The sequence below is a fragment of the Sebastes umbrosus genome, chromosome 1, assembly GCF_015220745.1.
Source record: "Sebastes umbrosus isolate fSebUmb1 chromosome 1, fSebUmb1.pri, whole genome shotgun sequence".
Taxonomy (NCBI): Eukaryota; Metazoa; Chordata; class Actinopteri; order Perciformes; family Sebastidae; genus Sebastes; species Sebastes umbrosus.
In genome coordinates, this window is record NC_051269.1 from 35,120,476 (window position 1) to 35,264,654 (window position 144,179).

General features: G+C 43.4%; 2 protein-coding genes and 1 long non-coding RNA gene across 4 annotated transcripts; 2 read left to right on the forward strand and 1 right to left on the reverse strand.

Moving 5' to 3' along the window:
- Nucleotides 1–552: 552 nt before the first annotated feature.
- Nucleotides 553–73,634, forward strand: slc25a26 (solute carrier family 25 member 26). 2 transcript variants are annotated; one of them, XM_037784814.1, is made up of 10 exons: nucleotides 556–723; nucleotides 4,721–4,877; nucleotides 6,667–6,785; nucleotides 15,017–15,121; nucleotides 16,216–16,263; nucleotides 48,228–48,272; nucleotides 53,720–53,789; nucleotides 59,837–59,901; nucleotides 65,051–65,124; nucleotides 73,164–73,634. In XM_037784814.1, exons 1-10 carry the CDS (start codon nucleotides 691–693, stop codon nucleotides 73,258–73,260), a joined length of 813 nt encoding a protein of 270 aa, XP_037640742.1. In that variant the 5' UTR covers nucleotides 556–690; the 3' UTR covers nucleotides 73,261–73,634. The 2 variants fall into 2 exon arrangements, with proteins under 2 accessions (XP_037640830.1, XP_037640742.1); XM_037784902.1 differs by lacking the exon at nucleotides 53,720–53,789 and having other exon boundaries at nucleotides 553–723.
- A 4,448-nt stretch (nucleotides 73,635–78,082) lies between these two features.
- Nucleotides 78,083–120,586, reverse strand: lrig1 (leucine-rich repeats and immunoglobulin-like domains 1). Its single transcript, XM_037784695.1, has 18 exons — nucleotides 119,533–120,586; nucleotides 105,324–105,395; nucleotides 103,841–103,915; nucleotides 96,400–96,537; nucleotides 96,175–96,318; nucleotides 95,001–95,144; nucleotides 93,864–94,007; nucleotides 91,582–91,725; nucleotides 89,345–89,425; nucleotides 86,706–86,777; nucleotides 86,136–86,207; nucleotides 85,036–85,199; nucleotides 84,263–84,616; nucleotides 82,750–83,031; nucleotides 80,862–81,296; nucleotides 80,609–80,743; nucleotides 80,087–80,359; nucleotides 78,083–78,940 (listed from the first exon to the last, which is right to left on the reverse strand). Exons 1-18 carry the CDS (start codon nucleotides 119,724–119,726, stop codon nucleotides 78,744–78,746), a joined length of 3,120 nt encoding a protein of 1,039 aa, XP_037640623.1. The 5' UTR covers nucleotides 119,727–120,586; the 3' UTR covers nucleotides 78,083–78,743.
- LOC119497119 lies at nucleotides 86,786–97,776 on the forward strand. Its single transcript, XR_005208877.1, has 3 exons — nucleotides 86,786–87,134; nucleotides 88,307–88,321; nucleotides 97,594–97,776. It is a non-coding gene; the product is annotated as an uncharacterized LOC119497119 (long non-coding RNA).
- Nucleotides 120,587–144,179: the final 23,593 nt, after the last annotated feature.

Sequence of the window (144,179 nt, forward strand, 5' to 3'; positions counted from 1 at the left end):
ACCTATCTATCTATCTAAAAGCCATAATGTAATTACAACTACTGTGTGACTGCATTTGAGTATAATTTTTTAGTAATTTATTTGTTTAATATTTTTTCTCTCTGCAATTTTCTACACCACCCCTGGATGCATACGCGCTGATACCTGAAGTTTTTGGTACCTTTAAAGCCAGTAAAGCATAGAAGTTAACCTGATTTAGTGAAATATATTTATTTTTTTATATATGTGTAGGCTGCAACCACATCTTATTACTCCAGGCTACAAAACAGTTTAGCTCACCAACCACTTTGGACTATTACTTTTACAGAACTATATTTTTAAATGTCCAGCTAAAGCCATAATGTAATTACTACTACTGTGTGACTGCATTTTTAGTAAAATCTTTGTTTAATATTTTTCTTTGCAATTTCTACACCACCCCTGGACAACTACACAAGTGTTGGTACCTCTAAAGCCAGGAAAGCATAGAAAGTTAACCTGATTTAGTGAAATGACAGAAATACACTCACTTCATTGCGTCATACGTCATCGAGTGATTGGGATGCGTCATGACGTCATGCGGAAGTAAATCCAGCCAAGATGGCAGCGTCCTTCACAGGCATGTTTTGATGTTTTGAGAGTCAGACATGCTGAACAGTTGCACATTTTACGAGCTGCACAACTGACAAGAGCAGATATTGAGAGCGGAACATGGAGAGACAAGAGTTCGTCGCGTCTTTAGTGGTGAGTTGGCAGCTTTATACACATTTTCGTGCTACAGTGTTGATATCTCTATCAACAAATCCTCTAATCTCACCAGTTCATCACTAAAGCTGTCTGTTACTGACAGTCTAAAGCCGACACACTGCAAGAGCTGAAGTTGTGGATATATTGTGTTCGTGTTCTGCATATAAGACAAACATATTATGTTATTATAAGTACTATTAAACAGATAAAGCTAGACAAAAAGTGTTACTGCTAATAGCCCTTTTCTTTTGCTGTAGGTAGAACCAGCTTTATAAGATAAGATAAGATAAGATAAGATGAACCTTTATTAATCCAGGTGTCAAAGCAGCAACATCAGCAAACAGAGTGAAACACAGGAGAGGTAAAGGTATACAAATATTATAAAAACAATAGAGATATAAAAGATACAGAGTGAATGAGTGAACATAGTGTGTACAGTCCGTCAATAAATAAATGTAGTATGTGCAATAAATACATGTAATATGTACATATGTGCAGTCTATAATAATATATAATATATCAAATATAAAAAGTCTATTTATGTAGTTATTGTAGAGACTGAGTATCTCTGTGTGGAGTAACTGTGTGTCTATCATACCCCTATTTCAAATGACAAACCAAGACTTTTAATGTTATTCTAAAATAAATCCTATTTTCTTCTAAATAGGAAATAACCGAAATGTAAGTGGCAGAAGACATGTGTCTATATATGACTGCTACTTTAGGTGTTTGGGGAAAATTATAACTTTTTTGTGTCTACAGCTTTATGTAGATAGATAGATAGATAGATAGATAGATAGATAGATAGTAACTTTATTGATCCAGAGGGAAATTCAAGTTTCCAGCATCACAGTTCCATAGTGCAAAAAATGTTAGTAGAAAGACAGTAAAACAGTTAGTAGTACAAAGTACAAAAAAATATACCAGATATAAAAATACAAGGAGATAAAGAAAACTGTTAAAGCTGAATAGGGTAACAACTGTGATACACAACAATTAAAAAAGTGAATATAGTGCAAAAGAGACTGTTAAAGGTGAATATAGTGCAGGGTAACTCCAGTAGCTTAGTCTATGAAAGTGCACTGTGTGCATTATTATGTGCGAAATTACTATTTACAAAATGAGTAATATAATGTTATTGTGGAGCATCTCTCTGTGTGGAGTAACTGTGCATCTACCCTACTCGATTACAAACCTGCCCCTTTTCAAATGACAAACCAAGACTTTTAATGTTATTCTAAAATAAATCCTATTTTCTTCTAAATAGGAAATAACCAAAATGTAAGTGGCAGAAGACATGTGCCTATACAGTATATGACTGCTACTTTAGGTTCAAGATTCAAGATGTTTATTGTCACGCCGGTTATACAGGTACAATCGTGTGAAATGCTTTTTGCGGGGAAGCTCCATTAAAAATAATAAGTTACATTATAATTATAAAAGGAAATACTTTGCACAAGGGCATATTAAGAACATATACAGTATATACAGTATAAGATATATGATCGAGGTATTGCACTTGTTTATTGTACTTTTTGTGTGAGAAAGTGTCGTATGTATTATCTATTTAAAAGTCTGATGGCCTGGGGGAAAAAACGGTTCCTCAGTCTGCTGGTATGAGTCCTGGGGGTCCTGTATCTTCTACCAGAGGGCAGGAGGGAGAACAGGCTGTTGTGGGGGTGTGTGTTGTCCTTAATGACCCTCAGGGACTTCCTGAGGCACCGCTGGGTGTACAGCTCCTGCAGGCTGGACAGCTTGCACCCGGTGATGTGTTGTGTGTGTTAGGTGTGAACCTAAATAAGAACCTTTTGTGTTCCTTCACTGAAAATGGACTGTAATGAGACATAAGGAAGAGCAAAGGTATACCCTCAATGTAAAATTTAATTATATATGCTACATTTATTTATATAGCACTTCTCAAAATAGATGTTACAAAGTGCTTCACAAGACAATAAAAGCAGATAAATAAAGTAAAAAAAATGGCAACTGCTAAAACAGAACGTCACAGAACATATCAATAATAATAAAAGTGGTAAAATGGTAGGAAAAGTTGATGAAATAAATATACAGCATATATACATATAAATGTAGACATGCGTCCACAAACAGATGTTTACATACATATATTTATACCCAGTCTTATACTTATAGGAATGCTTTCCTAAAAAAATAGAGCACATTTAAAGACCAAAGTGCTTTACAAAGAGATTAAATAAAACACAGGGATGATCGAATAAAAAAACGGCAACAGAAATAAGAGAGAATATAGGTAAATGAATAAAAGCATAGTGTATCTTGATAAAATCATAACACAACAGTATTGCACAAACAACAATGAAAAATAGCAACAATATAAACCAAAGCGTGGTCAGCATGTTTTCATATAAAAGAATCTCAAAATCAATTCTGTATTTCACTGGTAGCCAGTGAAGAGATGTTCTGCAATGACAAAGTGTAAATACTAATACATAGTACAAGTGCAAATTTTGAGGTTCTTGTACTTAAGTACTTTTATTTTATATTACTTTATACTCTGTATACTTTGCTACTTTACCCGGCAGATTAAAGCCACTTAAATTTAAATTAATCTGAAATACAAAACACATGATCATGTTTATATACTATGATTCATTGTTATTGATTAATCTACCATCAGTATGTAATGTAGGTCAAATTAGCTCCACCTTGACCAGCTGAAACATAAAAAATACTGCTTATACATTAAAGCAGAAGTAGACGAGATTGGAGCAAATATGATTAAAGAAAGTTATTTTTATAAAACGGTAGCTATATGACTATGTGACAGTAGTACATGAAATAGGTAACCTGAAAAAAATCATGTGCCTCGGTGTCCTCCGGTGCTCCTAATGGCATCTGCAAGATTTCACAGACTTGAGGAAAACAAGCAGTAAGAGCTGATCTGAGGTCCGCTGTCCAGCTGCTGTCTATGAGAGCCGGCTGTCAATCACTCGTGAACTCTGACCAAACGGTCAAACTAGGCAGCTCTGATCAAATATGAATCAATATTATGTTACGTTAATGCCTATTTCTCTCCTCAAATGTTTTCAGAATCATCTTGTAGTGCACGGTTTAGCTGTACAATGAGAAAGTTTGTGACACCGCCGCCATTGTAAATCTGTTGAAGGAACGCCAAGTTCCGGTCACATGACCGGAGCACAGCCAATAGGAACGCTCTCTCAATGAAATGACCTATGATTGGTCAAAGTCTCCCGTCACGGGCTAGATTTATTTAAAACCTGAAAACAGAGCCATGAGGAGGTGCAGAAGTCTAGTTATCTCTCAGAACATTTGAATTACAATATGCTGAAAGGTTATTATGGAATTTCTGCCCAACACTGCCAAACATATACTGCCTACTGCCACTTTAATGCATCAGTAATAATAATTCAATAATGTAACATAATGAAAGACAACTTTTAATAATTATGTACATTTAACTGAAAATATTTGTATTTGGTCATTGTGGTACTTCTACTGTATTTATAGCCCCTCATTGTTTTGATTGTACAACCTGCATTTGAACTGTTTTGGTTCATCCTGACCGTTCTCATCCGCATCGCTTACACCAGCAACAGATATCGGTTTTCAGCAAAAAAAAGCTCAAATGAACCCATTGCACACTACCTTGCCAGCAGACAGCCCAAGTTAGCAACCAGCTGGTGAACACAGGGGAGCATTTAGCAGCTAAAGAGCCAGATATCTCTCTCAGGAGTTGGTGTAGACCAAAACACATACATATGCCAGGTCAGAAGCATGACTCCAAATTATTCCTAATCTTGCCCCGTGTCTGCTCGATGTGTAAATAGGGAACAGTTTATATCAACTTTATGAGATGATAATATGTCAGTGGTATGCGTTGCCCCCAAGTGGCCAAAAAACAATCAATTAATGCAAGTTCAGTGAAGTGTTCCACCACTGGTGTTATAGAGTGTGTAATGCTGCATTATGTCTCACGAAGTGATTGTGTCTCCAGGCGGGCGGCTGTGCGGGGATGTGTGTGGATCTGACCCTCTTCCCCCTGGACACCATTAAGACCAGACTGCAGAGTCAGCAGGGCTTCTACAAGGCAGGGGGCTTCAGGGGCATCTACGCTGGAGTCCCATCTGCAGCTGTCGGCTCCTTCCCCAATGGTATGACGCTCATTGTGATAGCTGGATATATGATGTGAAGGTCCACTGTTCATTGTTGTTTGTAATTGATGTTCACACCAAACAACCGAGATTCTTCTTTGTGTGGGTGGGGTTGATTCAGGGACGTAACCTTACACTGTGTTGATCATAATATGTCCACAAAGTTTCTGTTTGTGTTGGGTGATTAGAGCCTCTTTTAGCTGCTACACAATCATTTATTTAGTTTCCTTGCCTGAAGTCACAGCACAGAGACACTTTGTGGACTTTGTTGTTTTGTGGATGGATCAGTTTAGTAGTTCAAAGTCAAAGTTGATTTCCTTGCTTTGTATTGTAGCATCAGGCAGGCACTCCTGAAATCATTTCAAGTGATCCTGTTCTTCATTTATTTCTTGACGAGATCATCCTCACAGACTCTTTTTGTTTCCATCTTTTGAGGAAATTTACTTATGGTAATGTACGATGACAAGAATAACGAGGACCTGGAGTTTAAAATTGACTTTTTTGAGGACATCATTTTATTACAGTCAGATTAATATGGTGGAACCTTAAAATGATTGATGCTCCGAGGCTCCTCTTTAAATGGTTTTAATGTAGCTGCCTAACCGAGATTGCTTCGTGAGTAGACTGCTCAAAACAAAAAGTTTCGTTCAACCCTTCGGTGGGGATCAGATCATCTGCAGGTTGGAAGGAAGCTTCAACACATCCAACACTCGAGTGTCAGTTTCTACACAGCAATGCATCCATAAACAAACTTTCTATATGATATATATCTATATGATTGCAAATGCACCAAGTCAATCTGTTATTTCAACTACATTTGTAAGCCTTTGAATGGACTAAGTCATAAATACACAAACATTTTAAAGAATCACTTTTTTGGATTGAAGCTACTCTATAAGCACTGGGGCCAGTTGCATAAAAACAGACCTAGTCTTTGTCTTAAATATAACTTTAAGTCAGACTTGCTATACAAACTTATTCACCTGTGGAATAAAGCTCTCCTTTGAGTGACTATAATGTAAAACTGACTTATATGGCCTGTCGTGCAATGCATTATGGGTGAAATAAGACAGTTCACAGAAGAGAAAACACGGCAGATACAACAGCACACCAAGTATGGGTGTTCAGAAACCATTTAAGAATATGGTATAAGAGTCTAAAAATGTAATTAATAAACAGTTGAAATAGTTATCTAAAAGTCATGGATAAACAGTTGAACAATTACACAGTCAGCTAACTGACCTTCTAACAGATTGTTACCATAACAACAAGGTTCTCACATCAGGCTTAGCCAGGGGGAGCGGCCGGCTAACTTTCCTTCCTCAAATTAAGTCTCTTAATATTTATGCAACAGACAGGCTTAATTAGACTAATTTAACCTGACAATCTAAGACCAGTCTAAGGCCAAGACTAGTCTTAAACTAAGTTTATGCAAGCCCTTTTCATGTGTATATCAGAGAGAGACTGATAAAGACGAGATGTTGGAGTCATAAGTTTGAATATAATCCAATCTGTTTGCTGCAGTTTGCAAATTAATTCAACACTGTTTTGCAGGATGAATTTGTGTGACTAATGGGAGTAAGAAAGAACTGACCTCTCTCCGCATGACACACACTTAACTTTCTTAGCTTTTACCTCAATTGTCCATGCAGACAGACACACACACACACACGCACACACACACGCTCACACCTCAGTTTCTCCCCTGTCAGTGGTAGTGAGGGATATTAATTGCTGTATGCTGGTTGACTAATGGGCCTTAAATGGCTGTGGTTCTGCTTGGTTTCAGCCGCTGCTTTCTTTGTCACCTACGAATGCACAAAATCCCTGCTCGGCGCTGGCGGAGCTCTAGCAGCACCGCACGTGGCACCTGTCACTCACATGCTGGCCGCCTCCCTGGGAGAAATAGTAAGTCTTCCTGTCCCTCATTCTCACAAACTTTTTGCCTCTTTTCATTTGGATTTTTCACTCCACTTTCCCTCTGCGAGTACACTTTGAAGTCCTGTTTATTTGTGTAGGCTTAATTCATTTGTTCTATTCTTAGAAGGCCAGCTGCCTTATGCACTTGTTGTTGCTCTTCCACGCACTCGCTCTTCCCTTTTTGTTTCTTTCCCACCGCTGTAAGTCCCAAATGAACACTACTAACGTTATTGCCTTTTAAATTTCATCTATTAAAGGGGGCCTCTGGGGGACGGGGGGTGAGTTTGCGGTTTTGGCTGTAGTCCCCCAGGGTCCAGCTGGGTGAGTCAAGGGGGCTTCCTCAGGGCTGTCCCAGCATTTCCGCCACTAGCTGGGTAAATAAGATGTCATTACTGCCTATTTACTCATCTACTTTCCCAGCTCAGGCCCCCAGACTCTGCCAATTTAGTCTGGGGAATTCAGGCTTGAAACCAACGAGGAGCAGCGCAATTTCCTCAGTCCATCCTGTCCCAATCACTCGCAGTGAAGCCATATGGGGGCCACGCGTATTCACATTGGCGTGAAGGGGGGGTAGAGGGATTGGGGGGGTATGGAAAGAGGAATGCCCCCCTGCTATACCACCGTGGCTTTCTTCAAAACACCAGGTTTTTAGTATTCATGGCTTTTGGATGGATGTGATTTAGCCAAGTTTTGCATGTTTATGAAATGGGATTATTCCACATGGGGGGGTGCTCACTGTGCTCGAGTTTATCCGTGCCTCACAGAGTTGAGAAGAGGACACACGTTACTCTTATATTAGCACAAATTCAATAAGAGTTGTTTTGATACTCCGGTTGTCACAATCAATGTAGCAGTTATTTGCAGATACTGCAGGAACATAGCTATTAACAGTGTGTGCACATTTTGTCTATGGCGCAGAGTCCAGATGAGTGTGAAAGGTGAGGCTGAGGTTGCGGCTACCTTTAACCCCTTCCCCGCTGTTCTGGATTTGAGCACATCAAAGGCACAAATCCTCCGAGTGGAGCTGAGCAGAGCAGGGGGCGGTATCCCATCGCACTCTGGCAACTGGATACGTCTTGTTCAAAGAGAGTAATCTTCAGGCTTATCCATGAAAGGCCTACCCTAGTGCTGCCCCGAGTGGTATGCAGGGCCTAAACGCCCGCACCGTGATGCAATCGCTGGCATATGATTCTGTGTCTCCTCAGTCGTTGCTAATGATTTTTAATTAAAAGTTATCGCACTGAGGTTCTTACATAAGCTTGAGTGAGTTTTGGCAAAAGGGGGTGAGATATACTTGTTATGTCTAGTTCTGAAACAAGTAGTTGATTAATCGCTTGCTCAATTGATAGACTAAAAGATTCTCAAAAAAAAACAGTTGTTTTCAACATACGTTTTGAGTCCTTAGTTTTCCTCCATTGTATGTCTATTTTACTGTATTTCGTCATTTTTCTTGATTGTTTATTAGTTATGTCTAGGGTCTATCTCTGCAACATCCTTCAAGCTATGCTTTATGATGAATAGAACATGAATCTCACATCATTCATATGATTTCAGTGCTGTAAAGGACCTTCTCAAAATGGCCACTCCACGTTGTTGAGGTTGAGATGAGATCAGTTGTGCCTAGAAGGTAAATCCCAAGTTGCGAAACTCTCGTGAGATGGTTGAGGTTAGGCATTGACCTCAGATGGTTAAGGTTATGATAGGGCGTCGGGCAGCAAGTCTCGCGAGAGTTTTTGCACATTTATTACCTTCTAGACACGACAGAGGAGATCAGACTCTCTCTGTAAGGTTCTTGCTCAGAGGTTTAAGTCACCATTTCTACCTTTTAGTCCTTCTCATGCTCCGAAAGAAGACAGCCTTCTTACCTGCTGCCTCTTTATTATCTACTTTGTGACTGTAAAGGTTGTGTTTTGTTATATTTCAGTGCAGTAATTATGTGGCAGACAGCTTCATTTGGCAGTTTAAGTTCAGTCACTCAATCATGAACTTTATTGTCATTATACAAGCATAACGAAATTGTAGTTGCCCTCAAATGGTGCGTTGTATTAAAAAGACTAAACACATATTTACAAGGAATTAATAAGGCACGAATGAGAGGAAAGATCAGTTATAAATATCAGTGATTAAAAGATGCAGTATCGGAGCAATATAGATATAAAAATATAAGCAATATGAGTATAATTCAATAACGCAAACATACAACTAATGAGCGTGCAAACATCAGCAGCAGCAGCAAAAGTCCAGTAAGGGTGCAGTGTGGCAGCACATCAGTCTTGTCACACTGAGGAGATGTCTGAGTTCAGTAGTGCCACAGCTCTTTCTCTTATTTGGCTATATATGACAAACACAGAGTTCTTCTTACCTCAGTCCACATCTGAATAGTTAAACACAAACCACATTGTCAACATGAAGGCAAATGCAAACCAGACTTTCTTTGGCATTATGTTTCATCTTCCACCTTGCATTACACGTTCTGTTGTGCCAGTATAAGACAGGGTTGTTTGTTTTCATCGTGTTTCTCTGTTGCTCCTCCACCTGCTCGTCTCTCTCTCTCTCTCTTGTTGGGAGCAGCTGTGTGTGGGCCGGCTTTGACACACAGGAACTTAAAGAAGAAGAAGAAGCAACTTGTTCTTTGGTCCTTGTCTGACTTCCCCGTTCCACCCCTTCATCAGCCCATGATCCTTCCCCCAGGAGTCCATTTAGTTGTGTTTCACCAACTGTTTCCACTCAGCAACATTCACAACAGAAGCTTTATGGGACTTATTGCTTTGCTAATCCTATCCCCAAGCCTCCCTCTATCTATGATGCGCTCGACTTGGCACAAACTTACTAGACGTGGACTTCAGTCAAAGTGTATTATGATCATACCAGAGGGAGTTGCAGCTCAGCATTTATACTGCTGTAAGTATGAGATGGGAATGGAAAGAAAGGAAAGAGTATACGCACTTAAGTCTCAGCAATCGCTGAGCCTTCGGTCAAACAGATGTTCATCCAAGAGGAGGAGGAATAGTTACGCATATACAGTAAGACCAAGCCTCATCACGGTGATCACCATATGTGAAATACGTGTGAGAAATTACAGGAATTATAATTTTTTGTTTTAAAGTTCAAGACCTAAATAAGTTCCTTCATTAGATTCACAATCACAGCTGGTGGAAATATGTACTTTTAAGCAGGGTCCGAAATGAAACACCCGCCATGCGCCAAATGTGAATAGATTTTTTCGTTTGGCGAGTAGATCTCGGAAGGTTATCCGTCACACTGGCGGGTAAACGTTTGCACCAAAATCATGGTATAAAAAAAACTATGCTTGGTTAAACTGAGTCTGTTTATTGCTGAACGCCTGAAAGGTGGTGTTTTTTGTTTGAACCAATCCGACAGCATCCAATCAAGTTGCAGGAGAAAACTATGAAGAACTAACGTTACATTACTGAGCGCCAGTTTGCGTCAGACAGTTACTCTGTTGTTAAAATGGCATTACATTTGGTGAAGAGCGCATTATGACTTGTTTAGGACTCCAAACTCAAAGTTTAGGACTTGACTTGGGACTTCAGTGCAAAGACTTGAGACTTAACCTACTTGTGACTTACAAAACAATGACTTGGTACCACCAAAAAATAGATACCACCAAAGCCATGTATTCAGGCTTGAATTGATTAACCGTCAATATATTTACATTTTTTTTTGCCACAAATTTTGGTCTGGTCTCTTCTCTAAATTTGTATTCAACATAATACCTTATTTTCCTCAATGAAATGTACTGAAACAAATGTATATGTGACACACAAAGGCAATTTATTATTTTGGCCAGTGAAAGATATGCTTGGCTAGTGGATTTTTTTCATCTACCAGTCCCTTTTGGCCGGTGAGTCAAGAAGTTAATTTCGGACACTGCTTTTAAGAATACAGATATAAAAGAGATGGTGGTCTTCAAATGTCATAACTAATGCTGTTTCTATATGAAGCCACTCGACGCCAGGTTTAACTTGTAAACAGAAGCAGCACAGACAGAGACAGGGAAGACAGAGAGGAGGACAGTCATAAGTTGTAGACTGAAAGAACGAGAGAGGGTCAAGACAATGAGAGAAATTTCCCCCCGCCTGGTGTTTGTGTGAGTGCGGTGGTGGGACGCTCCCATAAAGAATGTGTAAGCTGATGGCGTCTGTCAGGCTCTAGCAGGCTGTTATCCAGCCATTAAATCAGATTTATCTTCATTCCCATTCGTGCGACGTCTGCCCTGAAAGCTCATTTGTCAAGGCCAGGCGGCGGGTTTCTCTCGCATCTATAAACCCCCCCTCCTCCGCCACCGCCACCTCACCGCCACACGTCTGTAGGAGGATGTACTGGAAAATACAGTGTGACATGACAAGATTGGGGGGGGGGGGGACAGCGAGAAGGAGGGAGCAGGAGGGAGGAGTTTTTGGGGGTAGAAACTGGCAGCCACTTAACTTGGCACTGAGAAATAATCCATGCATCGCCTTCGAGCAGCGCCACGCTCTGTGATTTATTGGCTGTTGTTTCAAAGTTGGAGACGCTCAGCGTCCTCATCTCTTCCCTTTTTCTCCATGACCTTTTTTCTCCCATCTCTTCCTTCCTTCCTTCCTTTGTCGACCCGTATTTCAGTCGTTCTTGGTACCATGATACGTTTCCAGGACTGGGCGTGTGATCGAAGTCATGGGAATTTGGTACTGGTACCTGTGATGGTACATAATGTACTCTGCTGTCTTTCAGGGGCAGGGATGTAGATTCTTGTGTATTTGATATGACATTGAGTGGGAAAGCACTATTTTTCCACCTTAGATTAGTGTAACAGCAGATGTAACGGTGATTTAGAGTAGTGGTTCCCAATCTTTTTCACATCAAGGACCTTTACACTGACACAAATTTGACCACAGATTTTGTCCCAGGGTTCCCAATCTGATAGGATTTTGGCTTTTAAATGCTTTATTACAGAAAGTGTATGAAAAATGTGTGCAATGACTAGCGGTAGTCCCAAACAGGGCTAATGAATTGATGACATTAGCAAGAAGCTATCGTTTAGCTGCCTAGAGCGCAATCACTACTGTTTAATCTTTCGTATATTCTTTGTTTTGCAACCATCCCCAATTCCAAGCTGTTCTGCGGTCACCTGCCACAATCTATCTTTAAATTCAGCATCTCTATTATTCTGTATTATCTATTAGTATTCTTTACTTTGTTTGTCGTAAAGTGCTTTGTGCTGGGAGACGAAGTGAATGTTTATCAGATGCCTTATTGGATGATGACTTTCACGGATGGTGGCTCTGAGTGGTTTGACGGATGCGAAAAAACACAGAAAATCGAACCTGTTCAGAAAACTTTAATGAACACACAACATAAGGTCGTATTTATTTTTAAACGTGCGTCAATTTCCGACGAAAAATACAGACTTGGTGTGCAAATGCCTTTAATTACGGATGGAATTATAGTTAAAGTAAATGATGCCTCTTTTTGCTTGTAACCCCCTCAAAGACCCCTGGGGGTCCCCGGACTCCACCGTGGGAACCACTGTTTTAGAGCATGTTTACTTCCACTTATTGCATCATGATCGATATCAGCTGGAGTTATTTTGTTTATTAGTTTGGGTATTGTTACAATTAAGCTAAAGTTAGGTACATTTTCCAGTTGTTGTGTAACTGCCACCTTTTCTCTTTGGTAAATTGTCTGTTTTGGTGAATGCAGTATATTTAATGACAAATAAATCCAAATAATTGAGGCCCATAACAGTTGTTGCAGGCTGTTTGTTTTCCTTACCTGCTGTCTCTTTATGACGCCAAATGGTAATCCACTTCCTGATTGACTGACCGCTGTGTCCTGATGGCCGTGAGCGGTAAAAGAGGGATGTAGCAAAGGAGGAGAGGACGGAGGGATGTTATGACTCAATCTGCGGATTGATTCGCCGGCTATGCCCATAATGTTTCGTGAGTCTCTGCTAATTTCCCATTCCTTAGCGTGGTTCGCCCATGATTGAGCGCCAGCGCCTTATCTTGTTGTCTGGCGGCCCGTGCTGGAAATTGAAAACACGCTCTGTCATTTGGATAAACAACAACAGGCCAAGAGAAACTGAAAGGCTCCAATCAGAGGCTGTCAGCCTCCTAATTAACGCTGCTTGACGAATCCAGCAGCTTGTAAATAAAGATGAATGGTAGCAGGAATTTAAAAAGACTGCCAGTGGGTTTATAATAAGTTTACTAGCAGAGGAAAGCATCGAGAATGAATGGAAAGAAAAGTAGGTGAAGAAAACCTGACAGCCCTCCCTTTAACGTGAGGAACAAGCCTGACTTGTAATGAGGGACTTCTACTGTGCCTTTCATTCTTTTGTTTGTTCTTTCTTTCAAAATGTGATGACATACGACCTCTACATCTCAACACAGGATATGACTCCTTTTTAAGCCCCAGCCGTATTTCATCACGCCCTGATTTATCCCCATTGTTCCCCCATTTTCTGCCGTTTCCAGAGATCTGAAATGGCCTCGGAGGCGGCGCACTTTATCTTCTATCCACTCAACATCACTCTCCCCACCTCTAGGCGTGCAAATTACTCCCAAATAAACAATGTCCCTAATTTATTTGGTATAATCTCTGGCTCATTCTGCCTTCCCCTCTGCAGTGACAGGAGAGGAAAGGCCGTCTCAACTCCAGGCCCCCCCATCCAATTACGTCAGTAATTACTTGTCATAGCCATTTTCTTCCTATTTAGCTGCCGTATTCTGGTCCTTTGGAGAATTGGTTTGGGGGAAAACATGATGTACATTGTATTATAAATGGTAACTTGACCAAAGGGAGGGCAAATGAGATCTCTGAGATGGAAGCAACCAGCTTAGTTATCGCAGGGAGGTGATGCAGGCGAACGTTTGGCCACTTGGTGGTACTGTTGCACCACGGTTAGGTTGCAGCTAGACTGTGGTCGTACTCACCTGAAATACCAATAAGAATTGCCCTGAATTCTTCACAGACGCTCATTCAAGTCTTTTGTTTTTGCTCCTATGTACAGAGAATGAGCTTTATGTGCTCATTGTGTATTGAAAAGAGGAAGAACCTGCAGCAAAAGTGATGCAGTGAAGGTCGAAACAAAGCTGAGAAATGGCGCAAATAATAATCAATAGTCAATAGAGATACGGAACCAGAACTCTCGCCTGTTTGTTTGTAAAGTCTTTTACAATTCAGTCTGTGATTTCACTTGACTTCCAGGACTGCTGACCTATCCCTTCTCCTTTTGTGCTCCACATATATTCACGTTCTTGCTCGTAAGGTGTCCTTGGCGTCTGGCAGAGGAGACGAGTGGCTGACAGACGTGAGCCCTCTAACAGCTGTCAGCGTAGCCTTCTCCCCCTTCGCAGAGTACGGCAATAGAGCCTTATCCTCCAGGGCCCATCACCTCTAAAACTTCTGATGGGGCCCCGACGCTAAATCAGTATGGATAGCTGAATGGAAAGGGGTGCATTTTATCTTTATTGCAGTGCCTGCATCACTCTTTCTCTTTGCTCCGCTCCCCACATCACGCCGCCGTGGCGAGGGTGGCACCGGCAGACTGGCATCTGTATGACCGAGGGGAGTCACAGCGAGGGGGCGGCTCACCAATCGCTCTGTAAGATTGCTTGCCGTTAGCCGGTATTTCCGCTCCGATGCAGGATAAATGGGAAATCAAGTCGCCAGGTGGGCAGCTGTGCCTGCCTGCCTGCCTTTAGGGCGATGGGAGTTATGAAGCATAAATATTCATGTCTATCTTCACTAGCTGTTGGCAGTCCATATTTTTGTTGACATATGGTGGATGGGTTGGAACTTGTAGCGGGGAGTGTGGTTACTGAGGTGTGCATGTGTGTGTGTCTGGATCTCTCGGTGTGTTTGATGGAAGCGCGTGTTCTTTGGACACAGATACACAGCCGGCCTGATGACCTTTTTACCTGTTGCTCAGGTGTCATGTCTGCTGTGTTTACTGGTTTGTTAATTGGCCCGATTGGGTGCTAACTAAAGCACTCGTTAGCCTGCCAGCTCCATGTAATTGCTCTCCTCAGGCCGTGCCATACCAATGGCCAGCTGCCATGTAGAAAGATACACAGGCTAGTGTCATTTACAGCAAAAGGGCACCTGGGGGAAGTGGTGTGGAGTCTCTGCTGACACACCTACTAGCACCAGATGGACATCAAAAGCCCTTTAGAAGGAACTACAAACTGTTTACCTGTGCTGTTTCCCTCCTGTAGGTGGCATGTCTGATCCGGGTGCCCACAGAGGTGGTCAAACAGCGGACCCAGGCTTCTCCCTCATCCACCACCTACCATGTCCTGCTGACTACAATCAAAGAAGAGGTACACAGCAGGCTTAGGATAACTCTGGTTTATTACAACTTTTTTTGTCTGTGGTTTTGGCCATCTTTCCTATCAGTAATAATCATAGACTGTATATATAGATGGACGACGCGTCTCCACCTCCTCCCACTGTACAAAAGTGAAGCCAAATTATCAAGGATATGGTAGCGGGAGCCAGGGAAATAAGGTCCCGCCCACACAACAGCCAATCAAAAGCCGAGCATTGCCGCAGCTTGCTAGCGTGAGCCACCTAGCTGCTACGATAGCACTACAGTAGCTGTTTTGCTAGAAAGACACAACAACTAACTAACCATAATATCTTTAGAACTACGTGTTATGACGGTTATGGAAAGTTAAAGTTACATCTCCTCTCTCGTACTATTCCCCAGCCTCTGGCTCCGCGACTACTTCACTCAGAGCAGCTGTCAATCATAACGTCTCACCCCCTTTAAATTGCATCAAACTAGTTAAAACCAAACTTATAAGAAAAATGAACACTTAAACACACATCAGCGTGATACGAACTACCTACAATGACAGAAATCATCTTTGGAAAAAATGTTTTTGACGAGTACTTTGACTTTTTAGTTTGGCCCATGTCACATCCGCTAACATAGAAGGGGCGGGCTTTATGATCTATACTGCAGCCAGCCACCAGGGGGCGATTAAGATGTTTTGGCTTCACTTTTGGGGAGCGGTCATGTCGTCCATCTTTATACACAGTCTAAGGTTATAATAGAGGCTTTTAGACCCTCTGATGAGTGCTTTGGTTGAAGCACAACGACACTTTAATCCTAACCCAGCTCTCAGCACTTAAGTAAGAATGGTAGAAATGAAGGCCAAAACTACGAAAATAAGAACAAAGTTATAATAAGGTGGAATTACTTATTATTAGAAACATGTTTCGATAATGTTATTTCACAAAAAAGCTTTTTAAATGGTCGTAAAATAAATATTTTCTTGTGCTGATGAGTAAATATTCATGGTTTCTTAAAGGAAAGCAATTTTCTATTTATTGAATCAAATTCAAATCAAGTGTATGTCTGTGATTGTAATAAATGTGTGTTCTGTTCTGTTGTGTTCTCTCTGAGCAGGGTTTCCGAGGCTTGTACAGAGGATACCGGAGTACGGTTCTCAGAGAGGTAGGATTACTTCAGATGTTTTTTTACTCTCTCACCTCACCTCTTCATTCTTCTATCTCAGTTGGTCCGTCAGCCGTCCACCAGTGATGACGATCCCAACCAATAAGATCACACACTTGTTATGTCTGGTAAAGTTTAGTTTCAGGCAATTTGCGAAGCCCATCTGACAGGTTCTATTGAAATCCAGTTTATACTAAAGACAATTACTAGACTCATTGAAGGCCTCGTAGTGAATTGTTTTTGATAGGCTGGACGAATATTGAGGCTTTCCACTCTTCTGACTGATCACATTTTAATTTCTCTCGGGTTGGAAATATTGATTTACAGTTTTTTTTCATCTCATTCAATTACTTATGCAAGATCCTCTCCCTCCTATTAGAAGTACATCTGATTAATTAATGCAATTAGTTTTGTTATAAATGCAAAACAAAACACGGATAAATGAGCAGCGGGCTGCACTCCCTTGATGGCTGCTCACCTTTTTGTAATGAAAACGCCGCTCTGGTTCTTTGATTCATGATCCTCAGTTTAATTGAACCTGCACTAAATAATTGTAGCTGTATAGATCTCTCACTTTTAGCACCCCGCCCCGCCTGAGAAGTTTCAATAGAGGTGGAAAAGAAAATGAGAAAGGGAGGCTGAGATGGAGAAAGAAGTATATGAAGGTGACACTTGTCTTTCCATCCTTTTTTTTTGGGAAGGTGGGTGAGGGTGTAATCTAGTCCCCTCCGCTGTGCTAGCCTGTACTTATTTTCTGCCTCACTAAACTGATGTTATTCACGCAAATTCCATCTGGACAGCCGGGGAAAAAAAGGACAACAAGACACTGTGATTTCTCCGAGGGGCTCTGAATAAATGAATACATTTGGAGGCTGGCGCACGGCCTGTGTGCATACTAACACTGGCAGATGAAACGCAACGGTGGCGGCGGGGATTTGGGGCAACGGGAACGGCGAGGGATGCTCCGCAGTGATTGGCTTTGACGTGTGTCAGGAAGGTAATTCATTTTCTCTCGGCCTCCTTCGCTATCCGCCTATCTCCCTCCTTTGGACAAGCGACCCTGTCAAGATAAGTTTGTTTATGTGGTACGGCGTGGCGCCTCCTCCCCCCCTCGCTGGCCCACTAATTGGGGTCCTCTCTGTGCTATATATTCATTAGGGTTCAGAAGGCATTTCTGATGGGCATGATATCACATTAGTGCAGGATGTGTGAGGATGGACCACGGCTTGGAAGGTTGGAGTGGAAGTGTGACTGATTTGGTGATGCGGTTCACATTGTAGCACCAATCCACATCCAGAACATCATACCTAACCAGTGAGTAACCTCTGGGTCTGAAAAGTGAAGCCAATGTGGAAGTGGCTCAAACTTGCATTCTTTCTAATAGCCAGCAGGGGGCGACTCCTCTGGTTGCAAAATGAAGTCGGATTGTATAGAAGTCTATGAGAAAATGAGCCTACTTCTCACTTGATTTATTACCTCAGTAAACATTGTAAACATGAGTTTATGGTCTCAATCGCTAGTTTCAAGTCTTCTTCAATACAGCATGATGTTCATTTAGTAAATGATGGTGCCATTTAGAGTCAAATAGACCATAAAGCAGGGGATGCTTTAGGGCGTGGCTACCTTGTGATTGACAGCTTGCTAATATGGCGTTGTCCGGTCTGAGAGTTGTCCGTGTTTTCGTCTTACAACTTTAACCCTTTCTCAGTGTGTTTTCATGAAAGTTAAGTATAACCTTTTGGTCGCCTAAAAATGTCTCATTCAGCGTTCAGTTGTACTTAGCTCCATCCTCTCTTGACACTTCTGGTTGCAAATAACCAAGACGGCGACGACCAAAATGCCGAACTCGAGGCTTCAAAACGGCAGTACACAAACCAATGGGTGACGTCACAGTGACTACATCCTATTCTTATATACAGTACAGTCTATGTACCTAACCAGAACAAGTTGTAAATGGTGATGGTCGATTTTACACAGCGTACTCCAATAATGCCCTAAGTTTTATTCAAACACTGGACTATTGACTAATAGGCATTCAATTCTTTTTTCTTTTGCACCACATTAATCTCTACCCTCTTTCCTTAAAATAAACTGTCAAATTCTCTGCTGTGTCGGCACCTTTTGGGTTCCGGCTGAATAGAGCATGAAATCAATGAGATTCAGATTGTGGTGTATAAAATTGTGCTGTGAAAAATGACTTAATTCAACTCTGAAAAAAAAAAACACAGCCTTATTAATGAACATCAGCAAGACTTTGTTCAGGATTTTAAGTAACAGTACACTCGTTTCATAAGATGTTCATCTTGTCTGGGTGTTAATTTGTATTAATTGAATGAAAATACAATCAACCCAGACTCCTATTTATATTTAATCAATCATGGTGATGCCTGCCACTTTGACAGGATCCCCTATTTCACGCTCTAACAGGACACCCCAACTTTCTCCTTTTGGATAGTACAACCTTTCACCACTAGATGGCATGCTAAGATTATCACTGCCTCAGATGTTTGTGTCTGACTTTCTCTCATTTCACTCCTTCTGTACTTCCCCCTCTCTTTTTTTCTCTGCTCCCCCATCACACCAATCCAGCTTTATGACATTTATGAGCAGCAGTCACCGCACTGAAAATGATGGCCTTTTTTTTTAATGGCGAGCCCTGTATTTTTCTGATCTGAAGCGCTGTGAGGTGATCTCGGATTTGATCTAAACTGCTCCAATTTGAGTTTGAGTAATGGGCCTGAGATGGGTTATTAGATAGTAATTTAGTAATGTGGTGGTATGGGGGCTGCGGAGGGGTCGGTGTAAGTGAAGCTGACAGCGTCCGACACAGTCGACTGAAGAGCATGAAACACCGTCTGATTGGCTACACAGCATACGAACACACTACATATATCTCTCATGCTTGTGCTCTTTCACCTAAAGCCACTTTATCTAAATCCATTTACACATATTTAAGTGGGTAAGCACACAGACAAAGGAGGTAATTGAGCTAGCTAAATGAGAACGATGAAAAACGTGTTCCTGCTCTTCCCTTCTTACCGGTGTTATGTATATTTTTCTAGAGCCAGCCTCTGAATCAGCCTTATAGTTTCCTCCCGCCCAACAGCTGGGACCTGGCAACCAGAGGTACGAGATCTGGCGGTAGGGCTTATGAAACACCTCTCCATCCAGGACCCTCCCCACCACATCTCTGCTTCCTCTTTATCCTTCTCCTCTTCAATCCCCAGTTGATCCCTTCTCTGCTTCCTCCATCAGGGGGTTTTGGCTGTAAGGAAAGAGTTGCTGAATTGGATTTTAACTACTACCAACAGGCCAAATTACATCGCTGATACTTTGGGATTTCGGCAGTATTGATGTTAAGGTATTCAGTGATCAGATTCAAGTTTGCCGAGGGCTGAGTTTGAGCAACAGATGGGTGGGTGACAAATTAAAGGAAAACCAATGTTAAGTGTTTTAGTAAGGCAGCGTTAGGCCACCACAAACCTCCAGATCAACTTCAGTCCTTGACTTTGAACTTGATTGATTAATCGTTTGGCCCATAAAATGTAAAAAGAAATGGCAATTACAACTTCTCAAAGCCCAAATTGACATTTATAAACTGTTTGTTTTGCCAGACCAAGAGCCCAAAACCAAAAGATATTAGAAGACCTAGAAAACCAGCAAATATTCACTACTGAGTAGTAGTAATATTCGCCCCGTTTGAGTTGTTTGCAGGTTGAACCGACCCTTCTTAGAAGAGTGATGGTCTTCTTAAGCTACAGAGAACGATTCCTCTTCGTCACTGGATGATCTCTATCACTTTACCACACATGTCACACCAGGGATTAATGGTTTACTCCCACCGCCACTCTGGATGACGGATGGATGTGCTCCTGTTCACAGTGACTGGCTGCGTCTGTCATTAACATTACTGAAGTTGTGTGAATACAATTGTATCTCCACTGTTTTTTCTGTGCCTCATCATACATCCATGCTGGCACCTCTATTACATCCGCCTCATACGTCCAGTCCACCTGGGGGTGGACATTGGCACGGTGGCTTTTGCTGTAAATCTAACTAAACCTCAAGAATCTTCCTAAGATCAACAAGTGGTCTTATTAGTAAGGCGTTGGGCCACCACAAGCCTCCAGATCAGCTTCAGTGCTCCTTAATTAATCTCTAGATTGTTTTCTTGATTGATTAATTAAACGTTTGGTCCATAAAATGCCATTGCAACTTCTCAAAGCCCAAGTTGGCATATACAACCTGTTTGTATTGTCAGTCCCAGACTCCAAAACCCAAAGATGTTTTTCTCCTCAGGGTCCTACTGTAGTCGAACCTCCACTTCAGTGTGTTTGATGTCCCTTGTTGTTTACCCTCCTGCTCACCTTCAGTCACGCTGGATTCAGCTTTTAAAATGTGGAACTCTGTGTGAGTTTGCATGTTTGTCTGTATCACAATCACAACCGTGCAATGAGAGCTCAGTTGTTGAAGTGTGTAAATTGAGTTATGATGAGTTAATACAGAGCAGTGAGGCGGTTTTGCTTCCTCTGCTGGGATGCTGAGGTTGAAACCGTATCAACTGGCATGCAGCGGAGCAGAAACGAATTGACCCCCACGTGGCCCTTTTTTGGAAAGCATCCACTTCTCGCCATCTGTGACGCAGGTTCAAAAGGGAGAGGTGAGGGGAATCACTCTCATATCCTGTCTCTGTGTGCACTGATCCACAGAGGCACATGTTTATACACCCTCATATGACTAAGACAGAGACAAAGCAGAAAGAGAGAAGAGAGACACGGCAGGGGAAGCAAAAAGTGTTTATTTTCCTCTACATATGTATAGGCAGGATTTGTGGGACACGTGTGAAGGAGCGGAGCTTCCTCCTGCTTTGTGTTTAGAGTTGGCCCTCATCAGAGCAGCTGCCATTGGTCTCTCAGAGCCAGACAGCGACTCTTCCAAGTGGCTTCAACACCTTAAAAAGCTTAACAAGACTGGATTAAATGAAATGGAAAATGTCACAAGATCACACTGCAAAAAAGAGAAAGCAAACCAAGGAAAATATTAAACTGTCGGTCGAAAATTAAATATAATACCTACCGGGGAGATGACTGCTTTCCTCTTTCATTTTGGACTGTTTGTAATAACCTTTTTAAATTTGTAGCTGTTTGCAATTACACAGTTATAGAATAAGATTTTTATCAGCCTCTGCAAGCCAGTAGAATAACTGCCAATGAAAAAGGAGTTTGGCTCTATTGGTTTCAAAGATGAGGGTGAATGTTTGAAAGAACTAGTGCAGTGTAGTTTATTAAGATCCCCATTAGCTACAGCATTGCAGCAGCTATACTTTCCTGGGGTCCACAGACACACTTACAATGTGACAGTCCAAGAATAAACAGGACAAGACAAAAACACAACATAACATAATATTACAGAATAAAACAGCTCAAGACTGAAACACAGACTCAGACAAGACAAGCTCCCGACAATCAGATAATCAGAAAAATGTGATTGTTACACTCCATTGGAGTGGGAAGTGAAGAAGAGTTCATTTGTAGCGTTAGTATATCCAGCGTCCGGCAGCAAAACTGAACTACAGTGCGGTCTTCCCGCTGTGGAGGACATGCTAGACAGTCTGCAGAGCCCTGAAGCCCCGCCCCCAGCTGCTGAACAGAGCGCTGTCCGCTTGTTTATTCAGTTTATTAATATTGAACGTGTCGCATTTCCAAATTGCACCAAATTCGAGACACGCACGTCCATTTGTCCCCAGCAATACACCCGCCAAGTGTGAAGTCGATCGGATGAGCGGTTCTCGAGATATGCGAAGGACACACAGACAGAGATTCCTTGCTTTATAGTTAGATATGAGCTACTTGGTGCTACCTTATCTGTTTACACTGTGATCAATGAGTAGTGTCCTGTTGACCTCTGGAGAGCTGACTCTTGACACGTCTTGACCTGTAGAAGGGTGTTTGACTGCTTCTGTGATAAGGAGAAACAATAGAAGTGTAGATTGTCAGCCATCTAGGTGTATTGTCTAGTGGAGGACATACTTACTTTAGATCTGGCAGATATATATACATACTCCTCAACTTAAAACTTTGTGTTTGGCTGCCTTTTAATTCCTGTGAAAGAATTTTAAAACATTTCTACAGCTATAATAGAGAGGCCTTAGCCTGATGTGTCTATTCACATTGTGAGTTTTAACAGTATTCATTTCTGTGATGAATCACTATCTGTCTACCTGCTTGAGGTATGGAATATCAGTCTTGAATGCCGCCCCCGTTCGAGTTGTTTGCAGGTCGAGTCGACCCTTGTTAGAAGAGTGATGGCCTTCTAAAGCTACAGAGAACGATTGCTCTTCGTCGCTGGATGATCTCTATCACTTTACCACACACGTCACACCGGGGATTAATGGTTTACTCCCACCGCCACTCTAGATGACGGATGGATGTGCTCCTGTTCACAGAGACCGGCTCCACCTGTCATTCACATTAGTGTGAATACTATTGTATCTTCGCTGTCTCTTCTGCGCCTCATCATACTTCCATGCTGGCACTTATATTACATCTCCCTCATGCATCCAGTCCCCCTGGGCTGGACATTGGCACGGTGGCTTTTGCTGCAAATCTAACTAAACCTCAGGAACCTTCCTAAGATCAACACACGGTCTTATTAATGACTTCTACAGTCGGATGTATTTAAGGAGTTAGCTGCCATGCTGTCAGACCCCCACGTGTGCTTTCTGCTCAGTGCGGACTTGGCCGCGGGGACAGTGCAGGGCTTTCTGCGGTTCCTGTTGAGGATGATGCATTGGAAGTCTGTGCCACTGAGAGCCATGGATCACACACTTATGTTAAGTACGTTTGTCCCCATTGAGCTCTTCAATCCACTCAAAAATCCATCATTGCGGCTGTAATTTGTAATGCAAGAGTCTCTGTGCATTCCTGTGAGGAGACTTATTACCAAAACCTACTGCCAGACATTTATTCCAGGAAAAAAAACACTTTTGTTTTTGACAGCTATAGTTGTTTTTATGCCTCTCTTACCATAGACTGTATAAAATATGGACGTCTCCGTGCCGTCAGCCATAGGTTTCTGAAGAGCCGTTGTGAAGCTCAAAGTGGGCGGCTCCGACCGTTCCCACCTTGGCAGTGACGACCCAGCCTAACTCCTGACTAATGCAAAAATTGGCAAAGTGGCGGTGGAGCTGAGGCGGGCCCGGGTGACGCAGCAGAGCCATAGACTGTATATAAGAAGTGGTTGTAGTCACCGTGACATCACACATTGGTATATGGACTGCCATTTTGAGGCCTTGAGTTCGTCATTTTGGCCGTTGCCATCTTGGTTATTTTGAACCAGAAGTGAAAGTTGTAAGATGAAAACACGGACAACTCCCAGACCGGACAACGCCGTGGTAGCGACCTGTCAATCACAAGGTAGCCACGCCCTAAAGCATCCTCTGCTTTATGGTCTATCTGACTCTAAACGGGACCATAATTTACTAAATGAACATCATGCTGTATTGAAGAAGACTTGAAACTAGTGATTGAGACCATAAACTCATGTTTACAATGTTTACTGAGGTAATAAATCAAGTGAGAAGTAGGCTCATTTTCTCATAGACTTCTATACAATCAGACTTCTTTTCACAACCAGAGGAGTCGCCCCCTGCTGGCTATTAGAAATAATGCAAGTTTAAGGCACTTCAGCATTGGCTTCACTTTTCAGACCTGGGAGTTGCCCACTGAGCAGAGCAGACATTTAGCAGCTGGCAACCTGGCACGGCACCTACCTGTCACTCAAAGCGGCCACGCCCTCAATTATGCATGACTTTAAACCTTAATATAATTTAAACGGGTGAGATATATAAAAATTCTTCTCCGCACAGTTGTCATTAAAGGGAGATATTAGCTATAGAGACCAAAACTGTTTTTGTACCAGGCGATAAACATGTTTATTTCTGCTGTAAAGTCTGGCATTTTAACATGGGGGGTCTATGGGGATTGACTCCCTTTTGGAGCCTCAAGTGCCCATTCAATGAACAGCAGTTTTTTGGCACCTCCGCGTTGGCTTCATTTCTCAGCACCGGATGTTGCCGCTTGCTCCCCTCCCTGCTGTATGTGTGAGTGCTGTAGACATGATCACGGCGGCCACGTTAGCCAGTGTGTCTCTCCGGGTCTCGGGGCTATGTTTGCTTCCCACAACTTTACGCATGTTTGTCTCAATCCGAGCAGAAAACCTTCGGTGCTCCACATGTGTTTCTAATAACGCAACAGCCCCGACGGCCTGGCAAGGGGACTGAGGGTGGAGGGTTTGGGGGGGTGGGAGGGTATGTAAGGGAGGAGGGGGTAATAGGTCTGGAACGGAGGGAAAAGGGACAGCAGCGGTTTGGATGTCATGTGGAAGGAAATAAGTGTCAAGACTGAGTATGCTCCTGTACGTTGGAATCTGGTGCCAATACACAAGATTGAGTGTGATGCATTATTCCCCCGACAGCAATTCCTGCAATGTAGTTTTTGTTTGAATTGGACACCCGTTCCACTTGAGTTTAGCAAGCATTAAAGTGACATAATACCCTAACCGCCTAAATACTGTAATCCCATCTCAGTCAAACAGCCTATTATGAAGTCACAGTAAGAAACCGTTAAAGGAGTTAAACCTTCAATCAGATCCACTCCGAATAACAGTAACGTCTTATTTTCACTTTATCCTGGAGTGACAGCAGAGAGTGAGAGTTAAGGGAGTGGAGGGAGGATAAATCAGTGCTGTGCAATAGCCAGACATGGGGAAGCACCCTGTAATTACAGCACCACTTCACTTTCACGAGAAGCAGCGGTGCACATCCTTCTCCCTTTACTTTTCTCCCCTCCTCTCCAAAACCAGCCAGTCTCATCTCTCAGTTTTGTGGATTTACAGCAACTTGAACTGAATCCAATGTAAAATATGAGCCCCTTTTGGAATGTAAATGTAAATACTTTTCAAGTTGCGTTTTTAAATCACATTACAGGATTTGCAGGACTGTTTTGTAGTTTGCGAGGTTTCCTGTTGCATAAGTGCCCTTTTTCCCAGACAGTCATATGAGGCTCTCCAGAAGCAGCACCTGCTCCCCCCCCCCCTCCACCCTCCCATCCAGCCATGCCTACCCCCTTTTCCTCAGTCACGACCATCATCGTGCTAGCAGCAGCGCTTACGACCCCAAAGCATCTGGAACAGACCACCTGAATGTCAAGGGTCACGCTGTGATGTCACTGCTTAATGTCTAATGGGGAAAAAAAAGAAATATAAAGTGTCACTCGCACCACAAGCGTTCACCTCACTCAACCCAGCGGAGGTTAGGAGTTCAAACCAATTCATAATTCAACACTCATCTACATTCACGGCAGTCCGAGCTGGAGCTGCTGTTTATGTGAGTCGAGGGGATTACATGGTTTTAATATGTGTGCTTGATATACCACAATAGTAATTCAAACCATGCCAGATTAATGAAAGAATTCACTTTTTTTTTGTACATGTTTGGTGCCAACAATAAGAAAATCTTCTTGTAAAAGACCATTATTAAGTGAACTACTTCTCTCCAGCACATCTCTACAAACTTATTAGCCCCAGTGGCTGGGCTCGAGGGATGGTAACAATCAGTCGGTCCACCGCTTTAGTCCAGACTGAAATATATCAACAACTAGCGGATGGACTGGCATGAATTATGTACAGACAGAGGATGAATCCTACTGTCTTTGGTTTTTCTTCTGACTTTTCATCTGCGTTAGGGATGTCACGGTGAGGACATTTTCCCACCAGTTAATAAACTTGTGACAACACCGGTGTTACCGATTACACCGGACATTTTACAAGAAAAGATGATGCTCACTATGTGCAGAGCGCTTACTTTGATCTTTAACATTGGATGGCTGTGTGTCTGGTCTCTCCCGTTGAGCTTTCGCTGCAGGACCGCAGGTTTCCACCTGGCACCGCGCACACCGGCTGTGACCACTCTGTCCTCCGCACGGCGATTGCCTCATTAATGTTATGGTTCCCTTATTGCATTGGGTTTAAATGTTTTCGCTTTGACGCCAGATCCTCCGCCATCGTCTCGTCTGTCAACTCTCTCTCGTCTCGTGTGTGTGAAATCTGACTCCTGCTACTCTGAGCTGAGACTCCGTACGTAGCAGACACTTTCAGTTCGTAGCGTCCATCGTCCGACTGTATGGATAACACGGCGCTGATACCCGAAAATGAACTAAGTGGGTTTTATTTCTATAACAAAAGCAAAACGACGATGGGGGCAGTGGGAAAGGGATGTAATCGGTGTATGACCGAACACCGTGTAACACCGACTACCACGGCAAGCCTAGTTTTGAGGTAAATATTGGAGGGATTGCTAAGAAAGTTGGTTCAGATATTAAATGTCCCCAGAGGATGAATTTCACTTTGAACAAAAGCTGTTTTAGTGTGAGCAGTAACCACTGCAATGGCTATAGAAAAAAAAGTCATCAACATAAAATCTAAGGTCCTTAACCAATAACAACTGTGTCCATTGTTTCAAATAAAGATGATGTCAGAAAGAAGAAAACTGCAAACAAGAAGGCAGTGTCGTACTAAATAATGAAGTGGAAAATTTGGTCTGAATATCATGCTGGCTTACCATATAATTTTTTTATTTGAGGAGCCTAGAGATTAAATATCGGTGCAAGGGCTGTGTTACTTCTTAATAAAAAAACAAAACACTCTTTGACAAGCTGGATAACATAGTAAGGCAGTTTAGATGTCTTACCCATAAAGGGTTAGTGTTTTCATATTCACCGATGATAGTGCAGCTCGGTATTATGCCGTGCAGCTGTTCGCCGAGACCTGCAACGGATTGATCAGGTCCATGCATGGTTTTGTTTGACTAACTCATCTATCTGTGTGTGCGTTTTTTCAAAGTGGCTGCGTCACTGCCAGTATACACTTCTCTCAGTATGGAGATTCTGTTATTTCCAGCTGTGCTGCTGCTGTTCTTATCTGATCCCCAGCTGATAAGATATGTTTCTGTTAGTGAGAAACAGGGAGAGAAACATTTCAGTTGGCCCTTCAGACGGCGATTGGTTGGCTGGAAGGCCTCTGGTCTGTGTTTTATTGCTGTGGGCACTGCTCCCAGAGAACAGTGTGTGTGTGTGTGTGTGTGTGTGTGTGTGTGTGTGTGTGTCTGCACCTCTGCCACATGTTTTCATACGGGTATGTGTGTGTGTGTGTGTGTGCCATGCTGGAGATATCAAAGCAAGCAAGCAGCCCTTATTCTGGACCTTCCTGCTCGCTTTACTCTACTCTACGCTCTTTCCTTTAAAGGGAAACTCTCACGTCATTACTGAGGCTTTTTAACAGTCTTGTGGACACAAACACTTTTCAAATATATTGCTGGAAAAATACATACAATGCTTTCTGCTTTTGGCTGCTTTTAACTGTTCATAAAACACCCAGTATTCATTGCAAAATGCTGCCCCGGCATGACGGCGCCAAGTTCTACAGTAAACCACTATTAGTATGCAAATGTTTTACCTGACAAAACAATCGCAATTTTGCATGAACGGTTAAAATACAGAACAACTGAACTATAGTGACTATTTTTGCATGACTGGGCAGGGTCAGGCCAACTGGCTGATATTAGCTCACTTAGTAGTCAAGTTCTCTCTTGTTTCTGAACATAATTTTTTGTCTCGTATAGTTTATCTTTGAAAAGGTCAGAATTCATTTTGTGCTGCTGTCCGCAATAGAATCCAACAGAAATATGCAGCGTGTGGTAAAGTTAACTACACCATAATGGGTTGGTTTTGTTGATCGGAGCTGCCTGTGTGTTTCATTCTGGCAAAGTTATCCCAGCTAGTTTGTTTGCTGCTGGCTCTGTCAGCTTGAATTTTTCAGATTCAGGTTCTTTTGCCAGTTCCCAGTGCTATTAACGGCATAACTACGCCAACGAGCAGTTAAACGGTGACTCGCCAACAATGTATTTCAGTTTGTCTTATAGTGAGAGTCAGTCTTGCACACTTTCAGAAGTCTGTCTGCGCTGGCTTCCACAACACAATTCGATAATAAATTGTCAACACTGAAACTCATTCCATGCTGTTGCTTTGTTCTGAATGTGTTCTCTAAAATCTGTCTAAGTCGAGGTCAGTTGGCAACCCCCGGTTCTTTCTAACAGCCAGCAGGGGGCGACTCCTCTGGTTACAAAAAGAAGTCAGATTGTATAGAAGTCTATGAGAAAATGAGCCTACTTCTCACTTGATTTATTACCTCAGTAAACATTGTAAATATGAGTTTATAGTCTCAATCACTAGTTTCAAGTCTTCTTCAGTACAGCATGATATTCATTTAGTAAATTATGGTCCCATTTAGAGTCAAATAGACCATAAAGCAGGGGATTCTTTAGGGCGTGGCTACCTTGTGATTGACAGTTCGCTACCACGGCGTTGTCCGGTCTTGGAGTTGTCCGTGTTTTCGTCTTACAACTTTAACTCTTTCACTGTGTTTTCAGTTCATGAAAGTTTATGGTAACATTTTGGTCGCCTGAAAATTCATCGTTCAGTCGTACATGTGCTCTACCTTCTCGTCTCACTTCTGGATGCAAAAAAACAAGATGGCGACAGCCAAGACGCCGAAGTCGAGGCTTCAAAACGGCAGTCAACAAACCAATGGGTGATGTCACGTTGACTACGTCCTCTTCTTAAATACAGTCTATGGTCGAGGTATTTGTAAGCAAAATTGGAAAAGACAATGCCACACCCACTGTGGATAGCAGCTGAAACCCAGGAAGTTGGAACTTTTTTTTATCTACTGACTATCCCCAAAAATGGTGCTTCTTAGACATAGAACACTATTGTGCCTCCAAATACGAGACAGACGTAATGTTAAATGTTGAAGCTCCAGCCTTCTCCAGCTAAGAAAAATGCCGCTCAGTTCAGTGGCCTCTACGCTTCTCAGCCAGCTGTGTAGGCTAACGCTGCACCTTCAACCTCTCCCATGCTTAGCACCAACACATTTTCTCAAAATCCACTCTCCCACGTCTCACTCTTCAGCCTCAGCCGTATCCTCAGGCTGCCATTCATCTCTCTTCCTGTCAGCGGCTAATTGGCCGACCCTCAGGGCATCCTGTGTCACACCGCACCACCATTCATTGGCTAGCATGCACTCTGCCATTGATGTCATCTGTCAGTGGCCGTGACGGGTCCAAACTCTCATGTTTTTAACCCAATAAAGTCTTTCATTGGGTTAAAAACAAAAAAAAAACAAAAAACAGTAAATGATATATTAAACACAACATGTTTTGCCTATGCTCAAATACAAACCGTGAGGATGTTTTTACAGAGTATTAAGTCCAAATGCAGGTTACTTCATTTGTACCCATAGGTAAATTTGGTTTGCAGTAAAAAGACAAGGTATCGTGTACACACATTTTACAAACACAGACAATAGACAAACATGATTAAAAAAAAAGTACTGTGTACAGTACCCCAACCCCGAAAATAGGGCTCTCTCAGAAGCTACAGTGTAATTCCATCCATCTCCATCCATCTTCAACCGCTTATCCGGGGTCGGGTCGCGGGGGCAACAGCTCCAGCATGAAGACTGGAATTTTACATGCATATGTTTTTTATGTAAAATATATTGAACATTGAATGCCAGCGTCAATCTCAGAAAGACGACAACAAAACGAAGCAGGCTGATGGCGGGAAAGAGCCAGACGAGCAAGAGATTTTCAAGCCGCTTTTGAGTTTTTTTTTGGCTTTTGCAAAAAGGGAGATGTCCTTGATAAAACGCTCGCTGTTTGCAGAATATGCAAAGATCAGATAAAATACAACGGCAGCACGACCAATCTTTCCACGCACCTACTGAGACACCATGTGCTTGTTAAAACCGAACGCCCAGGTAGCTCTAGCACTATTTGCCATTAATCGTTGTGTTTACTTGTTTATATCCAGAATTAATTTATCCCTGATTCCCTTACAAGAAAACCTCGAAGGAATCCTGACCTGCACTGTCCAGTATCCAGCTATTTATTTCACAGTCACACTGATTGAATTTTTGGCAAAACAAAGTTACTTTATCGATTTCAAGTCAGTGAATCGTATCGTATTGTATCGTATCGTATTGTATCGTAACGTATCGTATCGTAATCGTATCGTATCGTATCGTATCGTATCGTAACGTATCGTATCGTATCGTATCGTATCGTATCGCTCTAGATGAGCCAAATATTGTCCTTGAATTGTATTGGGACCATGGAAAGCGATGCGTATTGTATCGTTGTATAAACATACATGTTACGCCCCTAGTATATAAACATAGAACTGAATTGAATAGATCGTCCCCATTATTATTGATACCCGTTCCAGCTATTTCAGTCAGTATCGACCCGATATCTGAGCCGGTAGCGGTGCATCCCAAATCCTAAAGGCTGTGGAGAAATCAGGTGTCTGTTTTAGAGGACGTTTGTGTTTTTCCCTTTGTGCTTTTGCCTGTTCTGCTGTATCAGGCGTCCATTTTGAAGCAACAAGCTGCTCACAGGTGGGAGGAAGGGAAAAAAATCACCAGCACAACATAAATATTATTCAGAGTTTCTGGGAAGCATTTCTCTCATGTCAATGGAATTGCTCTTTTGAATCTTTGCCAGCGCACTGTTTCCCCCTCCACCTCTCCTCCCCTCTCTCTCTCTCTCCCCCTCCACCTCAGAACAAGTCTTAATTTGTCGGGAATATTACTGCCCTGCGCCGTCATTCGCCGGGGCTGCGGCGGCTTATGGGAACGGAGGGCCAGGTGCGATTTGATTTGCTCACGGGAGATGTGCCGCCGCTCAAACCTCTCCCTAGTTTGGCTTGTTTAAACATACACACACACACACTCGGCGCTGCCCTTGGCATTCAAAACTGTCAGATGGAATTCTTCAGCAAGTGCACTCACTCTCGTTCTAGTTTTTACAGCGCCGGGGAGCTGGAAAGGTTGGGGATGAGTGATTGCTAGTCGCTTAAGGCAGAACACTCCTCATAGTTACACAGTATAGGCCTTAAAGGGACACGTGCTCGTACTGCAGGATGCTCACATCTGTACAACGCTCTCTAATCTGTGACAAATTTTGGTTTTGAGGAACCGCATTGAGAACAAGGGGGGTTGTGCTTTGTATGCGTTAAAGGTTTAGGTTTAGATAGGCATATGATTTGTGTGAAGTGTGCCTCAGGGGAGTGTAAAGACAGGTGTGTGTGTTTGCTTGAACTGAGACAGCATGGGGGTCTGTTTTCTGTTATAGGGAGAGCAGGCCTTGGCTTCCACTAACCAGCACTAAACAACCGCCAAGAGAGAAGAAATCCAACCTTCTCCCTCTCTCTCTCTCTCTCTTTCTCTCTGGCGCTCTCAGTTTCCCCCTCCGTCCTCCCCCTCTCCCTCCCCCAGGCCTCTCTTATGAAGTGAGAGGCCAAACACAGGCCCGGAGTGCCGGATCAGGCTCCCTCTATCGATTGACTTTATTTATGTGTTTGTTTATTTATTTAAAAGGCCCTGAACCCCTCTGTCCCTGAGGTGTACTTAGGTGATACACACACACACACACACACACACACACACACACACACACACACACACACACACACACACACACACACACTAGCTCTGTCTGTCTCTCTTACTGCACTGTACACATACAGATTCCTCCTGTGCTCCTATGTTTAGCCAGGCTCTTTGCAGCGTCACTGCCGGGTGTAATGTGTGTCGTCACTGCAGTTACTAGGTGTGATATTAGCTCATACGTGCACGCACAAATAGTGCCCAGTGTTTAGAAACATAACATATAGCTGACCATATTAGGGAAATAATTAACAGCTCATTATATGTGGTTAAAGCAGGGATGGTGTTGGGAAATTTATTAGGCTAACGCAGCCTAATTTACAGCTGGATGATTATGCGATATTATCATTTATTGACTTAATGGAATCAAATGCAGTCGTATCATGATTATAAAAACATATCATATTGTTTGATCACATTTATTTTGTCCAAATTATGATTCAGAAAAAGTTATGGTTAACAACTAACAAGTTTTATTCATTTATCTTTTTGGTCAGAACTTTTTATTTTTTTTAAACCTTTTATTTCAGTTTTCGGTGCAGTACAGACTATGAAAATAAAATAAAATAATAATAATACCCCACTTGCGTTACCTTTGTTCGTGTCGGGGTTGCTCGTTACATAGTGTCCTTTCAAAATAAACTTCCGTTTTCACAGAAAGATAGGCTGAGGCAACACAACCACTTTGTTAGGTTTAGGAAACTATCGTGGTTGACGTTAACTTCACTGACTAACGACTCACATGACTAGTGACTCACATGACTCATGGGACTCATGGGACTGACAATATCAACGATTGACGTAACAAAATAAGTCAATGTTACTTTTAGTTTCACACGGGACACGAACACCGGTCTTGTGATTGTTTGACTCATCCACCACTCCCTCCTGCCCGCCCTTAGCGGACTCTCACTATTAATACTGTGTCACTCGCTCCGATCGTCGAATAACGCCGTGGGTGGGTTTACGTTGGAGTTAGTTGAAAGCCCGGTTCGTCACATACTGTCGCTAAAAGGTGCCTCTGTGTGTTGGTTTCCGATACCGAGGGGCGCTGCCCAATCGGCTGTATTTGGGTGTTAGTTCGGAGTGAGATCAATATTATAAACATTATTTATTTATATATTTATTTATTTCGTCCCCTGTCCCAAGCTGTTATTCAGAAACAATCCAGCTGTAGTTATTTTAGGGCAATTATTGCAGCGGCCCGCTCACGTTCACTCAGAGCTCAGGGTATTACAACATGCATCCTTATCGCACATCTGTCATACTTCATTAGAACAACACAAACCAGCAACACTCCTGTGTGTGTATTTGTATGTGCTTGTGCTTTCTCTGTCATGTACTCGCCTGTGCAGTTTTTCATACTTGTTCTTGTATTTCTTTTGCTTGCGTGCAGCTCTTGTGTGCATGTTTTGTCTCCCACATATTCGTGGAGATTGTCCTTCAACTGACAGACAAACAGGTCTGGCTTCTTCCCGCTCAGTGACTTTGTAAGACTGAGGTTGAACACTTGGCAACAGTCACACAGAGAGGTGTCCAACGCCACCTGCCTCTCTGCCATGATTAATGACTTTATCAGCTTTCAACAAATTAAAATCTGATCTCTGTCTGTTTGTTATCAGCGTGTCACCACAGTCAGTTCCCCTTCAGACTTTAGTGACACACAGCAGATGGAATGTGGGTGTGTCTCTATGGTTTTGTTTTTTTGTATGACTTTGGCAAGTGACTTCAGCTTCCAGCCCTGTTGCATTAGCAGGTAATAAATGTGGACTTAGACTCGGGGCTTTGCTCCGCCTGCATGGCCGGTCCACATGATTTTTTCTTTTTTCCTGAGTGTACGTATGTCTTTTGGTCTTCACTTGGCCCTCAGTGATTCCTCACTTTGAGTAAAAGTGCTGTTGATCGCTTCACCATCTGACTCCCATCTGCTTTCTCTTAAAACCTCCTCTCCTCAGTCCTTTCCTTTCCTTTCCTTTCCTTTCCTTTCCTTTCCTTTCCTTTCCTCTTCTCTCCTCAATCCTGTCCTCAGTCCTCTCTTCTCCTTTCTCTACTCTTCAGTTCTCTCTTCTCCTCAGTCCGCTCCTCAGTCCTCAGTCCTGTCCTCAGTCCTCTCTCCTCTCCTCTCTTCTCCTCTCCTCTCCTCTCCTCTCCTCTCCTCTCCTCTCCTCAGTCCTGTCATCTCCTTTCCTCTCTTCAGTCCTCTCCTCAGTCCTCTCCTCAGTCCTCTCCTGTCCTTTCCTTTCCTTTCCTTTCCTCAATCCTCTCCTTTCCTCAGTCCTCTCTTCTCCTTTCCTTTCCTTTCCTTTCCGTTCCTCTCCTCTCCCTCCTCAATCCTCTCCTCTCCTCAGTCCTCTCTTTTCCTTTCCTTTCCTCTCCTCTCCTCTCCTCTCCTCTCCTCTCTCTCATCTCCCCTCCTCTCTCCTCCCCTCTCCTCTCTCATTTACTCTTTGTCTGACTGTCAGCCGACAGTGTTGGACACTTTTGCAAACAGAGTTCAGGTCTACAGGGTTTACTTTACTACTCCAAAAAGCGTATCAGAGTACAGGGGGGAAAAGTACTGCTGTAAAAGGCTCTGAATAAAATAAAAGTACAACAGGCTTTCCAACTGGACAGTAAAACTGTTGCTCTAATCTCAACCTGAACTCTAGTGACTCACCATTTCTTAAAATGACTACTTGAACATTTCAAAAGAGCCATTGTTGATTTTATTTTGCGTGTAAATTGAATTTGAGAGAGTACACATGGTCTCATTTGAAATGGTACATTTGGTAAATTCCAAATCCACGGGTGTAGGAGGTTTTGCCAGATGGATTTGGAACGGTCACTCAGTATCAAATGCTAACAGAGGATCCAGCAGACTTCTCTGGCTCATGAATCATTTGCTCTTTTGCTCATTTGCTCCACATCTGGTGGCAAGAACAGAGCAGACCGAGCAGATTGCAAAGTGCGTAAGTTGTTGGGGTTCAAGATTGCGCCACAGTGTCTTGACTGAGTTAGAGAGTGAGCAGTGGTTTTCTGAATACTGTTATTTGTGTCTGGGATTTCGTAATATAGCAGTAAAGTCTGCGAGGGCATGATTTTTGTCATTTTAATGACAGTAAACAATGTCAATAAGTATAAACTATTGTTGTGAAATAATTACAAAATGCTGTAATTTAATCAGACCGTGTGATCGACTTGACATTTTGTGTCTTTTGATTTCATTTTCTTAATCCAGCAGATAGCACGATCGACCACTTTGGTCCAGACTGGGCAGCAGTCTTAACAACTATTGGATGGATTGCCATGAAATTGGTTACAGATATCCGTGCTGCCCAGATGATGATCCACTGACTTCTTCTCTAGCACCACTAGCTCTTTGTGGTTTGTGGTTTTGGAGTGAAATGACTCATAAACTTTTAATGGATTGCTGTGAAATTTAGTACAGACATTCATGCTCCCCAAAGAGTGAACAGTAAAAACTTTGGTGATCCCCAAATTTTTCATCTAGAGCTTTTAATTTGTCCCAAACTTTGATGTTTTCATCAGCTTCAGCTGTACTCAGCAGATGACAGCCTGCTAACACCCCAAACTAAGATGTTTTCGTTAGCATTTAGCTCAAAGCATTACTGTGCTGAAGTACAACATCATAGAGTCATTAGCATGGCAGTAGAGTACACTCTAATGCTTGATTTATGCTTGCCGCATCCGCGAAGGTTGCAAGTATCCGCACAGTCAAAGTGACATCACACCATCAGCTCTTCACGGGGTTTCCGTGCTAGACGTTTTTGTCCGTTCGCGCACATCCAAATTTTTCTAACTACTACGTGGACGCAAATGGACGGACAAAATGGAGTACTTTGAGGAACTTTGAAAATGTCTGTTTGGCGCAAAAAGAAATCCACGATTCCACGTCAGCTCATCTCCGGGTTGCCGTCTTTGCGGAAAGTATAATTGAAGCTTAAGGCATACCTTCAGACCGACTTGAGCCCTGTCTAAAAAAACACAGCCATTTCATTCATTTGAATGAGATTAACCTGTAGGCGTAGCGGGGCTGCCAACGCAGAGGGCGCTGGCAAAAAAGTTGAAACAGGCTGAACTTTTGCTGCAACTGCAAGGCAATCCTTTGGCCACATTCCTGGTAGTACTTTTTAACGTGAATGCCGCATTTCTACCGTAAAATTGTTGCCATAGTCTCACCGATACCTTAAACAACACGCCCCATGCCAACACAACCACTTTGATGTTTTATTGCAGTCTTCTTTGTTTGCAGGTGAACGTATTCTGGTCGCATAATGTCAAGCGGTAGTCAAATACTTTTTATCAGCAATTTAGAGTTTACAACGGTGCTTAAATGATTGACCAGATGTTTGTTTAAGTTTCCCTTTTGTTGCTGATTTTAACATTTTAACACCTGCCAGTCAGTATCATCATACAATCATCCAGCCTGGTTGTACGAAAAGGCGTGTGAATGACACAATAATACGCAAAGCAAAATCAAGTAATAAGAGTGCCGTTCTTGCTCTTTGCATGATATTTTCACGCCATGTAGTCTATACTGACTGCAATGTAAATGCATCCACGTGAATACGCTACGCTCAGAGCTAGTGACGTAGAGTAAAAAGGGAGAAAGACGACGAAAGGCGAGAGAGACTGCTTATGTCGGACGGGAGGGGAGGTGGATGGGTCCAACAAACACAGGACTTTCAACCACGAGACCATTGTTTTGTTTTGTAAGTTACGTTAGTGACGTTTGTGACGTGTTTTCCATACTGATGTTTCCGTACGTATTTTCCGTACTTATTTTAAGCCCAACCATGATGTTTTTCCTAAACCTAACTAAGTAGTTTTGTTGCCTAAACCTAAGTGAGTGGTTTTGTTGTCCCCTGTTGTTACTGTACCATCTTATACATGTGTGTAATATTCACGCCTCAGCGGGGCAAAACGTGACACTGACACGCTATCCTCTGGTGGACAGGCGGATCTGTTACATGCTTTGGCGTGATATCGGGTTGAATCATCATACTGATGATTCTGTATTTTTTTGGCCACGGTTTTAAAGTCTCTAGTGCACTGTTAATGTTAAGTGGACTGTACAAACTAGCTTTATATCATCTCAATGGGTTGTTTATTATGCTAAATCAGACGTGCTGAGATAAATTGTTGCATTTTCTTGGTAAAGCATCTGAAGTTTGGTTTCCAGCAAAGTTTGTTTTGGAGAGTAGCAGCGGCAGATAGATGTTTTAAAGTAGGAAAACTGAGGTACTTTTTAGAGATGGATCTGATGGAAGAGATGAATAATGTCTCCTCTGTTGGTTTGGACATCTATACATTTGTCTGCTTGTCTCTCCGTCTTAATATCCATCTTCCTTACTCTGTCCCTCTCCTTCTAAATGCTCATCAGTATGCAGAAGCTGCAGTATGACCTATTAAATGTCATTTGTCAAATTGCAGCCAACTGGCTTGCCTGCAATCAGGCTCAATGTGAATATATTTTGACATGTGTTTTTCCTGCCCTCCGCTGAGTGCCTAAGGACCTGTGACAGCCCAAAGCCTCTCTGAATACTAATAAAGTTAGCACTAATACAGTTGGCAAGGACACATACACACACACACACACAAACTGGAGCACTGTCAGCAAAGTGACACAGCAGACGCAATCCCCATATTCCTATAATATAGTACCTGACAGTCACAGCAAGTGGCACTGTCACCTTTGATCAGTGACAAAATGTGTCAGCCACCTAACACAAAATCCTGCTCTTCTGACACACACACACACACACACACACTGCACACACACCAGCGGAAATATGATTAAGCATGCCGACATATTCCTAGAAAAATGCAGACACACACATGCAGGACAGCAGGTCTGTGTGAGAGCCGGTCATATGTTTCCCAGCAGTGGAATCCGGTCCCTGGAGGCCAGCTGGATGACACAGATGTTTGTGGGCTTTTCGGAGCAGATGCTGCTGAGCTCCTGGAGCAAAGTTTTTACTCCGTGGCCAAGTTGCAGAGTCATACTTTGGCATGATTTGATCAAAAACAGGAATACAATGGTGAATGTGACTCTAACCTCAGAGGTGACCCATTGTGATCCCTTTACTTTTTGCTTTGCGGTGCAGCAAGGCAGCACAATGCATCAGAGGAAGTGAGTGGTCAGTAGGGTGGAGGTGGAGAAGGTAGATTTATAGACTGAGAGAGAAGAATTTGATGGAGGTTTGATGCAGATAGTGAAGAGGAAGACGTACAGTAGTTTTGACAGCCAGATGTATTAGAGGGCCAGAAATTCGAGGGTAGACGCTATAAACAAAGAGAAGGTTTATCCAAGGCTTGCTGAATTATTTCAGCCTGGTCGAATTTAACAGACGATGTTTTGCTTACTCTAAAAATGTCTTATCCTTAAAATACTTCTGTTAGGGTTGGATGAGAGAGATGGGTACAAAAGTAGGTAGTAATGGTTATTTTCAGTATTTATTAATTTGGTCTGATGTCAGCAAATAGTGAAAAATGCCCATCATCGCCCCCCCCCCCCCCCCCCCCCCTCTCAGACAACTAAGGCAGGGGCGGAAAAAATATAAGGGGGACCAGCTGCATGTGGTGGGGCACCAGCCTATATGGCACTTTATCTCATTTCCTCCACTGGAAGTGCACCCTAGAGGGCCTTTATCATGTTTTCTCCACTGAAAGGGCACCCTAGAGGGCACTTTATCACGTTTTCTCCACTGGAAGAGCACCTTAGAGGGCACTTTATCTCATTTTCTCCACTGGAAGGGCACCCCAGAGGACACTTTATCATGTTTTCTCTACTTTGGGGCATCCAAGAGGACACTTTATTATGTTTGCTCCACTGGAAGGGCACCCTAGAGGACACTTTATGGGGTTTTATCTACTTAGGGGCATCTAAGAGGGCACTTTATCTAATTCTCTCCACTGGAAGGGCACCCTAGATGGCACTTTATCGTGTTTTCTCCACTGGAAGGGGACCCTATAGGGTACTTTATCACGTTTTATCTACTTTGGGGCATCCAAGAGGGCACTTTACCATGTTTTCTCCACTGGAAGGGCACCCTAGAGGACACTTTATCATGTCTCATCTATAGAGGCATCCAAGAGGGCACTTTTGCTGCGTTTCTTTCGAACATGGGGGCACCAATGGGGACTCCCTTCCCCCCTTGAGTCCACCATCACAATGTCCCAGAGCTGAGCCCAAGATTATATAATCAAGTTGGTTGTGCAGTGATGTTTATGTCCATTGAAAACGACTGAGGTTTTCCTCCGCCTGCCAAAACTTTACTAGCGCACTCGACTCCAGCTTGAGCCAATCAGTGCACTTCCATGGCCATGTGAGCAGTAACCGGATCATAACGCATCACTGCATTAAAAAAAAAAGCAAAAAAAGAGCAGAAAATCTTCACTATTTTGAAGATGTCACCAGAGAATGTTTGACATTTTTGCATGAAAAGGGCTCTGGTGGGTAATCCATCCAACAGTTGTCAAGACATTTCACTGCGAATCATAAATGCCAACCTGTGTGGGTGTCGCTAGAGGAGAACGTCAGCAGGATTAATCCTCTGGGGACCACGAATATGTGTACAAAATTTCATGGCATCCATCCAATAGTTGTTGAGCCGCTGAACAAATCCACTATGTTAAAATGTTTGCAGTTGTAAGCCTCCCTGTTCCATAGCTGTAGAAATGATAACTTATGCCTCCGTTACTTGAGTGTGTGTTTTTTTGTGTCAAAACTTTTATGTCAAGTGATAGGTCATGTTCGCAGACCTCAACAACGTGTTAAACGCACTGGGCGTGTTCGTCTCCCTGGTTGTCGTTATGATTCGGTTACTGCTCACATGGCCATGGAAGTGCACTGATTGGCTCAAGCTGGAGTCGAGTGCGCTAGTAAAGTTTTGGCAGGCGGAGGAAAACCTCAGTCGTTTTCAATGGACATAAACATCACTGCTGCTCTGCCTTCAGAGGACTGATTTCCTCTGCTAACTGTTCATTTAAATAACTGCTACACATGTAGTCTGTGAGATGATACGCTGAGACAATATCAAACATGCTCTCGCTCATTTGATTTACAAATAAACATATTGATGGAGCGATACTGATTGTTTATGTCCTGATGATGCTAACAGACATCTTTTTTCCATCGTTTTTACTGGGATTTATGTGGTCTTGTCTGTTTTTTAGGGTCAACATAAAGACTGAATTGAGCACACGTTGCAAGTTTTGCTTGGCCTCATGGCGCTGAATTGCCCACGGTAGCTGAGGCATTATACAAGGCAGGGAGACGAGACGGAGTCAGCGGCTAGCAGCATGGAGCAGTGTGGATTTTATGCTGCCTTCATGCTAGCCTAGCGTGGCACGACCCTGGCCGTCTGCGTGGCTGTGTGCTAGTCTACCATGACACATAGCTCAGGTCTAAATGTGCCCTCAACACTTGTGGCAGACCTCTTTGTAACTCTAGAATATCAAAACCATGCGGTTCGCCCACTGGCCCAGTGGTTCGAGAAAATGTCCCCTTTTGACTTCAAGTTCAGCACCTGCAACCGGTTACAGCCAGGTGGTCCCTCACAGTGTCCTCAAGCAATACACTCAGCCCCTAACTCGCTCAGTCACAAGATGCACAGGACGACAGTGGACCTGCATAATGAATGAATTCACTACAAGCTGGCTTTCATATTGATTTAAATGTATATTTTGTCATTGCTAAATGTCACAATGTCGGACATTTTTCTTGGTAGTTAGTTATCCCTAAAATTGAATTGAAACATGCTGTGCTTCAGTGTTGTACAAACAGTGGTGGAAGAAGTACTCAGATCTTCTACTTAAGTAAAAGAAGCAATACCACAGTGTAGAAATACTCCATCACAAGTAAAAGTCCATCACACACACTCAAAATTGTGTTTAATTGAAAGTACAAAAGTATCAGCAACAAACTTTACTTAAAGGGACTATTTGTAAGATTCAGAAATGCTGCTTAACAGCGACACCTGTGGCCTTGAAATCAACGAAAGTCAGCGTCGAGCTCACGCTTGCTCGCTCTACATAGACGTGAACGAGCATCGCTCAAAACAATGAGGCGACAGATGTCAGCTAAAACCACAATATCACTCTATATTTCAGCTGCTTGGCAGTAATGTTAGCAGACCAGACGAAGGTCTCTCCATGAATCAATGCTGATCCTAGTGTTGGCTATTCCTGCTCAGCGCAGGCTTCAGCAGCGGGGCTCCTCAACGAGTTACGTTATCGCCTCCCGACCGCAGCCGAAGACACCGGCACCCGGTCGGTAACGAAACGATAACGTAACTCGTTGAGGAGCCCCGTCACTTCACAAGACACGGAAAACCTCTGTTGGTCTGGAGGAGCTGCAGCATTTATTTCTGCACAAACGTCCAATGTACATTCACTAGATATCCTCAGAGCTAAACTAACTCTTCTGCAGTGTGGAGTGAGCGCGCGTTCACGTCTAGAGGTGGAGCGAGACAGCGAGGACGCGCGCGCTGTCTGAGTGAAGGAGAGCAGGCAGCGGAGACGAGGCTCCGGCAACACGCGAGCGCGCATATGCGAACACGCATGTGTGCCGACCCGCTACATTTATACGCTTAAAAAGTTACAAACAGTCCCTTTAAAGAACCAAAAGTAAAGGTACTCATGCAGAATGGTCCATTTTCAGAATAATGTAGTTCTGTATTATATTGCATATAAGGCATATGTTTCACTTTGACATTAATGAGTACATCATGTTAATGTTGCAGCTGGTAAAGGTGGGGCTAGTTTTTACTTTAGATATTATGTGTAGCGCACCTCCCCCCTCTTATTTCAACCTAGAATACATTTATTTGTTGATTGCATTTTGTATTATTAATATAAATCTGCAAAGTAACTAAAGTCATCAAATAGATGTAGTGGAGTAAAAAGTACAATATTTACCTCTGAACTGTAATGGAGTAGATGTAGAAGTATAAACAGAAAATGGAAATATTCAAGTAAAGTACACATACCTCAAAATTGTACTCAAGTACAGTAATTGAGTAAAGGTACTTAGTTATTTTCCACCACTGTGTACAATTTAGTTCACAAAACACTTGAAGGCGTCAAATCACAAACATGTGAGAACATTTCATCAGTAACTCATAAAAACAAAAACACTATTATAATGACACAAACAAGATCCGTAGAATGAAATAGAAAAAATGATTTAGAAAACACTGGGCAATGCAAAATAAATGATCTTATCAACAAACGAAGTTCAAATGAGGATGGGTGGGAGGAAGGTTGGCGGTTTCATATCCAACCTTGATACACAAAACAACAGACCGTTCTAGGAAAAGGAGGCTCAAAGCAAAAGATTTCATGTCCACTGTGATGAAATACTGTAAAGTCCCTGTTTCCCCCGTGTGTCTACTGAGAGGCCTACACTTCATGTGAAAACCTCATTAAAACTTAATTAAAAATAAGCTAAAGTAAACTTGAGGTACTGGGACAGATGTTTTTCTAAACCGAGATATTTAGTTGTATTGATTATTATCTGTTCCCTCCGTTGAGCAAGACGGTAATTATTTAAATATGTTCTTTCAGCAGCTCAGTTTATGGTGGATGTGGGGGTGCCATTCCACCTTAAGGCATTTGCACAGTGATCCAATTGGGTAATAACTGTCACACATCAAACCTTACGGACTTTATTATCAGATATTGTGGAGAGATGAGCTGTTTTGCCTGAGGAGTCAGACAAAAATCAAACATTTGAGTTCCCACACGGTCTGCACGAGTCTGTATCTGCGCATTGAATAATTACAGTGATGTTATTGAAATAGCTGCTTATAGAGTGAATTTGCATTACTGGTATGTTGTGTGAGGGTTTGTCTTTCTCCTCTTCATGAATGTTTAAACACATTTTATGGAAAATGCACATTTTCCCATGAATGATAGATGGAATTTCAAAATAAAAGCAGCTCTATAGCTTACCTAAAACTCATTATCAGGCCAGATAATGAACCTGGAATGAACAAATTGCTGAAGAGGAGTATTTCATCCTTCTTTTGGCAACACATCTATGGGTTTTCTTACATTTAAAACCACAGGGACAGGACGGTTATGAGGAATGTTCTGTCTATCAGGTGCAATGGTGATGCACACGTCTATCTCCAAGGTTACCCTGTTTTAAAAACAAAAGCAAAAGCAAAAAAAACCAAAAAAAACTTGCTCCCTTGGCCTGTTTTGAGATATCTTGTTTGTGTATTTAGTGCAAGTCAGAGCAGTGACACAAGGATGGAAGTTGTGGTGAATTTCATTCCACAGCAGATAACACATTTCTCAGCCAGATAGAAAATAAAAAGGACTTTTTGATTGAGATGTTCACAACGGGATGATGCGATGGTTTATAAGAAAGGAACGGGGAAGGAGGGAGAGACGGATTACTTGTCCGATCCCCTTTCTTCACCACTTCTCTCTCTCTGTCTCTACCTGTCTTCATTTCTCATTCAGCTGAGAGATTTATTACGTCTGTCATCTCCCTCCGTCAACATCAGGCTACAGTATTGCATCTGTAGGTCAGAGTGTGTTGATGTGAGATGAGTAGAAAGCAATTAGTACTGGAAAAAACAACACTACATGATTTATTCACATTCTCTCCACCCTGTATATTTGGTTTCATAACTCGAATAAACAAACACACAGTTGGACTCTGCTATTTGCCAGGTTCATACATGTTTCAAGTGTGTGTGTGTATGTGTGTGTGTGTGTGTCTGTGTGTCCTCTCTTAACTATAAATGTCTTATCAATTTTAATCAGGCCACATGTGGTTTTCAGACGTTCCATCTCTGCCAGGCAACACACACACCAACACACACACACACACACACACCGCTCAGTGTGCCAGGGGTGTCAAGCCGAGTCGTAAATCATTGGTGGATCAGTCTTTCCAGATTCTCTGCAGAACCAATCTGTCTTTTTCTTTCTCTTTCTCTCTACACTCGCTGCAGTCGTTCAAAAAGTCTGTTTTATTGAAGTTTTCTTTTCTTTTAGCCATTTGATGTAAAAATAATAACTCTGATAAATATTGTGAAGCATTACTTAAAGGTCCAGTGTGTAGGATCTGGCAGTATCTAACGGTGAGGTGAGGAGATTGCAACTGACTGAAGCCTCTCCCGTGTGCCAAGCGTGTTGGAGAGCTACGGTGGCCGATGTGGAAAACACGAATGGCGCTCTGTAGAGCCATTTAGAGCAGAGCCAGTGCTAGTGTGTGTGTACGTGGGAAGTGAGTGGTGAAGCAAGAGAGAGAGAGAGAGTGGCCGCAACGGCAGCGAGTAACGTTATCGACTCCAGCCCAAGCAGGAAAAGTTAACAGCGTTTGGTTTGTCCGTTCTGGGCTACTGTAGAAACATGGCGGAGCATCATGGTGGACTCTGTGAAGAGGACCCGCTCCCTATGTAGATATAAACGGCTCATTCTAAGGTAACGAAAACACAACTATTCTTATTTTTAAGTGATTATACACTAAAGAAAACATAATTATTTATATTATATTCAATTTCTGCTAGTAGATCCCCCGAAATGTTACACACTGGTCCATTAAAGAAATGGTGTATAACATTTCTGGGGATCTATTAGCAGAAATGGAATATAATATAAATAACTATGTTTTAATTAGTGTATAATCACCTGAAACTAAGAATTGTGTTTTTGTTAGCTTAGAATGAGCCCTTCATATCTACATAGGGAGCTGGTCATCTCCACGGAGTCCGCCATGTTGCTCCACCATGTTTCTACAGTAGCCCAGAATGGACAAACCAAGGTGAGGGGTACTCAGTTGGTTGCAATCTGCAACGACACCACTAGATGCCACCAAATCCTACACACTGTACCTTTTAAAAGATATTATGGAACGGTTTAAAAAAGTTAACTCATACCGCAAAGACTAAAATTACTCAATTATAAAAAACATGGTTAAATATAAATATGAAATGAGTTTCTTCATAAGTTCACTTACTTTCACTTTCAATTTACTTTCACTTATATAAGTACAATATGTTCTACTTGCATTTAATAGTGGCTATTGACCCAACATCCCCCTCCGTTCTCCTGGTCTGTCTTTCTCTCTTTTCCTGGCTTGGAAAAAGCAGAATTCATCTGGGTGGTAATAAATGACAGGTGCACTTTTATTCCTTTTTGAAAGCCCTCTCATCTCACCACAGTTGGAAAAGGTGTACTCACTCCTCCTGGTATAACACTCTACTTTCAGGGGGCTGGATACCAGACCTACATCAAACACAGTTTTCAGATCATCTCCAAGGACGGAGAGAATCTGCTTCTGTATGCCCGGACTGACCAGATTTCCAGTTTCCACTGGAACATTACTGTTAGCTCCATGTACCAGTCACGCACACAATAAATCATTTCTGTATGCAGTATTCGTAGTATTTGTGGGTTTACCTGCTGTTACCTGTTCAGGACTGGAACATCCACCGTGTGGAGGCCAAGTTGAAGTTATATCAGAGTTTACATCAACGATAGTCGCTCCTTCCTGCTCTTTATTTGGTTTGGGGACGTTTACACTCCATCACGCTCAGCCAGACTTTAAGACGTTAAATGTTGTCAAACTCATCGGTTATTCCTCATCCGCAAATCCTTTTCTCTTATGAAAGTGAAGAATGCTGTTTTAAAATATAGATTCTGAATCATCTGACCTCTGTGTTGCTTACCCAAGTATGTTTTTTTTCTAGGGCTGCCCCGTCTTAGTTGATTAGTCGACTGATTGGTCATTTTGGTCATTAGTCGTTTTTTATGCTTTGTTTGTGCAGAACTTATGAGCACATCTCTAGTAAACACAATATTTAAAGTGGTGCTTTTGTGTGTGGCGGGGCTCAGCCAACGGTCAATTGGAGAATACTAGTCGCATGTGTTTCGGTGTATTTGTAATATACATTTACAATATATTTTATAGTATTGGCCTCTGTGTATGTCTGATTTTAATAGATTTTTTTGTATGATAGAGGCTATTTTTAATTCAGAGATGCCTGGTATAAATATCATTCTTAGTATAAGTATAAAATTAAAAATTACATGTCAGACCATTTAAATAATTGCTAAAGGTATTTTATTACACGGCTGTGTTAAATACTCGATTCTGATTGGTCAATCACGGTGTTCTGCGGTCTGTAATTTCTCTATAACAGACCGTTGCTATGCATGTATAACAGACCGTTGCTATGGGCGCAGCTCTGATGTCGGACTTTGGGGGACCGTTTTTGTGTCAAAATATTGATTTCTTAAGTAAGTAGCCGTGTAATAAGCGGGATAATGTACAGCAGCGGGTCATTGTTGTGAAAGAATCCCCTTCAGGGCGATGAGAGACCCCTCTGCTTCGTGTCGGGGTGCAGCATCGCCCTGTCAGGGATTCTTTCACAACAATGACCGGTTTGCTGTACATTATCCCTTACATGGTGTTCACCCGACATGAAAGGTGACCTTTTGTAGGCTTAGTAATACAATAACATTTTCTATTTGTCATAATTACTTTTAATACAATTGGACATCAGCTTATTATCATTTCATAAAAGACCTTGAAAGTTTTGTATTCGGCTCTCAGAGAGCAGATGCAGCGCATACATACAAGTTAATCTACTTCAGAGTGTTTACATGAGGTCACTTCATTTGGACTTAATAAGCTCATTAAGAGGCATAAACACAGTCCGTGTATTGTCTTTGTGCTGCGGCTGACTCAGAGTTGGATCGGTCCAGCTTTTACCGGCGAGCTAACGTAGTCTGATGGAACCCGTCGGAGGAGGCGGCACAGATGGATGAATGATCCTCTTGTTGCTCTGATCAAAGACCGATGACACGGCTCAGTGTCACTTTATTTATTTCTCTCTTCGCTTTTTGTTTTTGTTCCCTCTCTTTCCTTCCTGTCCTGCTCTGCCATTCCTGCAGCGCAAGATGACAGGATGCTCGGTGTCTGTGTGTGTGTCTGCAGTGTGTGTGTGTGTGTGTGTGTGTGTGCGTGTGTGTGTGTGTGTGTCTGCAGTGTGTCTCTCAAAATGAATAAAAGAATATAAGTGTATATGTGTGGATACGTGTCTTTGTTTGTATTTCTGTCTGTTTATATAAAGTGTGGCCATTCCTGTGCATGTGTTTGCATGTGTGTGTGTGTGTGTGGTCTGCCTGTGTGTCATTTGCCCCTCGCCTTGGCACTGCCGTTGATTTCCTCCCGCTGTAACTTCCTGCCGATTTAGTGTTTCCAGCGGCAACACTCGCCCTCCAACCATCACTTTACAGCCCTCCCTCCATCCCTCTATTCCTCCTTCCAAGTTTGCTCCATCTATCCATCCACCCATCCATCCATCTATCCATTCAGGACTGCCAGACCACAGCCCGTCTCATTCATTAATCATCAGCAGTGAGAAGGAACAAGGGAGCAGTCAGATGAGAGAGAGGAAACAGAGAAAGGTGGCAGGAATGACAAGTGCAGGAGATTGGAGGTTAAAGATGAAACTTGAACCTCCAGAAAAAGAAAAAAAAAAGTAACGCACGCCGGAGCCGTACACATGCCGCGTCTAAAAAACGCGTGCAAAACGCCAGCTCTGCCGCTTCTTTCCAATGTGCTTGGGAGGTTGCTCTCCTGTAGCTCCTGCCGTTACTAAGCAACCAAAACCTTTGTGCTGCGATGACGATGAAGTTGCGTTAATTTAGCAGGAAGCCTCACTGATTAAAATAAACACAATCAAAACAAAGATAAATGCATTTCCAGCACCGTAAATCCCTCACAGTAGCTTTACACTCGTTTTCTCTGTGTCCATTTGGCTCAACTTTCAACCCGATGTTGAAGTTCCTCGGACAGGAAGGGTGAAGCCAGTAAAACAGTCTGTGAGACAGATGGTAAAGCTCTGGGTAGCCCTGCACTAAAATATAAAATAAAGATAGCTGCTGGCTGTGATTGGTTGTTCCTTGTCACATGACACAAGGTGTCACAAGCTGTTGCGTCGCTCTCGCGTTTGAGCGGCCCTGCCGCGGGTCTACATTGACAATAATGGTAAATAGACTTGCATTTATATAGCGCTTTTTCTAGTCTTCCAACCACTCAAAGCGCTTTACATTACATGTCAGCATTCACTCATTCACACACATTCACACACACATTCATACACTGATGGCAGAGGCTACCATGCCCCTGCCCATCAGGATCTAGTCTAAATACTCATTTACACACCGATGGCACAGCCTTCGGGAGTAATTTGGGGTCAAGTATCTTGCTCTTGCTCTCAACATGTGGACTGGAGGAGTTGAACCGCCGCCCTTCCGATTGGTGGACGACCTGCTCTACCTTCTGAGCCTTCATGGATTTGAGCGTGCAAAGAAGCAGCATGTTTATGGCGCCATGATGATTAAAACTCTGTCTGCTTTGTCTTTTTCAGATCCCGTTCTCGCTGGTGCAGTTTCCACTTTGGGAATATTTAAAGGTATGTATCAGATAAATGTTTGTCCAACTGACTTTATCCCCCTCTCTTTCTTTATTATCCATCTGCTTCATCCCTCCACCGTACCATCATTTACAGTCATTATTCTCAGTGATAAATCCGCAGTAAAATTATAAATGTGTGCTTACGCTGTGACACATTTACAGCGGGCTCACCCTCTGCATTCCCCTGTATCATTGTGGCAGGCAAAAAAAGGGGACTTTACGCCCCGCTTTAATGGGTTGTCACGACTACCATCAAAACCAGCCTTCAATTTATCACGATAATATCCAACCCTGCATATTTTTTTTTATCTCTCTTCATATCTTTTTCTCTCTCTCATCTCCCCTTGCCCTCTCTCTCTTTTCATTGTGTGGCCCTGAACACATAAAAAGCCGTCTCTCTCTGAGAAGACGGCGTTTTGTCGGAGTGACATCATGTCTCAAGGGCGCGAGAGGCGGACAGTCGAGCATTCCATCTACGTTAGGAGCAAACGGCCGAGCTAAGACGAACAATACACTTCACAGCTGTGTGTATGTGTGTGAGTTAGATTTTTGTCGTCCACAAGTGTCTCTTTGTCCCTCAGTCAAAGGCCCTCTCTCTCTCCAGGCCATCTGGACGCGTCCGTTGGCGGAGAGCTGAACTGCTGGAATCTGGACCTCTCCTCTCCTCTCTCTCCTTGTCCTCTTCTCCATCCATTGGCTCCCCAGTCCTCCCATATGTATCCGCTGTATTAACACAGTGCTCTGAATGGCTAATGAGGCGTTTCCTCAGTTACAATGGCAGAGACTCGCTGACTACTCGAGGAAGGAGAAGAAAAAAAACTTGCAACCAAACAGATTTTTTACTGCCGTTCCTTTTTAGAGTGACCACCAAGATGTTCAGAGGCCTTCATTATCGAGAACAACGCGATTTTTAGTTTGAGAAATGCCAGAGTCAAGGAATCTGAGAGTGAGTGCATGTGTGTGGCAAGATCTCCCATCTGCTTTGTGGGATAGTAATGTGCTGCGTTATGGCCTTTTTTCTTTTTATTTCACACCGAGCCAGCACAGCTGTCAGTGAGAGGAAAAGGGAGAAAACCAACCAACTGCTAAAGGCCTGTTGGACGAGGAGCGAGCAGACAAATCATTTCGTAGAGCGCATTAAGTTCAACTCGTCCTTGAATTTCTGGGATATCATGGAGAGGCAGGAACATTTTATAAATCACACATAGTAACACAATATTGGATAATTTTTTACACATTGGTCAATCCACAGAGGTATTTTTTTTTTATTTACACCAGACTTCAGTATCCATCTGAGTAATTCTCACTGTTCTTTCACACATTAATTTCATAATGTTGTTTTTCCCAACAGCAACTGTAGAGTAAGACTTACAGTTTACCCCATCTGTTCTGACCTCAAAAACAACATTAGCAAAACAGGAGGGTGTAACATTTTTACGTTATGATTGAACACCAAGAGAGAGCCACAGAAAATTCCAGGAATTTAGCATGATGGGAACTAAAATGTAACCGATGAGACGCTCTCACAAATGCTGTCTCCCTACCATAGAGCAGTGGTTCCCAACCTTTTTCCTTAAGGGACCCCTTTTCTATCATTGAGTAGACTGACTATTTAATCATGATTAATTGCATGATTATCCATGATTAATCACGATTAATCGCAAATTTTGTATCTGTTCAAAATGTACCTTAAAGGGAGATTTGTCAAGTATTTAATACTCTTATCAACATGGGAGTGGGTAAATATGCTGCTTTATGCAAATGTATGTATATATTCATTACTGGAAATCAATTAACAACACAAAACAATGACAAATATTGTCCAGAAACCCTCACAGGTACTGCATTTAGCATAAAGAATATGTTCAAATCATAACACGGCAAACTGCAGCCCAACAGGCAACAACAGCTGTCAGTGTGTCAGTGTGCTGACTTGACTATGACTTGACCCAAAAACTGCATGTGATTATCATAAAGTGGGCATGTCTGTAAAGACGACTGGGTCAGAGCATCTCCAAAACCGCAGCTCTTGTGGGATGTTCCCGGTCTGCAGTGGTCAGGACCTACCAAAAGTGGTCCAAGGAAGGAGAACAGGCGACAGGGTCAGACCCAATGTTCATTGATGCACGTGGGGAGCGAAGGCTGGCCCGTGTTGGCCGATCCAATAGAAGAGCTACTGTAGCTCAAATTGCTGAAAAAGTAAATCCTGGTTCAGATAGAAAGGTGTCAGAAAAGTTGCCCTTTACCCCTTAAAATCAAGAAGGCCTCGCAATTGCTCCCTACACATACGTGATGTGCTGACACACTCGCATGCACGCAGACCCACCACCTCTTTCCTGTGGGAAGTCGTCCAGGTGCAAACTCTGACCCTGACACGGGGGTTCAAAGGTCAAAGAGTTTGTTTTCCCAGGTTTACCCCTTATTATTTATTCATGAAACAAAGAAGAAGGGATGGAGAGACTCGGAGAGGGCGAGAGACGGAGAGGAATCCCCCGGCGCGAGGCCTTTGATGTGGAAAACAAAATCTCCTTTTTTAATCTGCCCTCTAATGGAATACACATGACACATCCTGAGCTCGAACATACTGTCTGCCAGTTCTTCCCCTTTTTCTGACTTTTTCTCTGTGTGTTTACTTGTTTGCATGTGCTGTGCACGCACACATGGTTTCTGTGATGTCCACATGTGTGTGAGATAGGAGGAGGAGGAGGAGAGTGAGATAACATGCAGCCGATTAAACTCGCAGGGGGGGAATGGACAAAGAAAATATTAGTAATCGCTCCATGCTGTTGCTCAATTGCTCTCCCTGAGAAGTAATCATACCTTGCAACGCCCGAGGCAGCCCAGCTGTCCACATGCATTTTATACAAAGACTAACCTTGCATAGTCAAGTCTCCTCATCGCCTGTCGGGGGAGAAAAAAAAAAAAAAAGACGAAGGAGTTCATTCTCAAAACAAAAACATCAGGTGGTCTCACTCAGTAGCCAGTTGCTTTTGGGTAAGCAGTCCTGTTATGTGAGCGCTTTCAGACACACAAAGTACTTGTAAAATGCTTTTGACTTTAATGTCATTTTTATTGACAAAATCCAAATAAACTGTCAACCCTCTGTATAGCAGCCAGAGCAGAACCGACCGCGGGGCAATTTCATTATTCTCCCCCCCACTGCTCAAGTTGTCAACATAAAGACTTTAAGCCTAAAAAGAAAAGTTGACCTGGAGCACCGACAGTTTCAAGAGGAGTGGACAGCTAATTATTTTATATTTAATTTACTGCCACTTCTAGCTGCTGTTCTCCAGGAATCTCAAGCATCATTACGCTACTAAACATGCGGAACAGTACGCTCTGTACCAGGGAAAGGACACAGAAACACCAGTTGCTCAGCTTCTGAGGCTGTATTCAAAAACGCATATTGTACAAGCAGTACGTACTAATTCGGACAAAATGTAGTGTGTAGCATGCAGTATGGAAACAAAAGCAAAACTACAGTATGCCAAAAATACCTGGATGTTGTTCTGATTTGGAAAAAAAGTCCCCAGTATGCATCGAACCAGTCAACCTCGTCTACTGTATCCCACAATGCAAAGCGCTGGAACGGTACAGGTCTATAGAGCGCTCCAGGGATGACGTACTTTTGTAGGCCAATCAGGAAGTTAGCATCGCCCTGGTTCCCTCGACAAAAAGCCAATGTGATTTTTCCATTGTGTTTTGGATTATTGCAGAAAATAAGCTCTGTGGCAAACACACGTTTATGATACTTACACGTTTTGTTCCATAAGATAATCTCCACTAATGAACACCATTTCTATGAATTTTGAAGCTTGAATGCAATCACCAGAAATAAAAAGCTAACGTTAGGCTATAAACAAACTACACCACGGTCACATGAGCGTGAGTAAACACAACGAGACTGTAAAGGCGGACGAGTCGGCGTGATGACTCATTCCTGTATCACTCTATGACTATGGTCACAACAACAGAAGCCAAAAACAGCAAGTTTTTTAAATGTTTCGTAGCTGTTTCATCACTAAATTCACTTCTGAGAATTTTTGAGGCCAGAAATCAACTGTGTAGATTTCGAATATTGTCAGTTTTACGAATCAAACATTTGCTCCAACGTTTTCAGAGTTTAGAAGCTCCACAAATTACCGTGACAGCTAGCTAGCGCCTGCCGGGGTCGCTACCTCGCCCGCCAGGCAGTCACACTCACAGACCCCGCTATGAGCTGGCTGGAGCGCTCTCAAGAGACCGGTCTCGTAGACAAAGGGCTTTTATTCCCTGTTGACGGATAGTTTGTTTAAATATCACAACACAAATGTCCATTATTAAGCTGCCTTTTTTGGAGTTGAAAAGCTCCACAATCGCCCGCGTGCGTAGCTCGCTGGAGAGCCAGCCAGTGACGCTCACAGATCGGCTACAGAGCAGCAGAGTGGCGAGGGAATAGGCGAGGGAAACAGCTGCCTCTGATGGGGCAAAGAGATGCTTACTGAGAAAATAAGACCTTTTTTAACATTACTCTAATATTTGTAGGGATATCATTCCACTGTTTTTTTTGCTGTAACTGAAAAAAAACAGTTTGAGTAAATTTTGGACGAGCAATGTTTTAAATTTACCGTCTCCCCTCGTTGACGATCCCGTTTGTCTTACTTCACTATGAGCTGTTTGAATAAATTGATTAAGGGTTGGTGGCGCTAAAGCTGCAGTATCTTAAAAAAAGTGAAATTTCAAAGCTCAATAAGTTGTATTTTTTGATAATATTGCAATAGTGGTATGAGTTCCAGTGCTTTAAGAGCTTGTTTAAAGGCTAAAGCCTGGCCTAGCATACTGCAAAATACATCGCTTTAACAGTTTCATATTGCATACTACAGAGGAAGTGTATATATTTAGTTGCAGTTTTGCAATTTCTTTTTCCTGTGTGGTGTTCAAGTGGTCCCATTTGGACAGGACAATTTGGCCAGTGGCCCAGATGTAATTTGATTTTGTGACCCCTGGTGTATAGCGTATATTTATACGACTCTACTAATTGAATTTGTATATTTTAGTGCTTAAACACATGAATGTTAACAAATAGCAGAATGTGTTGATATGTGATTATGTGCTGACCTACTGTACCAGATGATGGAGTGGGAGAGCACTGCAGCCTATTCTCATGCCTCCCTCTCGTCCCGTCCCAGTTCTTGGGAAACAAGTAGCATGACATCACTGGGGAGAAAAGGCAACACAAAAATAGCCGGACAGGCCGGTTCCCAGCCGCGGGCCTGGACCCCAGACCGGACCAAGGTTCACAATGTGTTTTCAATGTGTCTGATATCTCCGCTAACTACAATCTTCTCTCTCTTTGTTTCCCCTCCCCTCTTTTTCCCCCTTTTTTTTTTTCTTTTTCTTTCATCATCCTCCTCTATCGACAAACCCTCTCTTTCTCTCTCGACATTTCCCTCTCTTTTCTCCCAGACTCTGTGGTCATGGAGGCAAGGTCACACGCTCTACTCTTGGCAGGCTGCAGTGTGCGGAGCTTTTGCAGGTGCAGGGGATTATTTGCTGCTTTGGGAAAGAAGCGGAGAGGGAGGGAGGGAGGGGAAGAGGGGGTGGATGGGTGGAGGGAGGGATGGATGGATGGTTAAATCGATGGATGGATAGGTGAATAGATGGCCAGGAGGGCAGGACAAGTTTACCCAAAGCCACATTCTTGCAATATTCCACAAAGGTGAGCTCACCTGGTAAATCACATCCTCACCTGCACAGCAGATCACAGCAGAAAGGAGGACGAAGTAGAGAAGAAGGGATGGAGGGAAATAAGAAAAGAAAATTTCAGCCATTTCCTTAAACATTGCATTCTCACAGCGCTAAATTAGCAATCCTCAATACAGTGATTCTGCATTGTTGTCTCATTATCTATCATAGTTTCTCAAGCCCTTTAGCCAATAAAAACCATAGCATAGCAGACTTTTATGGTTCTGTCTTTGGCCGGATGAGTATCAGGGGAGAGACAGACAGTGGAGGGAGGAGAGAGCAGGGATGAGAGGGGCCGGTTCCTGGGTATGGGCCCCTGCAGCTGTGCGACCTCCTGAGCACTGGGGCCTGAAGTGGTTTAAGAGAGAGAGAGGGAGAGGGAGAGAGAAAGAAAGGCGCAGGAAAGGAGTGAAAGAGGGGAAGGGGGAGTGGACTAAAAACAAGACGAACAGGGGAAAGGAAAAGACAACAACTAGAGAGAATTACATCAGACTGTAAAACAGCAGAGATGAATAATAGGTAGGGGGCTGGAAGCTTGAGTCAAAGAGATTCGGTGTCTGTTCAGTTCATGTTTAAAATGTTGAATTTGAGCAGGGTTTGATGATGAGTTTGTGTTTGAGTTCCATGTCTAGATCAGTGGGAAACCTCCGTGTCTGAAAAGTAAAGCCAAAGCAGAAGTGCCTTAAAGTTGCATTCTTTCTAATAGCCAGCAGGGGGCGTCTCCTCTGTTTGCAAAAAGATGATTTTGAATTCAAAATCTGATTCTTCTCACTTGATTTATTACTTCAGTAAACATTAACATGAGTTTATGGTCTCAATCTCTAGTTTCAAGTCTTCTTCAATACAGCATGATGTTAATTTAGTAAATTATGGTCCCATTTAGAGTCAAATAGACCATAAAGCAGGGGATGCTTTAGGGTGTGGCTACCTTGGTATTGACAGGTCAATACCACAGCATTGTCTGGTCTGGGAGTTGTCTGTGTTTTTGTCTCAGAACTTTAACCCTTTCACAGTGTGTTTTCTGATCATGAAAGTTAATTGTAACATTTTGGTCGCCTAAAAATGTCATATCAGCGTTCGGTTGTACTTGGCTCAACCATCTTGTGTCTCTTCTGGTTGCAAAAAAACAACTTGGCGACAGCTAAAATGACGAACTCGAGGCTTCAAAATGGCAGTCCACAAACCAATTGGTGACGTCACGGTGACACTTCTTATATACAGTCATAGTCAAGATAGAGGTCTCACAAACCAAAGACAAAGGTCACAGCCAGTGTCACCTTTATCAAGGATAAGGACATTGTTTTATGATTACAAATCCCTGAGCACTTTTATTGAAAATGAAATTTTGTTTGGAGACAAATATTAAGAGTATTTGTAAGAAGGTCCAGAAGTGCATGTTCTTTTTAAGAAAGAAAAACTCCTGTAGGGAGTGCAGAGTTTTAATGATTGAATCTGGTTTGGTTGCCTCAAAAATAGGTTAACAAAGCTGGTCTCTAAGGTTCAAGTGAAAGTTCAGGACATAACATTAAATACATATCACCAAAACACTTCATTTAATCCTTCAATGCCCCGATCATCCACTCCTTAAACTGTTTAGCCTGCTTTATCTAGGCTGAATTTTAGATGCATAAAAATAAAAACCTGTACTCCTGTTGTTATTGAAAGGCTTTTAATAAGCACGTAGGAATGTGCATTTCTGTAAAACCACAATATTCTGCTTGGCACTGTCCTGAACTTAATTGATTTTAAAGCCTCTACATACCCACGGTTAAACCCTCACAGGTGTTTCCACTTAATCTACTCGATTAGACCTCTTCTGAGGAGTCCTGTTAGTTTAGATGCATCTGTTAGGGCGGAACGAGTTACAGCATCTCTAACATCGATCATTCTTATTGGTTCACGGTGTCTAGTGACATCATGTCATTTCCGAGCATAGCTCCTCCCATCTTCCAGCAGAGGTGTAATCAGTCAGAATAAAGTGAAAACACCTGTTTGAGTGTGCAGCTCATACAATTCAGTTAGTCTTTTGTTTGATCAAACTCTTTTTAGCTGTATATTTTGCACTTATATGAAAGTGTGTATGGATGCTGTTGATTGTGCTTTTGGATCTTCTTTAAAGGTAGGGTTGGTAATGCTGTTCAAATACATTCTTTGTTATATTTGTTGTTATATCAGCAATCAAAAAATGAAATGCTCTGACAAAAAAAAGAAGGAAATTAGATATCTGTGGCTGTTGCAGGACTGTAATAAACCTGCCTGTCTACCTGCGCGCTCTCTGTCCGTGCACTTATTGCGCGTCACCGGAGTCTTCCACAAGCCGCTAGCTTGACAGCTGTGAGTGCTGATAATAGCCGTGTTTGTTGTTTACATTCATAATGATAATTTTGGGGGAGTGGCTTTGGAGGGAGGCCTGAAGAAACGGACTGTCGTGTTGCCGACTTGGCTTATTTCTCGCTAGATTTAGCGACTTTTGGAGCTAGTGCTGCTAGCTACTGTCATTGGAAAAGACTTGGCATCATTGGGCTGGGTTTTTCGGTTAGTTCATTTTTAAAATCTAGTGTAGTCTTGCTAGTTTCTCAAGATTACTGACCCTAACCCTTTAAGAGCCTGGGTGGGACGCATATAACTCATCCTCCTTGCCAAGAAAGTTGGTAAAATACATCCAGGTTTTCTGTTATTCATCTCTTGCTGATTGAAAAAAAACGCGAGGCTAATTCACTTGTTATTTTATATTAATAGTCCATTTCCTGTCACGGTTGACGAATGAAAGACGCGACTCGTTTAGAATCAGCTTTGCAGTTTTGCTGCATATAGCATAATAAAGATAACTTTGGTTATTTGCCCTTTTGAACTATGATAACAATTACCCGTTGCTGCGGCTGCTAACGTTAGCTCTGCTACTTTGCTATCATCACTGTTCTCGGAGTCTGACCTCTGCTCTCTGAGCCATACGGGTCCAATGTTTGGTCTCGGGTCCTAGGGTTCAGGTGGACCCGTGAAGACCTCTACCTCCAGTATTGTAGCTCTGAATAAAAAATGCGTCACGTCATCTATCTTTCCACTCAGTCTTCACATTTTCATGATGAAAAGGCAGAACCACAATCAAAATACATATTTGTCAGAAGAACAGATCTGCAGACTGAGCCGTGGAGCAGTTGTTGGACGATTTCAGTCCATAACTCTTGTGACGCTACAACGCGCCAGACAGGACAGGAAGACTGAGGTTAGCTTCTCCAGGGGCGATGGAGACGGAGATGGAGGTGAAGTAGAGAAGAGGGGATGGGGAAACAGCACCCAAAGGAGCTGAGACGTGGCCCTGCGCCACCCCACCTGGACTCAGTCCACGCTGGGAAGACGAGGAGAAAAATCAGGATAGAATAGGAGAAAGAGGAGGCAGGAGATGTGGGTGGCAGACTCAGACATGAAGAGGATAAAAGACTTAAAGCGGAAGTAGGCGAGATTGGAGCAAATATGATTTAAAAAAGTTATTTTTATTAAACGGTCGCTATATCGTGGCAGTAGTACATGAAACAGGTAACCTGAAAAAAAACATGTGCTTCTGTGTCCTCCGGTGCTCCTAACGGCATCTGCAAGATTTCACTTCGGTCCGCTATCCAGCTACCGTCTATAAGAGCCGGCTGTCAATCACTCGTGAACTCCGACCAAACGGTCAAACTAGGCAGCGCTGATCAAATATGAATCAATATTATGTTACGTTAATGCCTATTTCTCGCCTCAAATGTTTTCAGAATCATCTTGTAGTGTACGTTTAGCTGTAAAATGAGAAACTTTGTGACGCCGCGGCCATTGTGAAATCTGTTAAAGGAATGCCAAGTTCCGGTCACATGACCGGAGCACAGCCAATAGGAACGCTCTCTCAATGAAATGACCTGTGATTGGTCAAAGTCTCCCGTCACGGGCTAGATTTTTTAAAGCCTGAAAACAGAGCCATGAGGAGGTGCAGAAGTGTAGTTTTCTCTCAGAACACTTGAATTACAATATGCTGAAAGATTATTATGGATTTTTTGCCCAATGATGCCAAAAATATACTGCCTACTGCCACTTTAAAGATCAAACTGTCAAACTTGGCAACGCTGATCAAATATGAATCAGTATTCTGTTACTGTAATGTCTATTTCTCGCCTCAAATGTTTTCAGAAACATCTTGTTACTGTTTAGCTGTAAAATGAGAAAGTTTGTGACCCGGACTTTCTGCCTACTGTAGCTTTAAGTGTGTTAAATTTACATGCCAGAATGGTATAAATAAGAATATTTATTGAATGTGAAGTATAAATGCAGTATTAATGACAGTAATGCACAGTTGAATTATTGCACAAATTATTTTACAGTTAAGTTAAATCTGATATTGTGACAGCCCTAGTAATATGTATGAATGATAAATAAATATGGACTGATACAGATGTGTAGTATTAAAGTATTCAGCTCAAAACAGACAGCCCACATATCCAGTATAATAGCAAAATTGTTTATTGGGATACAGTATAAAGGGAAAATTATAGAAAAATATGAAATTAGGAGGATAAAAGGCAATCTGAGCCAAAAAGGAGAGGAGGAAAGAGGGACAGGGTGGGAGTATGGGGGGGTGGGAGTATGGGGGGACGGTGGGGGTCTAGGGTAGGAATCAAGTTCACGTCCCTCTGCGACCGAGCTGCTGTCCAAGAGGGATCCTCAAGTTTCAGTCACTTCCCCTTACATCGCGCTTCACACTCTCTTTCACTCATACATAATCTGCTTGACACTGGAAATGCTCACACGGGCGCCTTTAATCATCCCAAATATATCCACTTGTACCCTGCGTTGACTTACGACGGGCTCGACCCTAGAAGATTACATCACCTTGTGATTTGCGTCTAACCTTCATCACATCACATGGTTCCTCCGGCCACATTTAGATCCTCCAATACAGCGCTCCGTGTGTGAGATTTGATGGGATAACGCGTCCTCTTTACTGCTATCCAATAATATTATAAAACAGGCTACTACAGTACAGGCTGTATGTTTTTTTATCCTCACTGAAGCCCAAGTAGGAAAAATCATTTAAATGTTATAATGAGCCAGCGTTAACCAGTAAAACGTAACGGCGTGTTACACCACACCGATCCTAATGCTTTCCTGTGTGCTCGGCTCACTTACAGTCACATTGCTCCTCGGTGGCCCATATGGATATGTTTACCGAGAGCAGTTGCTATGTTTGTGGCGGAGTGACACACACACGCACACACTCATGCGCACAGTCTCTCACTTTCACACACTGCGGCTCAGTGGGGACACCTCTGGATCGGGCCGCCCATCCAGCTTCCAACTTGGAGGGAAGTCGGGGAAGGACTGCTCTATAAAACTCACTGGAGGGAGTGTGTGTGTGTGTGTGCGTGTGCATTTGTGGGCCTAAATATGTCCCAGTATGTATGTGGGACTTTTGTGTTTATGTGCATCTGAATGAATCCAAATGTGTGTTTTTTTATGCTTGTGTGTGCTTGAGTGTGTTGGAAAAGGGAGTGTGTGTAGCTGAAGGTGTGGCTTGGATCAGGCAGTCGGAGGGGAAGGGAGGGCGGTGGGAATAGAAGTGTGTCTGTCTGGTTTTTGTGGTCTAATAACAGGGAAGGTCTCGGATAGGGAATATTATCATTTTTATGAAGTTAATGGAGCGAAGGGCCAAGAGTTCCTCTATTTATTGCTGAATTAATACGTTACTGTATCTGTGGTTTAAGTAATTGGACTTTTTTATGGGTCTATTTTCAATATTTAAAGACCATTCTGAGAGCAGAGAGAGAGGGCTCTTTTTATGTTTGCACTTTGCTAAATGTGTGTCTTTTGTAGGTGCGGTGGCGGCGTTTGTTACCACTCCTCTTGACGTGGCGAAGACCAGGATCATGCTCGCAAAGGTACACACACACACACAGAGCGCACCACCTCCTCTGGCAGCGACTTTTAAACACTGCTGTCAGGTGATGCGTCGCAGGCAGAGAGCTGAGCAGAGCGGGCCCGCAGCCTGAGCAAATTTCAAAACAGTGTCCTCACACAGGACAGGACAGAGCCGGCCGAGGTAGCACCGGGACAGCAGTGAGACATACACACACACACACATCCATCATCTGATGTGGACTATGGACAGTGTCGGGGAAGACGTGTTTGGGTGCATGGTTAGTGTTAGAGTGAGGACTTGTTGCTGCTCCGAAGGAATTTCCATCTCAGGGCTGCTTGTCACTGAGAGGTGAACCAGAAGGCCACGGTGTCCCTCCTGTTAACTCTGTCCGTCCTCTCAAACAGTCAGTCCTCTCTCTCTCTCTCTCTGTGTAGAGGTGTCCCTCCTCTTCCTCCCTCCTCTTCTTCCCTTCTCTCCACCTTCTCTTTCTCTTCTGGCTCGCTCCAACTGTACGTCTGGCTTCCCTCACTGTGTCCTGTGTGTAAAGGGTAGTGAGTTCAGAGTTACCCCCAATAAGCCCCCCCACAATCTCATGCACACACACACACACACACACACACACACACACACACACACACACACGCGCACACACTGTCCTTGGAGAAGACACAGTGTTCCATTCCTCAGTCCCTCCGCCCCCCACCTCCATCCTAACTAATGAGATACTGGAATTAACAAAACACTCCGACAGTCTTGATCTCTTGCGAGGAGCCGTTGGCTGTAGGTGGAACAGCACGGCCGGTACAAAAGCTTCCTGTAAACATTATTTGAAATGCAGCTGCTGTAATTTACCACCAGCGAAGGACTCCTTGGCCCGCGCTGCCTCAGCGAGGTTCGGTTATAACTTTATAAGGCCAAGCTTTCTGATTCACTTAAAGGCAGAGCAGGTAAGCTGGAAAAACACTGGAATGAAACTTAATAGCCTCTAGTTTGATGGTGGAAAGTCAGCTGATAACGTCCCAGCGCTGTGTATTCACTAAGTATTCAACAAAATAAAAGTTCAACTTGATTAAAACTGTTACTGACATCAAACCCTGATGTTTTTGTTTTTAAAATCCATCCAGAGTGCATTTTCCTATTTCATTCTGTGGAATAATTTAGTAGTTTGTAAGGTTTTTATTTTGCTTTTGTTAAAGAGGAACTACACCCTTTTCAAATTATATACATATTATCCTATTATATTATTATATATTGTATACATATTGTTATTCCTATGGTCTAAGACAGTCTAAAATATTAGCAAACATGAACAGCTTTCTCCCAAATCCAAAGACTAGAGTGCTAAAACTCAAATTAGTGATGTCACAGCCAGGGTATAAAGTGTGGAGCTGCTACATAGACAATAAATTAGGGTGTCCCTAGATGACACTGAGAGCAGTCAGGGGAATGATTTGACTATATGGAAACATTTTCTGTTTCACAACTCAGAACACTACAACAGAATAAAGCTCATTTGGGTATAAAAAAAAAGAAAACAAACCACAAAATCCACAGAATCAGTCTCCCATTCATCGTCTATGGAGCAGCTCCAGGCTTTACACCTTTTGACATCAAAAGTTTGAGACTAACTTCTCTGGTTTCTGGCTTTGAGAGAGAGGAGCTCATGTTCACAAATATTGATTAAGCTTTCGTAGGCCATGAAAATAACATATTAGAATTCTTAATTTAGGTGGTTTTCTGTTTTAATTTAAATATCTAAACTCCTCTTTTTTTCAAACATGAAAAATATCCCATAAAATAGACGTGAAAAAAAGGAACACTTAAAGTTTAGTTTTGACAGTTTGGACAGTTTGGACAGTTTGGACAGACGTGGATGTAAACTGCAACTTGACTGGTTGGCGAAGGCATACAACCGCATGGCAATTATTCTAGTTTTCTTTTGTTGTGAACAAAGGCATGCCAAGTTTGGTGGTCATATAAGTTTTTCAAAAAATGGGAATCTGTTACTGGACATCAGCTGCCAAACCTTCCTTTTCAGTCCTTATTTGACCCAGCTGGTATAAAGCTTTAGGGCTGCAGCTAACTATTATTTTTTCAGTTGATATGTAAAAACAAAAGAAACATGCCCATCACAATCTCCTAAAGCCCAAGGTGGCATCTTCAAATGTCTTATTTTTGCCAACGAACAGTCAAAAATAAAAAAAAATATTGAGTTTACTGTCACATATGTCATGGATTGTATATAATATAATATAATATATATAATCGATTATCAAAACAGTTGTGATTAATTTTCTGTCAATCAACTAATCGACGGTTTGTTTCGGTTTGTTTTCGACTATAAAATCAAATTGTAAATGTGCTTTGTGTAAGTTATGAGGCCATAAAATATATTGAAGCAGCATGTTACATCTCAAAATGGACAAGTTCAAATTTCCATTTCCACCTCCAGTGCCTTAAAAGGTAACATGTCATTTTTTTAAATTGGGTCAGACTTAAGTTTGGTTTAGATCTACAAACTCCCACAGCAGCAGCAGCAGCAGTAGAGGATGACAAGTCCAGGCAGGAGAGTGCAACAGAGACAGAGAGAGAGAGCAGGGCCGGTGTTGATGGGTATGGATGGTTTGGGTTGGATCACGGGGAGGAAATGTGGGTGTTGGAACTTGTCACATTAGTTTCCGTCACCGCAGCAGCAGCAGAGGAGAAGGTTCTTTCAGAATGAAAGAGCGGTGTTGTACAGTAGGCAGCGTGGCGCAGGCGAGGTCGAAGTGGGCCGATGTCCAGGGCACGGCTGGACGTGTAAAGCCCCTCCAGGGCAGGACTCCTGCCCACACTGCCCTGGCTGCAGCACTGGCAACACGCCTGGCACACCACGCTGCTGCTGCTGCTGCTGCTGCTGCTGCTGCTGCTGCTGCTGCACGCCTCCTACGCTGCTACTGTGCAACAACGCTCTTCTCCTCAGGCTGCCATGTTTCCTGCCGGTGAACCACACCGCTGCCATCAATGTCATGTTCGCTGCCCTCCACTGCAACCAACTGTGGCAAACACAGGAGACGATGTCAGGCTGGTATGATCTAACACAGGGCTTCTCAAAGCCGGTACCACAGTCCACATCGGGACCGAATGGCAAGTCAATCAAATCAGTCAAACCTTGTGTTTAGGGATGGGAACCGAAACCTGGTATTAAACGGGCACTTTTTTATCTGTTTAAAATGTACCTTAAAGGGAGATTTGTCAAGTATTTAATACTCTTATCAACATGGGAGTGGGCAAATATATGTGCTTTATGCAAATGTATGTATATATTTATTACTGGAAATCAAATAACACAAAACAATGACAGATATTGTCCAGAAACCCTCACAGGTACTAAAAAATATGCTTTGTTTTGAATTTATGCTCGTTTTAAATAATATATTTAAAAGCAATTTGTGGTAATGAAAAGAATCATTAAGAGTAGCGATAAAGAACCAAACTAATAAGGCGTATCGATAAGAGTAGTATGGCTAGTACCGATCATACAATACCCATTTCTACTCGTGATATGAATACAATACGTTATGATGTTGTTGCCAATTGTTCCGGACCTCTGACCTTGAATAACTAGTCTTGGTCAAAACCGAGTACTGTATATGGCTGGACAGTGTACGGTCAGTCTGTGAATTTGTGGCTAAATTGATATACAAATAGTCAGTGGTCATATCTGTAATATTAAATCCAGTGGTACATTCAATCAACTGGCCATTCAAGCGGAGACGTACCTGATCGTGGAATGCACCTGATTGGTCGCTGGTTTTCTGCTCGCCGTTTCAAACAGGAAACAACATGGCAACCTGCTCATAAACTTTCTGTTATTCCGTCTAAACTATCCACCAAAATCTACTTCTGAAAACATTTTAAGCGAGCAACAGGCGATGCCACTGCTGAATCTCATTTCATTTTAGAACTACATCACCTAGTTTGACAGCTTTGTCCAAGTTTAGTGAGCCGGACGCGTCGCGCAGGTTTATTTGCATAGTGGACTTTCCCCGCCTTTTCATTTTGAAAGAGCAACAACCAATGAGGAACTTCCAACACTCGGTCGACCAATCATGTAACTTCATCACTCAGTGACAAACTTTTGCATTTGCAGGGCTGGCCCGATGCGGTCCAGCTAAAAATCAGATGCGTACCTTTGAGTAATACGTTTGAGAAACCCTGGTCTAACACCTTGTTCAACAGTCATTGTTGTTGTTCATTTCATAGCAGATGAATCAGTGTAGATGTTGGAGATCGTGTAGAAGCTCAGCATGAAGCACATGATTGTAAGAAACTCAGATAACAAAGCAGCAAGCCAACATAAGTAGAAAGAAACTTATAGATTGAGCTGCATGAAGATGTTTTTGTATGTCAGCATACTGTGTGTGTGTGTGTGTGTGTGTGTGTTTTGGACACCCCTTTACTCCATTCCTACCTTCCACCATTCCACAGCGGTAAAGGAAAAGAAAACTTGTCAGACGGGGAGAGGAGACGAGTCATTTCTCAGCCACCTGCCTCCAACAGAAACACAAGGAATAGGGGTGTTTTTTCCCTCCTCACTTGAATAAAATGTGGGAATCTTCCTCTCGGAGCCCCAATTTGCAGCGGAAGCCGCAAACTGTTTCCTGCATGCTCAGCGAGCTGTAGCCTAGATTGCCGTGCACGCACCTACACACACACACACACACACACACACTCCTACTCCCTCCTCTCCTCCACTGTCTCTTTCTGTTTCTGCCACCCTCACTTAACCCCCGACTGGCCCTCTGCTGCAGCTCTCATACCCCTCTGCCACTCCACAGTGATGGATTAAAAACTCTCTGGCCGGCTGAGCCGTATTGTGTAAATACAAGTTCTAGACTGACGGGCGTGGAGGGAGACGGGGAGAACTCGTTGAGTGTGTTTTTGGGTGGCCAAATGGCCGGGGTGTGTTGTCGAGCAGGGGTGCCTGGGCGGTGGGTGTTAGAGGTGTCACCTTCGCTGACACAGCTGTCCATGAGGAGAAACGGAGGAATGAGAAGAGGGAGGGGTAGCTGGAGGAAGCTCAGCTGAGGAAGACTAAACAGGGTGTCTGTTGGAGGAGCAGGAAGTGAAGGAGACGATCCATCCATCATCACACCTCTATTTTCTCTCTCTTTCTCTCTCTCTAGGCCGGGTCGACCACGGCGAACGGCAACATCCCGCTGGTGCTCTATGATGTGTGGAAGAGCCGAGGCCTCTCAGGGTGAGTGTCTTCAATTTAGAGAAATGTTCAAAGGCCGTCGTGATTGTTTCAAAACCAAACCTCTTTACACAACAGCCCATTTAAAAAGCTCTTATTTTACATGATTTGATTTAACTCGGCCTGATCCCTCACATAATCAAGTTTGATGATAGAGTCGCCAAAACATCCTTTGTGCATCAGCTTTCAGTTTGTTATGGACAAAAGCAGCATGACAAACTTGATCGTCATATATGTCAAGTTGAAAATAGGAATCTGTTACTCGATATCAGCTGTAAAAACCTTCCTTTTCCATCAAGATGCACGAGCTGCAACTAACTTATTATTTTCATTTTTGATGATTTCTGATCAGTCGATTATTTTCTCAATTACTGATTGATCGTTTAGTCTCGAAAATCTCACAAAATAGTGAAACAAGCCCATCACAAGTTCCTAAAGCCCAAGGTGACATCTACAAATGTCTTATTTTCACCAACAGACAGTATAAAATCCAAAGATACTGAGTTTACTACGTATCACATATGAAAAAAATAAAATAAAAGCAGCAAATCCTGACAACTGAGAAGCTGGATCTTACAAATGTTTGGTTGTAAAATGATAAATCAATTATGAAAATAGTTTCTGTCAATCAACTAATTGACTAATTGTTTCAGCTCTAATAAAAATGTACTAAAAAATAAACTTGTAAATGTGCTTTGTGTAAGTTATGAGGCCATAAGCTATATTAAAGCAGCCTCTGTAGCGCCTCACCTTAAAAGGTAATGTAATTTTTTTTAAATCGGGTCAGACTTAAGTGAGAACGGCAACATCCCGCTGGTGCTCTATGACGTGTAGAGGAGCCGAGGCCTCTCAGGGTGTCTTCATTTTAGAGAAACGTTCAAAGGCCGTCGTGATTGCTTGAAAACCGAACAGCCTCTTTACACAACAACCCATTTAAAAAGCCTCTTATTTTACGTGATTTGATTTAACTCGGCCTGATCCCTCACGTAATCAAGTTTGATGATAGAGTCGCCGCTCTGGGGCGAGACGGGGAACGTGAATTTACAGCCGCGGCTGCAAAAATTACACGTATAAAAGCTTTTCCTGCCCACCGTCCTATTGATTAAGGTGTCACAGGGGCCAAGTGGAAGGGTTTATTTGAGTGTTTTGAATGTGTTTATGACGCGCACCGGACAAAAGGCCGGGTCTAATGGGGCCGCGGAGGGCTGCCAGCACTAAAACAAACCCTCAGCCGCGGTGAATAATAGGCCCCGCTTTGTGTACAAGCCGCCATCATTTAGTCAGGATGCACCTCGGCTTAATGCTCGTAGCAGATTTGGTTTGGGACTGAGCCAAACTCCAGTGGGACATCTCTCTCTGCCTCGCAAACACACACACACACACTCATAAACACTTGCAAACCACCGTGTTATTGTTTGTTTGTGTAGTTGCTGGAATCTAATCAGAGACAAATTGCATTTCAGCTTTGTGTTTTAATATGAGCCAAGGGTGATTCCCTACAAGCTGCTCTCCGGCATCAGTAATAAGCCAGCCTTCAATTTTAATAAAGATCAGTTTGGAGACTACTGCATACTGATCTCAATGAGGTGATAGTTGGCGGGCCTCTATGGAAAAGCCTAAATCCCACTCTCCCAGCTGCAACAGTAACCAAGTGGTAATGTACACGGGAGCTCTTTGATGCCCGTCTCCACCTCTGAACCACACAGTAACCTTTGATGTGTTTTTCCTCTCTTTCCATCCTCCTCTCTATCTCCTCCAACTCTCCTCCGGGGCCGGCTGTAAAATACCCACTCATATTGTGCAGCCCAGAGCGCATGCACCTTAAGCTTTACAACACGATGAACTCCTGAGAAATCATTTTTTTCCTCCCCTGATATTGATGTAACCAGAGAAGGTGGAGAATGAGAAGACGAGAGAATGAGATGCGGAGACAAAGGAGGGTGTGTAGAGAGAGTAAAACGAGGGGGGAGCTGTTGCTCCGCAGGGCCAAAAGGCCTGGTGGTTGCGCTGGTGCATGCCTGATACAAATTGCTGGGGCTTTAAAGCTGTAATTATGGTAATAGGCCCAATTGCAGTGTAGTGAAGCTCTAAAGTGCTTCCATGTGTGTGCCGTGCCCCAGAGACCCCGGGTTAGCAGCAGAGCCGCGGAGCTCGCACAGCGGCCTCCCCCCAGTAACCAAACGGCACCAGGAATCATGTCAAAACAAAGACTAATAAGCAACATGTCCTCCAGGCTGCGTCTGCTTTGTGCCTCGTGTAAACCGAAATGGAAGAAAAGTAAACAAATGGCGTGTTTGTACCGCACACTCACAACAAAGCAGAGACTCTGGGAAGTTTGTGGTAAACCTTGATTATACTTGTATGGCTTCAGGAGTCTTTGTTCTTCACCATAACAAATTAAGTTGAGCAATTTTGACAATTGAAATATTGAGTATTACTAGACTTATAAAGGGTTATTGCTGGTATTGCAGCCCAAATGCCACAGACACACATGCTGTGTCTCAATTCAAATACTTCTGTCAGTACACTTGCATGTAGTACATTGTGCACTCTATGTACTTCCTTGTGTAGTGCATGAATTTCGACAGGGTTGTGTTGTCTCAAATCGCACACGGCGGTTATGCACTGACCAGAAGCTCAATAGATCAGCTGGTGATCATTCACGGACATCACGCTGAGTCGGCAGTAATTCAATTCAGACGGATAAATTAACCCAATAATGGCTTCTATCTGACTACAGTACAGTGGTACTAAAACACATGTATAACTTAAATTTGTATAGTTCGGTGTTCGCTATTTCAAAAGCAACCGTTGTAGCTTCCTCGCTCGCCATTTTCACAAGTTTGAAATAGATAGGTGGTCCCTCCCCTTCTGCGTGTTTCAGTATGTAGTGGTAATATACCACCTCTTAACCGTGCACAAAGTGACCTCTGACTTTTAGGCATATTATATTTAAAATATATATATTTTAAATAATATATATATTTTAAATAGACAGTAAGTTCTCAATTTTGTTTTTTTTGTGTGAGTACAGAAGTGTCACTGTGCGGTGTTTGGGCAGACACTTTTGGGTTTTTAGGGAAAGTGCTGTAACATCTGTGTTTGTGACTTGACTTTTGTTATTATTATCCACCTTTTGTCCCGGAAAATTCAAGTAGACCCACCTCCTGCTGAAGGAATGTGTAAAACATCAAACTGATGTATCTTCCTCATTTTTAATGAAGACCCACACAGTTAAAACTGGTCTTTATTTTGAATTTATCCCATGAAAAAGTTGCATAATAGGCTATTTATCATGACCTCAGCATTGTTCCTGCTCCGACAACAAGTGCCAGAAATTTGCTCCCACATACATCTGAAGATTTCCACCCTTTTCTCCTTCAAGTGCCCCAGCGTTTTTCTAAACTGCAGCCAAGACATTTAGTTCACCACTGCTCTTCTGTTCTCTCCCTGTCATGCCTTGAAACTATATTTAGTCCGATTCCTCAGGAGAGGCGATTGGCCGACAATAGGGGGGGATGACAGCTCTCGGTGGCCCGGCCAGGCTGTGATGTCAGAGTGAGTCAGGGCACCCGGGGGAGCCGAGGGGGGGGAACATTTGAGCTCCGGCTCTGCTCTGACGTCTCGGAGCCCACAGGTGGGCCTGATCCCAGACAGGAAATGTAACAGTAGTCCAGAGCTGAGACAAAACAAGAGCGCTGAGTTTAAAATTAGTTCATTCCTCACTCTGCTGGCGATCAAGATCCATCACGTGAGAAGATGGAGTGGAATATGTCAGGAGTTGTTGCGTCTACTGTGTTGTTGTTTAGCTGCCCAGCTGCTTAAGTTATGTCTCTTTGCGTTTCTCTTTCTGTCATTGGATTTTGACTATCTTTGGATATCACATGTAATCTTGTTGTGTGAGTGATGCTAAGTACTTTCTTGCAGCGGGCCTGTGGCTTATGTTTCAGCAGATGGTGTTAGAAAGCTGTGTTGAGATGGAAAGAGCACGCCGAAGGGCACGACAACAACCTCTGACTAATGTCTCTCTGCGTTTATTTGGAGCCTTTACACCAGTCCCTGCTTACACAAACACACTTGGATACTCTCTCTCTCTAACACATACACTGTCTTTGTGTCTCACACACACACAGCTAACCCTTCACTGGCCGTCGTCTTTTTAAAAAAACACCCGATCCGGGCCGAGGCATTCTGAAACGTGGAGTTGTGTGAATAGTTGGGATGGCTGAGAGATCCCTGACATGTTTGGCACCTTGTACAGATTTACAGTTCACCAAAGTGAAGAAGTGAGTCTGGTTGTGACAGAAAAATCTTAAATTTACAGTGAAAGCAGCACTTAACTGTCAAAACCTTAACTCTAGGTCCATTTACTAGCCTCTTTTTCTGGAGCAATGTCAACTTTTTTTCTTGGTTGTCAGGAGAAAAGTAAATGCATCATCGCAAATGGTCTTGGAGTTTAATGCATTGAAGTCGAGATAAATCCAAGATGCCAAAATGTTATGAAAATCTCTCTCCATAATCCCAGTATGCATATTCTATCCATAGACTGTATAAAATATGGATGTAGTCTCCTTTGACGTCACCCGTAGGTGTCTGAAGAGTCGTTATGTCACCATCTTGGCAGTGACGACACAGCCTAACTCGCAGCTAATCCAAAACGGGCAAAGAAGTGGATCGTGCTGTGGAGCTGAGACGGGCCAGGTGCCGTAGCAGAGCAGACAGCTACAGCTAGTGACCTGGTACGGCACCCACCTGTCACTCACAGTGCTCACGCCCTCAATTATGCCGAACTTTAAGCCTAAATATAATTTAAACGGGTGAGTTATATAAAAATTCACCCCTGTGCAGTTGTCACGAACGGGGAAATTAGCTAGAGAGACCGAAAACTTTATTTGTACCAGGCTGTAAACATGTTTATTTCTGCTGTAAAGTTGGGCATTTTAACATGGGGGTCTTTGGGGATTGACTCAGTTATGGAGCCTCAAGTGGCCATTCGAACTGCAGTTTTTGGCACTTTAGCATTTGCTTCATTTCTCAGCACCGGAGGTTGCTGCTTGGTTCTATCATGAGTGATGCTCGTTATTCTTTTAAATGGATACTCCAGTGATTTTGTGTTGCACTTCCACAAAGTTGGGAGACTCGCGAAAGGTTAGGTTTAGGCACGAGGAGTGAGATTGTTCAGGGTAAAAATGTCCAGGTGAGAGGCAGAGTAGGGCGAGTCATGCATTCGTCATATGGGGAAAATAATATCGCCACTGGGACACGTGAATAGAACAGTCATCCTTAATGTTATTAGTAACACCTGCATTTTTTTTCTATGAGTCAAAACGTCTGCTGCCTTGAAAAAGACCTATTCAAGAAGCTCCTTTACAGTATCTGCTCGAGCACAGCTGATTTTTTTTCTAGAAATGAAAATGAACAGAAACATAAGTACTAACACACACACACCCACACAGATGATGAATGCAGACAGACATTTTGTGTGCGTAGACGTTTCTCCTCACACACACACAGGCACACATCCACGAACACACAATACTCTTCATCCATTACATCTGGCCTCGGACGGGGCCAGACCATGTGAGCGTGGGGGCGGATTGGCAGACGGAAGGTGTTGGTAGTCAAATACACGGCGAGGGAGAGACAGGCAGAGAGAAACGGGGGGAAAATTAAAAAAAAAAGGAGAGAGGGAGTCACGAAAAAAAAAGGCAGACGGGACGAGGCGAGCACGTGTCTGAGAAGTGGATGACGCAGCGAGAAAAGGAGACGGAGGAGAAATCCCCGAACAACTGAGCCAGCTGAGGGGGCCGTCGCTGGACAGAGAGACAGAGAGAAATGGACGGATGGACAGCAGAGGGACATGTGTGGATGTCATCCGGCCATCAGTCATGCACAGAGAGAGAGAAAGAAAGGGGGGATGAGAGCTCCAGGGAGGCCTCAGGGTGGGGGCTTGAAGCCTAATCCCAAAAACAGCTGTGTGTAGCGGGGAGGGTGGGAGAGAGAGGGGGGGGTAGTTCTTGGGAGACGGGTGCTCTCTCATGCTCTCTCATGGCTCATCACATCCTCTGACCCCCGCAACGTCAACCCGTTTCTTGTTGGGCCTCGGTTCGCTGTAACCCGGGGCCCCTCTCGCTCTCAGTAAAGTGGCTCCACCAACAAGGCCTCATGCTTGACCCGCTCCCATGGACCCTCTGCACCCGAACACGAGGCCCCGCTTCCACGAAGGCGCCGTAAATCACTCACAGATACTGTCGATCAGTGGAGCGATACCCGATACAGTCTGAGCTTAGCTGTTCATAGGGTTTCTTCATGGAGATAATTAAGGCTGCAGCAGGCAAACTTTGGAGATGTGAGCATGAATTTCCAAGTAGAAAACAAGAAATCTACTTCCTTCTGTAACGGTTTCCTCTCGATGAGGTTCAGGCGTGTGCATGAGGCAAACCTAAGAAATAACCAAACATTTTGTGTAAAATAAAATACTTGTATTCTTCAACAAATAAATATTTGTCAGCATAGATATTTGTCTTATTGGCTTTAGTAAGGACCTAGTAGGCTATGCTGTCTTTTTTTGAGTTATCACTTTTGGTTATTCAGAAATCACAAAAAATCACAAAAGATTTTGCACATTTTTTATCTGTTCAAAATGTACCTTAAAGGGAGATTTGTCAAGTATGTAATACTCTTATCAGCATGGTAGTGGGCAAATATGCTGCTTTATGCAAATGTATGTATATATTTATGATTGGAAATCAATTAACAACACAAGACAATGACAAATATTGTCCAGAAACCCTCACAGGTACTGCTTTTAGCATAAAACAATATGCTCTAATCATAACATGGCAAACTGCAGCCCAACAGGCAACAACAGCTGTCAGTGTGTCAGTGTGCTGACTTGACTATGATTTACCCAGAACTGCATGTTATTATCATAAAGTGTATGAACAGTGAGATTAAATGATAAAAACATAGAGAGATACATTTTCACTTATCTGAGTGATCTGAATAAAAATGCTGAATTATAATTACATCACCATTTATCACTCTCATTTGCACTGCTCTGAATATATATTACTGTATTTAACATGTGCATTGGCCCGTCTGTCAATCATAAGTAAAAATACAAATATACAACTAAAACAGCACTATACCATATAGCATAACATAATAACTTTTATTATTGCTTATGTCATCATATAATTGCATCCAGTGATAAGCATAAGCGTGCATATCGTGTATTCTACTTTATTTATTTACTTTTTAATGGTTGCATTAAAGGTGCTAAATGCAGGATTTCTATTGCCTCCGCACGGCTCTCAACATGGCAACGACTGAGCCGACGGCTCGTAGTTAACGGTGCTAACAGCGCTAAACGTGAAAACAAAGGCAACAGTGCTGACAGAGCTAACAGTGTTAACCTGAGGAGGAACCGGAGGATGGGCGCTACGCTTCCGGAAGGCGTTATCAGCAGTAACCGCTGTATGAGAGCAGTGCAGAGCGGCAGCCTTGAGCTAGCCAGTGGGGCATGCTCACATGCACGAACATGCACTTAAATGCACGTGCGGCCGGCCCGGCTATGTCAACAAAGCAAGGAGAAGCTCAGATTACATCACTGAGAGGGAGAGAGATTTCATGCTCTGCTCAGGTAGACATTACTCCTCTATATCTTTACATATCAAATAGTTGTTTGATTCTATATTAATACTCTGGATATTGTATAGAGCACCTTTTTATATGAAATCATCCAAACAAATTGAGATTTAATTTGCAATTAGTGTGTGCAGTCTACAGCTGTAGACTGTGGTATGATTATCTGTGCAGTACAGTGATAGATTTGAGTGTTTGGTTTAAACTTGCACAGTTCAACTTCAATAATGCAGATTTATGTTTGAGATATGTTGTAAAGATTCAGATTCACCACTGTGTTGTAGTTGGTTGTAGTAGGGGAAGACCATTTTACAAAACTGTGATGATCAGAAGTTCAATAATGATGATTTCAGAATTTATAGCATGTGTCGCTCTTTCTCTTGTTTTCTCTGCAGTCTGTTTGCCGGCAGCATACCGCGGGTAACCTTCATCAGTATGGGCGGTTTCATCTTCCTGGGAACCTACGAGAAGATCCACCGCTCGTTGCTTTAGCAGCTCGTCCTCTGTGAATGTCCTGAGCTCTGACCTGGTGGAGAAACAGCAAGGGAAGCATCTCTCTGAATGTAGCACCCTCGTCCCCTGGAGGTCCCCTGAAGGCCTCTCCAAGCTGCTGGGCCCCGAGAAGCAAGGAACACCTGGTGCTTGTTGGGGGAAGAGTCATCCACGGGCCTGATCGCATTACCCAGAGTGCTGCATTCCTGCTCATCAGTGCCCTGACTTTAACAGCCTGAGCTCACACCTCTGTAACAGCAACAGTGGTTTGGTGAAGTGGAGCCACACCCTGTCACACGAGGCTAGCATGTACAGTATGTGTGTGTGAATCAATGAGATATGGTATTAAAGACTGTCTCTTTTTATGTTTTAAAGGTGAGGTTTGGTGATTCTGTCCCCTGAAGGCTGCTCTGTAAAGCTTCCTCTACGTGGTTTCATGATCATTTTAGTGTTTTATCCATATTTTTCTCTCTGCTAAGCCGGGCCACCTGTGTTAAAGACCCACCGGGGGGGAAAACACGGTCATATCTCAACCATTGTTACATTCCCGCTGGAGCACAACTGAGCTCATCCACCTGCAAGAGCTTTAATTTTATACTTAAGCTGCCTCCAACAATAGACCACTTTGTTAAATTAACAAGCCTTTAGTTTTATGAGGAGCCTCAGGTGTCCTGCTCAGGCTTTTCTACAGTTTCATGTGTTTATTGTGAAATATTTTTATTAGGTAGTTAGCTCGATTGGATGGTTGATTGATTTGGCATCAATCTCACTAAACCAGTGAAAGTGCAGGCTTATCCTTAAAGTTAGTTTGATTAAAACAACCTTTTGTTAATCAATAGAGCGATGGTGTTGAATGAAGATACTTATTAATAAGTGTTGAAAAGATGCTGCAAACAGGGCTAGCAGTGCAGTGGATATCGAATTTAGCACCTTTAAAGGGACTATTTGTAACTTTTTAAGCGTATAAATGTAGCAGGTCGCCACACATGCGCGTTCGCATATGCGTGCTCGCGTGTGGCTGGAGCCTCGTCTCCGCTGCCTGCTCTCCTTCACTCAGACAGCGCGCGCGTCCTCGCTGTCTCGCTCCACCTCTAGACGTGAACGCGCGCTCACTACACACTGCAGAAGAGTTAGTTTAGCTCTGAGAATATCTAGTGGACGTTTGTGCAGAAATAACTGCTGCAGCTCCTCCAGACCAACAGAGGTTTCCCGTGTCTTATGAAGTGACGGAGCTCTTCAGAGAGTTACGTTACCCTCTCGTTACCGACTGGGTGCCGGTGTCAACCTCTGCTCTCTCAGGCTGCGGGCGGAGAGAGCAGGGAGACACGCTGCAGAGCGCCGCTGCCTCAGCCTGCACTTAGGCAGGAAAAGCCAACACTAGGATCAGATCTAAATCATGTTCATGGAGAGACCTTCGTCTGGTCAGCTAACATTACTGCCAAGCAGCTGAAATATAGAGTGATATTGTGGTTTTAGCTGACGTGTGTCGCCTCACTGTTTTGAGTGATGCTTGTTCAGGTATATTTAGAGCGAGCAAGCGCGAGCCCGACGCTGACTTTCGTTGATTTCACGGCCACAGGTGTCGCTGTTAAGAAGCATTTCTGAAAGTTACAAATAGTCCCTTTAAGTTTGTTATGCAACCTGGAAAACAATTGTATTTAGGTCCATTTCTTAAACTGGGTAAATAGACTGATCACTTCAATCAGTTTACTGATAATTGCCCATATAAAAGAAGCGTGCAAACCTAACGATCAGTTCACCCAAATTACAAAAAAAGCACATTTCCCCACTTACTCTTAGTGGTGTTTAGTCGTGCAGATGGTTTTGATTTTATGTTCCAAGTTTCTGGGAAATCAGCTGATGAGGAGTAAAACTTAGACATTATCTGCATGACTAGATCAAGTGGGGAAAACAGGTTTTTGTTTATTATTATGTACTGAATTTGTGTTTTTCTCAGGGATTCATGAAATGGTTGATATGTTTAAGATACAACATGTAAGCAGTAAAAAGACGTCTTCTTCTGCACCAGCCGATTGCACTGATTGTTTCCACTCTCCACTCATGTTTAATGACATATGCAGGTGCAGTTAGCCAGACTATCAGTTGCATTCAGTGAATTAGCTCGGTGTTGTCTTTTGCATCCACTCCGGAGGTAAAACCGAAGTCTCTGTAAATCCTGTCAGGAGACGGATGGCCTCACAGGTGGGAGTGTTTGTCATGCTGCTTGTCACTGGGCTGTTGGACAACAATGGCCGGCGTGTGATTGGTGGAGGCCACGGCCGGTAGCATGTCAATCACGCGGTGACAAACATCCATCTGGAATGCACATTCTGGCCAGCCGCTGACCCTCAGACTCAAAAGCAAATATTTTAAACAGCCCGCAGAAGGGAAAAAATATGCCTGCTGTCTTTTGGAGCTTCAGGGAGCCAGGAGGACACATTCCTGGTGGGAAGATTAGCTTTGTGTGTGTGTGTGTCTGTTTGAACATCAAGGTCTCTGGATTTCATCTCTATGTATTGATGGCTTCTCCATAACCACCGTGTCATGTGAGATGCTAACTCAGCTCTTTGTCATTGTGTTTATACAGGAAAGAAAAAACAGGCAAAACACTCGTAATAATAGCAAAATGTGATTTTTTTTATTAGACACTTCAATGCCATGTTAGACACTTCACGGTTTCAGCTTTGACATTGGTACAACGGTTTTCGAACAGTTTTTCAATAAATTACTCCGAACGTGAACTCTCTCTCTCTCTCTCTCCTCTTGTCCCTTTTACCTGCTACACTGGGATTGGTTTTCCAACAGGGATCTCTGATTGGTCTTTGCTGGTAAAGTCATCTCTGATAGGTGCTATCAGGTGTAACCAGAGGAGCGTGTCCTCCGGTTCACCTTGATAAGGCCACTGGTAACGGAGCGCAGTTCAGACGAGGGCACACTGGCGAGAAACGCATGCATACATTAGACAATGTGACTACTTTGACTGACCCAGTGTATCCATTAAGTTTGGTTAGAGCACATTTCACAAGCTTTCCCAACTGTTCACAGCATGAACCTTTAGTTACCTCAGACGTTATTCAACTGGAGTGATGATGAGAAAGAAGTTATTGTTGCACTGTGGTGATATACTGGCCGGTTACCTGTGAATGCACCACGGTGGATGTTGAGGCACATTACAGCAGTAACAGAATGATTCTCCCTGATACTCCCATCTTTTTTAAATCCATAGCACAAGAATGGTTTAATTATAAGGGCTGCAATTAACAATTCATTTCATTGTCGATGATTAATTGATTAGTTGTTTGGTCTATAAAATGTCGATCAGTGTTTCTCAAAGCCCAAGATGACATCCTAGAATGTCTTGATATTCAGTTTACTGTCATAGAGGTGTAAAGAAACCAGAAAAATATTCACATTTAAGAAGCTGGAATCAGAATTTAGACTTTTTTTTCTTAAAAAATCTCTCGAACCGAGTAATCGATTATCAAAATAGCAATTAATGTAATAGTTGACAACTAATCAATTAATCGTTGCAGCTCTAATAATCAAGTAGAGATGTTCCAATACCATTTTTTCCCTCCCGATACCGATTTCGATACCTGAACTTGCGGTATCGCCCGGTACCGAGCACCGATCTGATACCAGCGTGATAAAAAAAAAAGATATAGTTGTTATTATTTAACAGCTGTTTACTACTGACCATGTATGGATGTGATATGATTACAATCTTTGCTGTATGGTCTGGCTCAGGTTTGTAAAACATGAACAAATAAAGAAGAAGAAGAAAAAGAAGAATTGATTTCCTGTTAAACAAGTTGATTTTTTTTCTGGGTTAATAAATTGCAGTATCGGATCGGTGCAGACGGGCGTACTCGCCGATAACCGATCCCAAATTTTGGGCAGTATCGGACGCATTTCTGATACTGGTATCGGAACAACTCTGTCATTAAGCATTCAGCTAATTAAATGTCAGTGCTCGAGTGCACGTAGCTGTAGATTTCATAATGGATGAATGTGACCGAGAACACATGGCAGGGTGTCCATACTGTGAGATCTGTTAGCCAAAGTTTGACCACATTTTGGTTACGAACTTGTGCGTAAAGCTGGGCATACACTGTACGAGTTTAGAAATGTTGTGTAATTCCTTCTCCTACTGTATGAGCAGATTGTTTTTGCGATGTAAAGCCAAAGCTCACGATTTGTGCTCACACTGTACGGTCCGATCATCAACCACGATCTGAGTGCTCACACTGTACGTGTAAAATAGAAAATCAATCAATCACAATTTCGGACATATCAGAAATTCATCCGACTGTCCGGAAGTTCATGTACGCCTGATGAATCTGAAATTCGGTCTGACTCTAAAATGAGTCGTGCGGCTAAAAATTCAGGTCAAAAACTGGCAAAAAAATCGTACAATGTATGCCCAGCTTTAGTCACTTTCTTGGACAAATAAAGAAACTAATGAGAGTCAGAGAAGAATGTTTTCTCTACTACATCAGAGCAGCTTCGCAGTAACTAGCAGTATTGTGAAACAGGTGGAAGAGCCTTAATGCTACAGTATGTACTGTCGACTTTACCGTGTCAAAATCAGTTTTCTCCTCACGCAGAGGAGGTTCCTATTGGCAGATATCAACCTGCTCGTTTGTGACGTGAATACAAAAAGTGCTTTAACCGACCGCCCACAAACATCCCAGCTTGAAACCATCCGACGTACCAAAATAATTTACATCAAAGCTCTTCCTTCATACGACAACAATGAACGTGAACTGTGTTTCTGTAAGGCCATGGTTGGCAGCGACAAAAAAACAAAAAAACATTCAAGTGCAATCAAGTGTTTTTGTTTTGTTTTGTTTGCTATAAAGAGTGTACCAGTATCTCTCACAAAAACGTCTCTGGATATAATGCTATTACAAGTTGAGTTTTCTTTGATCATGCATTAAGGCACCGCAGCTGAACGTTGGTAAAAGCTGAAAAAGGCTGTTTTTTTGAAGAAAAATAAAAATACCATCACTCCTTTCTTTGTCATGCACATAAATTCAAATACTCTTTTTTGTAAAAGTTATATAATATATAATATAAGAAAACTCTTATGTACAGTCAAATGTCCAAAGGTATATTTCTCTTTTTTTTCCCCCTGCACATACATACACTGTACAAGATTCCCTACATTTACATGCTTCAAATGCAAGTCACATTTTTTGGAGCTAGAATTTGTATTGGTCACCTCCCAGAGGAAGGTTTTTAAACTATGTACAGCTGATAACGCTCAGATGGGACGCCACCCACACAAGCTCCACCTTCAAACTCCGGATGCCCCCCCCTTTGCCTTTCACCCTCCTGGTGCTCCATCTCAGTCCAGATCCAGGAGGCTCAGGATCAATCGCCTCGATATTGAGGTAGCAGTTTATTTCCCAGTGCAAAAAAAAAATTTAAAGTCCACTCAGCTACTGCGAGTCCGCTTTTTGGGCTGGACGGAGCGCCTGCTAGTCGCTGGCTCTCCTTAGGGGGGTGCTCTCACTCTGAGAGGCTCTGAGGGTGTGTCCGTTGGACAGCAGAGTCTGTCTGAGCTCGGGCTCGCAGTCACTGTCGAGGCGGCTCGTCACGCCGGCCAGTTTCACCGGCTTGTGGAAGGAGTCCTCCTCTGACGGGGAGCGCGCCGGCGTCTGTCCCGCTCTGCTCGCTGATGAGAGAAGGTAGAGGAAAGGAGGAAAAAGTCAATGACGTGTATGTCGACAAATATGCATTCAGCTTTAGGGATACAGAGGCGGTGGAATGTATGCATAGAGCTGCGTTGACATGTGGAGGTGAGAATTGGTATTTGGAGGCCAATTCCACTAGTGTTACTCCTCGCTACAGAGGCTGAATCCCAGAACAGGCCCAGACGTGCGACTGCAGGAGTTTGGCAGCAGCGAGAACTTACAGTGTATTCAGAGAGACATCCTGAGGGGCTCCGGGCGTGCAACGATGAGACACTGTCAAATTCTGTTAGGAGCCAATCCATCAACAATCACGTTCAAAGGAATTTGCCTCGACGAGGGTTTCCAAATTCCTAATAGTTTCTCAGGATATCGCCTGATATAAATCATATTCCTAGAAAAACAGCTTTAAAAGACCTGAGTGATTTTGGGGATAAGGCATTTGTCAGCAGTTGTAGTGCAGATCCTTAGGGCTGCAAACTTTCCTTCAAGCATTCAAAGTAGGGCTGTCAAAGTTAATGCAATAACGCGTCAACGCAAATTTGTTTTAATGCCACTTTAACGCATTAACGCAACCTGCGATCTTTAGGTTGTAGAAGGCTCAGAGGAGAAAACCTGATGAATCCATTGGTACCAATCATGTCATACTAGCTTGTTGCGAAGGAGGCTAAGTAACGCTCCAAACGTGCACTAAATTTTGGCGAGGAAAAACCTGCATGGCCATTTTCAAAGAGGTCCTTTGACCTCTGACCTCAAGATATGTGAATGTAAATGGGTTCTATGGGTACCCACGAGTCTCCCCTTTACAGACATGCCCACTTTATGATAATCACATACAGTTTGGGGCAAGTCATAGTCAAGTCAGCACACTGACACACTGACAGCTGTTGTTGCCTGTTGAGCTGCAGTTTGCCATGTTATGATTTGAGTATATTTCTTATGCTAAATGCAGTACCTGTGAGGGTTTATGGACGATATTTGTCATTGTTTTGTGTTGTTAATTGATTTCCAATAATAAATATATACATACATTTGCATAAAGCAAGTATATTTGTCCACTTGACAAATCTCCCTTTAAGGTACATTTTGAACAGATAAAAAAACTAAACTCTCTACACTAATCATTTTACCTTTTCTATCGTGTTGCTGTAACGTATTGTGGTTTTTTGGAAACGTGGATCCTTGAATGTCCTTTCGGATCCCGTTGGGCGTCCCATTGCAGAGCGGAGTCACGTGCGGCCCCACCTCATGCAGCTCCCCTGGATGACAGTGAGAGTATGGCGGGGGAAGTTGGTACTCCGAGCCTCCAGCGTGGCCGAACCCGTGCGTCAGGTAGTCCGAATCTTTGGAGTAGCTGCTGCCGTTCTCCATGCAGTCCGTACACACTACTGCGCCGTCGAAACCTGCAGGCAGGCCGAGAGAGAGAGAGGGAACATAAATGATTTTGGAAACAGAAAATCAACAACTGTTATGTCAACACTGTGGTTAAGAGTGTCTGCTGTAATTATTTCTGATGCTGAGCAGGCTGTCCCAGACAGCGGCGCTCCTTTCATCGTTATGCAACACGCAGACTTTGCTCATGGGAAGCAGGAGGAGCTGCTGGGGAGCGCAAACATTTGGCAGGCGGAGCAGAGACTTGAACTGTCAGGTACCTGTGGAGTCTACGATGTGTCCGTTGGGCTGAGGTCCACCGCCGGCCTCCACGCGGATACACACATCCTGCCGCTCCGACAGCGTGCCCTGGGAGGAGAGGTAGCTGGGTACGTCTGGAGGAACTATCGTCTCATCTGGGAGGAATGAAAGAGACGAAAACGAGACGTTACAACCAGATAGATCCTCCTACATAGCCTAACAAAATCCAACTTTGTATTTTTACCCGTGATAACAGGACAGAATAAAGTTCACCTGTGTTGGTGACACTGCACTCCTCGCTCTTCTTCCTGGTCTGGTAGATGATGCACACCCACACCAGCGACGTCACCACGATACTCGTCACCACGGCGATGACTATGATCCCTATTGTGACCGTGCTCGGCCCCGACGGCGCCGCGCAGGGGCTGCGGCGCTGCGTGACCACCAGCTGGCTGTGAGCGCGCTCCGTGCCCAGGGTGTTGGACATGAGGCAGGTGTAGCGGCCGGCGTCCTCCAGCGAGGCGGAGCCGATGACGAGCAGCTGGTTCCCCGGGGTGAAGTGGTGCCTGTCAGAGGGGCGCAGCTGCTGGTCGTTGCGCAGCCAGGTGATGCGGGGCGGCGGGCTGCCCAGCGCCTTGCACTGCAGGGCCACCGTGTCCCCGACCACCACGCTGCGGTCCTCCAGCTCCTGGGCCAGGTGGGGTGTTTCTGCAGAGGAGGAGAAGAGGAGTTTCTCAGTGAGAGGTTTCTATTATTCTATTGTTATTCTTCTCAAAGTCTCAGGTTTCTGTTTGTTCACAGTATTGATCACAGACTGGTGAGTCAGCTGGACGCGCTGAGCACAAAGTGTGATGATCCGAGTTTGACATCCGACCACTGAAAGCTTATCTCACGACGACGGTCTCATCTAACAATCCTATTTATACATCTGAGGTCACATCTGTAACGCTGACAGATTCTGAGATCACTTCACCTGATCATACATTTCAATAACAGAACACAAACAAGATTTCTCTCGGGACGGGATCCTCTTCAGAACAATGCTTTCAGCGTTTCCCCGGTAACCTCTCATTGTGCCGAATGGAGCAGTGAATGTGTGTGTTAAGGTAGGCCTCCCCTCTCAGACGGAGCACTTCCCCTCACAGTGGGACATACACAGATTAAGAGATCTCACTTAACCCACTTCAGCCGCCCTTCTCTCTTCTATCAATACTTTCTCCCTCTCCATCAATCCCCCCGTCTCTCTACTACCCTCCCCTCCTTCTTTCTTTTCTCTAAATCCCACTTGCCTACCTTCCCCCACTATTCCAGTTCTTCTTTGGCTCCCATTTTTCTCCCCCGCCACTTCTTTTCCAGACAGGGGCCCCTCGACTACAGCCACCACCCACCACCCACCCCCGCCGCCTCTCCTTCCCCTCCGTCTCTCAAACCCAAACATCACAGACTCAGTCCAGAGGCATGCTCGCTCGCTTCAATATTTTACATTGTTGAGTGGATTAGCACTCAGCTTGAACCGCTGTGAAGTCCAACAAGTCTCTCGCAACAAGTCGTCGCACAATATGCAAATGCGTCGCCAACATACCGCCTCTACCAGTCGGACCGTGTTAAATATAGAAATTGTTGCTTTTGAGCAGGGAAATGTAAAGCCTGTAACTATTGTGTGTTAGCAAAGAAACCCCCCCACTCTTTTTTTTTTTTGTTCAACAAGGGACTGCTTTGCTCAGTTCAAAAACAAAGCACAAAGATGATCTATGTCCTGAGATGGTTATAGGAGAGCAGCTCCGTTTTGTTTGATTTAACAGTGTAAAACAGCCAATAAACTGGGAGCACTGAGGCCTGCAGTGAAGCAGCCATGACTGTCCCTCCCACTGAGAGAGGAGAGGAAGGGGGGGTGGGAATGCCTAACAAACACCCCTCTGTGAGTCCCTCTTGCTTCCCCACCATCCCCCCTTTGACCCCCAACTGTGACCTTTGGCCGTTGACCTGCAGCACGGACACAGCTGCCGAGAAAAGAAAAATATAAAGCCTCTCATTCTGCGGCCTCGGAACTGACCAATTCCCAGCTGAGCGACGAGCTATTTACAACGCTGGGTTACAAGTAAAAAATGTGCCGATATTAGCTCGACTAAACCACAAGGCAGAATAATCGCAGCTCTCTTACCCAGCACTGTGAGGGTGGCATTGGCAGAGACGGTGCCCGCTGTGTTTTTGGCGGTGCAGCTGTACACGCCCATGTCCTCCGGCTTGACGTCCATGATGAAGAACACATCGTCGTCGGGCATGACGTGCATCCGGCGCTCCCGGGCGGCGGGGAAATCCGTGCCGCCGTCCTTCTGCCAGGCGATCTGCGGAGTCGGGTGGCCCTCGGCGGCGCACTCCAACCTCGCGGTGTGGCCCGTCCTGATGGTGCTGTCCCTGGGGGTCTTCACGAAGGACGGAAGGACTGTGGACAGAAGAGACACCATTTACATCAGTATAGTCAGTGCAGAACAGCAACACCTTTAACGTTGTGTATAACACAGTGATACAGTTCTACACTTTCGAGCTGATCCTGGAGCAGGTATGGGTTAAGAACCTTTGACAGCAGTTGTTCAGGATTACAGAGCGTTAGACACTCAGTTCTTCTACCCACGCTTTCACATCCTGGCACAAACCCACAACTCTAACCTCTTTAGGTAACTGTTAAAGGAACAGTGTGTATGATCTGGGAGTATCTAACGATGAGGATGCAGATCACAACTTCTCCCGCGTGCCAAGCGTGCAGGATTGCTACGGTGGCCGACGCAAAAACGCGAATGGCACTCTCTAGAGCCAGTTGTTGTAAGAGTAGAGTGCTTAGAGTGTGTGACGGGAGCGAGCAACGTTATCGATGCCGGCCCAAGCAGGTAAAGTTAACAGAGTTTTGTTTGTCCGTTCTGGGCTCCTGTAGAAACATGGCGGACTAAAGGTGACGAAAACACAACAATTCTAACTATAAGGTGATTATACACTAAAGAAAACATTAATATTATATTCCATTTCTGCCAATAGATCCACCTAACTGTTACACACTTGTCCTTTAAATGCACGTGTAAGCCAAGGCAACACGCAAAAACAATAATTCTGCCATTACACCACAAAGTAGAGGAGGACAGGGAACCAAACTCCAGATAAATACTCTCCACTTGCAGAAAAGCAGAGAGAGAGAGAGAGAGAGAGAGAGAGAGAGAGAGAGAGAGAGAGAGAGAGAGAGAGAGAGAGAGAGAGAGAGAGAGAGATGGCCCCTGTTAGTGCCGACATGCAGATAAATCAATTTGTTCCGAATACCATCCTGGAGGCTGAGCGAGAGAGAGAAGACTTTATTCAAGCGAAAGAGAAGAACTCAGCATGGCCACTAATCTCAATCGCTCCGCTGTCACACGGCACAATTGGAACTCAGATAAGTGAAACATAAACAGGCATTTTATTTGGTGGAAATGATGTAATCACACACATATCAACAGAGATCTCTATCTTGTCTTAGCATGACTCTCTCCCCTCACAATTTAACTGTTATCATACTTTTTACAACCACAATGACCCAGTCCTCCCCCAATAAAAACAATTTAATCCATCGTAACAAAGAGGCTAATGAATTACACTTTACTGAGCTTCTCAGGCCAACGTTTCTGTAATCTTTTAAGGAAACAACCTACCGTTGACGATGAGGCGGGCCTTGCTGGAGTAGGTGGAGCCGAAGTGGTTGGTTATGATGCACTGGTAGCGGCCCTCGTGGGCGAAGGTGACGTGCCGCAGGTGCAGGATGGTGGTGTACTCCATCACGCCTCCGCCTGCACTCGGCACATCAGACGTCGCGCCTTGGTGGTGAGCGCGCACATGGGCATAGTTCTCCGTCTCGGCGTGGCGAAGCAGCTCTTGGTCCTTACGCCACGCGAAGGTCATGGGGGAGGAGCTGCTGCTCGCGGCCGTACAGGTGAGACGCACGTCGCTGCCGAGGACCGTCACCGACGTTTCTGGCTGTACGGTGATTTGAGGCTTTGGAAGGTCGTCTGGAGGTTGACAGATAGAAGGGAGAAGTGGAAAGAAGAAAGAAGAGGCAGAAGATAGCATGTGAGAAAGAAGAAAAGGAGCCCCGGAGTGAGGACAGTTATTGGAGGGACGAGATAAAAAGGAAAAACAAAGTGAGTTGGAAGCTTAAATCACAGCCCAATGTCAAACATCTCAGTAGGTGTCTGCTCGTTATGCATAAGTGGGTGTAAAAGAGGCAAATAAAACACACACAAGAAGCCATTAGCATGTCCGAGTTCAAATGCACAGCTAAACGAAAACACCACACAAACAAATATGTGCAACTATGTAAATAACAGCACAGCGCCGAGCTGTCAGCGTGGCCCATCTGTGCCTCAGACGCCTCTTGCAACAACACTCCCGCCCACATAAACACAGATTAAGCGCACACATAACTCACCGCACACAAAGCTGTTGGACGGAGCCTGGAAGATGCTGGTGCCCTTCAGGCTCTCCGGGTGGGCGCAGGTGGCGTTGATGCCGGCCTGCTGACCGCGTGTCACCAACCAGTCGGGCAGCCATTGGAGCTGGCAGTCGCACAGGAAGCTGTCGCTCTGAATGAGACTGTAGAGGAGACGAGTAAGTATATGCGGTACATATATCACATCTATATGTAACTGAATACAGTGGAAACCGCTTATTGTGATGACGTCTGTCCGGGACAAATTGATCACTATAAGCAGATGATTGTTAGAACGAATTTGTTGTTGTTGTGCTTCATTTCTCAAGCCGATCTAATTTACTTTTGTATATTTATTACATACATACAAAGTAATGAAACGGGCTGCTTCGCTATTCCTGCTTCTTCCCTCACCGGGGGTGAGGAATCAGCGTTTTTGGCCGGCTCTGTAGCACGAACAGGCACGCAGAACGGCGCCCCTTTGCCGGGATTCCTCGTTCTCTCACTCGGTAGCGGCATGGAGGGAGACGCCGGTCTAATGCCGGGCATTACGTGACCAGGCATTATCAATCCACTTGACGAGGGCGGCTTCACCCTCAGGTGCTTTTCCCGTGCGCATTCGTTTTTTTTATTCAGAGAAAATGACTTTCTTTTTCCCGTCACGATATCAATGTGCACGCAGCCTCAGGTATCCTGCCGGAAAGCAGACGGTCAAAGTCTGCTTTCCGGCAAAGTATCAAGGGAGTAAAGTAAAAAAAACGAAACAAAAAATTCAACTACCGTTAGTCTAACGTAGTTTTAAAATGTTTTTCACATTTTGTCATGTATGAAAAGACCCTAAATGAACACTGTAAGCGGACTCCTTGATTACTATAAGCAAATTATTTAAACAACATTCGTTTAGGAATGATTCCGTCCCAAGCTTTTTGATCCATATAAGTGGTAAACGTGATCACTTTAAGCAGTTTCCACTGTATGTGTTTCTGTGCGGGATGCCAAAAGCACTGAGGGAGTGAGTTTCAATCCCATTGGAGGCTGCTGGCTGTGGATTTGTGCACATAAATGATGTGTATTTGTGTAAATGCATCATTTGAACTCACAGGGTTTTGAGGTTCCTCATTCTACTGAAGGCGTCGGGCTGGATGGAACGAATAGTATTCTCTCCCAAGTTCCTGTTGGGACATTACACACATCGTTTCATCGACTGTAATCACATCACAGTCTCTTAAACACAGGCTTCATTAGCAAAGATCTGACTTTTAACCAAAGGTGGAAATATCAGGGCCCGTATATCTGAGGAGACATGCCAGCTTTTCCGTCCCTCCCTGCCCTCATTTTGACGAAGGCCTGTGAAAGAGCTTATAGGAATTCCATTTCTTCTGCGGAGCTCGCCATATGCTCAATAACTTGCGCAGAGGCAGGAAAAAAAAGGCCAAAGTTGAGACTGTGCTAGCTAGGCTAACGAGAGAGAAGCAGCTGGGCGCTCGCAAAAGCCTCTGTCTTCTCCTTTTACAAAGACGCTATTAAATTGCTAGCAGCCTGCTCTCTGCCAGCTACTTTTGGCGATTCCCCCCCCTCCACCCTCCACCCTCCACCCACCCTACGCTCCACCCTCTCTTCCTTATACTCTCTCTGGGAGGAGGGGCAGCTAAGCATTGTGGGATACTCACAGGTGTTCCAGGGTCTCCAGGCCAGAGAAGGCTTTCTTGGCCACCGACTTGATCTTGTTTCCAAACAGAGTCCTGCCGTTTCCAAACATGAAGGGTGTCGATAGATGAAGAGAGAGAGACAGAGAGAGAGAGAGAGAGAGAGGAGAGGGGGGTGAGAAGAGGGAGAGAGCAAGAGAGGGGGGGAGAGAAGCACAATTAGCGAGGCTGAATCTGATAAGAGTGAGGGGGATTGAGGTATTGGAAATCCGAACTGTGTGGAGATTAGCCAGGAGGAAGGGTGAGGGAGATTGGATGGGGTTGGAGTGTGAGGATGGGAGGGGAGGAGGGGGGGAGGCTCTGCGCTGCTCTTCAAAGACCACTTTTATCTTTATTAGAATTCAATAGCGATGACCGCGCGGGGCTGTGTGTGTGTGTTAATGTGTGTGTGTGGTGGTCCGTTTCCCCTGCGGAGCTTGTAAGAACATACGTGCAGCCATGTGAGTGTGTGTTCCTGTCAAGCCTGGTGTTGAGCCAAGACGTGAGCTGCTGTTCGCTCTGATTTGGGGTCCTAATCTCTTCTTCTTCTTCCACCCTCTCCCCTCTCCCCTCCCTCGTTCCTCTCCTGTTGTAGCCTTCGCATTCACAGGAAGAGGAGACACGGCTGGCTGGTTCACAATGAATGCTCCAACTCATCCACATGTACACACAAACAAACGGCTGTCTTGTCACCGGGACAATAAGAGCGCTACTTTGCAACTTTTATTTTAAATAGGGCTGTGTGTTGGCAAGAATCTGGCAATACGATACGTATCACAATACAGGGACTACGATTCAATATATTGCGATATATTGTGATTTTTAAGTATTCACTTAGTCAATCTTTGCATATAAACTGTTATTGATTAAAAATCTATACTACGTTTTTGAGAATCGATAGAGTATCACAAACATATTATCGCGATATTCAATATTTTCTGACACCCATAATTTTAAAGCAGTGATTCTCCGTGGCACTCTGTCAGGGGGTCCGCGAAATAATTTGCTATAAATTATAACATTTTGTTGCATCATTAAAAATATTAGAAATATATGAGACAGTCCACGTAGTCAAGTGATGCTAAACCCAAATTAGCTAAATTGAGAAAATATGACGACAGTTATATCGAGCGACAGCGACGGGAGGCCAAAATGTGTCCTGCGCTGGCCAAGCTAAAGCGACGTCTGATGACAAAGCATCCGGAATATCAGGGTAAAACAAAGTCGTGTTGATTCAAATTGAAATGTGTTTCTGTTTATCACCATCAAACAGGTCTGAAGTATTTAGGATGAAAAGTTTTAGAATACAAATAGTTCCAATAACATCTAAGAGTACAAATGGTAGTAAGCATTATGCTTTATCAATGTTATGATTATGAGAGGGTCCTTGGAAAATGTTCTCCCCTTTAAGGGGTCCCTGACCCTAAAACGTTAGAGAACCCCTGTTTTATTGGAATTTAATCTGTCAAAACAAATAAAAACAGAATAAAATATAAGATCTACTCATCATGTTCCTCGGCTTAGATCTGTAAGACCCACTTCCCTCCCATGTGGCGGCATTCACAAGCTGCTTTAAGGCAACCCAGTGTGTGTGTGTGTGTGTGGGGTGGACACTTTGATGTCTCACCCCGTCCTTCTCTTTTCTGCATCTCTTTTTTCCCATGGCTCGCTCTGCCAGCGTCGGGGATGCAGTGGGCCCGCTTCCGCCAACGCCGTGACAAAAAAAGGGGGCAGGGTCAGAGGGCGGGGCGTGCGCGGTGTTTGATGTTGATGACTGAATGCAGCCCTCAATTTTACCCTCTCTCGGTTCCTAACAACGGGGACTGGGAAAGAGGGGACGAGCGGAGCGGAGGCATGGAGGAGAAATAGAGCTAAGCCTATTGGGGGGAGCGAACCCCTGCCAGCTCGAAGAAAAGCCCTTTCTGCCTCTCTTTTCTCCCGTTCTTTCTCTTTCAGCGGCGCTCACACTGGGAACCATCTTGGCTGGACATCATCTTCTCGTCCTGCAGGTTGATGATTGCCGCTCAGTGCCAGAAACTCCTCGTTCGCTGTAATTTCTCAACTTGCCAAGTCTCGATATTGAACTTTGTTTTTTTACTAGCTGCCTTGAGGAAAACATCGATGAGTAATCGTTAAAAAAAAAAAAGATTAAAAAATGATTCACTCTATCTTCTTCTTGAACCATTAGCAGCAAAGTGAACCCAGTTTGGCCATAAAGCTGGAGTGAAACAATGAAAGCCAGATTGAGCTGGAGAGGAACTGGCCTGAGCTTCCACAGGAAAATGATGTTTCACGAACAAGCCTTGTAAAAAAAAGGAAGAGGGGTCCTATAAGTCATCGCTCGGTGCGAACACTTCCCTACCAAGTGGAGTGTGTGATCCTGAGGGGTCAGATAACTCAAACTCTGCGACCTTAAACCGAACTAGCTCAACTTAGCTGGCAACGAAGGGCGAGTCGGGATTTGGAGGGAAACTTTTGGACGCAAGAAAAAATGAGAAACTCACTTCTGTTTTTGAAGAGCAGCAGAGAATCATTGACAGGACATAGGGGATGAAAAGGAGGGGTCGATAGCGAAGGAGGAGAGGCGTAGGGGTTTAAAAGAAAGAACGAGGGGAGACACTCACAGCAACTTGAGGCTGTCCAATCCAGAGAAGGCCCCGTTGGTGTCCTCTATTGTGCCAGAGATGTCATTATGGTCCAGCTCCCTGTGGAGAAAGAGAGAAAAGAGAGGGGGATAAGAAAGATGGAAGGAGGGAGGGAGGGGAACAGGGGACAAGGTCTACCAGCGCTGAAGCGTTTCACAGCCCTGGCAGAGGCTGCTCTGGAAGTCACGGGTTACCCCTTCGCCCACACTCCCCCTCACTCCCTCCGCCCCTCTCTGCACCTGGCCTTAAGAGCCCCTCTGCCGCTCTGCTCTGCCAACCAAGCGCATTCTTTCCTTAGAGGGGTGGAGGAGGAGCGTGCATGTGCGCAAGTACGTGTGCATGTGTGTCGAGGCAAAAATCAGCACGGGGAAACACATGTATAATTCATGACGGCATGGAGAGATTGGCGGGAACACAATGCCTCGCGAGAGGCCTGAACAGTTGGGTACGTTCGGCCGATGGCAGCAGGTACGGCGCAGCCACAACTGAAGCCAAGAGTCTTAATAAGGTTAGGGAGCCGTGGCCGGGCAAAGACAATTCAATGAAATGAAATGAAAAGAAAGAAAGGGCTTCTTTTGGAGCGTTTTGGGAGGGGGGTTTCCAAACACTTGTTGAATGCTCCTCATTTCCCCTCTAAAGAACTACCTCTGTAGGTGAAGTCATAGCTGCAGAGGAGCCACCGCTCCGCCCCTCTGAACGGTAATAGAAAAGAAAAACAAGAGTCGGAGGACTCCTCTGAACCATTAAAAGACTTTCTTTCAAACTTGAGAAAGGCCTTTGAGGTTGATGGTCAGCCACACCCTCCACCATCGCCACAATAGCACCCTCAACCCCTCCTCCTCCATCCCTCATCCCCCCTCTGGGTCTTTTCAGTCGCCATTGGCCGCTGTCTTAGTTGGACCGGACAGGGGCTGCCAATTTCCTCCTCTTTCTGGCTGGCTGGATGTGAATGGCCGTTGCCTTGTTAAAGCAAGGCCAGTGGTGGGGGCTGCGGAGCGTGGAGAAGGGGGGGGGCCCCGATGAGCCAACGCGACCCCCGTGGCCGAATTAGAGGGCAGGCTGGCTTGTTTGGAGCTTTCACACCCCGATGCAGGCTTCAGCCCCATGCCAGCACGGCCAGCAGCGCGGGCCCAATTAAAGCTCCCCCGGCTCCTTTTCAGGGCCCGGACGATGCCTGTCCTCCCCTCCACTGATTAGATTAGGCCTGCCTCAAAGACACAGGACTGATACAAGCGGAGAGATCATGCCAAAATCAAGGCAGAGATAGAGAGTGCGTATTGGGGGGTGGGGGGATAACACGAGGAGATGACAGAATACACTCGGGATAACAGAGGGGCATTAAGTGTGCTTTCAAATGGTGACACCAAAAGAAACAATTAGAGAGAAGAAAGGAAAACATGAGAAAATGGCTGAGATATGGCAGTCGCAAGCTCAGCTGCCTGTCCCACCCTCTATTTCCCTCTGCAGCTAGTTATCTAGCGCCCAGTGTGCCAGCAGAGAGAGAGAGGCCTTATGTGCGTTGGCTTGTCACCCCGCTGTGAGAGAGAGCTTGTCTAGCGAGCTCTGGCACGACTCCCCCTCTCTCTGGCTCTCTCGCTGGGAAGAGGCACCGCCAAGAGGACCTTGGTTAGAAACCAAGACCCCCAAGTCTTTCTCCTGGATTTATCCCCTGACTTTCTCCCTTTCATTCCCTCCTTTTCTTTCATTAGGGCCTGTTTGGGCTTTTTGTGCGAAAGGTGGATCGGCGGGGAAAAGAAACCTCTTGTTTTTATTCATGGCCTCTAAAGAAGCGGGGGAAGGATCTCGAGGGAGGTGAGCGACACAGAACACTTTCAGGTCCAAGTTTGTTGGGAACCAGAGAAAAACAAAACCACACAATAGGAACAAAGTGGGGGGAAAAAAGACACAAGAAAAAATAAGGAGTTGCCACAGAAACCACGACAAAAGTGATCGCCTCGTAAAAAGTACAAACAACTCATGAATGCAAATGAGATCGAACCTGACTTGAAAAGTAAACAACTCCTGCTTTCTGAAGTCAAACGGAGGGACGACGTAAGCCTGAATATCAAATATCACAGAGGCAAAACCAATATTAAACCTCTCAGCTTTAACTGCTCCCAAGTGGCACATCTTAGCCTTATCGTCAGCGGGGGTAAAAGCGTAATGAGCGGGTTGCTGGGGAGGAGGGAGTTGTTTGGTAATGGCGGTGTACTTACAGGATGCGTACGGCCTTGAGGCCTCTGAACGCTCCCTCGGCGATGTGGCTGATGGAGTTGTGGCCCAGACGGAGAGAGTGGAGTTCCCCCAGCACGGCCAGGCTGCCTTCATCCAGACGAGTCAAGTTATTGTACGACAGATTCCTGGAGAGAGAAGTAAGAGTGTGAGACGGACAGAAAAAGAGAAGAGAGACAGACGGAGAGAGAGAAACGTTCTGTGTGAGGTCTGGAAGGAGATGACGGGTTGGCAGAACGCTGAGGCAGCTCGCGACATCATTATACTTAGATTTCATGGCTGATTCGGTGTCTGTTTGCCCGTCTGTGATGTGTTTTTCCATTGTGCTGTTTTATTCTTCACCACATTAACAGAGAATGGGCTTAGCAGACCTTAGAGCTCAGCTGAGGTCTTAACCGTTTGACGGGGAGGAAAAGAAATTCTCTGGTTGGAACTTTACGTGTCTACAACCTCCTTTTATAAGCCTAGTTGAGTATGTGGTAAACCCCAGGGGAATATACTGTCACTCATGTCCTCAAAATGTTACTTACTTTCGTATCTTAGCCATCAAATCTCTGTTTTTCTTTCAAGGCTGAAGGAAATCCAAATTGGATGGGAACAGTGGATTTCCAAGCAGTTTCACTTGTTTCAGGAATTTGGAAACAAGATGACACCTGCCTGTTTATATGAATGTATATGGTTTATGTTTATTTATGGTGCTGTTGGATTGCTGCTAGACTGCCCTGTTAAAGGTGCGTGCGAGAGAGAAAACAGTTTTTAATCGCAGTGAAACTGAATATGGACTGAAGCAGAATATTTCGTTGTGAACAGGTTGTGAATTTTGGAAATAATTACGATCTCTCTTTTTTCAATAGACAGACAGAGTGAGCGCCGTGTCGCTCGCTCTGTTTTTGAGAGAGAGGAGGGAGGAGAAAGTGGAAGGTAGGCTAATGTTTCTCTAAGTTTAATAATAATAATTAGAAGTCAACGTTATGAATGAAGCTTCGAACTACTCGGTGCAGCCCTACTTCCTCATATTTTCTTTTGATTACCGTCAGATGAGCACATTTTCCCACGGTCACCCCATCTGCCCCACTAGCGAGGCACGCCCCACAGTTTGCGAAAACCACTGATAAAAGTTGATTTACGAGAGAAACAAGTGGAAAGGAAGACTCAAAACTTCTTGTAAGAATATTGTTTCATAGTATGCATGTCATACATCTTGATAAATCCTGCTTATAAATGACAATAAATCCCATAATGGTATCTTTCAGACAGTAGTGAAAGGCAGTATTGTGCCCTCGCCGTCTGTCTCCGTGGCGAGGCCTCAGGTCTGCTTGACCAGTCATGTGTGCAGAGATTCTCCCTGATGACCAGCTCAGCCGGGCCCAGTGGGAATGCAATAACAGGCTCTTCATAAAGACGAGTCACTCTCTCTTCTATCAGCCGTGGGGGTTATCATAACTCCAGATAATAAAAGAAAAAAAAATCATATAACCGCCGACTGGTGCCGCGCCGGGAGGATGGCGCTGGGAGCAATCTGTCATTCATCGCCGTGCGCACAGGAAACATAAGAGCAAACTAAAGAGGAACGCCATCTACCTCTTTATCCCCTCTACCTGCTTCACATAAACAAACACAGGCGCCACGGATACCCCAGGCTACCTCGCAGTTAGCAACGCCTCAGCTGAGCAAAGCACTTTGCAGCGGCAATACGACGAGTCGTGTCAGCGGAACAGGAAAGGCTCTCAGATAATAACTCCTCGTTCGGTAGACAAAGGGCCGCGGAGGCGATCCTTCAGTGTAATTACCACAACACAACCGGTGGAGGATTACACGCCGGTTTGACAAACCCCGGCGCTTCACAACGGAGTACAAAAACTCTTGTCGAAGGGCTTGAGTGCTGCTGAGCCCGGCTCTAATTATAGGATAAACAGGCTTATTCTGAGAATAGCGGAGCGTATTGAGTGTTAACGCACAATGTCGTTTAACCCTGGGGAAGGTAGATGGGTGATATGGTTGAGGGTGGGGAGTGTTGGATTCTCAGGATATAGGACAAGAGGTTTACATCCCCAGAGACTGAAGCGAAATGTCACTCCAGAGTTGGTGTCAAGTTTTAAATATTTTATTTTTTAAATTGAACTTTATTGAACTTATGTTCTTTGTTGACTTCAGCTCTCTTCGACTGCAGTTGTCATTCCAGGTTTAGAAACTTTAACTGTCGTCAGTGTCTGCTTCAAGAGGACATATAGCACGAGAGTTTGAATGCTCAAATGCCAGTACTCACAGTTCCCTCAGCTTCTGGCAGAACTTCCATCCATCAGGGTTGATGCGAGCTATAGAGTTGTTACTGAGGAACAGCTGCTGAAGGGAGGTCAGGCCGTACAGGGAGCCGCTGTTCACCTCCGTTAGGCTGTTGTAGTCCAGGTGACTGCAAGAGACAAAGTAAGTATTACCAGGAAGCAGGACACAGTGGTTTACAGGCAACAGGATGTCGGGAGTTTGGTGGGAATTGTTGCGCCCTGAAATGGCTACATTTGCAGCAGCATTTCTGAAAAAATGCAAAGCAATTTGTGACCATTACTGTGTTATTTTGCATGTAATTGAAGTAAGATGTAGAAATTGCAGGTCGTAATGGGCAAGTTCCAGTAAGTACAAAAAGATCTTATTCTTCTAAGGTTTAGTAGGTGAGTATTCGAGGTGGTGCTTGTTCCAAACTATGTGCTGCACCCAAACTACATAAATCACATGGTGAGTTTCAGATAATAGGTTAGATATTATATGTGTTATGACTCTGATCGCGATTTTGGTTTCCCACAATAAAATGGATATGATCGCTATATATGATTTTTTTTTAAGATTATTTTTGTGGCCTTTATTTTGACAGTGACAGTGATAGATATGAAAGGGGGAGAGAGAGAGGATGACATGCAGCAAAGGGCCAGAGGTCGGATTCAAACCCTGGGCCGCTGCGGTAAGGACTCAACCATGGTACATGGGGCGCACGCTCTACTACGTGAGCTACTGGGGCGCCCCAAATATGATCGATATTGACGTTTAAAATGCGTGCTCCACTCATAGAAAACACTGCTGCATATCAAATCAAGTGTTTCCTAAACTAAGAGACGTTTTGGCTCCACTTTTGCCCCTACAGCGACAGCCTGTGAAAAACTTTCCTGAATGTTGCTGCAGTCCAGAGTAGAAGAGTAATATTCTGTATATTTAACGGGCAAAGCAATGCTCTTTTTCTTTAAATGTGAAAGTGCAATAAAAATATTTTGTGCCTAAAATCAATGCATAATCGTGATCTCAATATTGATAAAAAATAATCATGATTATCATTTTGGCCACAATCGTGCAGCCCTACATAATGTATAATTGGCAAATTTGTATTATTGATACTGTTTAAGGTTTTTGTACTTACAGGACTTTCATCTTGGCCAGGTCCCAGAAGGCCCCGTCGGTGAGTTTGCTGATGCTGTTTCTCTGCAGCTTGAGGACCTCCAGGCTGGACAGACCCTGGAAGGTCAGACCCTCCACCTGACGGATACGGTTTCTGTTCAGCTCACTGCAGAGTGGACAGACAAAACAAATGTAGCAACTGATCATGGGGAAAAAAAAAATAATCAGTGAGGCACTTAATCATACTTTCTGAACTCTGTCAAAACACTTTTTTCCAGAGGAATGTTTTGCCCTCATTCTACATTCGCATCCATCACGGTGAAGTCAAAACCAAAGAATCGTGCAGCCTGCACGCTCCAGTTGGAGCATTTTGCAGCTAACAAACCGCCAGCTTAACAGGCATTCCTCAGTGGTGTCCTTTCCGGCTGTGGCATGAGGCCAGCGCTGTGTACCCACAGGCTTTAGCTTACAAACAAGGGTCAAGCCGTGACCCTATGAAATTACAGCGATACTAAAAGGAAGGTATACGATTTTAAACACCGCAGTGTTTTTTTTTTATTCTGCATATGAGGCGTCTCTGCATGTGAACCTTGGCTGTAAAAGCCCTCAGGTTGGCAAAGATAAACATGTTCTTTTGTGTCATCACCACTAGCATGTGTAGATACAGTGTCACTGGGGCCACCTGTTCAACAAAAGGCACCTGGGGAAACTACCGGAGCCACGGTGGGGGAAGACTCCCATTACGTGAGTCCCTTCTCTCTCCAGAATGGAGGCGTTGAGCTACAAATGGGTCGACCTCATGGTTACGCTGGAGGGAAGTCTGGTGGAGATAATGGAGCACGGTGTGGGGACTGAACTAACCACTTTGGGGATGTGTAAGAAGGTAATAAATCACACATAATGCGGCTCCTGTGTTTACCTAGTCAAACCTTATCTGCCCCTTGAGGTTTAGCTCACAGTCATAGCGTTCCAAATGTTAAACGCACACGACTCGATCAACAGACACAACAACCTCACTTAAACTCTTCGTTCTTTTCGATTCTGTGACGTCTCCGCGACTGGGGAACTCATTCCTTTTCAACCTAAATGTCAAAAACATTTTGTTTTTGCAGGTCGAACTGTTCCGACAGACCGAAACACAACCCTGTCAGCGCGCTAACTACGCTGTTGAAGTGATGAAGTCCAGTGGTACTCACAGCTGGGTGAGCCTCGGGAGCTGGAAGGCTTTCACGGGGATCTGGCTGATGCGGTTTCGGCTCAGTCTCAGGACCTGGAGAGTCGAGCCCAGATGGTCCAGAGCTCCGAGCTCCAGCGCGCTGATCTTGTTGTTGCTCAGGTACCTGAATACAGAAACATTTATTTAAGCACCTACAGTTTTTAAAGATCGGTGAGTCACAGTAATATGCAGAGATTGTACTTACAGGTCTCTAATTTGGAGTCCTGCGGGAAAGCAGTGCCCTCGCAGCTCCGTGATGTCGTTATTGCTCAGGTCCAGGGTTTCCACAGAAGCCAGCTCTCTGGTCCGCCTCCCGTCTATACTCCGAATCTTATTGTGATGTCTGATAAAAGAAAAAGCACATAAAAAAGGCATTAGGTGTGGCTTAAAATCCCACTCACAGACATACAACTCTACGCTTCAAAGTGGCCATAACACCATCTCGAAATATATTACCCTGCTCAACTTCACTGTCCTTTTCCCATCATCACCCAAGGGAGACACTCCAAATCCCCCGCCTTCTCTAAACCCACTCTCAGGCACAAAGAGAGCAGAGTACACAGAGCAAAGTGGTCTTCATCCACCACAAAATGTGTACTTTAAGAGCTTCCCAACAGACGTTCGTCTTCTTTAAACAACTCCAAGGACACCTGTGCTTCTCCACGGAGCTGAGGCCGCAAAAATCTACGAGATAGATGGATGGGGCCTCGGTGATCAACCGGAGCCACTTGAAGGGGGATTTCGGAGCACTTCAGTGTGCGATGGAATGGGGGAGATGGCTTTGTGATACTCAAGAAGTTCTGGACAAAGGACAAAGGAGAGGGAACTACTGACTAGGTAACAGAGAAGCAAAACTTGAAACCAAATCTGAAAACATGCCCCAGCTCTGTTTTGTCAGGCCTAGTGAGCCTGGGAGTGTCCGAAGCCAGACCCAAGACTGGACAGATTTCTCCTGTCCTCATCATCAGTGGTGGCTTTTTTTGAGTACCAGGACCCAATTCCACACAGAGAAGAAGAGAAAGTAAAAGACACTGCCTCACCCATTACCCTACAATATGGAGGAGGAGAAGAGGCTTGTGGAAAACACTGCTTGACAGCCAAAGTGATTGACACAGTCACACAAAGTCACGTGTCAGTCGAGCACAAGGAAGGCCACAGGGCACAAGAGAAACCCAAACACAGCCCCGCCCTACTGCAAACAGACACACAGACAAACGTACACGGTAGATGTAGAATATGCAAAGCAGACAGAACACACAGATAAACGTATACGGTAGATGTAGAATATGCAAAGCAGACAGAACACACAGCTAAACGTATACGGTAGATGTAGAATATGCAAAGCAGACAGAACACACAGACATCTGTCTGTCTACACCGGGTCTGTGTGTCTGCGTAGGTATGTGTGTGTGTGTGTGTCTGTATATGTGAGGAGTCTGATGGTCGGTGTTATCTGAGCGTACATGAAAGCCTTTTGCTGGGTGACACATTTGGCACATTCCTGGGTGCTAACTAGGGATGGGAATTTCATTTTGTATCACTTTCATTTACCCGACTGGTCTAAAAAAAAAAAAAAAAAAAAGAAAAGAGGCAAGAGAGGGAAGATAAAGTACTTTTATTTGATAAATTATAAAGCACTAAATAACGCAGGCAGGCACAGATGACACCAGCTATAGCTTTATGTACTTGGGGTTCTTCCTGTCACCGTCCAAGTGAAAGCTACATTACAACAGAAGGTGTTTTCAGACCGGAGGAACTTTTTCATAGTTCTAAGAACCCCCCCTTTGTATTGGATGTGCACCGCAAGAACTAAAAACGATCGTAGTTCTTACAGCGCTGTTATGAGGGACTTTTTTCCCCTCCTATTTCAGAGTAGATACTCTCTAAGCACAAAAAGAAACCACTTAGCCCAAGACCGATAGTCAATTCGAACTGAAATCGCCAAAGGTACTTTCGTGAAGTGTATTTTGCCTGAGTTCATATGATTGTGGCATGTAACAGAGTTGTTTATTTATTATTACATTAATAAAAGAAAGCTAAGAGAACTTGTGAAACACAGTAAACTAGCCGGCGGGCTAACGTCACTTCAGCGTTCCTATTGGCAGCGTGAATGCAAACAGAAAAAAGCCCCTGAAGGTATGTAGTTCTCGAGGGAGCTTCCCAGAACTGTTTGGTCTGAAAACGCCTAGAGTTTGAAGTGTTCTTTTTTAAACAAGGTTTTCAAAATCTGAATGTGGTATTTTATATTCTCTTTTACTCCAAAGACCTGTTTTCCAACATAAAGCCAGCTGACCAGCAGAGCCATTAACACAAGATGCAGGGAAGAGACACACCAGGCGCTGCATCACGTCAGTCTCATCAGAGGCAAGGCAGTTAAATCTTAACATCAATTTACTTGACACATTGAGAGTTTTACAGCATTTGAAAATAACTTGAGAAAAGACTTTATTTTTAATCAAGGAGGGTTATTCTGACTGCTTAACTTTTTAGGACGATGTGTGTGTACGAGTGTGTTTTGACGGAGAGAGCAAGACGGAGAGCAGGTGTTCCACCAGTCAAACTCGTCAAAACAAGGTCAGTCCCTCCTTCCTGCTTCCTTTCTAGCCTTTAGCCAGCCACACAGTGAACACACACACACACACACACATATTTATTGGTGTCTGAGAGGAGGAGGGGTCACACCACAGTGGCCCACCTGAATAAACAGTGGCAGAAATGGTTAAGGATGAGCCATGCAAGCACGCCTGGGCAAACACACACACACAACACAAATAGCAGACACACACATGGGACAGAGCAACAGACAGTGGCTACAGTGAACCTGAGAGAAAGAATGGGGGAGGAGAAAGGGAGGGGGGGAGGATGAAGGGGTGAGGAGAGGTCAACAGCTGGTGACCTTTGATGGGAAAAACAGATCAGTCTCAAACTGGTGGGAGAGGTTGACCTCTCACTCGTTCTCCTTCCACCACTCAAACCAGATTTCCTCCCCTCTCTCCCTCCCTCCCCCCTTCCCTCCCACAGTCAGAGCCCAGCTGCGTGTGAGAGACAGATAAAGCCCCGGCGCTCAATGTGTTTGAAGTCCACACATACAATAGTAGCGTTTATAAAAACTGATTATCATACGGCCGGTGACATTTCTGATAAAGCGGAGCTGGGTTCGCTCTTGTTCCCTTTGATGTCCGCGGGGCCTTATTCGCCGTGATTCCACTTAATTCCAAATCTCATTACCCTGCCCCATTGACCATCTGATTATCATGAGCCGGGCTCATTTTGACACTTCTTTTGATGTATGGAGAGAGCATCGGTGGTTTACACTAGCAAGCCCATTCTACCGTTCCCAGTGTCATCTCTGGGGGCGATTGTTGGGCCCGTCCCTTACGTTTGAAGCTGGCGGTCGGGACAAAAGGAGAATTATTTCAAAATCAGATCATCCGGCGGGCCATATGATTTCTATCCCGAGCTGTTTTAAAAAGGAGCGCTTTGATGTCGACCAAGCAGGCGATGAGCACAATGGGAAAGTTTGTGCTGCTCTGCTGTCACTTTGACACTGTGGTTTTAAAACTTTTTTGCTGCTTCTTCTTTTTTTTGTTACCATCCCGCTGTGGCATTCTGGGAGTCTGCGGGAAGCCGGTGGGCTCTCGCCAAGTGCATTGTGGGAATGTGGGAGCCTGGCATATGGTCTTTGGTTAGTTCATGAGGAGCTTCTATGTGATCAGGTGACTTTTATTTTAATTTAAACAATGTTTTTGATAAGATGCATCTGTTGTGATTGGTTGACGGACCAAAGAAGAGTTTAAACTGCTGCACTATAACCACACTGTCAGGCTTATCTAATGAATTAATGAATTCTACGAGAGCGTCAGGCAGCGATCAAAAAGAACTGCCAGACGTGTCAGTGAAAGGAAAGGGGATGAAAGCTACAGGAAGTGGGAAAAAGGCAAAAGAAAAGTCATCTCTCAACTAAGCAAAAGATTAAGATGAAAGAAAAGGAAGCAGGGAAAAAACTCCAGCCCACTCATCAATCCTTTCTCAGTCCACCTATTCCTGTTTTTATTCTAATACCACCGTACTTCTTTATAATTTTGTATATTGTACTCCCACAGAAGTAAGTCATCAACTTCTTACTAAGTGCAAACTTTCATAGACAGACAGCTCCAAATAGCCTTGTGCTGATAAGATTATAGTTCGATGATAATCTCGGCAAAAGTTAATCATCAGCAATCTTGACAGACTCGCCTCAAATGTTTTCACAAACATCTTGTAGTGAACTGTTTAGCCATGTTGAGATCTGTTGAGAAAATACCAAGCACCGTCTACCAGCCAATAGGAACGCTCTCTCTCTGAAATGTTCTGTGATTGGCCAAAGTCTCCCGTCACGGGTAAGATTTTTTAAAGCCTGAAAACATAGCCATGCAGAGGTGCTAAAGTCTAGTTTTCTCTCAGAACACTTGAATTACAATATGCCGAAATGTTATTATGATATTTTTGCCCAATGATGCCAAAAATATTCCGCCTACTGCAGCTTTAACATGGAACCCTTCAAGCCATAATGATTAAAGATTTGTTTAAATCACATTTCCAAGGAAACCATGTTTCCCCAATATGATAAATACTGTGTGTAACCACTGGCATGCTGCTTTATTCAGTGCAGCCTGTGGCATAGTAGGATAATGGCAGTAATTACAACCAAAAATATACTCTAAATGTTTGCACTTTGCCCAGTACCTAGTTCGCCTGACGCCACAGGAATTTAAAATGAATTGAGCATTCAAAATGCCAGAAATCCTGGAAATGTGCCGTTTACATTCGCTATTTAATGTGTGTAATTCTATAAACATAATTAAATTTGTCATTTCCATCAGACAACGCAGCAACTAGCAAACTGATAGACTCGAAGACTCGAAGACAGTCAGACAGTAGCAACCACATATAATGGGCTCTCTGCCTCTCTGAGAGTTTACTGTTGGATGAAGACAGATTCTCAGTCCATTTGCTTGCGTGTGTGTGTGTGTGCGTGCGAACCACTGTCTCACACAAACTTGTAGTCAGACGACATTCCAGACGATCTCAACCGATGGCACAGGAACACTGGCCTGCAGTCTGTAGCGTTGCCTCTGCCAGGCCACATACACAGAAAGTCTCACACTCCAGAGCGCTGGCTGGTTGGCACAAGGGAGACGGAGAGCATTGGATTTGCTTTTGGGAATAACCCCGAGCATGAGCTCACCTCTTGCTTCCCTTTTTCCCCCTTTCCCTTTGCCTCTCCGTACCCTCCTACTGCCTCCTCCGCAACTTCTCCTCAACCATTCCTCTTTTTCGACATGCGGTGATGTCACCCTGATCTGACATTATTCACACACACCCCCCATCCCTTCCTCCCTTCCCTCCCTCCCTCCCTATTTTCTCATCCTTCCTCCCCTTCTCACTGTCACCCATTTTACTGTAAGCCATGTGACTGACAGCTGCAGCTGCAAGTGCTTCAGCGGGCCTTCACTTCAGCTGTGTGGCTTTGTAAAGATCCGACCCTCCCTCCAGCCTCCACTCCCATCAGGCCTGCGGGCCTTCCCCCTAGCAACAGACTTCAAGTCAGGCCAAAAAAAGACACCCCCGATCATTCGGAGGGGCTGCGACTCGCCATAGTTTGGAGCAAGTTCACCTTTGCTTCCACAATCTGTTTCCAGGCTGATAGAAAACCTAATAACACACAATAACAACAGCTCAAAAAAACAAACAGATGTCAGAGTTGCTTAATCAAACCTCCATTTCCCCTCTTACTAAATGAACACAGCCTTCAGAAATCTGACCACATCCGAGCATCATGATCAATTCTGAGAAGCGGGCAGATGACACACAGGGAGAGGCGAAGGTGTGACTCCCACAAAACTCACTGCCAAAAAATGATATGACCAATATTACAGGAACCAGCAGCAGCTGCGTACTTTACCATCAGGCCGGAATGCTAGCAAGGTGTGAAAGCAGATACTGATAGCCAAGTCGAGCTAACGTTAGCACTAAACTAGCTCAGCTTTATTGTTTCAAGTTGAGTGAGATGTGAGAATGTTCCCTGGTCACACAACGGGGGAAAACTATGGCACGCTGGAAAACAGTCCACCCAACAGATGATACAGGCGGTCACGACTGTGTGTGTGTGTGTGTGTAGGATCTGAATCCAAGAAGGTGTTATAAGAAGTGTAATAAGCTTTCGTATCAGCTTCAGGCTTTTGATTTTTATCTTAAGCCTATCTTGGTGTAACCTTAGGATGCCTTTCATTGAGCTGTTTGTTTTGTGTTCCTCGGATTCCTTTACACATTCTTGAGCATCATGAGATAACACTGAAGATTTAAATAAAAGTGTTGAACGCGGTAGTCAGTGTTAGACGGTGTTACACGGTGTTCGGGCATACACCGATTACATTACCTGTCGTTTTCTTGTTTTATATATAGAAATAAAACCCATTTAATTGATTTATGTGTATTAGCGCCGGGTTATCAATACATAGTTTGACAACGGATGCTACAAAGTGAAAGCGTCTGCTGCGTACGGCGTCTCAGCGAGGAGTCAGATTTCACACACGAGATGAGAGAGTGTTGACAGACAAGACGATGACGGAGGAGTCAAAGCGAAAAGCAAAACGCCTATTTGGCAATATTTCAGATTTAAACCCAATGCTATAAGGGAACCATAACATTAATGGGGCAATCGCCGCGCAAAGGACGGAGCTGTCACAGACGGAGCTGTCACATACGGTGTGCGTGGTGCAGTGGCGCCGGGGGAAACCTGCAGCCCTGCAGCAAAGGCACAACCGGCAAGGTCAGACACACAGCCACCTGACATTACAGATAACATATGACAGTAAGCACTCTGCATATATTGAGCGTCATCTTTTCTTGTAAAATGTCCGGTGTAACCGGTAACACAGGTGTTGTCACAAGTTTATTAACCGGTGGGAAAATATCCTCACCGTGACATCTCTAGCTCATGTACTGTAAGTATGGTGTCAACCATTTAAGTAGCTGCACCTTAATTATAATTAGTTTATTTCCTGAAATGTATCTTCCAACTTAAAAAACTTCACCTGTATTACCATAATCATATTTAACGTGACACCTTTCTGCGCATTTCCCTCAGAGGTTGCATTTACTAACATCCAAACTGCAACTTGAATAAAGTCATCAAACTACCTCTTTCTCACCTCAACGTTGTAAAAATGAGACTGTTGATGTACTACTGAGCTCACGTTTGTGACATAAACAAGCACACACACGCCCTACCCAAATAGGGCAGTAAATCTCCAGTGAGATGCCAGTGCAGGCCGTCCCCACAGGCACCGTTTCACAACTGGGAGCAACCAAGTTGAAGCTATATACGAGCTGACGCTAGCCGGTTACTTGACCACATACTAATCGCTCAATAGAGCTGCGTATTTACGCCAACAGAGGCTCAAGTGAAGAGGGGGATTAGTTTAATGTAATAGAGTCACATTAATGCAGTATTGCTTCTGGAGATGCAAAGGCGTATGCATCCTCCACAGACGTCAAGAGACTATTTCAGGAGCATTTCAAAGAGGCCACTGACCTCAGAATACAGTAACGGAGAGCAGGATAATTCTGGTACCGTGTTTAGCAGTAAATGGGGCGGTACTTACAGGTAGAGAGATACAATCTTGGGAGCAGCCTGTCCTAAATCTGGTATGGAAGTCAGCTCATTGTGGTCCAGCCGCCTGAAAGTGACAAACACACATAGTTAGAGAACTGAACTGTGCCCTGAAGAAAAACAAAGACATATACAAGAATGATATGCTGAGGTTAGAGGACTTATGACTTCTGAAAAATGGAGGAGCACAGGAAAGAATTTAAGTAGCCTTAAGGTTTTTACACAACTGGGATGGGATGAATAAACAACACGAAAATGCAAAATACTTGCCTGTGAATATTATATGTCTAGGGCTTTTATTGTGAAAGGTAAGAACGGAAGAAGTGGATCTGGTCAGCGCTACCTTCGAAATGAGTAATAAAGTTTGTGGGACTACGGAGTCTCTGTGGGCACAACTTAACCTGTTCCGCACAATGTGATTGGTTGATGTTTTTATTCGCTTGTTCCGGAAAAAAAGGACGCTTTTCGCTGCGTAATATTCACGCTCTGTGTGAAAGTATTCATCATTTACTGGTTCGAATAAACAAAAACACAAATCCACACAAAAACAGAGAATTTTGAGTATAAAGTAGTGCAAAAACAACATCGCCATGTTTGTTTACACTAAAGTCACGTTTGATCGCGAGAAATTTTTGCGAGGTTTCCAGGTTTTTTTAGACGGGACTCTGCTGTTTTGGCCAAATTGTTGCTCACCATACACTATGGGAACAAAACTGTCAATTTAACATAACATGTGTGTGGGGTCTCTCACATTTTCAACATCTGTTAAGGTTTGAAAAATCCTTTAGTGTGGGCCAGCCTTAAAGCCACACCCAATGTTTGAGAAGTTGTTCCTATAATTTCGACATGCTATCTGAGATGCCACAGTGTCGTCGGGTCTATCCCACATGCTCCATCACATGAGGCGGAATTCAATCAAACCTGGTTATAAATCAAAAAGATTTCAAACTGGACTTGTCACGTCTGCCGCAGAGCAAGTAGCAAGTCATCCTTTTAAAAAAACCCAAAATAACACGGGAGCAAAACAGATGTCGAGAAGCGTATGACTGGCCGGCCGGCCTGCCAAAGATGTCACCAGTGTGTGTATCACCAGTTAGCTCATGTGTGTGTGTGTGTCCTGTGTACCGGCGCTGAGTGACACAGAGCCAAGCCCTCTCCTCACCATATAAAATATTTACAAGGCCAGCGTTGGCCACAGTATCGGGTGGTGGAGGGGAGGCTTAATATAGAAAACCACCACTTTATTCTCAATTGGACTTAGTTCAAGGAAACACATACGAGGATGCTACTAGGAAGTAGAGTGGCGACCATGGACGTTAGTCAGAGTTAAGTCATTGATAAAAACGTATCGCAACTCACGCTCATGGATTAAAATAAAAAATACCGTACACACACGTAGGGAAGTCCGTTAGTGAGTGTTCAGGTGTTCGATTCCCTCAATGGAAACCATGTGTATGCGTGAGTACTATACTTACAGCTCTCTCAAGTTGGGAAGGTTTTCAAAAGCTTCAACGTTGATGGTGGTCAGCTTGTTGTGGCCAAGATTTCTGGAAAAAGAAAAAGAAGATGTAAATAAACAAAGTAGGGCTGTCAAAGTTAATGCGATGGTAATGCGTTAACTTTGATAACGCAACTTGCGATTTTTTAGGTTAGGTACTGGCATCATATTAAACTATAAAACCCCCAAGGAATCCATTGGTACCAAACATGTCATACTAGCTTGAAGGAGGTTAAATAACGCTCCAAAGTTACGTTCATTTAGGTGAGGAAAAACTGGCATGGCCATTTTCAAAGGGGTCCCTTGACCTCTGACCTCAAGATATGTGAATGAAAATGGGTTCTCTGGGTACCCACGAGTCTCCCCTTTACAGACATGCCCACTTTATGATAATCACATGCAGTTTTTGGGCAAGTCATAGTCAAGTCAGCACACTGACACACTGACAGCTGTTGTTGCCTGTTGGGCTGCAGTTTGCCATGTTATGATTTGAGCATATTTTTTATGCTGAATGCAGTACCTGTGAGGGTTTCTGCATAAAGCAAGGATATTTGCCCACTCCCATGTTGATAAGAGTATTAAATACTTGACAAATCTCCCTTTAAGGTACATTTTGAACAGATAAAAATGTGCAATTAATCACGATTAACTATTTGAATCGATTGACAGCCCTGAAAAAAAGTAGTTCAACACTGATATGCTCCTAGTAACAAACAGAGGAGGACAATTAGAAATCTAAATATGAGCAGTGCAACATTATTTTCCATAACTGTTATTGTATTTGTCGTAAGCATTATTCAGTAGTTCAAATAAGGATCCTGATCAATACCAAAAATTATTTCTCCCATTTGACAAAACGCCTCATCCGTCCGTATTAAGTATGCCTGAAAACACTGCAGCACATCCACTCAGCCGGCCTTCAAGGAGGGCTCGATCAATACTATCGATACAGAGTGTCTCTCTCTCCTGGCTCACTTTCCAAACATAACCCGCAGCCCATTCATCTGCACCAGTCAATTTGCACTTTAGGCTAACCGTGTATTTAATAGCTGGCACTTGTACTTGTACAGAGGCTTATTACGGAGTGATTTGTCTGGTGATATAGCGTTACCGCCGTCAGAGAGCGAGCGAGAAGGAGGAGGGGGGGGTTATGTGTGCGCACCGAACATGCATCTGCATTTCAGATTGAGCTTCCCACGCCATGTGAATCAAATTTATTTCACGCATAAACAAGTGCTATCTCTGTCACACACACCTCCTGCCTGCCTGGCTGGCTGGCATGCGGCCTGCCTGTTGGCAGAGAGGGGGTAGGCTGCAGTGAGAGTGGCGTTTGTGTGTTTTTTGCGGTGGGGTTAGGCCGGGCGAGACAAAGGGAGTCCACAGCTCCGAGCCGCCTGCCTCCTCCCGCCCCTCCATCCCTCTGTCCAGACATGAGAGACGGCCCAGGAATGTTTCACAGGCCTGCCGAGAGATGGCTGCTTGTTCCCAGACACTGGGGACACTTTTACCTGATGCAACACATTCCTCACCCTCTTAAAAGACGAAGAACTCTGTGGCTGTTACTTCACTGATTTAAAGTAGGACTGGGTATTATGAAAGCTAACGTGAGGAGGAAATACAATAGCAAAAGACGGTTATTGTTATACATCATACACGCTCTACTTCTTAAGCACTATTTACGCCTATCAATCTCAATCGCCGCCTCACTTAACACAGATTTCCCTTTCGTGTCTTCTGTGTGTGATTGCAGATAATGACAGTCTCCCTCCCCACAACGTTCCCCCTGCCTGTGTGTGACGAGATAATAGCAGAGCGTGCGTCTGCCCTCCAGGCACAGGCCTGACAGGGAGGCGTCTTATCTATCGGTTTTACCCAACCTAGATGAAACCACGCCCACTTCACGCGAAATATGACAGCTAGCAGTCGCTTGGCACATATCGATATGAAGCTCTGATGAATTCACTGTTTATCAAAACCACAAATGAGACGAGAATTAGCCAGCTAATTTGCCAACCTAACCTGAATGTTCAGCTGCAAACTTTGATTCTGAAGGACTATGAGTTAACAGTTTCAGTCAAGCATAGAGGCCGCGTGATGTGTATCATTAGATTATCATTTAGAAAGATATAATTGGCAGGTGAGACATTTCTTTATGATAATAATAACTTTAGCATATTTAGCTGGCTATAAAAGCGACAGGAAGTTCCCTCCTTTCTTAGCTTATCATTTAGAAAGTTATAACTGGCAGGTGAGACATTTATTCAAGATTATAATAACTTCAGCCTTTATAGCCAGCTGTTAAAAGTCTCCTCCTTTCTTAGCTTATAAGTCAGTTCAATGGCCTTCAGTAATGTGAACTTATTGGCATTATAGCAACTGAATATAGTGTTTTTTATAGGGCATTGTGTAGCTACTACTAGAGGTTTTTGTAGATTATTTTCTTGATTAATCGATTAGTTGTTTGGTCTATAAAATGTCAGAAAATGGTTAAAAATGACGATCAGTGTTTCTCAAAGCCCAAGATGACGTCCTCAAATGTCTTGTTTTGTCAACAACTCAAAGATATTCAGTTTACTGTCACAGAGGAGTAAAGAAACCAGAAAATATTCACATTTAAGAAGCTGGAATCAGAGAATTTAGACTTTTTTTTCTTAAACAAATTACTTAAACTGATTATCAAAATAGTTGGGGATTAATTCAATAGTTAACAACTAATCAATTAATCGTTGCAGCTCTATATAATAAGACTGGTAAGGTAGTATTTGTTGCCGGGTTATTGTAAGTTAGTATGTTTATTTAAAGTGTCACAATACACTTTACGAGTGCCTAGTACACATTAAGAATAAATAGTAGCTAATAGAAAGGAGGACATCACATTAATCCTCATTTCTTTGTTGTCATCTCTAGAAAGTGATATATTGTGTTTTGACGGGTAAATAGAAAAGAAATAACATCTAACCAGAAAGTTAGCGGGAAAATCGTATATATCAAAATGTCTAATTTTCTTTTACGACCTTTGCTTGTGCGAAATTACAGTTGTTATTATTACAATTACATATACATATTACTACAATTACAAGCGTCATTATGTAGAAAAGGGCTGTTTAAAGGGAGGGGAGGTGTGCATGTGTGTGTCTGTGTTACGATCATTTACTGGGGCACCTCCCAGATCACTAAATTGTGGTCCCCTGCAACAGGAGGCAATTACCTCGTTATGGTGAAGCTAAGTGAAAAATCACACAGCTTTCCTCTGGGCCGCCTCTGCCTGGAGGTATGTGTATTCAGACAACACAGACACACATACACACACACAGCTCAGACAAGATGAACTTGGGAGAGCGCTGTCATCTGGAAGAGCAATCAGTAGTTTGTAATCGACCTGCTTTTGGCACAAAACAGGTTTAAGAGATTTTACTTGTGAAACTCGCATTACAAGCAAAGGACGCCACCTCCAAAGAGCTTCTCTCTTAGCATTTAAAAGTGAAGGAAATTGGGCTTTTATGCGCATATTCATCAGCAGCTTAAAACAAAGAACAGGGCAAAACAGAACAAAAGGATGACTAAGAGGAAAAAAGTCACGTCTGAGAGCCAAACCTGCCGTGCTGGTGCTAAAGGCCACAGCGACAAACAAAACGGCTCCTTTGTGCGAGCGCGCAAGCATGCATGTGCCCCTTTCTCAGCCACCGACCGTGTTTACACAACTGAGCCTTTTTTTTCCCTCCATCTCATTCTCAGCCAGATTTGTTTTCTTGCCTATCAGATTAGATAAGTTTCACAGCGTTTTAACACCTACTGTATGAAGCGATGGTGATAACGCTGGTTTCCCTCTCCCTTCCCCCCTTTCTCTCTCCTGTGGAAGGAGGGGTTAGGGGGGGGCTCTAGTGCTAAGCGTGGTTAATGCTTTCCAGAAAGTGACCTTACAATCATGCCGTTTCTGGAAGAGGCCTTGAAGCCATTAGAGTTCTTGACTTTGAGAGATGTAGACGCCAACACCGGCAGAAACAAACATACCGAGAAGAAACTTCCAAATAACTTGTCAAACTACGCTAAAGATGCAGAGAACAAACCAGCGACAGCACAACAACCTCCATAGGTCATGCAATTCAACCAGCCGGAAAAGGATGTATAGCTGAGGATGGGAACAGTCGCTGTGATTAACCACGGCAAACACTACAAAGCCATGGTGCAAATAGTTTATACAAAAGGGCAGGACTGTTTGACATTAGTCAGCAAGATCAAAATCAAAAAGCATTTCCCGCCAGGTACTTAACCAAAGAAAAGTGTGTGATAATTCAAGGCTGCGCGTCGAGCCAAATACTTAACTTTCCCACTGAATTCAAGCTGCACTGCAGCCAGGTGAGCAATTTGGACATTAATTTATAATCTTATTAAATTACTCGTGGTTTAACAATCAAATAAATAATCCAAATTAACGAGCATGTCATTACTCTTGCACTTATAGTTGTTTTACAAGTATCGTTTAAATTTAAAGAGGACCTATTATGCTCATTTTCAGGTACATACTTGTATTTGGGGTTTCTACTAGAATGTGTTTACATGCTTTAATGTTCAAAAAACGCTTGTCTTTTCTCATACCGGCTGTGCTGCAGCACCTCTTTTCACCGAATGTCTGAAACACTCAGTTTGAGCCCCCCACCCCAAATAAAGCCCAGTCTGCTCTGTCAGCTGGCCCACTCTGTTGTTATTTGGTTAACCGAACCAAACTCTTCGGACTCAGCTCCAGCTCCGCTCTAACTAGCTTTGTTTGAGGGCGTGCTAAACTAACCGTTATGCACTTGTGAAACTTGGTGACATCACCACGTTACGGGGAAAAAAAGGCGGGACTTCAATCAAGGCGTTTCAGGCAGTTCAGGAGCTGTGTTTCTGTGTGGGAGAGTAACTCCCTTTGGCGTGGACTTTGTAACTTTGCAGAACCTTTTACATACACAAAAAACTATATAACACAATAAAGGAAAGCGAAAAGGTACAAAGGATAATAGGTCCCCTTTAAATTCCTAAATTAATCAAAAAGGCATTACTAACCACAGAACCACTCTATGATTATTCTGGCAGCCTCCATTCAGCACAAAGTTCATATTCAAGTTACAACGACTTGATATTACAAAAATTCATAGATACAAAAAACAGGCCCGATGTAGTATTTGCTGTCTGTTCTAAACAGCACTAGCCAACAGGTCAAACGTGTTCCAGCAAACTGCTGGCCATCCATCAGTGAGCACAGGTCACCATAACCTCTTTCCTGTCAACACAACTGGAGACACGAAACAAGCTGGAAAGAGGACTGGTCTGGGATAAAGAGGTGCAGTTACACTCTCACCTTCCAACCCCACCCAACCGCCGCCACAACCCAAACACCTCCACCACACATTACAAACAATAAGCACAAACACTGAGAGACTGTTAAACCTGCAGTAGGCAGAATGTTTTTGGCACCATTGGGCAACAATAACATAATAACCCCTCAGCATATTGTAATTCAAGTGTTCTGAGAGATAACTAGACTTCTGCACCTCCTCATGACTCTGTTTTCAGGCTTTAAAAAAAATCTAGCCCGTGACGGGAGACTCTGGCCAATCACAGGTAATTTTGGAGAGAGCGTTCCTATTGGCTGTGCTCCGGCTGGTTGGCGGTGCTCAGTATTTCCTCAACTGATCTCAACATGGCTGCCACCTCACAAACTTTCTCATTTTACAGCTAAACAGTACACTACAAGATGTTTCCTAAAACATTTGAGGATAGAAATAGGCATTAACATTACATAATATTGATTCATATTTGATCAGCGCTGCCTAATTTGACCGTTTGATCGGAGTTTGCAAGTGATTGACAGCTGCTCAGAGACGGCAAGGCTCCAGCTCGGCTCTGATTGGTTGTTTTCCTTCGGTCTGTGAAATCTTGCAGATGCCGTTAGGAGCACCGGAGGACACCGGAGGCACATGATTTTTTTCAGATCACCTGTCTCATGCACTACTGTCAGGATATAGTGACCGTTTTATAAAAATAACTTTTTTTTAAATCATATTTGCTCCATTTCTACCCACTGCTGCTTTAATGGATCAATACAACATTGATTGATGACTATTTAAATCATTGGTCAAGAATAAAAAACAAGCATTTCCTAGTTTTCAGACATGAGGTCACTCCCTAGTTTTTCTCCCTCATAAATAAATATGTACTTCAGGTTTTTTTGACTGTTTGTCTAACAAATGCTACTTGTGACCCTACTAACTTTTTATGGCCTTACCAAAACGAATTGCTAGATCCACTGATAATCAACCAACAACTGGAAGGATACGTAACCAATCTGAAACATTAGCTTCAATCTGAGCCCGCCTGGAAAAGATGTCTTCAAAAGTCGACTCATAAAAGGCTTGCCTGACTAAGCAAACTGTCCCGAGGAAGAAAAATCGGGCTCAGCGCCGGCAGTAGACCGTCATCGCTGGACCGTGTAGCTGATCTGACATATAAAACTCATTAAAAGGCTTTAAAAAATAGCTGCGCTATGGGTGCTGTGGGAGTGGAGGAGAGCTGGGAGTGCAGGAGTGATGTCATAGCGTATGACACTATGCTTGTAGTCATTGTGTGGGAGAGAGAGAGGAGATATGGGGAGGAAGAAAGAGAGCAGCCGGGGACTTGCACTCATACGGAGATACATCATCATTATCTTTCCCGTTTCTACCGTAGATAAATGCGGTGTGAACTCTGCTCGCCAAAAGTGTGAAGTGATGTCAGTGATGAGCCTCCTGCAGTCCAGCTGGGAGACAAAGGCGCTTTAATGTGGTCGATTTCAGAGGGTCATAAAACTAGTCAAATAATAACCTGAGTGTCAGAGGGCCCCACACACACACACACACACACACACACACACACACACACACACACACACACACACACACACACACACACACACACACACACACACACACACACACACACACACACACACACACACACACACACACACACACACACACACACACACACACACACACACACACACACACACACACACAGCACTCTTCCTGTCATTAAGAGCCAGTTTATAGCCAGGCAACTGCAGTGAGAGTGTACACAAAGCCAACACCACCAGCTCCAGGCCACCATTTTATACACACCAGTCAAACAGAGGAAGGAAACCGGCAGAACAATAGCTTATCAACTATGACGAGGTTAAAAGCACGAGCCGCCCAACGAGATTTGCAATTATAATAAGAACGATAAAAGCGAAAATCTAAAGTAAGTGCGAGATCTTGGGAGGGTTTAAGGGAACTTTAGGTGCAAGATCAGAGACGTGTATATATAGCGCTGATGGGATCAGCATATTTCACCATTTGCATTACAGATTCCCTCCGCCCCCCCGCCCCCCCCCGCCCCCCCCGCCCCCCCCACACACACAACTCAACAAAGGAGTCGCTCCAGCCTTTGAAATCAGCCAGGCTATAGGAGCGTGACTCAGTTTCTGAAGTTTTTCCGAGGCAGGAAAGCGGGCCACATCTTGGGGCCATGTGCACCGCCATTCTTCACGCTGCTGATGCAGAGGGGATGAAGCAGCGGGGCACTCCAAACAAACAGGGAGATGGTTGGGAAAAAAGGGGTCCGCAGCAGCCCGAGGCGATGCATGAACTCACAGCGAAGGCCTTGACGACGCCAGCGCGGACACTCCAGATGAGAAGCGCAATAACACTGTCCAAACATATGTATGCGCACACACACTCGTGCTCTTGCATTTAACACTGGATTCTTGCGTGATAACAACACAAATGGCGCCAGACTACTTCATTATGAGTAAAAGGAAATGAGCGTCCCCAATTAATCTGAAGGAATAACATAAATACTGTATGTCTCTTTAGTGGGGCTATTGTTTTAGTGCTGTGCCGACAGTCGACCTTACGCTCTCAGCTTCAAAGCAAAGAAAAGGACGGCATCATTAGTCAATTCTTTTCCCTACTTATTGTTTATTATACTAGCAGAGCAAAATTCTGCAATAATTACACTCCGGCCAGTGGTGAACCAAGTGTCTAAATAGTGGACTCCAAGTACATGTGAATATGTCTAGACAGCAGAGCTCTGACGCTCATTTCCGTTCTACAGTATCAGAAAGTAAAAAATGTTTGGCCCAACTTCGCACTCAAAGCTCCACTGCCTGTTTTCTGGGTTGAAGCTGCTTCACTTGCACCTCTCCCTCTCCGTCCAAGTCACGCTTTCTTTTTCTTTTTTTTCTCTAACATCTTCTCCAGATTTCCAAACTCTTACCAGATGTAGAGAATTCACAGATGATTCATCGATCAAGCCCACTTTGTAGACACCGACTTCGGGGGGGAGAGGGAAAGGTGGAAAAGAAAGAAAAAAAACTTGGCGCCCCAAAGTGTCTTCACAAAAGGGCCATCTATTCTGCTGACTGGATTCCTGCAGGATGACTTGTGGCAGCAGCTGTTTGATTGTCATTAAAGCCGGCTCGAGGCTGTGAGCTCACTTCCATATCTTCCATGTTAATGTCAGACTTTATCTGTCGTTATTAGAAGAAGGGCTTGACCTTAGCTGTTCCTTCCTAATTCGTTCATAACTAATGTCTTGAATGAATCATCTCAATCGGTTAAAAAGAGGATCATTCACAATAAAAAATAGATTGCCGCTTGCTTTACATTTCCATGCGGAACTCCCGGTACTTTTACTACACACCAAACAGCCTGATAATGCCGGGTACACACTAAACTAATCTTTCCAGATGTTCCTGAGGTGTGAGGTATGTTAATAGTGTTTTTTACATCCCCCGTTCTGCTCGGACGTCCATCCTGGTCACACCGATTTCAAATCGTAAATATCAATCATGTTCAATATTTACGATTGGATATCCTGTCGTGTGTGGGGAACCTTGAGGACAGTCGATGACGCAGTCACGTGGGAAAGAACGATAGCCAATTGGGAACCAAGCTGGCTGAAACGTAAGGACAAAAAACGCCGTCTGCTAATGCATGAGCTAATGCAAAACGCCAAGCATAAAGTAGTAGTAAGATGGAGCTCAGAAGTTGAGGAGGAACTTGTTCATTTGTGGCAACAACACAAGTGTTTATTTAACGTGTCTCCATGACTTCATCCATCCATCCTTCATGAATTTTCAGTACAAAGTAGTGCAAAAACAAACATCGCTAATTCTTCCTTGTTTACACTAAAGTCACGTTTGATTGAGAGAGATTTTGCGAGATTTCCGTTTTTTTGAGTCGGGACTCTCGTCGTTCTCGAATGGAATCTGTTAGTGTGTGGTGTGCTGTTTTGTCCAAATCGTTGCTCACCACACACTATAGGAACAAAACTGTTAAATTTAACATAACTCCTCATATGTGGGTCTCACATTTTCACAATCTGTTAAGATTTGAAGAATCTTTTAGAGTGGGCCGGCCTTAAAGGGAAGAAAAAGTGAAGAGCAGCTGACAAAAAACCTGTGCCAATGATAATATCATCCTAAACCCTTCCAAGCTTTAAAATATCCACAAGAGGACATGCAAGTCACAAGGCGAGGGAAACTATGACAATAAACAAACTTGGTATACTCCAAATACCACAAGATTACAAGGCTGCGTAGCGAGAAATGCCCCAGAAACCACAAGGGGCTCAGCCCTGCAGGGTGCTATTGCATCTCTGCCCCAACTCATGAAATGTTCACCTGTTTATGCAAGAGAAGGTGCTTTCTGCAATTTAGTGTTCATACATCAGCCCTTCCAATTGGCCATGATAGAAACACTGTGCCAAGGGCAATAGTCCTACTGTGGCAGATTATTTTTGCATGCTTATTAATAGGTTAGATGAAGTAAAACACAAGGAGTTGTGTGTGAGAGTATGAGATATACAAGCAGACAGTCTGTAATGTTTCATTTCCTCTGGCTTTCCTCAGCGTGTTACAACATGTGTGACGGTGGTTGAGGTTTCTGACCACCGACAGGACTTTCACCAACCCACTAGAGGAACCAGCCCGAAGGCAGCAGCAGCAGCAGACCGTGACATTGACAAAACACTTCCATGCAGTGGGCGGAAAATGTCCACCCACCTATCCTCATATTCCCCACAAAGCCAGGTAATCTGCAGCCCCACCCTCGGCCGACTAGTCCGCAACCAGCCAGCGGAGCTCCGCGCCCCTGTCGGGAAACCACCAACACAAACCCATTTCCTGAGGGCAGAAGCCAAAACCAACTGTCGGGGGTGGTGTTTACCAATAAGGCTGCGCTGTGAGGTTTAAGGCTACGGCTTGGGGTTGAGTCGCTTGGTGTAAACCAAGCATTATGGCCAACACATTGGGAAACCACTCGGGAAATGCTGGCTTACAAAGGGGACCATTCAAGATCAGGCTTCTTCTTGTTTTTGCTGTGAGGACTCAACTTTAACAAACCCCAATAAAAGAACTGCAGCTTTCTGGAACAATTAAAACAAAAAAAAGGATTTTACAATCTCGCATGAGACAAAAGCGGAAAGACGCTGGCAGACAGACAACACACGTATCTGCTTTATCTCTATCCAACCCACCACGATCTCAGCCAGCAAAATTAGTAATGTTCGTGCTTTTATTTACTTGTGAAATCCCATTACGTCGGTGGCACTGTGGGCAAAAATGCTTTTTACACACATTACCCTGGCTGCAAATAAGATAAGGCACCACTCCTGAGAGGGAAAATGTGACTGTGCAAGAGCAAACTTGCTTTGAATGTTATTAGGCTATTCATCAATCAGAAACAATGGACAGGCATCTGAGACTGCTGCTCAGCTTGTTAAATGTTAGAAGCATTGATATAAAACAGCAGAGGATATGTTTGACAAACAAGTTCAGGACTGCAGCGAGAGTCTTTAAAGACGCTATATATCGTCTCTTTGCTCTGCCAGGATGTGCCAACAAGTTTGTGTCCTTGATTCCTCATCACTTTCTCATAGGGGATTGTTAAAATCAGGGTCCGCAAGCTGTGGATTCAACACATTCAAGGGAATTTGAAGCAGGAAAAAGAAACATGGAGAAGCTATTGCCACGTGCATCAGAAGCTACTTCCGCACTGCTAAAAGCTAGAATACATTTGTGTGTGTGAGCATTTGCCATCTGCACAAAACTCCTAAAAGCTCCTCCGCAACGCTCCTCCATCCTGCGATATGAACTGAATCTGTGAGCTGCTGTATAAATGCAAGTCCTGAGGTACTAACTGCTGTGTTCATTACTGTAATCCCAATTTAAGAGGCTGTATAAAAGATAATTGCAGCAAATACATGACAGCGCAATCCGTCAGCACCCACACAAAAGGGTGGGATTCTCCATTCATTTTAAGCTGGATTTATCCTCTTTATAGACAGCAAAGCAGAGCATGGAGGATGTTGTTAAACGTATGTAAGTAATGGTACAAAGCACACGTATATGTACGACTAATAGGGGGGGATTATTGTTGATTAACACAGTTGCAGTGCAGTCACATGTGTTTTGGCTACTTGTTAAAATCAAATCCTACAGGTGTTTCAGGTTATTTAGGTTTTCTTCTGAGCCTTAGATCTGCATTATGTAGGAGAGAGAGGGAGGAAAGCTGGCCTATCACCACCACCTCTACTACTACTGCTGCTGCTGCTGCTGCTGCTGCTGCTGCTGCTCCCTCCCTGGGGTAAACATAACAGAGACAGTCGATTCCACACTGATCTCACTTGGCTCAGATGCCTGGAGGTAGAGATGGACAAACACACTTTGTTTAAGACCAAGACATTGTGCAACTGACACTCTCGGTCAGCTCTATTGACAGGATAAAGCTATTATTGTTGCTGCGCTGCACTATAACTCCTGCTATATCAACTTTAACAGTACTACAGTTTCCCTTTCGTCACACACACACACACACACACACACACACACACACACACACACACACACACACAGTGCACAGGCAGCACTAAAATAACTCTCAACCCACAACACAAAAAGTAATTTCATCCACTCAAGTGGACAGGACTTGGCGTATGGTACCTTATAATGGGATCACAACGGGACACAAGTGAAATTGTCCATACTTGTCTCTTTGCAGTAATCATGTGCTATAATCTGGCTCGTTCACAGACCCCGCAGGAACAGAGCTGGTTCCCTTTGAGTTACCTGCCAACATGATGTGACTATCTCAAGTGGTGTGGAAATATGCAACCTAGGTGTTTTAAAAGATCATTCAAAAGCCATAAAGCCATTCCCTTTGAAAACAACAAGATTGCGGGTCCTTAAATCTTGACCGATAAGGTTTGGCCGAGATAACAGAGGTAGACTTGGAGCGAGACAAGTCTCACGCAGGACCCTATCTTTACAGAAACCAAAAGGTTTAGAGCAGCTGTTTCACATGAGAGACATTTGTCCCATAGTTAGTTGGCCTTTGTCCACGAGGACAGGAGGAGCAGTGTGTGTCTGCGTACTTGCATGATAAACAGCGTATGCACTTGAACTTGGCTAAGTGGTGCTTCAGGGCAACGAGGCTACCCGGGCACAAGTGCTGTTATTCATGTTTTTAGAGGACTTTTTAAAAGTTGCATTCCTGACTTCCCAAGGGAAGATAAACTGCCTAACACAGGAACCTGGGAGCCAGAGGAGTCTCTGGGTCTTTGGTCTTTAACCCCGCGTTCCCAGCAACACACACACACATACAAACAGATGCTGAAGAATCTGTAACAAGATGCCCAATTGTCACCGGACATAGTGGTTGCAATGTACTGAGGTGAGAGTCAACATGTTGATTGGGAGGACAGAGAGTCGTGTTGTCTGTAAATAAATTGTGTCATTCAGCTTGATAAGTTGATGAAGTTCCCTATACATTCATAACAATGCCCCCAAATTGGCTCATTTCCTAAATGAGCTGGCAGACAGGGTTGTCAGTCTCATCCAGAGGAACCAAACCTTCATTTACAAGAAATTCAATTTGTGAAGATTGTTTAGAAACACAGAAACAGAACTTATGGAATTACCTGTCATAAATCTGACTGAATAAAGCAGACGTTTATTTGTTATGACGTGTTTGGATCCATTTGTTTACCCACTCTGAGGGGACTGTTTGTTCATTTTAACATTTTTAGATTAATACATTAAAATCAGTGTTGGAAAGTAACTTTTTTTTGTCCATCTGCCACTGTGGCTGGTGGACTGTTAAATCTACCAGCCACTCAATAGATTACCATTGTTCTTTTGGCTGGTGGTGAGGGAATCAAATCTAGCAGCCACTTGCATATTTTACCAGCATTTGGCTGGTGGCTGGTGACTGGTGCTAATTTCCAACCCTGATTAAAATGCATGTGTGGTATCGTCTATAAACTATGAAAGATGTCAACATGTACTGACTGCAAAAGACGATATGGCCTGTATATCTTTCTGGAAGTTAATCCAATTTTAAGGAAAGTAACTTAACATTAAGATACTAGGAATTTGATAAATACAGAACGGTTTAAGGGGCAATTAAAGTCTGACACTCTAAGAAGTGTTTTCAAACTAACAGGATCATTTCAAGACACAATACAAATGTCTTTTTTTTTATTATCAACAATATCCCCAAAGTGCCCTTGAGCAAGGCATTTTACCCCTAAATAAAAACTCTGTTTGTGTATCTCCCTCATATTGCAGTTGCACCTGTTACATTGCTGTAAATGCATGATAATAAAAGCCTGATTAAATAAGTTTAAAAAAAAAACATCATCAAATAAGTTGATATATAGACAACTAGAATACCACATTTGGCCTATACTGTCAAATTAAGAACCAAGTGTGCCTGTTGTGAAAGAGGAGGTGAAACTTCTATTCTATTCCTTCATTGCATATAAACAGTCCTAATCAAGTTGCAACAGTGAAGTGTCAGGACTGTGGTTTGTTCCATTAAGTTTCCCAAAGAGGGGTGCAGGGACCACTTTAATTGGGTAACAGGGGGGTCCCCTGGAAAAATTTAAAAAAGTTTTACTTTTAAAACTTTCTCATATAAAAGTTACTGTGATGAAGAAAGAGTTTACAGATAAGACCATTTATTGTGTAAATCACAACCACTAAAATCTCATTCCTTGAGAGAAAAATGGTATCAACCATTGTCCACTATTAAATGTGCTTTTGGCATTAAGTTTATTTTCCTTTTCTTTACAAACCTTCACTATAACTCTGTTCAGGTTCTGGTCAATAAATAGGCTTTACTTACAAGGAAACAGTCCGGACAGGAAGGTCCAGAGGCGTTGCTGTCAGCTCCAGGTTACTACAGTCCACCGAGTCCCCGTTGCAGGTACAGTTCTGGGCACACGGTGAGTCTGAGCTCGCTCCATAACTGACAGACGACAACATTAAATAAAAAACACACCGAGAAACATATCCAAACCGTCCCGGGGACGCCGCCATTTTGTATCCAGTTTTAATAGATAGAGCTCTCCTGTCCTCTCCTCTCCTCTCCTCGCACCTCCACACACGAAAACTGGAATATTAATGTCGCTTCGGAGGCACTGAGTGTCTTTTAGAGCACATTAATTGTTCTTCTTGTGCATAAAGAGCTGTGAACGTTTTCCATCCCCAGTAACAGTCATTTAGGGACACAAGTTGTTCCCAGTTAGTCCCAACAACTTTCTCTCCTCTGTGGTGTCCGACGGACGCGGGCTCCAAAAAAATCAAAGGTGATTCACAGTTTAACCAGTAAAAACTTGTATGTAGCACTTTTAACTTAGATTTAAGTAGAAAGAGTGTGTTCATAAAAGGTTTAAAAGTACTTTCTCCATAGGATAACTGCTTTTATTTGGTGACATGTTTGGGGAAACATGCAACAGCAGATTGTTAAAGGACACTCTCAAAATAACAAAAGGTGCAGCAGCAAAAACTGTTTTAAAACTTTAACTTCTGATGGTGTTATATAAAAATGTCCACTACAAAGTTGAAGGTAGGAATAGTGTCGAAAAAACTCCAGATCTCTGAAAGCCGAATCGTCCAAAATCTCTCCAGCAGCACTTCACTTGCTGTAGTCGCATAAATCCAACTTTGAAACACACACACACACAGTCCCAGATCCGAACTCAACCGGCAGCTTATCAGGTGCAGTCTGCGGTCACAAAATCTCGGACGATCCGATTAATAGCAAAAATAAGAGTCCCCCCCTCCTCCTTCCGATCGTGTACCACCACCATGAGTTTTTTCCTTTCTTGAGTTACTTTTCCTTTTTTCTCTCTCTCTCTCTCTGTGTGCGGATCGTCCGTATAGCTCCCACGTTGGACGCACAACAGCAATTCTAGAATCCGCCCATGAATTCTAGAATCCTCCCGTGATTGGCTGTCGCGCTGTGATGGGCGGGTCAACTCGTAACCTGATTGGTCGCGGCGTGTTCTCGAATGGAACGTTGGAGTTGGAGTTTGCCTTGTGAGCGGCCTGTCAGTCAGTCAGCGGTCGATCGGCCCCGCCTATGTTTCCCACCCCGGGGTGTGAAACCGCACCACCTCCCCTCCTCACTCACTCTCGCTGCTCCTTAAAGAGACAATAACTTGTGATGAAGCTCAGTAATCGCATTATAACTAGCCATAATAACATAATTGCTTTTAATGCCATAACAATTCAATTTTGTTAGTGTTTGTTGGTAAAAGAAGAAAGCCAGAGAGGAAGTAATAAACGGAATGCTAAATTTCCTACACGCTTCACACAGGGAAAAAGAAAGAAAGCAACTAGTGTTACTTGGCCTGTCATAACATGTTTATTAATGCTGCCATCAATGACTATTGTATGCGGCTGACAGTGCATCCACAAATTGGTTTTAACCACATTCATAAGCTCTGTAAACAATCAACTGTTGCATGAACAGTCGGGTATTTATAACATCTGATTGATTTGATTAGTTTGCCACATTCTGAAGAATGGGCTTAGTTCACATGTTTAGATAATCAAGAAAATGTTAAGAGATTGTCAGTGTGTGTGAAAGGGGGTGTAGTAAATGTCAAAAAGGCTGCAACTGCTTTATAGCTCCTCTTGTTGTGAGCCTAAATTCACCTCAATAACTCAAAATGCTGTCAAATAAGATCAAATTACAGCTGGAGATGTGAGCTCAGTTCATAATGTGTCTTTACTTGCTGAGTGTGTGCATCTGAGCAGTGGTGGACAGTAACTAAGTACATTACTTATAATAATATTCTCAATAAATAATTTGAAAATTAAAAATGTCCCTGCTTGTGGGCATATTGGGGGTGGTGCCGGGGTAGAAACATCAATAGCAAATATCGGATCAATTCAAGTTTTGTGAATTTAACGTTAGACTGTAATGGTCCTAAATTCTATGTATTGATTGGTTTGATGTTAGAAGATAGATCAATATTGTTTATAAATATAGATTCTGTCCATCCTCAACTAATGAATCACTATATTAGCATTGGAAAGACGCCATTGCCTATTATGGTCTTGAACAGGACTCGATTTGCTCAGGACTCGGTCTTAACTCGTACTCGACTGGACCTGGTCTTGGACTTGATAAAGTTGGACTTGACTACAGCCCTGATGTGTCTTTGCTTGTTGAGCGTGCATCTGAGCAGCGGTGGACAGTAATTAAGTACATTTACCATACTTCTTTTATGGTACTTGTACTTTATTTGAGTATTACCAATTTAAGACAGTTTAATTTGGTATAGCCTACTTCAACTCTACAACAGTTGGCAAACATCATACTTTTTATTCCACTTTATTTATGTGATCTATTTAATTGCTGTGCAAAAACAAAAGTTTTTTCGATACAAAGCATAGATTCAGCTTCCCAGCAGCAGGGGTGGAGGAGGTACTCTGATCTTTTTTTTAAATTAAAGTACCAATACCACAGTGTAGACATACTCTGTTATAAGTTAAAGTCCTGCCTTTCAAATTTGACCTAAGTAAAAGTACTAGAAAATATTTATATATACTTAAAGTCCAAGAAGTAAAAGATCTCATTATGCAGAATGGCTCGGATTAAAATTATTGACGCATTAATGTGTAAGAATTGCTGGTGAAGGTGGGGTTAGTTTTTAATGACTTTATATATTGCCTGGTATCTTAATTTATATTAATACATCATAATTTATTAGTTTCTTATTTTTTGTATTGATAATCTGAATCTGCAAAGAAACATAACATAATTGGTTGAATGCCAAAACAATTACATTTATTTGTTAGTAAGACTTAAATCAAGATTTAGTTGTAAAAGAAGAACCCAGAGAGGAGGTAATAAACAGTACGCTAAATTTCCTCCACGCTTCACACAGGAAAAAGGAGAGAGAAACTAGTGCTACTTGGCCTGTCATAACACGTTTATTACTGACATCAATGACTATTGTATTAGACTAACAGTGCCTCCACAAATTGATTTTAACCACACTTATCAGCTCTGTAAACAATCAATGTTGCATGTACAGTATGTTTAACATCTGATTAATTTGATGTACCCACCAACTGTTCAGTTTGCCACATTTTAAAGAATGTATTTAGTTCACATGTTTCATGAAGAAAATATTATCAGATGTATGTCAAAAAGGCTGCAACGGCTTTATATCTTCTCTTGATGTGAGCCCAAATTCATCTCAACAACTCAAAATTCTGTCAAATAAGAATAAAAATATATTTAAAGTCCAAGAAGTAAAAGTACTAATTATGCAGAATGGCCCATTTCAGAATAATATATATTATATTAATGGATTATAACTATTGACGCATTAGGTTCAGGGTTCTCTATTAGTCATTGGCAATGAAAATCGTTCAGGTTCCTTCAACAATGCTCATAAAATATGTATATATAAAAGGGGAAATCACACAAGTGAAAGGATAATTTAAGGCATGAAATAGCGCAGTTAAAATAAATATAAACATAAGTAAATATAAAATAGTAATGTAAATGTAAATTTGTAATTTAGTTGAAGACAGTATTTCAGATGGGAAAACTGAATGTAAACAGGATGTAGTATGTACAGTATATGCATGATGAGAAGTAGTATATGCACACAGAGGTGTAGACAGGAATGAAGTATGTAATAATGAGAAGTACTAAACATATATATACAGAGGTGTAGACAGGAATGTAGTATGTGTAGAGAAGTAATAAATATGTGTATATATACACAGAGGTGTAACAGTTTGTAAAGTACATAAAGGTAAATAAAGGTAAAGTGACAAAGAAAGTAAAGTTTGTAAGAACTGCAAATGTTGCAGCTGGTAAAGGTGGGGCTAGTTTTTAATTACCTAATTTACTGCAGGCTATCTTAATTTAGAAATAATCATTTATTCGTTTCTTATATTTTGTATTGATAATCTGAATCTAGACTAGTAACTACAGCTGTCAAATAAATGTAATGAAATAAAAGTATAAAGTGGCATAAAATGGAAAAACTCAAGTACATGTACAGTACTTGAGTAAATAAATTCAGTTCCATTCAACATTCTCCAGCAGTATTTGAAGTGGTTAAAAACAATTGGCTCCATATTTACCATTCACCATAATAAATACTTTTACTTCTGAATACTTTGGTACATTTAGCTGATAATACTTTTACTCAATTAAACCGTTTAATGCAGGACTTTTACTTGTAATGGGGTATTTTTATATTTTGTTAATGCAGTTTGACTTAGTACTGAGTACTTCTTTCACCACTGTCTGTGAGTATTGCGTAAAAGTTGGTGTTTTGTGCAGGTGTGTCAGAGCATCTGTGTACATAATGTGTGCTAACTAGGTGTGTGTACTCATATGTACAGTCACACCCATGCATGCATGCCTGTGTGTTTAGTGCCTCCAGACTGATCTTTTCACCATTTGAGCGTGCCCTATAATGGCCACATGATAGCACAAAATTCTTCCCAAATGTTGAAGTCGTGTTCGCCCGTTTGTCTCAGAAATGCACATCTGTGATAAATCAGAGGTCCTGTCAGCCTCCAGGCCCCACGAACACTTTTTTCTCATCACATTTTTTTCCCCTGGCACTGACAGACCGTATTGATTGACTCCGTCAGAGCTATTGTGATCGCTTTGCGTTGGGAGAAGTTCCAGATTTCATTGCTATTAATCATGGTGGCGAGGACACAGATATTCACACCTGCAGCACCGCAGGCGGTTTAGTGGTACAGTTCCTCGTTCCTTCTCTGGTGAATAGGCCAAGAGGTTTCACATTGCATCATGTTTGTGTGAGTGAGCACAGTAGCCTACAGGTGAGGCCTCCAGCTCTCAGAAGCAAGGAAAATATCTGAGAAATGAGACCCTGTTAAAACATGACTTCATATGGAAAACTGAGTAATGGAGGAAGACAACCAGTTTCTTTAAGTTTGTCTTGAAATCCTATTAGTTTGAGACTTGAGAATTGTTTGGACATGTAAAATGTCTTTAAAAAGAATACCCTCTTAGCAAAGTATAACTCGGTCAAATGTCTATTAATCCATTTTACACTTCCCAATAAATCATATATTAATTTGACAAGAATATGTTTAAAATACATGTAAAATGTATTAAAGGGTCAGTGTGTAGCATTTAGGTTGATCTATTAGCAGAAATGGAATATAATATTCATAACTATGTAATTGTTGTGTTTTCATTAGCTTAGAATGAGCCCTTCATCTCTACATAGGGAGCGGGTCCTCTTCACAGAGTCTGCCATGTTGCTCCGCCATGTTAGCACAGAACGGACAAACCAAACACTGGCTCTAAAGAGGACCTTTCACATTTTTATGGTACCTGGAGGCCACCGTAGTTCTCTTGCGAAACTGCAGTAACGTGAGCCGCAGAGTCCAATACTGTGGTACCGCCAGCCGCCGTCTGACTCCCATTCCTCCTATAAAGATGGCGCTACCACAGTTTTGTATTCTGCGGCTCATTTTACCGCAGTCTTTCAAAGGGTGGAGTGAGCGGAGGATACTCAGTTGGTTGCAATCTGAAACCACACCACTAGATGCCCCCAAATCCTACACATTGTCCCTTTAAGGCAGCATGTCTTAGACTCTAAGATAATACTACTGTACATCAATCAAATCATGCTCTAAGACTTAGAGCATGATTTGATTGATGCACAGTAGTATTATTCAAGCACTGAGATAAACAACTTTTATGCATAGCAGTGGATTCCGCACCTGATAATAGGACTGAATTGCCATTTCATTTTCTCTTATTCCATATTTCTTTTATTTCAGGCCTTCTGTGTCCTGAACATATGTTAACCACAAGCTTACGAGTGACAGGAGGTCTACCACTGCAGCTATCCCGGGAATGCTATCCCTGCATTTTGATGTTCCTTCGACAGATAAGGTATGTGGACCAGGTACTTTGGGGGCCTATTTTGAGGGGACCGTTGACACGTCTTTTAATGTGATTTATTTGCGGGATGACCCGCTCTGGACAACTTGGCACACAAATAACTTTACTAATGCAGCAGGCAAATACCAGGTTAAAATTTTGACCAATACACCAAGCTCAGGCTAAATTGTCCTTTACAAGAACCGTTTGCATATTGTGCTGGAAGTTTGTGGCTTGCCATCTTTCTGAATGTAGTCTAATTAACATAAAACAGTTTCCTCTGGCAAATTCACCTGATTTTTAATATAATTTCTACATTTTATTTTGAAAGTGGACATTTCTTCCCTCTGATAGCAAATGTTGTAGTGTAGTTTATCTGACAGTGTCGTACTGGTGTTTTTACATTTAAGCAATAGCTCATGACATGCCGTGGTATGTTGGGATCATATCACAGTTAAGAGGTGTTGTTCGGCGCAATGTAAAGCATTGCTATGAAACGTACAGTAGCACCTAGCATATTTCTTTTTTCATCACAGGCTAGCGTTATATTGATTTAATTATTTGCCCCATTATTTACATTATTTGTGTGTTGCCATTTATATAACCATCCAGTATCGGTAGGATGACTTTGATAACTGCTTGTACTAGGCTTGTCTCTTTTTGTGAGGCGGAGGTGTGTTGCTTGGCGTGGCGAGGATGTTGCTCCACTTTTCTCTGGTCCCCGAGTGTCGGTTGCCATTCCACTTACGGCCATAATCAGAGGATAGATAAACAGATAGATTCTGAATGGTGGTGCTGTTGAGGCAGTGGTTAGCGTATTCCTGCTGCATTCCTGCTTGCTTTGATATTAACTTAAACTTTATTACATATGTCATATACATACAGGTACATACATAAAATTTGACCTCTGCATTTGACTCATCCTAAGCATTTAGGAGTGGGAAGCAACTTTGGTGTTCAGTGTCAAGGACACTTAGACATGCGGACAGTAGGACCAGGCAATCGAACCGCCAACCTTGTGATTAAAGGACGATTTGCTCTACCCACTGAGCTACAGCCGCCCCCTTCTGGACAATATCTTTGAACTTCTTCTTTACGTAGTGCTGCATGTCGTTTTACAGGTAGATTTTTTTCTGGAGATGGACACTGCTCAGTCCACTCCTCCATAGAAGTTAACCTTAAATGTTTCCAGCAGCTAACTTTGTTACTTTATCTTTGCGTTTCAATACCCATACTACCCTACGAATTAGTATGCCAGAAAATGATTTAGTTTGTCCCAAGACATACTATGTCAAATGCAGTATGCCAAAAATACTAGGAGGTCCTGCTACTACATCCGGTCACATTTTGTAGTATGCACAGAGAGTATAGAAGCAAAGAGACGAAACTCTGGTGTTTTTTTTTCACAGCGCTTATTATATTTATAATATTTTATTGTTCAACACAGGCCATTTTGGTAGAATATGACGATAGAATAGAAATAATTCAGTTTTACTGTTGTACTGCACTTTGTAGGTGAACGTTTTACTGGCGTCCCTTAGTTGCTTTCAGTACAAAATGGGGGAAGCTTAGCTTTGCTGCTGGGCGCTGACGTTGCAATGGAACGAACTATTCAGTTTTGCCTCTTAGCAATATACGTTTTAGTGCTCTGCCTTTCTGGCTTTTCTGACCCACAATCATCTGCACAGATATATGAGCAAGTCAAAAGGTCAAAGTTCAAGGCGTAATGTTATGACAAAGTAGGATGTCCCAATTGTATGCATACTGCATGCAACAGTACATACTAGGTAAGGGCAGCCGCAGTACGTACTAAAAGTAAAGAAAAAAAGTTTTGGCAATTGGCCAGTTTGGCGATTGGGAACGTAGCCGGTATCTGTAACCTGTGCCGTGTTTGCGGTGGGTATTATATCATGGCTATGAACCAATCAGATTGCTCGATTTGAGGTACCCATTTTATAATCAACAACAATAGGTGATTTGGATTATTGGTGTTTTCACAGCAAAATAACGGCAAAGAAAAACATTTCTTTTACATAACAGTTGACATAATCTATTCTTTTTTATGTCACTGAGCATGCACAATTTTATTCTATCACTGTTTTCAAGTTATATCTGTCATAAATTTATGGCACCCAGCAGTTTTTCAGACACTTCCTTTCCTTGAGAGCTCATTAATTTCATGTGGCAGCATCCTCAAGGTATGGACTGATTTATAACCTGAGAAACGGAAAGCTCTACCAAGAATTCACATAGTAAGGAAAGCATTAACAGCTTTTGCTACCATAACTGGTCCACACTTCATGCTCGCCCCGCACCCATCCTCCTGTGAGCTGCTGTGTGAAGTTGTGACTGATGAGAAGAGTGGACGTGGGTCTGTCATGAGGCTGCATTGTAAAGAGGATAATGACTGCACCAGATGAGCCCTTGTCTTTTTCTTGTATAGATGTTTTTAACACCAACCATATTGGCGTTTACACAGCTGGAACGGAGTGAGAGTGTCAGTGCTGACATGTCTAAAGATTTTTGGGGCTGGCATGAGAGAAAAGTGAAAGCAGTAGCTTCAGGTGTACATATTGTTCACATTTCACATCTTTTTTTTTTTATTTTGGTGCTGGAGGGGTAACGTGATGGTGTCGGCGGTGGGGATGGTGAGAGTGGCCGATAGATGCGTACGGCCTGGAGCGATTCATCACGCTCCTCTTACTGGAATCTTCAAAGATAAGAAACCATCTGCTGCAGCTATTCATCAACTATAAAATGGAGAGGCGTGAAACGCGGCCAACTCATCATACTGGGACTGGATGGCTAACGGGTGTTGCAGGAGCGTGGAGATGCTTCGCTAATAGGAAGCAGGAACGGTTTGGGCATTTCTGTCGATACCAGTGGTTGTACTAAGTGGTGTCATGCGTGGCCTACAAGGGGGGGAGTGGGAGTGAAGAGTGGGAAAAGTATAGCAAGACAGATGCAGAGAAAGAGAGAATATATAATAATGTTCCTCATGGAGAAGAGAAGAGAAAATGTGTCACGGCACAGGTAGTAAAAGGATTTGTTGTGTAGGAGATTTGATTTTCACTAAACCTCATAAAGAGGTGAAGTCCTTCCCCTTCCGGTGGACCACCATGGCACCTTATTTCCAAGAAAACAATATGTACGGTAGTCAACGGCAAGAGACAAATAATATTTTGATCCCGTTTGAATTGTGCCATGAGTCACACATATTATGTTTGTCAATTTAAAAGATAATTTGCAAGTCAAGAAAGTCGCAGTTTGTCGTAAAACTGTTTGAAGTAAAAGACTGTGAAAATACGTAATTAGAAAGACTACACATCCAACAGTCGCATAGTGACGTCTCTCTCTCTGAAGCTACGATGCCTGTGTGTTTCGTACTGGGATGATCTCACACAAGCAACAAGTCTCACTCGTTCTTTCTCTTCCCAGCTGATAAAAAGACCAGGAGTCGCTGGATAAAACACATCAAGTAAGATAACGTTTCATGTGTGCATGGAACATAGCTAAGTTAGCTAGCTTGCTAGTGTTGGTGGCGTATTGTGCGAGACAAGAGATGTAGTTCACTGAGCTGTTTCACACCAAACTAAATGATACTACGACTTTCTTGACTTGCAAAATTATCTTTTAAATTGACAAACATCATAAGTGTGATTCATGGCGCAATTCAAACGGGATCAAAAAATGATATTCCTCCCGTCGTTGACTACCGTATATATTTTTTTCCAAAACAAGGTCCCATGAGGGACACTGGAAGGGGAGGGACTTCGTCTCTCTATGGCTGTACCAGCTAGTACAGGCCACAACACAAGCTGAATGCCTTTGGTTGCCACCAACAATAAAATGATGCAGGCCTTACCTTACCTGAATACTGCGGTCGCTCCACTCTTTCCCCACAGCATCGCTCACACTGGCAGCGTAGTTGGAGCCACTCCTTGTGCCACCAACTGTGCAGTGAGCTTGCCGTAGGATTCAATTCATTTAGGTTAACAAATAGATGCAGCCAGACACTAAACCAACATTTTTCCGTGATGAGGGTTATCATTTATTGTCCATCGTGGTCTGCACGCTCTAAGCAGCACACCACTTTCCTCTCTTCTTCCTCTACTCTCTCTCTTTTTGGCAGCTGCCCGTCTGACAGGTTCATATTAGATAAGACCCTCCAAACAGTCAAAATGATACATAATAACCACCATGACGGAGGCCCTGTTCAGACCTGGCATTAACATACGACTTGGGTGATCCGATATCACATGAACAGGTCTAAGTACGTCAGTTCACACACCTGGCATTAGAATGTGTCTCGAGTGAACACTGATCGAATCTCACATCCCCGCTCTACATGCAAATAAACATGTACGTCATTTCAGTTTGCAAAGAACAAATGCGTTGTTGTTTTGAATGATTTTATTTACTCAGTTGTGCCGAGCAAATGAAGCAGTTAGCTGACTATAGACTGACAAAAAAATATTGAATTCACTGTGCTGATCAAAGGCTACCGGCAGCTACCGGCAACTTTTAAGGCGGAATGTTTTCTTGCATGCTACTCAAGGCATGAGTCATCAGTATGAGAACTTTGACGATGCCATTTGTTTTTATTGCCCTCTCTTGCATGACATACGCTTTAGTGATGATTGGATCTTCAAGCACTTAAAAAAATGTCCTCACTTCATTCCACACACGCACGTCAGATGAGTAGGCGGCCCTTAATGTGGCCCAGGACACATTCACGTATACTGCTAAAAGAATGTGGCCATATGTGGCCCAGACCACCTCTGAATGTGGTCTGAGAGATCAGATCACCTGTACTTAGAGCTGTCCACTTGTTATCGGATCACCCTAGACGCATGTCAATGCCAGGTTTGCACAGGGCCAGAAGACGGGACTTCTATAGCGTTGCATGTCGTCACTCGGGCTAACATTTAGCTAGCTGTTGATGTTCAGTAAATCCTTTCAAAACTGACAAATTACAATGCCTCATTTTCTATTTCTACTTCTTCTAAATGGAGCATGTATTGGGAGGATTTGGAGTTGCGTAAAGCGGTCATTCCCAAAGGAGATTGTGTTAGGGTCGCCCAATAAATTAGCAGAATTTCTTCCATAGTCTTTTAGTTAACATTTATATCTGCAGTACACCTTTGAGCCACATGAGGGAGCATAAATGTCCGTATTGTTGATATTGTAGCCTTCTTATAACATTGAATCTAATATGAAAGGCTAGCGTAGTACATCTGTTTGTTTTACTGGCATGTCTGTAAAAAGGAGACTCGTGGGTACCCATAAAACCCATTTTCATTCACATATCTTGAGGTCAGAGGTCAAGAGACCCCTTTGAAAATGGCCATGACAGTTTTTCCTTGCCAAAATTTGGTGTAAGTTGTGAGCGTTATTTAGCCTCCTTCGCGACAAGCTAGTATGACATTATGGTTATGACTGGATTCTTTAGGTTTTCTATTTTCATATTATACTAGTATCTTCACTCTAGCTTTAAAACTGAGCCCTCTACAACCAAAAAATTGCAAGTTGCGTTAAAGAAATTAGTGGCGTTAAAACAAATTTGCGTTAATGCCTTATTATGGCGTTAACTTTGACAGCCCTAGTAACAAATAAAGGAAATCATTTTGCTGTTGAGTGGTAATCTAATAACTTTTTCAGTGAGTAATCATAATGAGTAATTGATTATATTTTTATATAACTCAATGAACAGGTATCTCCCCCAGGTCATGAACCAGACAGCTGTTAACGGGAGAGGTGAAAACTAATAAACGATGTCTAGATAAAGAAGGCTGTTAGTGTTCAACACAACCACATGATCTGCAGGTGTCTAAACACTACAGCCCTGTCTTTTCTTCTCCTTCTATTATCATTTTTTATCTGTATTCAAAGTGTGTGCTAACATTTACACTTCTCATCAATGTTTGTCTAATGAGGAGAGTGAATCAGGCTGCGCTGTGCCAAGTTCCTGTCAGGCTTGCAGCTTCGGCGGCCCAACGGCAAGTGATTAGAGACAAACCATACCAGCTCCCTAACCTGTTCCATCACGAGGTGGGCGTGGCCGGAGGAGCTCGCCCTGTCTGTTATGCTTACACTTCAAGCCACAGTGTCAGCTGCATTGAAGGTATGCATTGTTGAAAGTTGGGCCAAAATGGCAGTTAGTTTCCACGTCCTTTCAACAGGTGTTTACTTGTGTCTACATTGCTCACATCCTCACTGCTGCGAAGACAAAGTTGAAGCTTGTTGGTTTACAGCTTCTTTTGACAGGCAGGGTGGGGAAGGGTGACTCTCTTGTGTATTTGGCTATGGTTGTTTTAATAGGCCGTGTCAATAGAATATTTCATAAAAGAAGCGATGGCCTGGAACAGTTTTTGTTCGGTGCAAGGCGAGGAATGTGCTTGTTTCACTCTTTGAAAGGTGACTTCTGTGTTGCACGGCTGCGTCGGCCAAGCAGCTTTTTGTCTGCCAGCACTCTTTGTTTCTGTGTTTTTAGTGTGAATGCATTTGTACCAAGGAGGGATCTCATTCTCTCTTTTGTCTTGGTCTCTCCCTCTTGCTCTGAAGGGATTTAAACAGCTTTTATTGTTGTATAGAATTAATTATCAGTACTAGAATTATTGAACCCAAAAGCTTACATTAGAAAAAGCCACTTTCCTGCCCTAGTGTTTCACATTGAACTCTTACAAGGACTTTATTTAAACCCGTGAAATATAAAATCACTAGACCTACCTTTGACCTGTCACATTTCATGGTTGGTTACACATAAGCCCAGCGTTTCGACGTCCACCGAGCGCTTTAATTAGCCGGCTAAATCAGAACGGTCCGCCCGTCTAAATTCAATTAGCTCTTCAAACACGCTCAATGGCACCACAGGCCAGAGGTGGAAAATTCAATTTATTTGAAGTAACCGGATACCCATTTACTGCATGGTGGACCATATGGCCTCTCCCTTGGTGTGCGTTGTATATGTTTACGAGCCATTCATTTCAGCATCATTACATTATCTTAAGTACATTATTAAGTGTGGAGAAATGGCAATTAGGTGGTGGGTTAACTGATGCCGCAAAGTGTGTGTGTGTGTGTGTGTGTACCAGCCACTGTGGAAAAAAAGATTCAGAGAAACACGTTGTTTTTTAGAACTGCTTGGACACAGAAGTCCCTCTGAATCACACAAATGACTGTGATTCAATAAAACAGTACACTGCATTTGCACTTGTACAAAAACTATAATTGCTGAGCTCTCCCTATAAATATTCTAAAGCAGGCATGCACAACACTAAACGTACTTCAAAAGCAAAACCACCCAGTAGGCTAATGAACACTAAGACTGACGTTCCATCCGCGAGGAGAATGAAACCGTATTAATCAAACCTTTTCTCTTTCGCAAACCTGCTTCTTCTCTCTCCACTCGGAGGCCGACTCATTAGCGGAGGCTTTGCGGACGCTTGCATAGCTATGCAGAGTACAAAGAGAGAGAAAAGGCCGATCCCTCCTTTTTTCTCTTTGCTCCCTCGCTCCTGACAAAGTATAAGGCCTCGGTGAATAGCGGAGGCAAAAGCGGAGCTGAATGGAGCCGGAGGAGTGGGGCTCGCTCATGCAGAGAGCTCCCAGCCCCTCTATACCTGCCCTGGAGAAAAGAGTGGCCAGCTGCTGCTGCTGAGCCTTTTTCCCTGGCTTCAATAGAGACTTTGTGAAAAGGGCCTGGACAGGGTGGCTGAATACGGAGAGAGAAAGTGAGGAATGGAAGTTAGGGAGGGAAGGAAGGAAGGAAGAAAACAGGAGGAAGGGGGAGTAATTGGGAGGAGAGAGGGAACAGAGTTTGCATAAGCCCATCGTTATACCCCCACTGTGCACAGAGCTCTTGGGGATGGTCTGTGACAGAGAAGAAGAGCAGCTTGGTTTAATCAATCATAATGGAAATTAGCATGTTATAATGAAGCGGTGGGAGAAGTCAATTATTTGGTCAGTTCAAAGGGGAGGTTGACTTTGGAGCTGGGATCTGCGGATGCCGGCCAAATAAAGCTTGGCAGGGCCTTTTCCTAAAGCTCATGCAAAAAAATAAGTACTTTAAAGAGCTTTGAAATGCTCGCCTAGTACAGTATTAATGATGATTCACACAGCAGGTCGCCCAGTGCTTTTATCCAAGTGGCTATTTGGAGATTTTTGATGTGTATATCCTGGTTGGGGTTTTTGGAATCATTTTCAAGGTTTGTCTCATAACCATGACATCTCTTCTGCGTCTCTTTTCTTACACATCTCTCACATTACTCTATCCCTTATTAAAGGGATAGTTCGGGTGTTTTGAAGTGGGGATGTATAAGCTACTTATCCATATAGTCAGTGTATTACCTACAGTAGATGGCAGATGAGAAGCAGACAGGAGTACCGGCACAGGAGCAAAACAATGTACTGCTGTGGACGGGTACAGCAGCAAAACGTATTTTAGACACTTAAAAGAGAGACCCATCTAAAACAAATTATATCAGTTTAAGTGTACATTATATTTAGAATATTTTGTATGTTTACCTTGCCGTTAGACAGCCCTTTCTGATGGGGAACTGAAGCTGTTGTATCTATCTATGCTCTCGCCAAAGCCACCAGACTCCATTGGAAAAAAACAGTAATTTTACCTCGCAGAACACGGGTGTTGCTGGTCTACCGCTGCCTTGATCGGTTAGTGTGTTTGTGCTGTTGTGTGACTTTGGGGAATCCAAACTAACCAAAGTCAAACAATAACACCAACAAACGAACCGATCGAGGCAGCGGTAGATCAGCAACTCCTGTGTTCTGCTAGGTAAAATTACTGTTTTTTTTCAATGGAGTCTGGTGGCTTTGGCGAGAGCATAGATAACGGCTCGTGTTGGCGCTCCTGTCTGTTTCTCCAAACTGTGAGTGTGCTGACCATCATCTACTGTAAGTAATACACCTTCTATGGATAAGTACCTCATACAACCCAACTTCAAAACACCCGAACTATCCCTTTGACCTGCTTCTTGGTCCTTCTAGTTTCCACAGTTCTAACGGTATTATTGCACTGCTGTAGCCACAGCTGCTAAGCTTACGTCAGCTTGTTTTCCTCCCTTGTTCTCTACTTATTCCTTCCTCTCGACCTCCCTCACCAATATTTGCCTCCCTCCTTTTACCCATGGGCTGCTGCTGCTTCACCTCCTTCCGTTGACTGTACCTCCTTCTCTTTTTTGATGCCAGTTTCTTCGCTCCTTTCTTCGCTCTTTCCCCCCCTGCCTGCCCCCAGGCCTCTGCCGCTGCTAATAGGATAATGGCTGCCATGTTATGCACACTTAAGACCCACAGAGCAGCGCTGAGGGCAGTGTGCATGTGTCAGTTTGAATGTGTGTGTGTGTATGCCTGCCTTCTCCATCGGGCAGTGGGGAAATGCACCATGTGTTTTAAAGGTTTGTAAAAGTCTTTGCAGGTATTGTAGAGTAGAGTGGATTTCAACATCACATCCAACGTCAAATATAAGAAAATTACACACACTTTGCTTTTACATTGAGGATTCCACGGGGCATTAAATATTTAAAAACCACAGAGACAAAGTTGTCCCCATTTTCCACTCAGACTTTATTAGAAACCATCCACCATGGCCACTCGGCCCCGGGGCTGTGGGCTATAACTCATACTGTGTAACTGGGAAGTTCCTAATCTCTTCTTAACTGTATGAACTCACTGAAGAGAGTTTATTTAAACTTTTTCAAATATGGAATGTAATAAACTGGATATATTCTGGATGTATTTTGGTTTAAATCCTGAGTTAGATTTCCCAATGGCGGCTGCAACCCGGTCTCACAGGAAGTCGTATAAATAGCACAACAGTACAAGGAGTCATAAGGACGCATTTTAGGCTTTTCACATGTCACGTCCGCAGTTTTAGGTTTAGGAAACAAAACCACTTAGTTAGGTTTAGGAAAAACCTCATGGTTGGGCTTGAAATAAGTACGTACACACTCAGGCCCTTTTGGTGCCCAAAGGGAAAATCAGATTTGGACCCCGGTGCAGCTCAAGGGTTAGAGTTAGGGTTCAACTCCCCAGAACCCTAACCCAAACCCCGCAAATGGCAACACACATCAGACATCACAATGGTTTTAAGACGAAAATTACGATTTTTATTTTCATAAATAACTGTATTTATTATAATGTAAAGAAACAATTGGTCTCTGATATTGTTGGGGTAAATGTGTTTTGTCAGTTTCACTACAACGAGAGTTACAGGGGTGAAAAGTGTATTTCTTTCTTTCTTTATTTTATTTGTTCAATTGTTACCTCAATGCAGAAAATGAGGAAGGGCACCCAACATAATTTTTTTATTTTTTTATTTTTACATATTTTGTTCTTTTTAGAGGGCGACCAGCGTCCCCCAGAAGGTGGCACCCTACGCGACCGCCTATATGTCCTATGCCTGAAGTCTGCCCTGCGTAAACCAAGTAAAATATGTATGGAAACAACGTAACATAAGTACGGAAAACACGTCACAAACGTCACTAAAAAATGCGTGACAGAAACCACTAACGTAACTTACAAAACAAAACACTCCTCCTTGTTGAAAGTCCCATTTGTTGGACCCATCCATGTCTCCTCCTGCCCACCATAAGCAGTCTTTCCCATTTTTTGTTCTACGTCACTAGCTATGAGCGTAGCATATATATGTGGAGCGCTTACATTGCAGTCAGTACAGACTAGATGGCATACAAATGTCATGCAAAAAGCAAGAACGCCGTTCTTATTTCACGTTAAATGCCTTGTGCATTATCGTGTCATTCATACGCCTTTTTGTGCGAACGGGCCACACCGAATTGTATTTCTTAGTTATTTATCCCCAATTTAAAAAAAAAAAAAAAACTTCCAGGAATCTTTGAAGGTTGGTAGGAAGTTGGATGACAAATTGCACTTTCACAGACTGGATTCTCTAAGCACTATGTGAGATAGTGAATGATTTATAGTGTATTGAAAATATCCATGTATCTGCATCTGTTTATTGGAAAACGAGCAGACAATAACAAAAGGCCTTTTGAGCTTTCCTGAGTCTCGGCCAGATTTAAACTACCTAGCAGATGTTCACCGCTTCTGATGTACGTCCAGTTCCTTTACAGCGCAGGGGACCTCTCGCCACACTGAGCTTTGAGGCCTGAAGGCCCTCCATCTTCCTCCCTGAAACACTGTCAAAAGTTAAACAACAGAGGGAAAGAGACTCAGGGAATGAGCGAAAGAGAAAGTGAGATTTCCCTCTGCTAATATTTTCTCCCCCGTAAAAAGAGCAACAAGCACTGGAGATAAAGTGGAGCGAAAGCAGAGCTAGAAGCTGTCAGGGTTTTTTGCATCCAGCTGGAAAGGCTCCCGATGGACACTCATAACATTTTAGCATGCACCTCCACTTTATTCTTTTGGAGCCGGCGCTGGAGGAATGCTGGAGTTCAAGAAATCAAACGCAGTGTGCTGAACTCACATTGAGAGCTTCACATGTAGAGCCAAAATATATACGAACGCACACGCTCATAGATGCATAGACACTCCTAATGTCTGAGCATGTGGATGGATGAACATACACACACATACAAACAAAAGAAAAGCACGACATTCAGACATAGGAAAACTCATTAGAGTGAATCATAAAACTATCATCCAATAAAAACAAAAACAAGAATCAGCCATGCGGTGTAAATTAAAATTCCCCAACACCTTGACAAATTTGAAATGCTCCGCAAAACACGTTTGCAAAATCCAATTTGCCATGCCATCAAATGTGATAATTTAGCATCCAGCATTACACAACATCTTGACAATGACTTCCATATGCCAGACTCCAAAACTGAATCATCTACTGGCTGGTAGCATTTGACATAATGCAAAAAAACAAAAAGCCACAAAACACCCATGAATTAGAAGCTTCTTGGTGGTTTTGGGTTGCTCAACATGTACTGTGAACACACAGCAGATGTCTGGATCTGTGGGGGAGGAGAGGCATCTTGAAATCCCGTTCGTAATGAGATATGAAACCCGTGATGTTATAAACATCACTTTATTTCACTGCTGAAGTCATCCAACAGGTTGCATATACTCCTCGTTAGCTCATTACAGCCGCTGACAGCTACGGATTGTCATTCACACTGGTCTGGATCTTTTCCATCTTGACTTAACTCTTGCAGATCAATTTAACCTTTTGCACTCCAGACATGACGAGGTGATTAGTTTTGCCGGTAAGGTGCTGCTACGTGTCAAACTTGCCTGATGTTCCCCATTCCAAGCGCGCGCACACACACACACATACATACACACACATGCCCGCCCCCTCCTGTGCTGAATTTGTTGTGCTTATTTTAGCGTGGGCACCTCAGGCAGTTTGAGGCCAGGAGCGTGACGAGGCAGATGCACCTCAGTTCCGCATGTCTAACTCCAACCAGACACTCGCAATTTGTCTTTCTCTCTCGGTCTGTTGCTTTAGATCCTGCTCTCTCTCTTTAAACCACTCTCCTTGTATGTTTTGACCAGCGGAAAAACCTCTGGGTCTGAAAAGTGAAGCCCATGCTGAAGTGCATTAAACTTGCATTCTTTCTAACAGCCAGCAGGGGGCGACTCCTCTGGTTGCAAAAACAGAAGTCTGATTATATAAAAGTTTATGAGAAAATGACCCTACTTCTCACTTGATTTATTACCTCAGTAAACATTGTAAACATGAGTTTATGGTCTCAATTGTTTATGGTCTTAATCGCTAGTTTCTCAGTAAGTCTTCAGTAGGATATGCTTCAGGGCGTGGCTACCTTGTGATTGACAGTTCGTTATCGTGTCCATGATTTCGTCTTGGAACTTTAACCCTTTCGTAGTGTGTTTTCAGTTAATGAAAGTTAATTGACACATTTTGGTCGCATAAGGGTGCTTTCACAAGCCAACATTTAGTTTGTTTTAATTGAACTCTGGTACGGTTCAACCCCTGGTGCAGTTTGTTTGTGCAGTTGTGAACGCAGTAGTTGTACTCTGGTTTCGGACCAAAACAACCGGTCCTAAACTGTTTGTTAGAGGTGGTCTCGGACCGGTTGTTTCCAAGCGAACCAAAACGCAGGCTGCCTGTGCGGGCATTTGTTGAGATGCACAAAGGTAAACGACATTACATTGACAGTACGTTAACATGAGTGGGAGAGGACTGACCTGGACTTCTGCAGAAGTCCGATGTTTGCTTGACATCCGGGCAGAAGAGAACACACAGAATATGCTAAATAACGTCCACAAAAATAGGGACGTTGATAAAGTCATTCGAGATAAACTGTAGGAAAAAGGGATTTGTGCACAGCCGATCAGTGCCGAGTCAAAGTGAAAAAACTTTGACAGCAATATATCAAAGTCAGCGATTCCCTGCATAGAAGTGGCAGCTATCGAGAAGAAAAAGATAAATTCAATCCTTCGTACACGCCCCTCCACAAATTTTTTTTTTTTTAATTTGGTCGGCATTAATTTGTGCACCGTGAAATAGAACCAGACTAAATACAAAATTAATCAAATTCACTCTGATTTGGACTAGCCAAACGGACTATGGCTTGTGAAAGCGCCCTAAAAATGTCAGAATTTGGTTGTACTTACTGTAGCTCCACCCTCTCGTGTCACTTCTGGTTGCATAAAACCAAGATGGCGACGGCCTCAAACTCAAGGCTTCAAACCAATGGGAGACGTCACGTTGGCTGCATCCACTTCTTGTATAGCAGTTTATTGTTTAGACTGATAGCAAAGGTCTGAAATATGTCTGAAATGCACTATAATATAAGCAATAAAAATGTTGCAATAATGATATAAGAAATAGTAAAAAGTGTAAAAAAGCAACACAGCAGAACAATACTCAGCACTACAGCGAATTTTGTCCTTTTAAAACACCAGCCCTGTGAAATAATCAAGCCTCTGCTGGATAGTTCACCTCATGCAGGGGGAAGACTGATCGCGTCCTCAGAATAATCCATTTCTTGACACCTGTGAGGCGCCTCCAAGTCAAACACACCACGGCTGATTAAAACATGACCATAACAGGAAATTTGCAGTGGAAATCAAACTCGGGGGTGAGGTGAGAAGCGGAGCGCTGAAGTCTGGCAGTCATTGAGGGGAGAAGATTGATTGTCTTGGATTAAACACACTCATCTCAGATTTCATCTTGGCCTTGTTTGGAATAGGGCCTCCCCTCCTTAAAATGTCATATTTGGCTTGAATGAATTAGATGGAGCTGAAATTAATTAAAATGGACATTTATTTTGTGGTTTATATAATATTGTTTAAAAGCATGATTCCAACGTGAGCGTACAGTATAGTTTACTTTAGCTGTCATTCAGGTTCCTATGGACATGCATGCTTGCCATATTGTGTTTCTACCCATGTCCTGCCCGTTATGTGTGTGTGTATATGTCAACATGCATGAATGCATACATGCAGGCATGTGAATGAACATTTGCTCTGCGGGTTACTGACCCATTTGCAGGTGTGAATATGTGGGTGCGTGCCTGCAGACACGGACAGTCCGCTGTAGTAATGACACCAACTTTTCCTCCATCTTCGGCTTTATTCCTCTTTTTAACAGTAGATGGGACAGGAAATGCCTGCCTGATTGGAAAGATTAGTGAAGCCTCTGCCAGCTGTTGAAGAAACATGTCAAGAGGGTTAGGAGATACACTCCCCTGCTGCATGTAGCCGCTTAGATTTATAATGGCTCTGCAAAAAAACATGCTGTGGTTATCCACTGCTGTAGGTAATCAAGATGTGTGTTCAAGTTACAAAAACAAATCTAAAGTCAACAGCACAGACTGTGTATAAAGATGGACGACGCGTCTCCACTTCCTCCCACTGTACAAAAGTGAAGCCAAAATATCCAGGATACGGGAGCTACCATCTTGAGATTTTGACATCGTTTGGAGCCAGAGTCTGCGCTGTAGTGAAAGGGGGACTGGAGCCGCGGTGTCGAGGTCCCGCCCACACACCTGCCCAAGCCAACGACAAGGTGAACACAGCCACAGTAGCTGTTTGGCTAGAGGGACACAACTACTAACCATAATATCTCTACATCTACATTTATAATCAAATTGACCCATGTTCTATTACACAGACTGGTGTTGGTTATGAAAAGTTAAAATTAATTCTTCTAGTGCAATTCCCGAGCCTCCAACTGCGTGACTACTTCAATCACTGTCAATCACAGCTGTCAATCATGACGTCTCACCCTCTTTTTATAGCATCAAATAACTAATTAAAACCGGAAATCAGAAAAATTAACACTTGAAAATACATCAGCGTGATAAGAACTACCTAAAATGACAGAAACCATCTTTGGGGAAAATTTATTTGACGTGTACTTTGACTTTTTAGTTTGGCCCATGTCCCATTTGCTAACATGGAAGGGGCGGGATTTTTTACCTATACTGCAGCCAACCACCAGGGGGCGATCCAGATGTTTTGGCTTCACTTTTGGGGAGCTGTCATGTCGTCTATCTTTATACACAGTTTAAGATTTACCATTTTAGTTTAACATATTAGCATGCTAACATTTGCAAATTAGCACTAAACACAGAGAACAGATGAGAATGTCATTAGTTTTGATACCTTGGTCATAAAATAAAGTTTGGGAGAAATTAAAGTTTTGACCGGATGACAGTACGCGATGAAAAGTTAAGGGTTCATTTAAATTCCTCCTGAAGGGGACACAAATGTCTGTACCATTCCATTTCAATCCATTCAATACTTGTTGAGATATTTCACCCCAAACCACCAATAACCTCGTCGTGGCAGAAGAGGAGAAGTAGGGGGATTTCCAAAGTCAATAGGACTCATTGTCTTGGAACCATAAATGTCTATACTACATTTTGTGCTAATTCATTTAGTAGAGATAAAGGAAAGGTCAGGGGATCACAAAAGTCAGTCGGATGGATGTGAATTTCAGGGCAATCCACCCAGTAGTTGTTGAGATATTTCAGTGTGGACCACAGTGACGGACCGACTGACCGACGGAGCATCCATAGAGCAACTCTGGCTAAAAATGATGTCGCTGATTTTAAAATACATGTGACAGGAAATTAGTCCATTAAGCCACAGAAATAGTTTGCCTCCCCTGTGAATTTATGAAAGATATTACCTTTTACTGTTAAACTGAGAGAGAGTTATTCCTCACAGTGCCAGTTTGTCATCGTAACTCCACAGGGTATAATGAAAACTGTGCATCTGGTGACAGTTATATGGGCTCATGTGGAAGACGCTGTCAGATGGGAGTCTGTGTGTCTATGCCAAGCTTACCCCTTCGATCTATTTCCTCTTTAGAAGATTATCAATCACAGTGTGGTCTGCTCCTCTAAATGCAGGTCAGGCTCAGCAGACAAAAAAAAGCTACCCATCATGCTCTGTGCACACCCAATTTCACCAAATGCTAATTTGATCTGCTTTGCAGTTGCGCAATTTGACTTGGTGTCGCCTCCGCTAAAAACAGGCTTCACTCAAACTTAACTGATTCTTTTTTCCAAACATACTTTACAGCCAGTTTAACCTTGTCAAGAAATCTGTGAAGTCTCCGTATCATATGACATAAACAACAGATGTATCACATGTTCAAATCTGTCCTTCAGAGCCTGACGTTTCAAACAGTTTGAGTGAAACCGAGATTTAATACTGTATCGGAATGTGGAAATGCAACGCGGCGTTTGTCATAGCAGAAACACTTGATCTGCACCTGGGATAAGTTGCTTACACAATCTTCACACCTGCATGCCCTAGACTTGTTTGGTGTGTGTTTGTCTGCACGACAAGAAGAGAAAGAGAACACAGAAAAAGAAAAAGGGAGGGAGGGAAAAAGGATTTAGAAAAACGGATAATAAAAGAGATGAAACTTAGACAAAAACAGAATAACACATGCAGCTGAGGCTCCAGGTGGCCATTTTCTCCAATGCTGTTTCTGTAATGCTACGTTCACATTGCAGGGCTTAATGCTCAGTTATGATTTTTTGTCCAGATCCGATATTTCTGCCTGGACTGTTCACATTCATGTTTGAAGGGAGTCATATATGACATCAGTGTGAACGGATCTCTGCCCTGAAACTCCTCGCATGTAACTAGTACAACAGGGGCGTTTTTTATCGCGAGGGATCGCCTCGCTTCCCAGTATTGGGTGCTTGATGGGCTGCCAATAGACACAAAGCACCTGATTGGACGAACAAACTTTCCCTCGTGGCTGCTCCCAGCTTTCAAATCGGAACCAACATGGCGGCTCGTTTGGAAACTTTCTTCTCTTATATCACGAAAATAGTTCACCGAAAACATTTTATGTGAGGAATAAGCCACGCAGTCGCTGAATCTGTCTTTATTTTGGATCAACAACGGTTAGTTTAATAGTTTCTAGGGAGTTTCCAGAGGCGGCAAGTTGCGTCGGACGCCCCTGATTTGCATAAAGTAGCCTAGACCTCAACTTTATGCAAATGAGGAGCGGCCAACTTGACGCCCCGTTTCGAATCACGCTGCCATGCTACCAGAATGCATTGCACGGCTGCTTACATAGACAATGAATGGGAAGCGTGGAAAGGACGGAGGCTGTGGACATGCACCATCACGTCACACACATGGGGGAATGCCGTCAAGCGGTGCGTTGCTCCGAAATTACACACTGGAGTTGTTGGAGTCCAGTGACTGAGAGACTCCATTAACATATTGCTCAATTCAACAGATCTGGGTTCCCCATTACACAGATATTACTCCTAAATCATGATGTGTGACTCTGTTTGACTCCTAAAGAAAGACTTTTTATTTCAGCTGATATTTAAATTAAATGTACTGTTTGTAACTTCTTACATGCATAAAATGGGTCGGTGTCCCATGCGGCTCGCGTGTTGCTACGCTGTTCCAACACAAACTACAGGGAAGCACCATATCTGCAAAGTTATATCTAGTGAAGCCCGTTTTGCAAAACAGTCTTCCTGCTCCAGCCCCCCGACCACGTCCAGAAGACACAGGGGAGACCGTAGCTTTGGTCTCCAGGGCCGGAGTCGATGCTGCTCTGCTCCTCTGCCTGCCTGCTTGCCTTCACTCACACACCGCGCTCGTTCTCACTCGCTCCACCTCTCACGTGGAAGCGCGCACACTACACCCGCAGAAGACGGGAGGCTGAAGCAGGAAACACAGTATCAGCATCGATTCATGGAGAGACCTTCGTCTGGTCAGCTAACATTACCGCCAAGCAGGTGAAATATAGAGTGATAGTGTGGTTATAGCTGACGTGTTTCGCCTCACTGATTTGACCGATGCTCGTTCATGTCTACGTAGAGCGAGCACAAGCGTGAGCGCAAGCAACAGGACGCTGACTTTCATTGACTTAACGGCCACAGGTGCCGCTGTTAACAAGCAATTTCTGATTCTTACATGGAGTCCCGTTAAACATCTCTTCTGTGAACTAAGCCAAAGAAACTAAAGAAAGATGTGTAACGTTACTGTTTGACATCCAGTCAGTGGCCCAGACACACCAACCCGACATCCAAAAACTAGTGGAGTCGCCGACAGATTCTCATCGACAGCCCCATACTGTCCGATGGCCGACCGTCAGGTTGGTGTGTCAGGTCCTTTAGAGGTTT

Coding starts and splice junctions, on each gene's coding strand:
- slc25a26 (XM_037784814.1), top strand. CDS start 691: ATGGAGAGACAAGAGTTCGTCGCGTCTTTAGTG. Junction 53,790..59,836: donor AGTGTGCGGAGCTTTTGCAG/GTGCAGGGGATT, acceptor TGTCTTTTGTAG/GTGCGGTGGCGGCGTTTGTT. Junction 65,125..73,163: donor AAGAGCCGAGGCCTCTCAGG/GTGAGTGTCTTC, acceptor TTTTCTCTGCAG/TCTGTTTGCCGGCAGCATAC.
- lrig1 (XM_037784695.1), bottom strand. CDS start 119,726: ATGGCGGCGTCCCCGGGACGGTTTGGATATGTTTCTCGGTGTGTTTTT. Junction 85,200..86,135: donor ATGAGGAACCTCAAAACCCT/GTGAGTTCAAAT, acceptor TCTCCTCTACAG/TCTCATTCAGAGCGACAGCT. Junction 84,617..85,035: donor GTCCAACAGCTTTGTGTGCG/GTGAGTTATGTG, acceptor GTCAACCTCCAG/ACGACCTTCCAAAGCCTCAA.